The sequence below is a fragment of the Pleurodeles waltl genome, chromosome 2_2 (assembly GCF_031143425.1).
Source record: "Pleurodeles waltl isolate 20211129_DDA chromosome 2_2, aPleWal1.hap1.20221129, whole genome shotgun sequence".
Classification (NCBI taxonomy): Eukaryota; Metazoa; Chordata; class Amphibia; order Caudata; family Salamandridae; genus Pleurodeles; species Pleurodeles waltl.
The window spans coordinates 980,337,704-980,481,882 of record NC_090439.1 but is presented as its reverse complement, the minus strand read 5'-3'; the positions used below and the strand labels follow the sequence as shown (position 1 = coordinate 980,481,882).

At 44.9% G+C, this 144,179-nt stretch overlaps 1 long non-coding RNA gene across 1 annotated transcript; it reads right to left on the bottom strand.

The window, feature by feature from the left end:
• Window positions 1–31,356: 31,356 nt before the first annotated feature.
• On the bottom strand, window positions 31,357–139,605 carry LOC138274432 (uncharacterized). Its single transcript, XR_011200381.1, has 3 exons — window positions 139,521–139,605; window positions 115,963–116,057; window positions 31,357–31,701 (listed from the first exon to the last, which is right to left on the bottom strand). It is a non-coding gene; the product is annotated as an uncharacterized lncRNA (long non-coding RNA).
• Window positions 139,606–144,179: the final 4,574 nt, after the last annotated feature.

Below are 144,179 nucleotides of genomic sequence, written 5' to 3'. Positions count from 1 at the left end.
GCCAGGGTCGGCGGTAGCACCGCCGACAGGCCGGCGGTGCCCCGCAGGGCATTCTGACCGCGGTGGTTCGGCCGCGGTCAGATGCGGAAAACCGGCGGTCTCCCGCCGGTTTTCTGCTGCCCATGTGAATCCTCCATGGCGGCGGAGCGTGCTCCGCCACCATGGGGATTCTGACACCCCCTACCGCCATCCTGTTCCTGGCGGGTCACCCGCTAGGAACAGGATGGCGGTAGGGGGTGCCGCGGGGCCCCCGTAAGAGGGCCCCACTTTGTATTTCAGTGTCTGCTATGCAGACACTGAAATACGCGACGGGTGCCACTGCACCCGTCGCACCTTCCCACTCCGCCGGCTCAATTCTGAGCCGGCGTCCTCGTGGGAAGGATGATTTGCCCTGGGCTGGCGGGCGGCCTTTTGGCGGTCGCCCGCCAGCCCAGGGCAAATCCCAAAATACCCTCAGCGGTCTTTCGACCGCGGAGCGGTATTTTGGTGGGGGAAGTCTGGCGGGCGGCCTCTGCCGCCCGCCAGACTTAGAATGACCCCCATAGTTTGTGGGCTGCATAGTTTTTTCAGGAAAACTGTATGTGTGTGCAAATGTAATGGTCATTTGAATTGAAGATGTGTTGTCAATAACGGCAGTGCACTAACATACCATACATGCTCTCCTTTACCCCTCTTCACTCTACTCATTACTCTACTCCACGTCATTGCACTCTATTCTGCACCATTCCACTCTATGCCATTTCAGTTTATGCCTCTTCACTCTGGATCTCTCTACGCCAATGAACTGTACCCTTCTATACTTTACCGTGCACCACTGCACTCTCTGCAACTGCACTCTACATTACTCCACTCTGTGTCACTCTACTCTGCAACCCTGCACTCAGTGTCACTGCACTCTATGCCAATGCACTCTACTCTGTAGCACTTCACTCTACGTCAGTGCATTCTATGCCATTCACTCTATGTCACTCTTATCTATTCTGCACCACTGGACTCTACACTACCACACTCTATGCCGCTGCACTCCATCCTGCACTACTCTGCTCTACTGTGCACCTTTCCACTCTTTCCCACTTCTCTCTACTCTACTCTGAAACAATCTACTCTGCACCACTACACTCTACGCCACGGCAATCTACACTGCACCACTCCACTCTGCGCCACTCTACTCTGTACCGCTCTTGTCTATGCCACTGCACTCTACTCTAACCACTGCACTCCATGCTAATGCACTCTACACATCTTTACTCAAAAATAGTGCACTCTACACAGTCTACTCTGCACCACTGAGCTCCACTCTGCAACACTCTACATTTCTGCACTCTACACTATTGTACTCTACACCACTGTATTCTATGCCACTCTGTTCTACTCTGCACGGTTGTACCCATGCTATTGGTCTCCACGCCACTCTACTCTACAGCACTCTACTCCACTGCCCTTTATGCCAATACACTCTTTGCCACTCTACTATTCATCACTGTGTTCAATGACAGTGTAATCTGCAACACTGCACTGTCTGCCACTGAACCCTATGCCACTCCATTCTGTCACTGCACTCTATTTGACTGCAGTGTACTCTCTACCACACTTCTCTACTCCACTCTATCCGAATGCAATCTATTCTACTACAATCCATGCCACTCTACTCTGGATCACTCCCTTCAATGCCACTGCACTCTGCACTGCACTACTCCACTTTAAGCCACTGCACTCTATGCCAGACCACTCTAAGCCACTCCAATCCACTCTGCACCACTGTACTCTACAGCACGCTACTCTATGCCACTGCACTCTATACTACTTTACTCTACTCTGAAACAACCTACTCTACACCACTCAAAATCAATACACTCTATTCCACTATACAGTACTCTGCAACACTCTACTCTATGCCACTGCACTTTACACCACATCATTCTAAGCCATGTCACTCTAAGCCACTGAACTCTACGTCACTCTATTCTACTTTGCACCACCGTACTCTATGCCACTCCTCTCTACACCAGTTTACTCTGCACCACACTACTGTACACCACTGCACTCTATATCATGCACTCTATGCCACTCTACACCTCTGTACTCTACAACACTCTAATTTGTAACACTGCACTCTGCACCAAAGTCTCCACCACTCTACTTTGAGCCACTCTACTCTGCTCCGTTGCACTCTATGCCACTGGACCTCTGTACTCTGTGGCACTCTATGCCACTGACTTCGATGCCATTCTAATTTACTGTGCACCACTGCACTCTACACCACTGGACTCTATGCCACTACTCTCTACAGCTCTGCATTCTACTATGCACCACTCTACTCTATGCCAATACAGTTTACTTTACTAAGCACCATTACACTTTGCCCCACTGTAATCTACATCACTCCAGTTTAGATCACTCCACTCTACTCTGCACCACTCCACTCTTTGCCAGCACACTCTAAACCACTTCTCTATGCCATTCCAGTCTATCCTGCACCACCCCACTCTACCCTCTATCCCTCCACTCTCCGCCACCTCACTCTACTCTGTAACAATCCACTCTACACCACTGCACTTCAAGCCACTGTGCTCTCTGCTGTGCCATTCTTCACCACTTTATGCCACTGCACGCAATGTCAGTCTGCTCGAAACCACTGCACTCTACCCAATATACTATACATCACTTTACTCAAAACCAATGCATGCTATGCTACTGCACTCTTTGCCAACTACTCTGCACCACTGCACTCTTCACCACTCTACTCTGCAAACCTTTACACCACTGCACTCTATGCCACTGCATGCTACACCATTCTACACCATTGCACTTTACATCACTGCACTTTATGCCACAGCAGTCTACACCAATGCACTGTATGCTAATGCGCTCTCCATCACTGTACTGTAAGACACGCTACTCTGTAATATTACACTCTCTGCCGCTCCACTCTATGCCACTGCATGCTACATCTCTCTACACCATTGCACTCTACATTACTCTATTCTGCCCTGCACAACGGTACTGTATGTCACTATTCTCTACAGCACTCTACTCTGCAACACTCTATTCTACACCACTTAACTCCACACCAATGCACATTACACTACTGCATACTAAGACACTCTACTCTGCAAGACTTGCCTCTCCGACACTGACCTTTACGATTCTCTGCACCACTGCACTCAATGGCAATGCACTCTGCTGTGCACCACTCATCTCTGTGCCAAAGCATTCTATGCCATTACATACCATTCCACTCTAATCTACTCTGCACTACTGCACTCCACACCACTGCACTCTAAACCACTCTATGCCAATCTATTCTACACCTCTGCACCCCTCTAATCCACTTCTCCATCCTGTGCCACTCCACTCTCTGTCACTGCACTCTATGCCACAGTAGTCTACGCTGCACCATTCCACTCTTCTCTACTCTGGAACACTGTAGTCTACACCACGCCACTCATGGCCACTGCACTCTGCACTCCATTAAAGTCTATGACACTCTACTCCACTCGAAGACAATCTACTCTACAACATTCCACTCTTCTCTATGCCACTGTATGATACTACTCCACTCTACAACACTTTCAGCTACTCCCTTTAAGCCACTCCATGCCACTTTACTCCCCTCTGTTCTATGACACACTAATCTGCTTTACTCTACTCCACTACTCTACTTTATGCCACTCCAGTACTCCATTCTATGTTTCTCCACTCCATGCTACTCAGTGCCACTCCACTCTATGACACTCAACTCTACACTATGCCACTCTATTCCATTCCACTCTATTACACTACTCCACTCTATGCCACTTCACTCTTTGACAATCTACTCCTCTCTACACCACTCTACTCTACAGTACTCTACTGTATGCAACACCCTCTATGTCTCTCCAATCTGCTCTACACCACTCTACAAGACTCTATGCCCATCAACTTTACAACACTCTACTCCACACCCTTCCACTCTACAATACACTGCTCCCTCCATGACACTCCACAAGACTATGCAACTCCATGACACTCCACTTCACTCCAATCCACTCTACTCAAACCTAAACACCAGTCCACGCTCCTCTGCAACTCATTACGTGACTCAATAAAACCCCATTGTACTTCACAACACTCTACTTTATGACCGTTCACTCTCCCTTAAGCGTACAACATGGCAAAAACATATTGACAAAGCCAACAGCTCTTGCATAGGAGAGAACTATTGTCTTTGTCAATCCTTGTTATTTTTTAGACAATACTGTTGACGACTGAGGCATAAGGTGTCTGGCAGGCATCATTTTCTACTGGTGTTTATGTTGTTGTTTTTCCTGACTTTTGAATACTTGGAGGATTGGGATGAACCCCTGATTTTTCCTTGAATTTTGAGAATGGGTCTACTGTCCTGTTTGTAGTCTGTTGAGTGTTGTGGTGGCTCAGATTTTTGCTGCATTTTAGGTGTGTTTTACTATGTGTTTTTTGAGCCATTTCCCTTGAAATGTTAGAGATCCTTCTCCTGTGTATGCGCTTGGCGTCACAGAGAGTTAGCAATATTTACCTTCATATTTAGTCACTTTGTAACTGTTTATTCCAGGATTCTGGTTGGTGTTAGAGAGGTCCTAATGACTCAAGATTCTTAATCTGTATTTGTTGTCTCTTTGCCTATAGAACTATATTTGCCATAGGTCCCCCCCTGGGTGTGAGCAAACCAATATTCTGTACGTTATCAACTCATCATGATGCAATTCCAGGACAGGCGGTATTTCAGAATGAAAATATGCAGAGAATTCTGTAATATATCTACATGTATTGTGTCAAAAGTGCATTGGTCATACTGTCTTTCTTTATTTCTTTGTGCATGGAAAGTAGAACAAGAATTCTTAATTCTGACCAATAACGTTCTGAACTGAGCGTGACCCCTTCAAATGTGGAGCTAACATTAAGGTGGCAAGTGGCACCTTCATAAGTTAGAAGCAATTTAGAAGCAGGTTGTTGGGTTTGTATAGGAATATGGTAGGAAGGTATTTAAATTATACATTATTGTTTTTATTTTATCTTAACTTGTATTAATCATTAAATACTTTATTTGTATTTGTGTCAATTAATTATTTGTTTAATTATTATTTTTGCTATTGTTTGTATTTTGAATAATCGTTAATTCATTAATAAGTGTATTTAATCATATACAGTTTATAATTAATTTTGTAATCTTTATTTTGTTTTCTTATTATTTGGTTTATTTATGCATAGTGCATATTTATTATTTTAAATAAGTTTTAATTTGTCTATCTTGTTAGGTATTTTTATTTTTTTCATGAATATGAATTCGAATTGTCTACCTAACTCTTCCTAAGTCCAAAACCTTTCCTGCTTTTGCTGATGTTGGACTGGGAATAGTAAATCTACCCTTCCACCCCCCCAAAAAGTCCAACACTTTCTGTACTGTTGCTTACATTGGAATGAGAATAGTAAATCAAACCCCTCAAAGGTCCAATACTTTCCTCAGTATCCTTATGTTTGAGTGGGAATAGTAAATCTAACCCTTCCAAAGTCCAAAACATTCCCTATTGTTGTTTAGATTGCAGAAAGAGTAGTACACATAATGCATCCAAAGGCCAACACTTTCCCTGTTGTTGTTTTGATGGAAGTAGGAATAGTAAATCTGCACCCTCGCAACGTACAATACTTTCCCCACTGTTGCTTAGCTTGGAGTGGAAATTGTAAACCCAGCCTTTTAGTTTAAGTCCAGCACTTTCCTTACTGTTGCTTTGATATGAGCTTGAATGGTAAATCTAATGCTTCTATAGTACAACATTTTCCTTACTGTTGTTTACATTGAGGTGGGAATAGTTAATCTAATCCCTCCAAAATCTAACTTTTTCCCTACTTTTTCTTAAATTGGAGCTGCAATATTACATCTGACTCCTTTGTCCAACAATTTTGCTAATGTTGTTTATGTTTAATTATTCGTATTTTTTCGTTATATTTTCCCAATGTTCATATTATTTCTAAAAAAGAATTGTCATTTTACAATTATTATTTTTTATATCAATTGTATTTGTTTTTTTTATAACATTTTTACTTTTTAAATTAAGTGTGATGTGTGTTTTTGTTTTTACTGAGGCATTGGAAGACTTGCAGCAAGTGGCATGCTACTAATGTTTGTTCATGTCACATTTTAAAGTTATTGTCAATATTTTAATGTCCTTTTTAAAATTGTTTAAATATTGCTTTTACATTTTGTAAATTATACATATATTTTTAATATTTCAGTTCACATTTTTCACATAAAATATTTTATGTAGCAATTGTATATCTAAATTAAGTTTCATATACATTTTTATTGCATATATGTTTGTTATTTTTTTATGTTTTATTTACTATTAAGATTTTTAATGTAATTTTAAAAAAAGTGTTATGGATTTTATATTTTTAGGGGATATGTATTTACATATATTTATATACACACACACACACACTTATATATACATATATATATACAATGAAGAAGCTTCCAAGGAAGAACGCACACTCGGGAAATCCCAGAACTCAAATAGAGTAATTTATGATATATATATGTATTTTTTTTTTCACAACAATGAGAATGCGCTCACCATGTGGCTGCACCATACCAAAAAGGAAATTTTGCATTCGCTAACAAAATACGAAGAGAAGACAATGTCTTATCCATAAGTGCTCGTCTGTTTTATTCCAAATACGATGCAAAATCAGTGCTGCTTCCAAACTAAAATTTCTACGTGTTTCGACTGACGCCTTCTATTGGATTTCCACCCCACACAAAGACCTCTACAAATACACATAATAGTCCCTCGTCTATTTTGATTACTCACTAGTGCAGACTAATTGGGTGGCCCTCTTGTAACATGTAAATTGTCTGATTAGTGGTTCCTGTATCTTATGTTTGATTGTTACTTGTCAGTATTCACTTGATGGAAAACATCTCAATTATATCATACATGTGAAATTGCTGAATATTATGCATTATTTAATCACTCTAACATTTTGTAAATGCCCCAATCAGAGCGCATATACAACACAACAGTATTGAAACATATTAAGATCAATGTTCATTTGATAAATGCAATTGCCTTCATAAATGTCCATTACCCATTTTCATCTTTTATATCATAAACCCTGAGTAAAGTGACATATGCATAACTTAACCCTGAAAATTAAAACCAACTTATATGACAATTTGAAAATATGCTTATATATATATATATATATATATATATATATATATATATATATGTAAATATATTCATAAGTATTTTATTATTTCATTGAAACATATATTCGCATGATCTTTGGCATTGAACCTATTGATGACAATACAATTCTGAACATCAGCTCTCTATTTTATATGTCAAATACCTATTTAATAAAAATGCAATGGCATGTTCACAACGCACTCCTAGAGTTTCAAAGTCAATTAATAGATCATTGGGGTGTCATATGACAAATCATACCTATGTAAGTTTTTATGTCTATATTAGAATGTGTATGATACCCCAATATCTAATTAAAAATAGACCTCATCATTTATGATATGAGGTATACAGCTAAAGTGACCTATTGCCTATCATGTAACTCAAATAATCTTATACTTCATACCCACAATTTAAATGGGCCACCTTATGTAAATACAGACAGAGAGAGAGAGAGAGAGATTTAAATATCTGCTTTATAATACTGGGTAAAAGTATTACTTATTAGTTATATTATGATTTTGTAATTTAATAATTTTAATAATTATTAATTAATATGTTATTCTAATTTTTCTATAGAATATATATGTAAATATATATATATATATATATATATACATATATATATATATTTTTTAAAGAAATCTCAAATCCGTTCCTGTGCTGCAACTGGTGAAAACTGTGACTTTCCTGCCTTTGGGAGAATACATACACATATATGTACATGTATATTACCTAGTGGTGGTCGCCATTAGGTAGGTATAGTTAAGACCTAAACATTTATTTACTTGCCTATACCTTTGGCACCGGTTGATGAATCTTCATCAAATATTCCCAAAAAATAATTGAAGCTCACATAAGCTGCTGTCTTGAAAGTTTTGGGGTGGTCCGTCAAGCAGGACCGAGAAAAAGGTGGGGGTCCCAAAAGATGTTTTCCCCATGTTAATTCCCATTGGGTTTTCAAAACCGAAGGATGGAATTACATCAAAGTTAGCAGAAAGGTAACTTTGGTCCAGAAAGCACTCTTTTTGTTATTTGATGTAAATACAGTCACTAGTTTTTGAGATATTAAAAAAAATTCTAATTTGTTTTAATAGAGACAAGGAGGTTTCACAAACCCTCCCAATCTTGTTCTGAAATCTGATTGGCTTCCATTACTTCAACTAGGAAGTGTTCGCAGCCATCTTGGGACTCAACTTGAACCGAGTTCTTGAAAAAAATATAACAAATACAAAAAGCAGGGAGGGTAGTGACACATTGACCCCTTAGCCCTGGTGCTAAGGTCCCAGAGGGAATCCCCAGGGCAAAAAAGCACTTTAAAAAAAAAGCTTTTGCCGCAAATTAGTGATGGCATTGCAAATTTGTGGCAAAAAAAAAAAATAAACAAGTGTGGTATCCTGTGCAAAAATAACAAAAATAAAGGAGGGGCACACGGGGGCCCACTCCTGTGCTTATTTAAATCAAATACCAGGTGGAGCCGCACCTCCATGGGGCAAAATCTTTTAATTATATCACAAGGACCTGTGGACCCCTACGGGCCCTGGGGATCTCCACCTCCGTGGGGCTAACAATCTATTATATTCCGGGGGGGAGGGCGCCACCTCCTCTGACAATTGTTTCAAAATAAAGGGGGGTCACGTGCCCCCCGCAGCCCCAGAAGTCACCACTGCCCCAGGGCTGTTTTTATTATATGCGGAGGGCGCTGTTCACCGCAGCCCAGGGGGCCGCCACCTCCCCAGAGCTGAATAGAAAGATTGAAGGGGCCCATTGCTGAACCGCGGCTCCAGGGAGCACTACCACCCCAGGACTGTTCAAACATTGGAAGGGGGCCGTACAGCCCACCTCATGAAGCCATAGATGTCCTGGGGGACCGCCACCTCCCAGGGCCGGCTCCTGCTATGTCCTGGGGTGCCCTTCACTAGGACATAGCTGTTTGCTCTGAATTGGCGGGTCAGAGCAAACACAACTCTGTTCCCAGCAAGCGAGAGTTGTTAAACAGCTCTTGCATGCTGGGAGTGGAGGTTTTCTCTGTTTTCCTGCTTGCAGGCATGGGGGCATGGAAACAGAGGAAACGATTGCTCTTACTGACAGGAAGCTGCATGTTTAGCTGTGAGCTGCACCGCCGTGACGTTGTCAGGCACCCCGTTGACCTGAATCAACATTTATTAAATCTGTTGGTATCATAGCCATCAGACTGATTCCTGGGGGCAGGTACCTTTTAGCAATATGTCAGTGGCGAGGGGCAACCATTGATTTATAAGGATATCTGCAAAGCAATGTGGACATAACCAATATGAACTACACCAGTAGAGTTGCCATGGACATTGGCTACTAATGATTGGGAGATTAGTCCTCTCTCTCTTGTAAAGTCTTCATTCTCCAATGGGAGCTGATTATCGATGATTTAAATGAAATAATTCTGTTTGTAGCCTAATTGTGGCAAGTCTGAGGAAGACAAATGCCAAATGCACTACTTGCGATTACATTTATTGAAATTGACCTCACGAGTGCTTCGATTACTTCCTTGGGGATATATTTATAAATATGTGCTTTATATTAATAATTAAATGCATTTCTTTTTTAATTATATTATTTTCTAGTTGTAGGAGGCTGGCCTGGTTTGTAGTGGGTACCTAAGGTACTTACACCTTATACCAGGTCTATTTATCCCTTATTAGTGAAATGTAGGCAGTGTCTAGAAGCCAGGCTGTCTAGAGGTAGCTGTAAGCAGAGCAGAGGAAGAAAAAAATGAGAAAAGAAAAAGCAAGAAGGAAAACAAAAGAATATTTTTTGAAAAATAGGAAAAATACAAAAAAAGAAGGAATAAGAACGAAGCAAAATAAGCCAATAAACACAATCACTAATAACCCCAACACTAATGTAAATAATTAAATATTTATTTCAAAATACATTTATGTGTATCATGATTTAATCTATAGAAATGATATAAAGATTTTTTTATATATATCCTGTGAAACAGAACACTAAAAAAATAATATGCACTCACACAAATCAATCATCCAATGAAAAAGGATAACCCAGACAACTGGTACAAAACAAGGACAAGGAACACAATCAGAATATATTTCCCTTAATTACAAGCCATTCCCCAATATAGCGAAATACCAAATGACACAGTAGCAATAAAAATCTACCATGACAGGATAATATTATCTATATAATGTGTTTTGATGATCTATACAGTCCTAATTTGCTAGATAGTGTCTATGTTGCGGGAGTATATTTCTTCTTCCCTAAAAGAGTTATTACAGTCTGCTCCTCATTGCCAAAGGGAGAATGGCGGAAAAAACATAGCATCCCATATATCAAACTTGTTCAAATCAATGATGTCTTTGTCTGGATCAAGGCATTCTGACATGCGTTTCGGTGACACGTGACCCCAAAAATAGGTCACCCACCTTCCTCAGGGCACAAATATTTCACATATATATGGTTTTCCCAGGAGAATAATGAGAATTCATTAAACATGTACCTAAAAATTGAAAAAGTCAATTGCATCTGTTGGTTTAGAAAGAAGATGAAAAAGAGACAAATAGCGAAAAAGATGTAAATAGAAAAGAAAAAGAAAAAGGCAACACTAAAAAATAAAAACAAAGACATGCAGCAGATGTGTCAATACATAACCATAAGCTGAACTGGTGATGGAATTTATACAGAAAATGAAACCAACACCAAGAAAACAGAGATTAAGGTGAAATATGTATTTATATTGCTTTATATTTCCATTTACCTTTATGGAATACTCTATGATAATCTCCTTAATCCTGAGGGCAGAAAAGGGTTCATAATGTGTGTTTACAAAACAGACCACAGACATAGGTGTAGTCAGCTAACATTCTCTAGTGCATGTGTTGCCAAAAGGCACTTACTACTCTCCAACAGGGCTCTTGAGGCTCCATTCCTAATGATATGATGAGGGGTCCCTAAAGATTCACTCGAGAATGTACCTTCTAGACTGGGGAAGCCAACACAGCAAAACACATTGTTCAGACTTAGCTCGTCTCTACGTCTCTATATAGTTCCAATCACATTCCTTTATACTAGGACTTCTTGTACGTATACTGTAATAAATTCTACAGAAGCGCTACATCATAGGTGCTAATCTGAAGCATTCGCTGTAAGGACATGGTCCCTTCTCATAAACTTCCTCCTCTTCCACTCCAACTAACACAAGGGTCTGCAGTTGACGCAGAGTTGACCTCTTGTGTTTAAGCGATCCAACAAATGCTGCAAACAAAGACCGGCTCACAAGATATTATGAGCCTTAAATAAAAGTTCACAACCGGCGCTAGCAATGTAGGACCTCCAAAGACTCCTAAACAACAAGGGCTCGTGATATGGAACTAACCAATGGTGGAAATCGATAGCAGACTAAATAAGCTATTCTAAGCGTCCCAAAACCAAAGTCACCATGCTTGAATGGTTCCTCATAGATGTAATATCAACAATCAATCAGAGTTAGAGTCAGAAAAAGTCCGCGCCCAGAAAGGCTCGAGATAAAGAAATCAACTCAAAAGAATTCATAAGACACAGACACCTAATAACAATCAAACAAGGACAAAACAAACCTGATCGTTATCTTTTAGTAGTTTAACGGAGCAGAATTAAATTAAGCAAAAAGAGCCGGGAATGAATGTAGCTCGACACCCATTCGCCATCTAGAAAGATTCCTTGCTGCGTCAACTGTAATGATTAATGCCTCAAAGGTAACCAAATAGCGAGATTTAAGCCGGGGCCTTGTTTGCAAAATAATGCCCTAGATACTTCTATCTAAGGGTAAGGAAATTTTTTTTTTTTGAAGACGTAGAAGAAAGGCCTTTCTTCTCTTTTTAAATCTCTGCTGTCACTTCGTACCATACTCAATGTAGATCGCAAATATAGAGCCACTCATCCACCACCATAGTTCAAAAATGTAAAAGGACTAATTTGGCAAGAGCTAAGCCCATCTAAATAAAAGCTATACAGAGAGGGGGCTGTAAAGCCACTTACAAGCATAGAAGTACTGTATAGTTCATCCAGAAGTATTGCGTGATGGTCCATTAAATAAGTCAACAAAGGAGTATCCAAAGCAAAGCATTTTCCCAAGGTATTCTATCATTTAATCCTTGATGGACTGTATCCAAAAAGTACATCCAAAATACTTCTCTTTTCTTCCTCTACTGTTCAGTATCTCCTTGTGATTTTTTAATTTTCTCTAATATTGTCCACCTAAGATGTTCATACTGGTGACCCATTTCCAAACAGTGATCAACTAGAGGAGCTTGAAGGCACCTATTTTTAATCACTGACTTGTGCTTACTGAAACGTGTTCTAAATTGTCTTCCTGTCTCACCTACATAACCTAAATGGCAAGGACACACAATGCAATATATTACATTATAACTTTGACAGTTAGTCATAGTTCTCAACTGCACCGTTCTTTTTTGTATTGGAAAGTGTTAGAAACCATGGCTTGAGCACACGCATGGCACACCCCAACTAGGAGGCATGAAAACCCCTTCAATACCACTGTAGTCCCACGGTACTTACACACAAGAAAGACAATACTCAGTGTTACCAAAAATAAAGGTACTTTATTTTAGTGACACCATGCCAAAAATATGTTAGAGGCTGCACTCCCTTAGGAGGTAAGTATTATACACAAAATATTCACTAGTAACCAAAATCAGATAAGTAAACAGTCATAAAATAGTGAAAATAGTGAAAATCACTTAGGTTACAATGGGCCTAGGGGGAACACAAACCATACACTGAAATAGTGGAAAACGAATATCGGTTTCCCACCTAGGCAAGAATAGTGTGTAGAGGGGTGCTGGGAGCGTAAGGAAATACCAAAGGTAAGTAAATTACCCCACCCCAGAGCCCATGAAAGCAGGACTAAAGTACAGCAAGTTCCCTCAGAACACACTATAAGTCGTGATAAAGAATCATGCAAAAACCAAGCAAGACTGCAAGACACCAATGATAGATTCCTAGACCTGTAGAACTGCGGAGAGAGGAGACCAAGTCCAGGAACAGCTAAAGAGTCCAGGAGTAACAGGAGCCCCTGCTAACCTGGATGAAGGTGCACAAGTGAATTCTCCGGTTAGAAGAAAAAGTCAGAAATGCACCAAAGAAGACAGCTGTTGGTTCCTGCTTGGTGTGAGAGATGTCCCATGTCAAGTAGATATATCGCTTGGCTCACGCAAAAGACGCGTTTGGTTGGAAAAGGCACAACCTGGACCCACGAGGGACCTGTGGGTCTCAACTCGGATAGTGTAGACAGAGGGGGCTCTCAGCATTTCAGAGAGCCCTCAGAAGACCAGGCAGCACCCACAGGAACCCAGAACACAGGGACAAAGGAGCTGCGTAATCACAGCACTACACAAAGGGATCCCACACCGCCGGATAACAAGCCAGGGAGCTGAGCATCACACAATAGAGTGCTGGGGACATGGGCTATGCTGTGCACAAAGGAGAAGTGCACAGAAGCCCTAGGAGCTGCAAAAAACATGGTGCACGGGGGTACCGTCTGGCTTGGGGAGGCAAGCTCTTATCTCCACCAAATTTGGACAGTTGGACCTTTGGACAGTCAGGGTCACTTCGGTCCACCACCTGTGTTCCAGAATCCATGCTGGTCGCCGAGAAAAGGGTGTACTGGTCGTCGCTGCAGAGAGGTGCCTGCTGAAGCAGGGAAGTGACTCCATCTCTCCACCGGAGATTCCTTCGGTCCTTTTGGTGCAGGATGAAGACTGGCAGTCCTCGGAGCATGCATGACCTGGAAACTGTTGCAGTTGCTGACAGGAGCTGAAGTTACAGAGTTGCAGTAGCCTTCTTGGCTTGGATACTTTGTTGCACTTGTAGAGTTCCTGGAACAGTTCTGCGGTTGATCCGATTGTAGAAGGTGAAGCGGAGGTTGCAGAGGATTCCTGCTGGACTCTTGCAAAACCGAATCTGAGGAAACACCCAGGGGAGAGACCCTAAATAGCCCTGAGAGGGGGATTGGTCACCTAACCGAGTAAGCACCTATTAGGAGGGGTCTCTGACGTCACCTGCCGGCACTTGCAACTCAGATGGTCCCAGAGTTCCCTGACCATCCTGAAAACAAGATGGCAGAACCCAGGGACACTCTGGAGGATCTCTGGGCACCACCCCTTGGATGGTGATGGACAGGGGAGAAGTCACTCCTGTTTCCTTTGCCCAGTTTCGCACCAGAGCAGGGACTGGGAGTCCCTGAACCGGTGTAGACTGGATTATGCAAGGAAGGCACCGTTTGTGCCCTTCAAAGCATTTCCAGAGGCTCTGGGAGGATACCTCTCCCATGCTTGTAACACCTATTTCCAAAGGGAGAGGGTGTAACACCCCTCTCCTAAAGGAAATGGATTGTTCTGCCTTCCTGGAATTGAGCTGCTCAAGCCCCAGGAGGGTAGAAGCCTGTCTGTGAGGTGGCAGCAGATGGAGTTGCTGTGAAAAACTCAGAAGCCTGTTATGGTAGTACTGGGTGTCCATAGTGGAGCCCCGAGGGTGCATGGAATTGGCCCCCCAATACCAGAATCAGATTGGGGATACAATTTCTAGTTCCTAGACACCTCACATGGCCATATTCAGAGTTACCATTGTGAAGCTACATAGATGTATTGACCTATATGTAGTGCACACTTATAATGACGTCCCCGCACTCATGAAGTCTGGGAAAATGGGCCTGGTCGATGTAGGGGCACATCTGCTAGTGCAGGGGTGCCCTCACACGCAGGTACTATGTATCTAGCCTTCAGGGTCTGAAGGTTAGACATATAGGTGACTTATAAGTGACCTGTTGCAGTGAAAATGGCTGTGAAATAGTGTTCAGACTATTTCACTCAGGCTGCAGTGGCAGTCCTGAAGAAGAGTTTGTATGAGCTTCTTGTGGGTGGCAAAAGAAATGCACAGCCCATAAGGATCTACTGGAACCCAAATGCCCAGGGTACCTGGGTACCATATACTAGGGACTCATGAGGGGGGTCCAGTATGCCAATTTGGAATGGAATACTAGGTTACCATAATGTAAGTACAAATTTAGAATCAGAGAGTGCATAAGCACTGGAGTTCTAGTTAGCAGGACTCCAGTGACACATTCAAGCATACTGACAAAACAGTAAAACATACTGACATGTAGGCCACAAACTATGAGCACTGGGGTCCTGACTAGCAGGATCCCAGTGAGAGAGTAAAAACACACTGACAAACTCTGACAAACAGCCCAAAAATGGGGGTAACCATGTTAGAAAGAGGCTACTTTCTCACACTTGTCTATTATTTAAATACAAAGATAACAGGGACATTATAGTTAGGTTCTGAATTTACTCGTCCAAAACTCAGTAGTTATAGTAGAGTTCTTTCAAGCAACTAGAACTTGTGCCCCTGCCATGCAAAGGTTGTTCTTCAATAATTTGAATTATAATATTTCATTTATATGTTTAATGATGTTATTGCAGTTGTCATGAGGGTGGCAATATATGGGGTAATTAGAAGTGCATGGTGAGGGTGTGAATTATAGCTGCAGCCAAGCCACAGCAAACAGCTACGTCCTTAGAGTGGGCATTCTGGGACATAGCAGGAGCTGGCCCCGAGGGGTGGCAGTCCCCAGGGCCATCAGTGGTTCCTCGAAGAAGCCACACAACCCCCCTCCAACGTTCATAGCCCGGGTGAGGTGGTGGTCCCTGGGCTCTAGGGGTGTGAAACGGACCTCCTTCCTACTTTTTACACTTTTCCCTGGGGAGGTGGTGGTCCCCTGGACTGCAGGGGGGGATGCAGGGCCCCCCGCTCACCATTAAAGGAACCCGCATGGAGGTGGTGGTATATTTGTTATGCCCCAGGGAGGTGGTGGGTATATTCATAAGCTACTGGTGGCCGCCAGTAGGTATTTATAGTTAGGACCATGTTTCCATAGAAAAAGTGTTTTTTGACTTGCCTATATCTTTGGCGCCATTTCACGAATCTTCACAAAATTTACCATAAAAGTGTGACAGTGATTCTTGTTGTGCACGGACAGTTCTGGGTAGATCCGTCAAGCGGGGGTCGTGAAAAAAAGGTGGTCAAAATAGTTTTGTTTTCATTGTTAATTCCCATAGGACCTTTAAACACGACTACAGCCCAAACTGCTGGGCAGAATAACACAAAATTTGGCAAAAAGCTAGCTGTCAGTACACAGATTATACTTTTGATTATTTGGTGCAAATCCGTTCAGAAGTTACAGAGAATTTAAAGGGAGAATACATTTGTTTATCTCTGCCTGTGACAACTTCACGAATAATGATGAACTGGTGCAGGGAAATGCACAGCTGTGACTGGCTGCCAACACTTCATCCAGGAAGTGTGGGCAGCCATCTTGGAACTTGGAACAAAAAAATGCATAAAAATAAAAAAGGAAAATGGCATTAGGGTAGAGACACTCTGACCTCTTAGCTCTGGTTCGGGGTCCCAGAAGTAACACGCAAGAGCAAAAAAGCACGTTTAAAAAACAAATTACTGCAAATTCATGGCGTTGCACAAATTCACTGCGGCTCGGGAATTTGTGGCATAATTTTATTTCTCCAAAATGTGCGGTCTCCCAAACTTGTTTTTTAAAAGACCCAGGGTGAGCCAGGTCCCGGGGCATATAAAAAATAAGGAGAGGGCACACAGGCCCTCCTCCCGGGCTTATTATTGCCCGGGGACCATCACCTTCCCTGAGCTCTAGTCAAATCTATAATGGGACCGCCACCTCCCCGGGGCTTGTTTGTATTTGAATGTGGGGGGTGGGGGCTGCAGCCCTGTGGACCGCCACCTTTCCGGGGCTCTAGTTAACTCTAACACGGGGGAAGCACAGCCCCCTCGCAGCCCTGGAGATCAGCACCTCCCTGGAGTTTGTTTGTATTTGAATGCGGGAGTGCGCAGCAGCCATGCAGACCTGGGGACCACCACCTCCTCTGGGCTTTATGTATTTGAATGCGGAGGGCCGCATGGCCTCCTGCAGCCCTGGGGACGGACAGCTCCCCCAGGCTAAATCTGCAGTTGGAGAGGGGCTGCGCGGGCCTGCTTGAGGAGCCAATGAAGGCCCAGGTGACTGAGAGAGAGAGAGAGAGAGATTGTCATTGCAATGATCGTTCCATGAAAAGACTTTGAAGAGTAAGACTGGAAAGATGTTTGGGATGAAAGTAATAGAGATGTTTGGAAGCAGAGTGAACAAAGTCACTTCTGTCCTAATGGTCATTGTCTTGCGCTGTCACTCAGGAAGCTCAAGGTTCAAATCTTAGTATCACTTGGCAGTGTGTTTGTTTATTTACTGGTATTTTGACTGGTAATCCTTCCTAGTGATGGAACATTCACATTTCTTTCCAATCACATATGTGGGTTTGACTGTCATAGGTATGCCTGGAAGCATCACAGTAGGAAGTCACCTATGGCTTAAAGGTTACAGTCACAGACCTTCACACTAAAATTTGAGGGTTCTACTCCAGTTGTGCCCGTGGCCATTTTCCTTCTTTAATTTATTTTTAACTTCAAAAGTTTAAGGTTCATACTGAAAGGGGTTGAGTTGCTAAAGGGATTGAGTTCAGGGCCTGGCCGCAGGCAAGGCCCTGCAACCACCCACTAGCACACATAGTAAAAGGCCATGCACAGTGGTTGTTGAATTAACGTATAGTAATGAAAATTACTCTACATTAAAAAAAAACATGGCAATTCACGGAAAAAGACAAAGGTTACAAGAACTTTAAAGTTAGGCTCACATTTGAAACATACAAAACCATAGACATTCACCTGTTATAGTTAGAGTTATCTCAAGTAACTATAACTCACACCCTCACCATGCACTGCTAATTACTCCACAAATTACAGCACTCATGATATCTTTTATAACATCATCGATGTCACTGTAACATCTGCAGTAAAATTATTGATCATATAGCTGTACTTCTGCCCCCCCCCCCACAGACCTGGGGACCACCACCTCCCCCGGGAAAATTGGTTTAAGTGCATGGGGGAGGCCCAGTGGGTTCTCCCACAGCCTCGGGGATCACCACCTCCCTGGGGCAAACATTACACATATGGAAAGGTGGCCCATTTCGGACTCTCAATCCCCCAGGGATCACCACCTCCCCGGGGCTATGTGCACATTGGACGGGGGCCATGTGGCCCTCCTCGAGGAGCCTCTAATAGCCCTGGCGATCGTCACCCCCCGGGGGCCAGCTCCTGCTGTGTCCCACTGTGTCCACCACAGCTGTTTGCTGTGGCTTGGCTGCAGCTTTGAAGCTAAAGCCAAGACACAGCAAATGCTCCACTTTTTCACAGCAGAATCTGTAAAGCAGGTCCTGCTGTCAGAAACTGGAGCTTTCACCTTCGTCCCATGCACCTGTGTAGGGAACAGAGATGAAATACTTCAGCAAGCACAGAGCTGCTGTTACAGCCGCTCCTTGCTTGCTGAAGCAATGGCACCGCGAGGAAAGCCTTAATGCTTCCCCCGCAGTGCCACATAGCCCATAAAGGGCATTTTGTTAAAACAATAAATAAAAAAATAAAAAATAATAAATATGTTGCAGACCTTCACACAGAGCATTGAGGGTCTGAGTCCAGCAGGTCTAAAAAGTACAAATTATTACATTTTTTAAATGAAAATATTTTTTTTATTTTTTATTTTACACAAATATCTAATTCTAATTATATTAGACATCAAAGCGTAAAACACTCTCTATCTCTCTCCCTCTCACTTTCTTTCTCTCTGTCTGTCTCTCTTTCCATCAATTTCTCCCACTCCCACACCCATTCAAACACTTACCTATAACACACACCTTTACCATGCGCAGCTAATTACTCCACATATTATATCATTGATGACATCTTCTATGCCATCTTTCATATACTCACTGTAACATTAGCAATAAAATTGTTTTTGAGACAACTGTGCCTGGCAAGGGCACAAGTTATAGTTACCTTAGGGTGCGAGTTATAGTTACTTGAAAGAACTCTAACTATAACTGCTGAAGTTCTATGGTTTTGTACGAGTAAGTTCAGAACCTAACTATAACATCCCTGTAACCTTTGTTTTTGTAGTGAAATATATATATATATATTTATATATGTAAAACTAAAGAAATCAAAAGCAGAAATTTCCCATTTTACTTCGCTCTGTACTTAACACGTATTGAGTCAAGGTGGCAGCCATCTTAATACTATTTCCATTCATAATGTCCATGAATCACTACGCCTTCATTCCTCAATACATCCATATATATGCATACGCCTATGCATGAATTGTCAATCAATTCCTCCACAGTGATTTAAATTCAGACTCAATTAAATTAATTTCAAATGGTATATGGCTAGATATAGAGTACTCCTAATTTGTATGACATTTCAGAATAACTCAATTTACTATTTCATTCTGCTTGAGCCTGCAGGGCATATAGAATGTATGCCTTATGTGAGCAGCACAATTGAACCCAACAATATTAAAGACATTTCAAAATATATACATATGATAACCAAACAAATGACTCATCACTCCAAAGGTCATTCAGACAGACGCAGGGTTATATAATGAGAGGACATATATTTTATCCTGCAGTTTAATCTCCTAAATGTGAAGCCAATTCTTCATCACTGTTTAGGCCCAGAGGTCCTTTAGCAACAAAAAAGGATGATGGACGGAGTGCTGAACAATGCAAACACTCACCCCCAGTCACAGATCTGGGTTTAATCCATCGTTCTTTTGCTCACCATGCCACCCCAGTTTGGACCCAGCCATATGCAAATCAGTCTTGACCCTGTTCCTCATGGGAACAGTGCAGCCCGAACTGCCAAGCCAGGTCTTCCCTGGACCGGAAACAAGCATTCTGGGGCCGATTTCAGGGTCTCACCCTTCATCAGCCAGGCTAGCTTGAATCCAGTGGCACAGTGAGAAAGAGACCCACATCTGGGCATACCCTTCCTTGCCCTTCCATACCCTAGCTTTTTGCATTTGTTGCCCCAAGTGAGGAGGGGTCCCTTGCTCCCCATGCCACTGGAATCAAGCTAGCGTGGCTGATGAACGGTGATATCCTGAAACCGTTCCTAGGATGCTTGTTTCCAGTCCAGGGAGGACCTGGCTTGGCAGTTCGGGCTGGACTGTTCCCATGGGGAACAGGGTCAAGACTGATTTGCATATGGCTGGGTCCAAACTGGAACGGCACGAGTAGAAAAAAAATTATAGATTTAGGCCCAGATCTCTGTACTGGGTTGAATGTTTGACATTGTTCAGCATTCAGTCCATCACTTGTTTTTTTTGCCCGAGGTACTTTAGCACAGCAAACCATTCATGGATGCCATTTTTAAGAAAAAAACAACAGACGCTTTTATCTGGAGAACTTTTTCCCTGTTTTTCTAAAAAAACGTACACTTTTGCTATATTTTGCCTATTCTCTCAGTCCCGTCTAGAGGAATCCACAAACCCTGGGCACCTTTAGACTCCCCTGGTTGTTGGAAAAAAGGACATACTTGACCAAAATTTATAAAGATCTGTAGGAGGCTGGCCTGGTTTGTAGTGGGTACCCTAGGTACTTACACATTATACCAGGTCCAGTTATCCCTTATTAGTGAAATGTAGACAGTGTTCTAGCAGCTTAGGCTGACTAGAGGTAGCTGTAGCAGAGCAGCTTAGGCTGAACTAGGAGACATGCAAAGCTCCTGCAATACCACTATAGTAACACAGTACTTATACATAATAAAAGACAATACTCAGTATCACCAAAAATAAAGGTACTTTATTTTAGTGACACAAGGCCACAAATATAGAGACAATACTCCTTCTGGAGGTAAGTATTATACACAATATATACACTAGAGACCACAATCAGGTAAGTAAATAGTCACAGAATAGTGCAAACAATTGAAAATACCATAGAATGCAATAGGAAGAAATAGGCCTAGGGGCAACACAAACGATATAATAAGAAAGTGGAATGCGAATCGCAAATTCTCCTCCTAAGCAAACCACAAAGGTGAGTAAAATACCCCGTCCCAGAGCCCAGGAAAGTAGGAGTAAAGTACTGTAAGTTTCCTAAGTACACACTACAAGTCGTGATAAGAGTTATTGCAAGAACCAAACACGACTGCAAGCAACAAATGGTGGATTCCTGGACCTGAAGACCTGTGAAGAGAGGAGACAAAGTCCAGAAGTCGCAGAAACTTCCAGGAAGGACAGGAGCCCCTGCCAACCTAGAAGATGGTGCAAAAGAGGATTCTCCGATTGGAAGAAGTATGCAGAAGAGCACCAAAGAAGATGGCTGCGGGTTCCTGCATGATGCAAAGGATGTCCCACGTCGAGATGTTGGATGCAGGTGAGTTGCAGTGCTAGATTCGTCCAACAAGCCTTGGTTCAAGCAATGTCGCGGTTTGCGTCAAAATAGTGCTGCTTGGAACCAGGAGGGACCTGGGAGCCTCAAGTCAGACTGAGGAGGCAGAGGGGGCTCCCAACACTGGAGGGAACACACAGATAACCAGGCATCACCCACGGAAGTCCCAGGACATGGGGACAAAGCAGGTGCAAATTGCAGTTGCTGCAGCACTACAAAAAAAAGTCCCACACCACCGGAGAACAACTCAGCGAGTTGTACATCGCAGGATAGAGTGCTGGGGACCTGGGCCACGCTGTGCACAAAGGATTCTTGTAAATAGTGCACACAAGCCTCAAGAGCTAGAGATGACACGGAGCACATGGGTACTGTCGCAAACCTGGAAGGCAAACTCTTACCTCTTCCAAATTTGGACAGCTGGACCTTAGGACAGCCTGGTTCGAAGGAGTCCCAGAGAACCGGTCATCATCTTAGAAGGTGCCTGCTGGAGTAGGGAAGTGACTCCATCACTCCATAGGAGATTTCTTTGGTCCTTCTGGTGCGGGGTGAAGACAGGGAGTCTTCAGAGCGTGCACACCTTGGAAACTGTTGCAGTTGCTGGCTGGAGCTGAAGTTGCAGAGTCACAGTAGCCTTCTTGGATAATTTGCTGAAGTTGCAGCGATTCGTGGAGCAGTCTGCGGTTGATCCGACGGACAGAGAATGAAGCAGGAGTTGCAGAGGATTCCTGGTGGAAACTTGCAATCTAAATCTGAAGAGGAACGTGCAGGAGAGACCCTAATAGCCCTGAGAGGGGGATTGGCCACCTAACCAGGTATGCACCAATCATGAGGGGTCTCTGACGTCACCTGCTGGCACTGGCCACTCAGAGATCTCCAGAGTGTCCCCACACCTTGGAAAACAAGATGGCTAACGCCAGGGACACACTGGAGGAGCTCTGGGTGGTGATGGACAGCGGAGTGGTTACTTCCCTTTCCTTTGTCCTGTTGCACGCCAGAGCAGGGCCTGGGGGTCCCTGAACCGGTTTAGACTGGTTTATGCAAGGAGGGCACCATCTGTGCCCTTCAAAGCATTTCCAGAGGCTCTGGGAGGCTACCCCTCCCAAGACTGAAACACGAATTTCCAAATGGGAGAGGGCGTAACACCCTCCTCCCAAAGGAAATGCTTTGTTCTGCCTTCCTGGGACCGAACTGCTCAGACCCCAGGAGGGTAGAACCCTGTCTGTGAGGTGGCAGCAGGTGTAGCTGCAGTGCAAGCCTCAGAGAGCTGGTTTGGCAGTACTGGGGGTCCATGGTGGAGCCCCCAGGATGTGTGGGATTGCCCCCCAATACCAGATTTGGAATGGGAGGACAATTCCATGTTCTTAGACACCTTACATGGCCATATTCGGAGTTACCATTTTGAAGCTACATATAGGTATTGACTTATATGTAGTGCACCCGTGTAATGGTATCCCCGCACTCACAAAGTCCGGGGAATTGGCCCTGGACAGTGTGGGGGGCACCATTGCTAGTGCAAGGGTGCCCTCGCACTTAGTAACTTTGCACCTAGCCTTCAGTAAATGAAGGTTAGATATAAAGGTGACTTAAAAGTTACTTAAGTGCAGTGAAAATGGCTGTGAAATAGTGTGTGCACTATTTCACGCAGGCTGCAGTGGCAGTCCTGTGAAAGTGTTTGTCTGAGCTCCTTATGGGTGGCAAAAAAAATGCTGCAGCCCATAAGGATCTCCAGGAACCCCAATGCCCTGGGTACCTAGGTACCATATACTAGGGACTTATGTGGGGGGGTCCAGTGTGCCAATTGGAATTGGTAAATGAAGTCACTAAACTATAGTGACTAATTTGGAAACCGAGAGAGCATAAGCACTGAAGTTCTGGTTAGCAGAACTTCAGTGACACATTTAAGCACTACTGACAACACACGCATAGGCCACAAACTATGAGCACTGGGGTCCTGGCTAGCAGGATCCCAGTGACACAGTAAAAACACACTGACTCACAAGACATAAGCGCAAACTACTCCAAATAGCAAAAGAAAGGTGTTAGCATTGGGGGGGAAAGGCCTAGCAGCAAAAGGGTTATGAAGGATGCCCAGAAGAGCAGCTCCAATAATGTTACCCGTTATCTTTTACGTCTATATCTACTCTGGCAGAGACAAAAGAGCTAGTTCAGTCATCAGTGACTAAAGGAACATATACCTAGTTTGAGATTACTTTTCCTTGACAATGGCAAAAGGACAACATACATATTTGCTATATCAAATTACATCATGCAAAACCGGCAAACGTGGGCACCAGGGCCCACTGATTATTTTGAAATGCAATTAAGAACATAATTATTGGAAAGCAATTTATGAAACAGCAAATTGGAATAACTGCAGGTTCACCTTCTGAATCACAGAATCTATATTTTGGGAAAGAGGAGTTGATGGCTCAGAAGGTAGAATACCTCCAGGTCCAGATTTAAGTAACAAAGCCCTTCCTCTTGTAGCATGCCTGCATCAGGAAACTCAATCTGGCCAGGGAACCTAACCAAGGTCTTTTGCACACAAACACAACAACATCTTCAAAAGTAATTTAGATACTGGAAAAATGTTGATACTGTTTGTACTTTGCAGAGGTTACCGACATTTTGGTTATTGAGCATGTAGCATTTTTATTGGTAAAGGGAGATTGGTTCGTTGAATTCAGGATGCCAATTGTTCAAAAGTGAAATCTTTTAGTTATATTTATTTATCAAGTAGTTTTGTAAACTTTGGGGTATTTCTTTTTAATCACTTTAAAGCTCTGTGTATGAGCTATGTCAATTTCTCCAGTGTTTCTGCACCAGAGGTTCACAGATGAATTCTAGGTTTGTCAATGCATTATCAGTAAACACTGTTCACCTGAGAGTGGATATTTGCAGGAAACATTACAAGGTCGAGCATAGTGAAAGCCAACTCATCCTGGAGGAATAACTGGCCAAGTTTTATAAGTTGATTTAACCTAGTAGTAAGGCTTTTGGATTTAGTGCTAGGGGACTGTACTATGTGCCATAGAAGATGCAATATTTGAACTTCCTCCCATTGTGCAGAGCCTTTTCAAAACGTGCAGGATCAATAAGGTTTTCCACCATCTACATGCTTCGGCGTTGGTTCTAACAATACAGGCCACCAATTACTTTGTGATGCAGAAAAAAAGGAAACATCTTATATGAGCAACATTATCCCATTAACTGTTTTTGCTGAAGGACGAGATCCATAGGAAATTCATACGCTGGAGCAAAATCTGAAGCAGATCAATGACATCGGTGCTGTCTAATAGCTGCCCCACCTTCAGAGGAGAACTTCACAACACAGAAGAGGATGACCAGGAAGAGTGTCAGTATAATAATATGAACAGCTGAAAGAATTATCAAAGCAGAGGGTAACCAACAGACTGCCCATCTGTCAGCACAAACATTAGGAAAGCATCTTATTATCAGGCCTGTCTCTTTTTGGGGACATCATGGGTCCCACATCTGCCTAGTGCAGCATCATTGTATACAGACAAAGCAGTGCCTAATTTGAGCTAGTGCTTGCAGATGAGTCCTATTGGCCGTCATTTTTGAGGCCGAACACTTAATTTTCCTTATAAGACTTTAACCAAGAGCAAGAGTGTGAAAAACACACAAGTTGGAGGAAAAGAGAAAGGGAAAGACAGACAAAATACAACAAACTGAAGAAGCAGGAACCTGAAAGAGTGAGGTTAAGTGAGATTGAGTGAGAGTGAGGGCCTCATTAGGAGTTCAGGAGATGGTTTGCACCGTCCGCCGAACTTCCGACAGGGAGGTTGCCGCCACACTGGCTACCTCCCCGCTGGACCCATTAAGAGTTTCACACTAGGTCGGCAGGCGGCAACTTAAGTTTCTGCCTCCTGGCCTAGTGGGAAACAGACTACAGCATTGTCTCTGGCTCGTAATCGAGCCAACTGCAATGCTGTAGCCAGCAGGTTGCACCAGCACCCTAGCAATGTTCACTGTCTCAAATGCATGGGCAGTGCAGGGACCCTCCCTGTGGCCCCCTGCACATGTTCTCCGCCAGCATTTTCATGGCGGTGTTACTACCATGAAAAGGCTGTCGGAGAACAAGGTCGTAATCTGCAGGGCACAATGCATGCAGTACTGCCCTGGCGGATTTGGGTCTCCGCCACAGCCAGACCACCGGGATCCAAGATTCTGGCAGAGCTAGAGGTTCACTGGTGGTTGGACCACCAGAGTTGTTATGTGGCAGTCAGACTGCCTTATAGGCAGCGGTCCAGAGTCCCACCGCAAGTGTGGCAGTTGTAAGACTGCCACACCCGTAATGAGGCCCTAAGTGTCTGTTGGTAGATTAAAGACGCAGGAGTGAAGCCAAAATTAATCAGACTTGGTATTCGGCATGTCGACATTAAATAGTGCGGGCCTTAGGCTGCTGAGTAAAACTTTGGGCCAAAGCCACATGTCCTTTAACAAATTAAGCACTGGCAGAAAATTGCAGATCATTTTCTTAATTTGAGAGCCTGGCAACTTCAAAGTTGCAGACACCTGAGTAGCAGCCAATGCCAGAAAAAGGAAACAAGGGGATGGTGCAGGAATGAATGGATGGAAATGTACAGTTTTCACTCAACCAGAGTCACTTCAATACTGGCAGAAGAAGTGGAACTGTGGTCAGATCCAAACAGCCTAGTAATTTAACATCTACCATGTCCTGCAGTCAGTATACCTCTGTGTTTTAAGTACGGGTGGGAGCAATTCACTAAATTTGAATCTGCGAAATTCAGCAGAGGTACATAAAACTCCTCAAGATTTCCTGGAGGCGGAAATAGACATGTGGCATTGCTTGTGCTGTGATTTAGTGGCGGGAGTACAAATGGCACCACATGGCACACCAGTGGGCACAGCCACTCCAGCTGATTTTGCTGCCATTGGAGTAGATTTTCTATTCGCGTGTCAGCCTTCTGACCACAAATGGTCAGGACCGCCTGCGACTGCCCGCCTTGGAAACATCTCGGCAGATGCCCTCCTAGCGAATGTCAATGGAATTTGCCTGGAACTCTGGCCCATATATACTTTTTTAGCGCCACATTTGCATCATTTTGTGACGCAAAAGCGGCGCAAACTTACAAAATACAATTGTATTTTGTAAGTCTGCAGCGCTAAAAAAATATAAATATGGGCCTTTATTTTGTAAGTTTGCACCGTTTTTGCGTCAAAAAGTGACGCAAACGAGGCGCAAAAAAAAGTATAAATATGGGCCTCTGTGTTACAAGCGTAAAACGGACTTGAGAACATTCTGCATATTCCGCCATCGGAAAGAATATTATCTCCCACCCCTAGTTTTTAGTGCCTCTCGGATAATCCTTAGTGACAGTCGGACACGTCTTTCCCCTGAAAGTATGGAAAGAAAACCATTGAAAATGGCTGAAAATAAACAGGCATTTGCTATCGATTAATTATGCGACACCAGAAGAGGCAGAAGTGTGTGTGGAATTTGGGTTATGACTGCCGCACCTGCAGGTGCAGTCAGGAAGGAGGAGGAAAGGGACATCTCCATTACCTTTTACAAGGCCAGCACTACGAAATGTTAAGAATGACAATTAAATGCAACTGTGCACTCCAATCAAATTAGAAGCATGCAGTTTGCCAAACATCATTGGGACCCCCTGAAAACAAACTGCGCAGCAATATTTGATATTTTTCATGGCAGTAGGCTATACTTTTGGGCAGAAGGTTCATTTCTGAAATCTAAATTAACAACAAACCTTGTCACGAAGGCTGGTGGGGGCTAAGAAGAAAGTAGTGGAAACAAATCAACTGAGTGTGCCGTATTCAGCTGTTGCCACTTACAGAAGCTTCATTTCTTTGCCAACACAAAGAAAACTTCTGTAACATTAGAAAGAACACGCTGATGACATGCCCTACTTGTCTTGTTAACGATTAGGCAGAAGATTATGTAAACAGTTTGAAAGAGAAACGCTTGATTTTACATGACATATATATTTAACTGTATATTAATGTGTAATCTCATGTACAATTGTTAAAAGACGTATTTTTTAATTAATTTAGGAATTGCAAAGCTTCAGCCTAGTAGATACTCTGCTGAAGAGAGTTTGAAAAAACTGGCTATTTTCCAGCAGAACCTAGTGTTAAGTAGCGCATCCACAAGCAACATGGGGTGGTATAAAAACATAATCAGCCAGCTAATTAGCTGCTTGAGGGTGGTATTTAAAAGGAATACCATTAAGGAAAGCAGGATCCAGAGAAAATCAAGAAAAGGGCAGGTTTGGTTTAATGAGGAAATTAAAGACACAGAAAAGAAAAGGAGAAATACATCTTAGAAAAAGGTACAACATTGAGAGCTACTATGATCAGAATAAAGAAAATGAAAATGTATAAGATGCTTATTACAAAACAGAAAATAATATATAAAGAGAAATGTTGGGGGAACCTGCTGGCAGCGATGGAAACAAGGATTATAAAGAAATTTTGGAGGTGAATACGGGAAGTCTCTGATAGGGTACAGGGGACTAAGTATGGTGGAAGAAGACGCTTTTGAAGAACACTTGGAAGAAATATATGGGAAAAGGGTAGAAGTGGTAAGGAAGAAAATAATCCCCTGGCCTGGTATAGAAGAGCAGATTAGGTCCCACTTCCCAATATGCATCATAGCAGGCTTGACATTGACCAGGGCAGCTGGTCCTGATAATCTTCCCTCCGAGTTAATAAAGACTTGACTAGATTGGGGGGATGAATTCTTTGTTTTAGTGTTTATTAGCATTCTAGATACTGGACAGATCCCAGAAAGTTGGATGTGTTTAGGAAGTATTGTAGACATAAAAAACTATTGGTAAATATGGAAAAACTAAAGTGTTGAGCTTTGGCAGAATAAATTCGAATTTCAACTGGTCGTTAGGCGCCTCAAAGTTGGACAGAGTGAAGGAATACAAATATCTAGGAATATGGTTTGAGAAGTCCCTGAAATGGAATACTCATCTGGAGGCGTTGAGAGTAAGGGCCCTTGCATCAATTGGTGGTTTGAAAAAATTTAATAAGAATTATGGGGAAATGTCAAATAGGCCTGTCCTGAAAGCTTATGCGGCTATGATACCACCCCAGTTTCAGTATGGACAGAATTGCATAGATAAGTGGAAAGAAGGAGTGGGATGTGGAGGAGGGAAAATGTTCAAGACGTTTATTGTCCCCACCTAGGTCTTCCATGACATATGCCATACGAATGGAGATGGGATTGGTGTCATAAAATGACCAGCCAGAATGAGGGTGATCAGATTTTGGCAGCAGCTGAACACAGGGAAGGAGAACAAGGTATCCCAAAGGTGCAAGAATGTAATTCATAAAAGTGAACTGCTGTAGGTTAATGGGGTAAGAAAATGTTTAGAGAAAGTTACTTGGTACGTAGAAGTTAAGTGGCACCCACAGTATCTGCGTAGAGAGGTTGCTAAGAGTGAACTCAGGATAATGAGTAAAGAATTGTTGCGAAATTATGATCAACAGTATCTTGAGGGGAAGATATCCGTTCATGTTATGTACACCTCATGGCAGAATTGAGCTGGTTTCCGTATGTAGACATTTTACCAAACCTCCACCTTAGAAATTAATTGTTATTGTCAAGGATTGGAATTAACCCTTGTTATTCTAATGAGAAAATGCAAATAATGATGAAAGATACAGGGGGGAACTGTATATGTGGTTTAAATACTAAATGCAATATTTTGCACATTTTATTAGATTGTTTAAAGGTTTTAACTTTACTGAAAATGATTTTAGATCCAGTTTTTTTAGAGTATGGTATGAAACATCAAGTGCAAGCAGCCAAGTTATTACTTGACATGCTTTATTTGGACATTGCTTGTGCTATTAGAAGATGTATGATTGTGGTAAATAATGTTTTTATGTGCATATAGGATAGCATGTTTTATGATGCATGATTTATTTGCAGATTTTTTATCAAAAATATGTCTTTTTCTATTTTAACGAATGGTTTAATGTATATTTATGTTAATACATGTATAAGTTTAAGGACAAAAAGTCTAAATAAACATTTCTTTGACTGACTGACTGAGATACCCTGCTGCATGTAATACTATGAAATTCAAAACAAAAACTCTAAAGCATGTTACGTGTAAGAAAAAAGTCTATCACGGTAGTCCACATAAAACTGATGTTTTTTTTAATGATGTGTCATGTTTATCAGTTTGAGTCTTACAGGCTGACGTTTTGATTATCAGAAGGTTTTTTTCCACTAGCTTGGTTCCCTTTTCTGACGTTTAAGCCTTTGGAAATCTCTGCAATTTCAAGTGTGCATAGTTTATGTGTCTCGGTGGGTTACTCTGGTGGTTTCTTGGTTCTTGGAATATACTATTCATACACATTTTAAGTGTCATATAGCTTATATGTGTCAGTCACGAAAACATATTTTAAGCTAATATGACAACTGAATGAAATTGCATTCACTTGAGCAGGGTGTATCATTAGGAAAGATGCCTTGTGCGAGTAGGCTACACTACCACATTTCACTTTGTTCCTAATCTGAAGCAAAGGTGAGGATTCAATTGGCAAGTAGGTATAACCATAATTATGTGTTGCTCATTTAAATCACTTGTGTAAATAACTAATGATACTAAGATAAACAAATTGTACATCAAAGCTATTCAATGAATACAGTTGATTGGCTGTATAGGTAGCAAGCATAATGATATGATCTCATCACAAACTCCTACCCAATTACCCCTTCCCAGGTAGTCAACTTCTTTCCCAACCCCCTTACACTGTTTGAGAGATTTATTGTGCTGCAGTTTCCATTTCCCTTGTCAGTCTATCTTACGTTTGGAAGGGGGGGGGGGTTATGGTACATACAAAAGTCACATCCAAATTTCGCATAGACTGTGCCAGACAAGAACATCTTACTTTCGGATATTTTGGGAGATAAACAGTGCAGTGATAGTTTGTTTTCTATCCCTTCATGTTGTGTTATAAACTAACCTGTCTCAAAATACAATGCTAAGATTGAGCTGGAAATCTGTTGACATTACACAGACTGCCACGAGTGGCAAACAGTTCACAAAACAGTCAGATTCTGCTTAGGGCATCCTTTCAATATTCTGAAGAAATCTATATGGTTGCTTACTAGGATGCCTCCAAATGGAAAGTATTAATATACCGATCTAAATACTAGAACACTTTATGCAATAAGAGCAGAGAGATTTTGCAGTGAGGAACATGGGGATACAAAGCAATAATTAGGTGATGCAATCACAATGCCATTCACTAATCAGATTTCAAGAATATATTATTTTTGGCCTGGCCATGTGTGAGTGCGTTTTATTTGAGAAAAAAAACCCGAAGCTGCTGATGCGCCCGATCATTTTACCACAATCACCTAAAGAAAGTGGTTTGAGATTGAACGCTTATTATGGTTGGTGTGATTGTCACTTTTAATTGTCTCGGTCATTTTCTCATCTCATTAAACTAGATGTGAAATTTTAGCAACTTAACAGTCAGTGTTGCATATTCAGATCACGGTGGGATCACTTTAATAATAAAAATTCCAAATACTTTTCTAGGTAACGAAAATGTTTCTATACTTTCACCTTAGCCCCTACCTCAAAGCACAAATGCTCTAAAAGAATCCCTGTAGCTAACTTCGCCTCCCCCCAAAGGTCGAGCAAACCACACCCCAGCTACTTCACCTTATTCCCTTCCTAGCCTCAATACACCCTCTTACAATTCCTAGAGATAGAGAGCGAAAACACAGTTTAAGAATTTACTTGGCATTAGCATGGTGGAAGGCATTTTATTTTGATTTTGCAGCTTGTTAGCTAGTCCTTGTTATTTGCTGGTAGAGCGGCCCACACGATCTTGGCGTCATTAGAGAATGCAGGTTTTGTGCCAGTAGCGTTGATAGGGTCTTATTTCGGTGCATGGGCATCCTCTTTCAATACTTGTGGCTGTAACTGGCGAGCATGGCATTGATGTTGGCTGTCCCGAACTAATGTCATTGCCTCCTGCAATTTGGTCCACTTGTGCCTGCCACCTGGCTTGCTGGTGATGCTTGAGAAGACGTGGCCTCCAGTAATGCTGGTTCTCCACCTTCAGCACCCTTAGGCAACTGAGTGGCTCCTCTTCTGACTTGTCATCTGAAAAAAGTAAGTATGCTAGAATACTCCAACTAAGCACTAGTCAGTAAACATTGTTGTTAGAACTTGATTAGAGTAGACGTGGCTGAAGAGATCACTTTCCCAAAACAGTTTAACTAATCTCTTTGCCTAATCAGGCCTGTTCAACTGTCATTATGTCATATATGAGGTCTTTCTTTCCAGATTCAAGACAATCAGACAATATAATTTAATATTTACATAAGAGATATGTATAAAATATGACAATGTTAATTGCAGTGGTTATCCCTTATGTTTTTGTAATCACTTTATCGCAACATGTTCTTGGTGTCAATTGGTACTTGTGCTCTCTCCAGCTTTCACAAAACAAACCACATATACGTACTATTTTTCCACTACACAGTGTAATTCTTCTGTTCCTGCTAGAGGCATCTTCAACAAATAGAGGGGGCTTCTGGATTGCCCCTTCCTCAGGTATGGATAGCTTTCCTGTCTATTTCAAATCAATGCCCCTGATCTGATGGCTTTCCTCTCTAATCCTATTTTTGTCTTGCCAATAGAGCATTTAGGTTTCCAACCGCTTTTTGACTGGTGTTTGATTGGTTGAGTGCATTCTTTCACTGCTCTGGACTAAAAAGTATGAAGCATTTTAACAGTTATAAATGCCCCAATTTGGCATTGGTGATCGTTAAAATGCTTTTTCTTACGACTAATCCCATTTTAGGAGTCAAAAAAGTTTTTCCAACTACTAAAATGGGATACCAAACGGATACCATTTTGGTATCGGAAAGAGGCATGCTGTAATTATCTCTTGCAAATACCATGCTGGTATCTTATTTTTTTACAACCTGAAATCCAGTTGCAAAACGTTTTATATTATAAAACGTTGATATTTTACCAAAACCTCAAAGGTGGTGGTTACACATTTGCCAAAGGGAAAGGCAGTGCTACAGTGGACCTCTGCCAACTCTTAAACAATCAAAAATGTTACATTTTTCGTATGAAATGCAATCTCGGTTTTTTGTTTTAGGAAAAAGAGCTGTATTGTTATTTAAAAAAGAAAAGGTTTACTGTCCTTAAAAGTATTCACAGAGATGGTTGTCTGCTGACCCCAGCATGCCATCATCTATGTGATGGCCTCCAATCATAGTGAGTCTCTATATGCAACCTTCCTCATTGATATTCTTGAAGTTGGTCTGATTCCAACCCACAACATTTTGGAATATAAAAAAATGATCAATAAGTATAATTGCAACCAGTAAAAGCTACATCTGGCCCTATTTTCTAGTTGCATTTTTCTGTGTTATTTGAATTTTAGCTCTTGATGGGACTGCATATCTTTCCCTATCCTCTCTCTCACTCTCTCTCTCGGTCTCTTTACCTTCACTAAACCACCATATCTGTTTCTTCCTCTACCTCTAACAACTAGTACTCATGTGCCTCCTTCACCACCTCTCTCTCCCAGCCCTCCGACTACTACCCCCTGCTACCACGTTTGGCTTAACAAATGCTTGTAGAATTGTGCTGACAAAAGTAATGCAAATAATAACAGGTGGTGATCTTGAATTGTTATTTTTTTATACTTCAATTTGGACACCATGTTACATTGATGCTGTATGATATGCGTCTTGAAAGTATAGATACTAAGGCCCTCATTATGACATTGGCAGTAAATCCCGCTTACCACCGTGCTGACGGCTGCCAACTTACCGCCACACTGGCGAATATCCGTCCACCATATTATGACACACACACCAATCCGACAGAATACAGCCACATACACAAATCCGCCAGACCAAAGGTCAGTGATAAACTTGTGGTCCCAAAACCCACATCGTTACGCCAACAGAACAATGCCCATCACATTTTGACCCATGAATCACCACAGCGGATATTCAACAGCGTAAAACTATTGGCGGTACATACCGCTGCGCACAGAATGGACACCCACATACCAAACAACACCACATTGGCCAATTCAAACAGCACACATCCGGCACCAATACACACACCACACCCACTCACCCACACCACTTTAAAACATACCACCCTTTACCAACAACTATTGCCACCAGGAGATTGAGAAGAAGAGCACTACTAGACACACACACCACTCACACCCATACACACTACAACACATTACCCAACATTCTCTCACTAACACCCATGGCACCACAAAGGCACCCCCGTTTTACTGAGGAGGAGTTAAGGGTCATAGTGGAGGAAATCGTCGGGGTCGAGCCACAGCTCTTTGGAGCACAGGGGCAGCAGATATCAATTGCAAGGAAGATGGAGCTATGGCAGAGAATCATGGACAGGGTCAACGCCGTGGGACAGCATCCAAGAACAAGGGACGACATCAGGAAGAGGTGGAACGACCTACAGGGGGAAGGTACGTTCCATAGCTGCAAGACACCAGCTCGCTATACAAAGGACTGGTGGTGGTCTCCACCTCCTCCCCCACAACTCAAGCATGGGAGGAGCAAGTATTGGCATTACTGCATCCTGAGGGACTTGCCGGAGTCGGAGGAGGACTGGACACTGGTAAGTCAACTTTTGATAATTATCACCCCCATACCTGCATGCCATCACACACCCTCACCCTCACTCCCATCACTCTCACACACCCTCACCCTCACTCCCATCACTCCACTCCATCCCACACACTCTACCATGAGATCACACTAATCCCAATGCATGGACAGCCCTCCCAGCCCTGCATGGACACTCATCACCAAAGCATGTACAGCATGGGAAACTATCATAACCACTATACACCAACATACACAAGCAAAAGCTGGCAGGGAAACAACCATAGAGGGGAAGCCACAGGAGTATGAATGTCAGACACCTGAAGCATAAAACATCACTTACATCCCCACAGGTACCCCAGCCAATATCACTGGAGAGGAGGTGCCACCACTATCAAGTCCCCCAACAGAAAAGGCTCACAGCAATGACAGTAACTCTGGACTTCAGGATCTGGACGATCTACCTGACCCATCAGGGACCACTGGACAGTCGGTCACCCAAGCCCAGTCACAGACCACCACAAAACCTTCCCCATCAGGATCCAACACCACAGCACCCACCCAGCATAACCACACTTATGTCCCCAGGACACATCTATCAGCAGTGTGCCCACCTGTAGAGGGACCCAGGCCACACCTCACCCACAAGAAAATCAGGTACCTGGGGTCAGTGGCAGTGGGCACACCGTTCAGGGGATAGAGGCACAGGCCAAACGGGACATTGGGAGGACTGCTGTGCACCAGGGGGAGGACAGGACCAGGGAACCGACTCTCCAACAGGCACTCTCTGAGATCCTGGGAGCATACCAACATTCCCAGGACACGATGGGCCAGATCCTAGACAATGTGCAGGAGAACAGGCGGCTGCAGGAGGGACAGTATCAGGGGATCAGGGAGGACTTGCAAGCCATTATCAACACCCTGATCTCTCTAGCAGGGGTGCTGGCAGACATGGCCAACATCATGGGGGAGGCAACAGCACACAAGCGGGCCCCTGCCACTAGCTAGTCATCTGAACAGCCCTCCACTTCCGCTGCAACTAGTGGCTAGGAGGCCCCACCACAGAACCCACAGAACACCAGCACCCCTGCCCCTGCAGAAGGTGAACCACCCCGCAGACGTTGCCTGTGAACCAGACAGAAGCCAGAGACACTTGCCAAGACCACCGCCAGGAAATGAGACTCTCCTGATTGTCCCCCTTGTGTCCCACTCAGTCACCTTGTCCACCTTGAACTGCCATTGTTCCCCTTCCTATGTCCCCATGGACAATGCACCTGTGCTACAAACAGACTGGAACAATACCCTGGACCATCCTCCATCATCACCGCATTCCATTGCACCTTCCCCTCAATACTGTAGCGCTACAATAAACACCGTTGGAATAAACTAGTATTTCATGTATTGCAAAGTTGTATTGATTGAAACACCTACAACCATTGCAAATGAACTGTACATAGAATGAGCATAGAATAAATGACCTGTAGCTGGATGTTGTGATCACACCAGGATAATGTCGTCATGTCACCAACATCTGCAAACTGAACATCCATAGGTAACAGTTAGTAGGGGAAAGAAGTGGGTAATGCCAGCATGCCAATGCCACACCGAATACATCAATACTCATAGAAATGTGAAGTTGCACTGTCTCACCTGTGTGTCATTGGAAGTACTGACATTTCACTGATGTTCTGTTGTACACATCCTAATCTTCTGCCTCCTCATCCCCACTGACCTCAGGGTCCACTGCTGCCACAGGGACATCTCCAGTCTCATCCTCCTGCAGAAAAGGTACATGGTGTGTGAGGGCGAGGTTGTGCAACATGCATCATCACCTACTATCTGGCAGACCTTCTTGGGTGAGTAGCACAGGGATCCACCTGTCTGATGGAGGCACCTGAACCTGGCATTCAGGAGGCCGAAGGTCCTTTCAATGATCCTTCTGGTTCACCCATGTGCCTCATTATAACATTCTTCTGCCCTTGTCCTGATGATAGGTTTGGGTAACCAGAGTCACCTTCAAATATTTAGGGACAACATTTAGCCACACATTATCCTATATGGCCAACACCATAGGCATACACCAACATATACTGGGTGGGAACCAGGGCTCACCTATAAGCCACACCCTGTGCCTCTGTAGTTGGGACATAACATTTGGGATGCTGCTATTCCTTAGGACAAAGGCATCATGCACTGACCCAGGATACTTAGCATTGATGTGGGAGATGTACTGGCCCGCCAAGCACACCATCAGCACATTCCATTCATGTAGTGGAAACTCTTACGATTCCTGAACACCTGTTCTTTCTGGTGGGGGGGCAAATGCAATATGTGTTCCGTCAATCGCCCCACTTACATTGGGGATATGTCCCATTACATAAAAACCAGCCTTCATAGTATGCAAATCCTCCACCTGGGGGAAAGCAATGTAGCTGCATGTGTGTTTTATAAGGGCAGACAACGTTCTTGTTAGCAAGACTGAGAACATTGGCTGTGGCATTCCTGCTGCCAAGCCCACTGTCACTTGGAAAGAACCAGTTGCCAAGAAATGGAGCACTGATAGGACTTGCATAGGAGGGGGGATCCCAGTGGGATAGATAGCTGAGATCAGGTCAGGTTCCAATTGGGCACAAAGCTCTGTGATTGTGGCCCTGGCAAGTCTATAGTTGAGTATTATGTGCCTGTCCTGCAGTGTTTCCAATTCCACCAGGGGTCTGTAAACGGGGGTATGTCTTCATCTCCTATTCATCTGCAGCGGTAGGTATCTAAGAGACACAAGAGTGAGTAGGTTGTCACAAACTAAACAATGGAGCCACAACTGAACTCCACAATGTGCAAACATGTTATGGGACAGTGTAATTAGTGATGTATGTGCCTATTTATCCTGTGATGCAGCAAGTATCAATAGGCCTGTTCACCACCCCTGAAATGGCGACTGCCTGTCCTTTGTGGAGGAACATGCTGCTGACATTGGGCGCCGTGGCGGTAGGTCGGTTGTGAACCGCTGTGCAATTCCTCATTGGTTTATATTGGGCCCTATGGGGAACAGTGGCCAATGGTGATCTACGCCGATGGTGACGGTATGCAACGCCGCGGACATGACCACCATTTTCTATCTGATTCCTCACTTGTTTCCTGACCTTCCATAGGAGAGGACCTACACTGCATGCGCTGCTGTGACCTGTGTCTGGAACCTACCATGGCTCGTGTGACCGGCCTTCACTTCTGAGGAGTTGGAGCGACTGGTGGATGGGGTCCTACCCCAGTACGGACTGCTGTATGGGCCTACAGACCAACTGGTGAGTACATTGTGGGCACGGTGCATGTGGCATGAATGCATGGGGTTGTGTGTGAAGGCCTCGTGTGAGGGGGTGAGTGGATGTCCTCTTGGCGGAGTACATGTTGTGGTCTGGGCTGGGTGTGTGTCAAAGGTGATGCAAACAGGTACGGTTGGCCATATGTGTGACAGGCTGGACTGTTTGTCTAATGGTGTTTTCCTGTCTGTATTGCCTCTGCAGGTCAGCGCCCATCAAAAGAAGGTAATATGGCGTGCCATCGCCAAGGAGGTGCAGACCCTACGGTCTATGGCAGGCGGAGCACCCACTGTCGCATACGGTGGGAGGACCTGAGACGCTGGGCACAGAAGACTGTGGAAGCCCAGCTGGGGATGGCCTCCCAACAAGGAAGAGGTGTCCGACACCCCTGATGGCCCGCATACTGGCGGTGGCCTACCCTAAGCTGGATGGGCGCTTGAGGGCATCACAGCTGACACAAGGGGGTGAGTACAGTGGCTATCATTGCAACGTACGGCTGGTGGGGTGGTATCTGGGTGGTGGTTGTGTGTCATTGGGTGCCCCTAGGCCAGGCCAGACATAGCAGCATTGGTCCTCTGGTGGCTAAGGGTTTGAATGTGAAATACTGCTTACCTAGCATGTTAGTATTCACTTCTGGGCAGGGCAGCGTCGGTCTCGGGTGTGCTGCAGTTGGCGGTATGTGCCCATCCTCATTCCTTGGTGACTAGCCATTTCATTGGTAGTGCCATGCATCATGCATAGGCCTCTTCCCTGTGTGTGAGGGTGCTGTGTACGCCAACCGCACTGTTGGTGCAGTCATTGACACTGTCTATCCTTAGTTGCTCTCTCTCTCTCTCTCTCTCTCTCTCTCTCTCTCTCTCTCTCTCCCTTCTTGTTTTGTCATCCTGTCCTTATGTGCATTAGCATAATCTGGCGGAGGAGCAGAGGCACTGGTGACAGAGGGAGCTGCATCCCAGAGGACCCTGGAGGCAGAGTCCACCGATGCTGAGGGCACCGGTGGGACGGAGGGCGAAGGGAGCACCATGGCGGAGACTGGCGGGGACAACACAGACTCTGATACCTCCTCCGATGAGAGCTCTCTGGTGGTGACAGACACCTCTGAGACCACCCCAGCTGCAGGTACAGCCACCACCCAGTACCAGCACCCCCCTCCCAGTGGCCCCTCAGTGAGTTGCCTGTGCCCGCTCACCCAGGAGGGTGGGCATCTCCCTCGCCCCAGGCACCTCAGGCCCTGCCCCAGTCAGCCCTGCTGCTCTGAGTGAGAAGGCTATTGACCTCCTGAGATCCATCTCTGTAAGGCAGTCAACCATTGTGAATGCCATCCAGAAGGCTGGCATCCCAGATGCAGTAATCATATGCATTCCTGGAGGGCATTCACAGTGGATTGGCGGCCCAACACAGATCGATTCAGGCTCTGGCCTCCTCTCTGATGGTAGCCATTGTCCCTGTTTCATCCGTCCCCTCTCCAACTTCCACTTCCCAGTCCCATTCACCTCAACCCCAACCCATCCCAAGCACACATACAAACGAGCATGCACACTTGACAACATACAAGAGTGGCACAGGCAAACACAAGCACCACACTTCATCCCACAGGCACTCACACAAACACCGTTCAGTTGCAGACACGACAACATCCACTGTGTCCACTATCCCCCCTCCTCTTCCTCCTCCACCTCCCACCCAGTTATGTCTACACTCACACCTGTATGCACTGCATCAATATCCACTACCAGCATCACCACCACACCAATCAGAACACACACCTCACTGGCAGACGACTCCACAACATCCATGCACGTGTCCCCTGTATCCTCTCCCACTGTGTGTGTCCCCCCCCAAAGGACACAAACGCAAGCATTCAGACACCCAACAGCCATTCACCTCATAACAGCATACAGCCCATGCACCTGCACCCGAATCCAGCAGACATACACCTCCAACAACCACTCCCTCATCCTCCACTCCCATTACCCTCTTCCCACCCCAATGTACTGAAAAAGCTTTGCTTTTCCATGATTGACCTCTTCCCTACTCCCACACCTGCATGTATGGGCAGGGTAGCAAGGACCCAGCCCAGCACCTCAGCCAAACAGTCCACGGGCCAGTGGTAGCACCACCTGCTCGTGATGGTAGAGATTCCAGACCAACACTACTGAAGGGGAAGGAGCCTGCACCAGCTGCAAAGAAAGGGAAGGAGCCTGCACCAGCTGTGAAGAAAGGGAAGGAGCCTGCACCAGCTACAAAGAACGGGAAGGAGCCTGCACCACCAGGGACATGGGGGGAAGAGCCCATCCACCCCTGCCAGAAAAGGGTAAGGGATGACCAACCCATGAGCAGGAGGAGAGGAGGCAATCTATGCCAGTGGAAGCAGTCAGCCAAACCCCGCCACCAGCTGTCACAGGGCCCCCACCACCAGCTATGGTTGTGCAGCCATCACAGAGTGTAGGGGATGAGCAGGAGCCTCCACCAACCACCACCACAGTGCAGCCACCAGAGAGTGCAGGAGCTACCCAGGAGCCTCCCCCAACCACAACCAGCATGCAGCCATCACCACCGGCTGATGCCACGTAGTCCAGCCTCCAGGGGCTACTGTGTACGGCCTGCCCCTCCAGAACCAGTGGGGAAGACACCCACTTGAGAGACTGTGGCCTTGCACTCCCCAGGACAAAGCAATGGGCATGTTACCCGCTCTAGAACCAGAGGGGAAGATACCCACTTGAGAGACTGTGGCCTTGCACTCCCCAGGACAAAGCAATGGGCATGTTGCCCCCTCCAGAACCAGTGGGGTAGACACCCCCTCGAGAGACTGTGGCCTTCCACTCCCCAGGACAAAGAGCACAGGGCATGTTGCCCCCTCCAGAACCACTGGGGAAGACACCCACTCCAGAGACTGTGGCCTTGCACTCCCCAGGACAAAACACAGGGCACATTACCCCCTCCAGAACCAGTGGGCCTGTTCCCGCATCCGGCTGAGGTGCTCCCCACCCCTTCCTGAGGTGCCTGCCTATTTGACAGCAAGTGTACGTATCTATTTCTTGGCCAAATCGGAGTGTTGATTTTATGGTTGATCTGATTACAATCACTTTTGTAAATTCCTGTTGTACTTGCATTATTCTGCAGATTTTCTGGGTCAAATTGTTTTTGTAATGCATCTGGTTGTGTGTATGGCATGTGTATGTTGGGTGTGTGTGGTTCGTGTGTGTGTCACTGTCATTTTCCTCTCTCCCTCCCTTCTGTGCTAGGCAGCTATACTCACCTTCGTCGTCTTCATCAGCGTTGGTGTTCCAGGTGGAGCATAACTTAGGAGATCATTGGGAATACTTGCAGTTCGGGTTCCATGGCAGCGTGGTGCTGCCTGTTTCTCCAATGGTGAGTCTTTTCACTTTCTGCTCTGTTTCCGCCAAGCTTTTGATGGCGTTGGTACCACCCCGGAAAAGGTGGCGGATTTGTGTGTCTTAATATGGTGGGCGGAACTTTGTCTTCCACCTGGCTGTAGGTGGCTACTGCTATGGTGACTGTTGTTCCGCCCTGGCAGTTGGTGCAGTACCTTGGCTGTCTATTGGAGTTATCACCGCCATGGTCATAATTTGGCTGTACTTACTGCAAGCCTGCTGGTGGTATTACTGCCACTTTATCACCCACTGCCAGGGTCGTAATGAGGGCCTAAGTCTGTAGACCAGCTGCCCACTGCTATTGGCTTTTGATATGTCTGTGCCACAATTTTACAAGCATTGGCAAAGCCAACAGTAGCAGCATTAACCATGTTGGAGCATTAGTTTCTAAACTTCCAAGATGACTCCCACGTTGCATTTACTTGCAACGTGGAAGCCATCTTGGAAGTTTAGAAAATATTGGTTGGCCATATTGCGGCATTTTTTTCTATACTTACAAGACAGGCTACACCCTCCATCCAGATGCATCATGATGGTTGTTTGACCTAGCCCTGTCTGCAAGGTCAATCCCACATGTTTTGCCTATTTGCTACACCTTTATTGCTTAATTTGTTTTTGTTAGTCTTCGGACTTTGTGCACTTTACCACTGCTAACCAGTGCTTAAGTGCTTGTGCTCTTTCCTTAAACCATGGTAGAACTGTCTCTTACCCAATTTCCACATTTAATTTACTAGTAAGCCCTAGTAAATTGTACTACATGATTCAGGCGCTCAAAATTAAATGCTACTAGTGGGCCTGCAGCACTGGTTGTGCCACCCACTTAATTAGCCCTTTGAGCATGCCTCAAGCCTGCCATTGCAGAGCCTGGATGTGTACTTTTAAACTGCCATTTCAGCCTGGCATAAACCCTTTGCCAGGCCCAAAACATCCTTTTTAATACATATAACTCACCCCTAAGGGAGTCCCTAGACAGCCCCAATGGCAGGGTGTAGTGTATTTAAAAAATTGGACATGTAATTTTAAGTTTCACATTTTCTAGTAGTGAAAAATGAAATCCATTTTTCACTACTGCAAGGCCTTCCTCTTCTATAGGATAACACTGGAATTACCATATTATACCTTATAAGCATAATTTCCTAATAAGAAGAAATAACACCCCCGTCCCCAAGTTTGGTGTCGCTGGAATCACAATTTAAAAATCCTAGCTTATGGTGAAGTTAGATTTTTAAATTGAAATACTAAAAATGACACTTAGAAAGTTGGCATTTACTTACTTTAACCATTTGGTGCCTACTGTCTTTCTCTAATCACATGTCTGGGGTGGGGTGACAGCTGGGCTTTGTGTGTTCCTCCTAGACAGCTGCACACAATGGGAGCTTAGGTGTGACCTGATGGGCCTTGATGGGCCACCCTGGGTAGGATGGAAGGGAGGAGCTGGGCACAGCCTCAGTTATTCCTGAATGCTGTGTCCTGTCCACACACAAATGGCTGCATAACCCCTTGTAGCGGGTGTGGAGGCAGGGCAGGAAGGGCAGGGAATCTGTGAACTTCAAAGACATATCTTTGAAGTCTCCCCCACTTCAAAGACCCAAATGGGAATAAGTACTGGCCCTTCGACACCACCACGAGTAAACATCTGGACCTGTGGGTACTCTGCCAGGAAGAAAGACTGCTGAGCTGCTGAAGGGCTGTCACTCTGTTGGACTGCTGTTTTGCAGGAATCCTGCTTTGATGTGCTGATCTGTGACTGCTGCTAGTGGACTGCTTTTTTGCTTAACTCCTGCTTTGATGTGGTGATCTGTGCCTGCTGCTCTCTTGCCTGGGAGTGATAAGGACAGGACCTGCATCTCTCCAACCCAGAATGACTCTAAGGGCTTGTTGGCTAGCCTCCTGATCTGAAGTCTCAAGGAAATGAAAGATTTCCAATCAGCCTGCTCTTGCACCTGAAATATGTCATCTTTGAGTCTGCCCTGCCAAGAGGTGCCACCTCAGGCTTAGAATCTTGCAAGTGAGCCTAAGGTGTTTGGTCCAGTTGAACTGATGCATCATCTGTATGGGAGCAGAATTGACACAGCTGCGGGGAACGGAACTGATGCCTCACCTCTACTGTGAAGGTCAGAACCTACACAACCAGACTCCTTTCGCAGCTGCACCTCACATCTTGGGACCAGTGCCTTGCCTTCAGAACCACCATAAGGCCACTGTTCCTGGCGCAAGGAGCTCGCATCCCGATCGACAGCAGCCTTGATGATGATGCCAAAAGTCAGCATCGCGGCCTATGTGCTCAACAGAGCTGATGCAGTGCCTTGACTGGACAACACATCCTCGACACTGGCCTTTGCATCACAAGCCCAAGCGCCTTGATTCTCACCATCAATGCAGCAGGAACTTGCCCCTCAGCCTTGCTTCATCTTGGAACAGACACATTGCCGGAACTGCATGGAGCAGAACCAACACATTGCCTCTAATGCATGGTTCAAAACTGACACAACGCACCACAACCAAGATTTAAGGTACTTTGGTTCAGCAATCCTAACTGGAATGGGTCCCTGTAGCCAGCATGTGCTCAATCGTGGTTGGCCTGAACTTTTGATTTTGTTCCCGGTCCTGTGTGAGCAAATAAGCCTGATTGGTGCATTTTGCTTCTCAGTGCTATTTTACATTTTATTATTTAAAAATTCATAATTACAGTTCTACTTATTGGATTTCTGTTGTGTTTGTTTTGTTTCATTTATTAAATTAAGCTCTATTTGTTTAGTCAGGTGTGATATCTTTTTGAGTGGTGTTTTCACTGTTTCACTGTTTGAAATGTTGCTCAAATGCTTTACGCTTTGCCTTCAAGCAAAGCCTTACTGCTCTGTGCCAAGCTACCAGAGGGTGAGCACAGGTTAATTTGAGGTTTGCTTGTGCCTTACCCTGACAAGAATTGTGGTTGCTGCATGACCAAAGCTCACACCACAGTCAACCAACAACCTAATTTATCATAATGGGCAACTTGGAAGTTAACAAAATAATAATTCAAGATGGCAGCCCAGTGCTATTGGTTTTACCAAAGATTAGCAAAGCTAGCCCAGTTGGCTTTGGCAATGCATATTTTGACTTTTTTAACATTTTGAGATCCACTTGCTTCACATCCAGGTTGAAAGTAAACACAATCTGTACCCTGCTTCAGTATACCCTAAGCACTGTTCATATGAGGCCACATACTAGGGTATGTTTGCCAGGTTTCAACATCACAAACAGAGAAACGTGACTGCCCCTCCACATCTGCAATGTCACAAGTAGAAGCCACACCCATGTCCATATCAAAAGCATGTAACAGATCTCTCTTATGGGAAAAATTACAACCCTGCAGTGGCTCACCTGTTTTCAGGAACACTTGACATTAGTTAGACAATGCGTAGTTTACCTGGGCACTTTTGCCTAGCTGCCTTTCTCTCTTTTGAGGGATTATCAGTGACCAGCTTCAGTATACTTGCAAACATAGCTGACAAGTGAAGTCATCTCCTCCTCCACAAACTTTGTGATCCATGTTATATTGTACCGAAGGCTACTATACAGGCCATGTGCAAAATTAAGTGATGTAAAAGAAATGCTAGGTGCACAGATGTCACAAAAGAATAAACAATACTGGAATTCAGGGAAAAGTGGAATAAATAATTGAGGGTTGGGCTCAATGGCCATTCTCAATTATTTGAAGACACTAATGTAAAATCCTTTACGAGCATGTTGGCACTTGTGTGACTTGAGCTTAGGTACAAAGGAAGTGACTAAGCTGCTTACACTTCAACACAAAGTAATTCAATAATCAACACTAAGGGCCATATTTATACTTTTTGACGCAAAACTGCGCTAACGCAGTTTTGCGTCAAAAACATTAGCGCCGGCTAACGCCATTCTGAAGCGCCATGCGGGCGCCGTATTTAATCAATGACGTTAGCCGGCGTTAGCCGCCGGCGCTGCCTGGTGTGCGTGGAAAAAAACGACGTACACCAGGCAGCGCCGGCGTAGGGGGATATGGAGCTTGGGCGCCAAAAAATGGGGCAAGTCAGGCTGAGGCAAATTTTTCACCTCAACCCGATTTGCGCCATTTTTTTCGACTCCCAACCCCCATAGAAATGACTCCTGTCTTAGCAAAGACAGGAGTCATGCCCCCTTGCCCAATGGCCATGCCCAGGGGACTTCTGTCCCCTGGGCAGGCATGGTCATTGGGCATAGAGACATGTAGGGGGGCACAAATCAGGCCCCCCTATGCCACAAAAAAAATAATAATAATACTTACCGGAACTTACCTTAATGTCCCTGGGATGGGTCCCTCCAGCCTTGGGTGTCCTCCTGGGGTGGGCAAGGGTGACAGGGTTTGTCCCTGGGGGCATGGGAGGGCACCTCTGGGCTCCTTCCGAGCCCACAGGTCCCTTAACGCCTGCCTTGTCCAGGCGCTAAAAAACGGCACAAAAGCGGCCGTACGTCATTTTTTTTGACCCGCCCACTCCCGGGCGTGAATTTTGCCCGGGAGTGTAAATACGGCGCACATGCCTCGGAGTCAATTTTTTAGACGGGAACGCCTACCTTGCATATCATTAACGCAAAGTAGGTGTCCACGCTAAAAAATGACGCAAACTCCATGGAATTTGGCGCTAGACGCGTCTAACGCCAAAGTATAAATATGGAGTTAGTTTTGCGTCGGAATTGCGTAAAAAAAAACGACGCAATTCCGGCGCAAACAGAGTATAAATATGCCCCTAAGGGTCTTATTTAGATCTTGGTGGGACTACTGCCCTCCCGCCAGGGTGGCAGTCCCAAATATTCTGCCATGGTGACGGAGTGTACTCCGTCACATGAGCAGTATCCAACAGCCAATGCAGCGGACTCCAGTGCCGGCAAGCACTACTCCGTTGCTGTCGGGACAGCTGGATTGTGCTGACCATATTTAGATATCACAGTTATGCTGGCGGTGTACCAGTGGCGGTCCCTTGATGGTGGGAGTGTGTTGCTCGACCCATTCAGCATTGTACTATGGCTGTGAAAATTTGATGGATGCTAGCAACACATTCCTGATATATATCAACCAATTGTGAACACCTCCCACACTATAAAACACATTCCTTTTTAGGCCATGATTCTTTGCCATTCCACTGCAACAGAGTATTTTGATGCCCCATTTGCCACATAGACATCAGGTTTTGTTCATTTATTTTTCTCCCTCTTTTTTTTCTTTTCACACATTTGTTTTATTTTTCATCAACTTTTGGGGCACTTGTTCATTTTTTCAGATGTTCACTATGGCAGGGAGAAGTTTACAAATGGCTAAAGCTGCCATGATGCCCTGATTTTGTCTCTGGAAAACAATATTCCAAGGTGATGTTACTCAACCTCCCTTCCATATATGCACATATGCAAAGTGTTATGCATTTGGCATTCACCATTTTATACTATGTATGAATATGTCATTTGTTGTGTTGATCTAGTATTTTGTCACCTTCTTTTTCCTCCATTGAATTGATGTAATTACTTACATAGTTCATAGTTTGTTGAATCAAGAATTTCCAATCACGTTCTGTGGCATGCTGAATATAGATAATATTGATATACAATTTACTTTGCAGTGTCCATGTGATGACCAATGCCAGTAATTCCAATAAGCTGTACTATAGTATTTCGTAGCCTGCTAGGCCTTGGAATGCTTTAGTTCTCAATTCACCTCACTACTATGTTGAGCTGAATGTCTGGTACATGTAACATACACTGTCCAAATAACATTTTCCATTTCAGGAAATTTCTTCAACATTATTACTGAAGTTTCCATCTGTGTAAATTAACCTGCATGTGTAAAATAATAAAAATCACACAAAGGACTAATCGTTCCATTAATCATAATTCTTAACTTTTAGGTTGCTTCATTTGCAGCTGAAGATACATTTGAGATACAATCCAGACTTTTAATTTCATAATGTGTGTAATTCATTTTAGGTCCAACACCCAGAGCCAGTGGACCACCGTCTGCAACTGAAGACTCTTCAAATCCAGACCAGCATCAAGCCTTCAGTGAAGACACCACTCCTACAACTCCGGATGATGTGGCACGGCCTGGTCCATCTGGTCTGTGTGGGCAGACAGCTACAATGAGCCTCACGCGGCCCACACCTACACCTCCCACCCCAGCTACAATAACACCTCAGCATGAAGATACCTCCACTTCCTGTGTCCAAAGGAACATCCCACCAATCTTATGCCCCCCAGCCCTGGCTGCTGTTGAGCCAACACCACCACCACCTCCAGTTCTGCCAGGACCCAGTGGGATGGGGCACACTGCCTCAAGGGCACAGGGTAGCAGGGGGAGGGGTTGTGGGAGGGAATCAGTGGGCAAAGTGCGGCCACTGGGATAACTGTCACCAGGACCACCATCAACCGAGTCCTGGGAGCACTACAACAATCCCCAAATATAATGGCCCAGATCTTTACAGCGCTGCAGGACATGAAGCATCTGTGGAGAGAGTACAATGTAAAAATGCAGAATCACAACTCTAATTTGTGCTTCCTGACTATCATGATGTTTGACATTTATCATCATATGTGCAGTGCTTTTCCTGTACCATCTACCCCTGTCTGTGGTCCTTCAACATCAGGACGAAATACACCTTCCTCAGCCACTGGCAGAAAGGCCCTGCCACAACAGGAAACTGTTCCACCTACCCCAGTCCATGTAACTGTGGACCCCACTTTCCCAGGACGGGCCAGTCATCCGGACCACCTGGAGAGGATGCAACATCTCCACAACCACCTTCAAGAGATACCACACCTAATGTCCTCCAGTATGTAAGTACCATTTACTCTGTGGACTATTTCATGGATACATTTACCTTTTTTGTAGACAGTTGTATTTTGTACATTGGACTTCAAACAATTTAAACACATCATAAATAGTTAAATCCACCATGATGGACTGTATTTCCTTTTTCTATTTCCTTTGATATTGTGTCTCAAACTATTTTTGGTTAATAAAACAATTTCATATAGCACAAAGTCAAAGATTTGTGTTGTATTTATTGGAATATGCATTTTTGTCTTCCTTCCACCATCATTTTAAAACATATTAATCAATGCTTTTTAAACAAAAATAAGATACAACAATTAGATTATGTGTTTCCCATTGCTAAGAAACATTAGAAAAATGAAATCTCAATGTATTGGTGTCATACATTTGTAAGTAACAATTCTTTGTCCAAATTTATATAATTTTACCAACCCATGCATAACCAAACTAGTCTGTGCCATTTAGACGTTGACGCTCCAAGACCTTGTAAGGCTGTTGCATTACTAATGTCAGGCTCCAGCTGTTGACATAAATCCAGAATACATTCTCTATTCAATCTGTATTTTTATGATGTCCCTTCCCTCCATGGTGGCAAGGTCTGCAAATAGTCTGAAGACGTTAGGCTGTCATCTTCTATCTCTCCCTGGGTTCATATGTCTGCATTTGAGTAAGAAAACTTATCAATGGAAAGAGGAAAACAATACTTTGCCAAGCAACACACATCTCATGTCTTAGTAAAGTTGATAAATAATCTGTGCTGACTGTTTTAGAAATACTTGTGAGAGATACAACAAAATTGTGCCACATCACTACAGACAAACAGAATTACTCCAAAGATATTTTACTTTCTTTTCTGTCATCCATATGGGTCAACGCCCATCAAAAGTGGGAAATCTGGAAGGCCATCACCAAGAAGGTGCTGCCCTTAGGGGTCTATAAGTGGTGCAGCCTGCACTGCAGGAAGAGGTGGGAGGACCTATGACACTGGACCTGCAAGTCAACTGAAGTCCTGCTCGGCCAGTCTTTCGCACGAGGCAAGCGTGTGCACTGCACTCTGACCACCTAATGACCCGCGCCCTTGTGGTGGCCTACCCAGACCTTGATGGGCAGTTGAGAGCCCAACAGCAGCATCAAGGGGGTGAGTTAAGTTTGTAGCTATTTTTGTTAGTTAACTTTTTTTATTTACAGCAATTTTGTATGGTATTAACATGAAGGTTGACACACATCCAACGCACATGAGGAGTTCTGGAGATGTAAGTTTTGAAGAAGGTGTCTGATGATGTATTAGGTGTAATGATTTGTGCTAAATGTTGCCACCAGATTCCTTATCACAATTCAAGGACTGTTAGCAGACACATGGCTCTATGTCAGGGATAATGGTCATCACAAATGTGAGTAGGTAATGTAGACCCTATTACAGGTCACATGGCATACAAAGCACTTATGATACAGTTGATGCTTCTGCTTCACATTGGTGAGGTGTTACAATGACCAAACAATAATGAGCGTCTGGTCCAAAAGGACCAGGAATATGGGTACAATGGCATCATATATTTTCAAAAGCATGTTATGAATATGTTTCACTACAAGATTCAAATCAGTTCATGTTGACAGTAGCAGATTGGCATGAAGCCTTACGCCTTCACACATGTGTCAACCAACATGAATTCTGTAGGCAAACTGTATTGATTGAAAAGACAGGAATGTATCCACATTGGTGCCAAAGTTACACATACTCCAAGAAATATTTTAGTGTCCTTAGTTATGTCCAGACAATAAATCACTGATGGTGAGAAATGTGATACTTAAAGGGAATTTCAAAGATAGAAGGTTCTATCACATATACTTTGGAGTATCCTATTTTCAAAAGTCAATATCAGGCCCAAATTATGACTCATTTGGAAAATGTGGAAATGCATCAAGGTGTAATCTGTAGCATATTGTGAATTGCATGTGTGTTTTTGATGGAAAAGAATTATGTAGGAATCAGTGTATGTAATCTTTACTGTGATATAGAACTAATTTTTGCCTAAAGTGAAAGACATCAAATTTTGTAAAACATTTACAGAATGATTAAACCTACTTTAAATAACTAGAGATATTTAGGAGTCAAATGTGAACATGTCTTTGCTCTGTACTGAAGTGGATTAGAAATGTATAAAGGCCTAAGTATTTACTTATGCTGTTGAATTCAAGTGTCAATCCATCACAAAAATATTTTTCTAAATATCTTCAACAGCATAGGTATGTACATAGTGTGTGATATCTTGCTAAGCTACTTCAGTACAGAAGCCATATAATATTTTGTAACTTTGAAATATACCTTAGTTACTTGAAGTGTCACCATTGTGAAATGGGGAGACAAAGAATACGGGCTTTCAGTTTATCGAAATATTGGTACGGCATTGCAGTATTTGCAGACCCACATTGATTCATAGTTTTCTTTTTGTGAATATAAATAATGCAGATTTTCTGGCCTTGTAAACGCACTATAAAAATGTGTTTTTGATATATGTCATTTTTGTTGACATAAGCTCACTAATCTAACCAAGAAAGCCCTATCAATCAGAGGTGTCAAAAACCTCCCTCATAGAAATAAAAATGGATAAGAGACAGGGTCTTACATGATATAGGAGCTAGCAAGGGGAATTACAAAACTGTGACCAGATGGTTTCCGAAAATGTTCCTTACTTGCATGATATAATGATAATAAAGAACCTAAGTTTGAGGGTCTTGAAACTGGTGAAATGTGAAGACTTGGAAAATGTTTTGTGTTCAAAGTTCATGATCAGTTCCATTTACACATATACAATACAACTATTGTATATGTCAGCATCAGTAGGGGCAGGCAGAGGAGACATTGGTTACTATGGGCGGGGAAAGCAGCTGGCAACTGTGGTTTGGGTGCTGAGACCACCAACACTGAGGGACACAGTGGCACAGAGGGTAAGGGGACCGGAACAGAGGCCATGAGTACAAACATCATCTTCAGAGGCCTCCACAGGAACCCATCCCTAGTGGTGGTAGACCTTAATGCTACAGTTACACCTGCATCCCTGTCCGCCACCAAGAGACCCCTTTCCACCCTCCTTCTTGACCCCCGCACCACTCAGTTGGCCAAAATTGCACAATTCTTCAAAGCAGGCACCTCACTCACTGTCTCCCTGCCTGCAATAAATGAGGAGGCTATAGCTCTCCTACAGAATATCTCAGTATGTCAGACTGCACTCCGGAATGGTAGCCTACCTAGAAGACATCCATAGCGCAATGTCTGACCTACAGAGATCACTTAAAAGTCTAGCCTCCTCACTGACTGCAGCCTCCCAACCATCCCAACCTTGTGCCCCCTTCCCCCATCCCAAATCCCTATTCCCAGCCCTGTCCCAAACACTCACTCCTTTGCACGCACCCACTCCATCACACCCAAGCAGTACAAGTACACAAACACAAACTTAGCAAAAAAACAGGCACACACACAAACACTATGCAGATACCACACCCACCACTGGCACACCCACAGACACCACACCCACCAACGCACCCACATGCACAACCAGCACCAGCACACCCACAGATGCCACACCTACCACAACACCCACATGCACAACCACTACCACCAGCACACCCACAAACACCACACCCACCACCACAATTAAATGCACCACCACATCCCCTAGCAACACAACCACACCCAGCACCTCTGCAGCACACCCATCCATACACAGACATACATTAGATACTACACCCAGAAAACACAGATGCCCACACTCGCCCAAGCAATACCTAGGAAAATACACACACACAAATGTACACAATGTATACCAGGACCCACAGGCAACTGCAACTTCAACAGGCACACGCACATTGCCCACTGGCACTCCCTCTACATCCAAAGCCCAACTCCCTACCAAATATCCTATCCAATTTACCTGTGAGGATCTTTTGCTTGCCCTTGCCCTTACCCCTTCCAAATATCGCACCACACCTCCAAAACACAAACCAAACCCTTCCAAATCCCAAGCCACCCCTCCTATACCCAAAAACATCCCTCCCAAACCCAAACCCCCACTCCCAAAAAAGTTAATTGAGGTGCCTGCTCTGCCGCCACTGGATGCCCCTTACTGAGGAGGATATACTCAACAGTGTTCTTAAATGGCATGTTCTTGGTTTGCAGCCCTCCTTTAATATGAATATCTATTTGGATTTGTTCTTAGTTTTTTTTCCAGTGTTATGCAAAATAAGAGATGTATCTCATTGTTTAAATAAATGTACATTTATTTGCAATACCTTTGCAATTTTTTTCATTTTTGACAATGACAAGCCTATATTTTATTTTTGACATATTATATAGTGCGTATATTAGTGTTGGACATTTGTGATGGACATGCTAATTTTGGTGCAAGCATTCATCATGAAACTGGACACTTACACTGACATTATACATGTCAATATTTTTGTAACTTGGGAATGCAGGTGTGTTAATAATATACACATAGGCACTACACTGGAAAATAACACTTTTGAGTTCAATTTAATCTAATGTTTGACAAAATTGCACAAGACAAGGGGACATGTGACCTTAGTACAGCTTTGACATGTTTGAAGTTTAGAGGTAACATTGGTTGTACATTCTGTGTGAACCCACTTGCTGCATTGTGTAGTACAATTACTACATTATGTTTGATTTATGTAGTTACAATGATGTGTACTGTTTATGTATATGATATCGTAGTTCAGGGAAAATGACTACACACACCTGTATGGACACATCCAATGTACACAGACAGGTCTGATGATAACAGGTAAAACAGTGACTTACCTTTGGTTCTGGTGACGGCAGGGTTGATTTCTGTCATGGTCCAGTACCGGCAGCAAAGGTAGGACTTGTACAACTGGGTTCATGACAACAGGGATTGGGAAAAGTCAGAAAAAAGGTAAGTTTCCTGCTTATATACCTCCCAATCTGCCAACTCAGATGTGGCGATTTCCCCGCCACAGTTACGCCAGCAGGAAGGCACATCATGATTGGCCAGGCAGTAAAACTAGCTGAATCCCACCCCAGCCACTTTTGCCAGTTGCTTCATCGAAACAGGTGTACAATCCTGGTGGTGATGGCTGTTCATTGACAGACTTTCGTCTATGGGCCCACCTACATCTAAGTAAAGCGGGTAGAATGTCAAGGTGGCGGGCAGGCTATCTGCAGGACAAATTGGTGACAGGACCAATTCTGCCAAGATCTAAATCAGCCCTAAATCTACTAATTAGTAAGTGGCCCAAACATTATTTTACCTCGTATTCACAACTAAGGGCCAGATGTATACAGGAAGGGGGGTCGGGAGCACACTGTCTCACATCCCAGCACAGTTCGCCCCTTTGCATCCTGGTAAATGCAGTTCACAGTTAGCGCTTACTTGAAAATTATCTGTAGTTTTTCACCAAAGTTGGTGCAGACAATGTTGTATATCTCTAGACACGTGTTTCTGGGTTTAGCCCTTCATCAGTAGAGAGTAGAGAACAAAGAAAATTAATCTGGGGTTGCTGGAAATGCTGTCAAAATCCTCTCAGGTCAAGTACCACTCATAGGCACACAGGTGCATCTCCAAAGCTCGTCAGCTCACTGGCTCAAGGGAGTCTTTTAAACAGGGCCAGATGTATCATGCATTTTTGTGCCTGATTGAGCGGTGATTGCAAAAATGCATTTTGGCATATATGAATCCCAATTTGCGATTTGGTAACTTATTACTGAATCGCAATTTGGAATTGTAACTACATACTGATCCGGTATTAGGAAGGGGCGTGTCAAGGGCACCCCTTCCTAATACCGAATTGCAGCGGTATGCAGGAATGTTTTGAGACCGAAAGGCAGGTGCAAAACATTAACAGTTTACCACCTGCTTCAAGTAGGTGGTAACCCATTTGTAAATAGTACGGAGCTCCAAGTGACCCTTTCCTCTTTGTGAATGGTAGCAAAAACATTTTTTAATAGCAGGCAGTGGTCGAACGACCACTGCCTGCTCTTAAAAAAAAATGAAAAGAAAGCTTTTCATTTTTCTTCAAAACGCATCCCATTTTCCTCTAAGGAAAACGGGCTTCATTAAAAAAGAAAAAGATTGTTTTATTTAAAAGCAACGACAGACATGGTGGTCTGCTGAGCCAAGTGTGCCACTATCCTAGTGATCATAGCAATTCACAATGGGTCGCAAATTGTGCCCTACCTCATGAATATTAATGAGGTAGGTTTATTTGCCAGCCATTGGGAATCGCTAAATGAAACTCCTGGAGTTTCATACATTAAAATAGAGATTACCTAATTGTGATTCGCAGAAAATTGCAATTAGGTAATCTCTAACTAGATAAATGATGCATCTGGCCCTAAATGCCCATGTTTCATCTTGAAATCATGACTGCATTTATTTAAGAGGGCTGCTAAACTGATCTTGTCTAATTGTGGAACCAGGTTTATTTTCATCAATAAGTATGAAAAATTACCATTCAGGATTTGTACTTCTGGTGTGTTGGTATGTGTGTTTGTATTAGTGAGAGAGAGTGAAAAAGCAAAAGTGTGTTTGAGAACAGCAGGTGAGAAGCAGCATTTTGAAGAGACAATTGAAAGTGAAAGTTACCTTAAAGTGTCAGAGGAGATTGCAATGGAGTGTGTGAGAAGGGCATGTAAGATGGGTTTGCAGGGTTGTAGGAAGCTGGCCTGGTGTGTGGTGGGTACCTAAAGTACTTACACCTTATGCCAGTTCCAGGTATCACCCATTAGTGTAGTGTAGGCAGTGTCTAGAAGCCAGGCTCTCTAGAGGTATCTGTGGATGAGCAGTCAAGGCTTATCTAGGAGACATGTAAAGCTTATGCAATACCATTGTAGTCACACAACACTTACACACATGAAAGAAAACACTCAGTGTTACAAAAATAAAAGTACTTTATTTTAGTGACACCATTACCAAAAAGTACTAGAAAGGCAACCCTCCAATAGGAGGTAAGTAACTCACTAGATATGTATACTAGTAATCAGTAATAGGCATAAATAGTGATAGAAAACAAGGCAAATGGCATAGATAAAAGTGACCATAGGGGGAGCCCAAACCATATACTAAAAAAATGGAATGCCAATGCAGTACCCCCACCTAAGTAAGTGGTATGTGTAGAGGGGAGCAGGAGGAACTAGGAAACTCCAAAGGTAAGTACCACAGTGCCCCCCAGCCACCAGGAAGAAAGTAGTAAGTTACTGGAGTTTCCCCTAACCACCCAAAAGGACTAGCAAAAAGATAATGCAACACCCAGACAAGACTGCAAGAAATCAGTGGTGGATTCCTGAAGAGGAAGTCCTGTGGAAGTAGGCGACCAAGTCCAGAAGTGACAGAAGTGTCCATTTGGGGCAGGAGCCACTACCTACCAGTCTGTGGTTGCAGGAGTTTGTCGATGCTAGGATGAAGACAGTCAGCAATGCAGCCCTGGAGTCGGTAGAGAGTTGCTGGAGGATGCAGTCGAAGTCCTACGCCGGAGGGATGATTGCGGTCGGTCAGTGGCATAGAAGAGCCACCAACAAGCCTTGGCAAAGGCAGAAGTCTTAGTGAAACAAAATTGGAGCTACTGGGGACCAATAAGGTCCAGGAGGACTCGACCCACAAGGGTGTCCTAGAGAGACCCTCAGCAAGGCAGACAGTCCACAGAAGAAAAGACAGCCCCCACAGGAGACCCACTGGCAAAGGAACCAGGAGTCACAGAGGACCCCATGCAGCCCAACTGGAGAAGGGTACCAGGCCGCAGAAGAAGCACATAGAGGGCTGTGCATCACAGGAAGGAGTGCTGGGGTTTGTGCTATACAGATCCTGAAGATCCCTTGGAGGAGAAGTCAACAAGCCTTGGTACCTGCAAGAGACGCATTGCTCAGGGTACTGTCCTGCATGGGAAGGCAAAGGCTTACCTCTACCTATGTTGGACAGCAGGTAGAGAGAACCAAGAGGACCACTCCAGACTACCACTCATGATGCAGGATCCACGCAGCTCAGGATAAGAGGAGATCCACGCAGACGGTCATCATTTCAGTTGGTGCATGCGGATGCAGGGAAGATACTCCTTCACTCCAAGGGAGATTCCTTCTTCCTCCTCATGCAGACTGAAGACTTGCCACCCTCAGAGGATGCACAGCTAGGGAAATGTTGCAAAAGCTGGAAGGAGCCATGGAAACAATGTTGCAAGCACAGTCTTCATCGTGGATGCAGCTTGTCGGTTCCTGAAGGGTCAAGTCGCAATTCCAGTGACCAGAAGTTGAAGTAGGGGTTGCAGAGGATTCCTGCTGCAATCTTGAAAGCCGAATCTGAGGACTCGCCCCAGAGGAAGACCTTAAATAGCCCTAAAAGGGGGTTTGACCTAGCCAGATGACCACCTACCAGGAGGGGGCTCTGATGTCATCCGCCTGACCTGGCCACTCAGATGCTCCCAGAGGCCTCTGCCTACCGTGGATTCAAGATGGCAGGATCAAGGGATCCTCTGGAGGAGCTCTGGGCACCACCCCTGGGGAGGTGATGGACAGGGGAGTGGTCACTCCACTTTCCATTGTCCAGTTTTGCGCCAGAGCAGAGACTGGGGTCCCTGAACCGGTGTAGACTGGTTTATGCATGGAGGGCACCAAATGTGCCCTTCAAAACATACCAGTGGTTTGGGGAGGCTACCCCTCCCAAGCCATGTAGCGCACCTATTTCCAAAGGGAGAGTGTGTTACCCTCTCTCCTAAAGGAAATCCTTTGTTCTGCCTTCCTGAGCCTGAGCTGATCAAGAAGCAGGAGGACAGAAACCTCTGTGAGGGGTGGCAGCAGCTTGGGCTGCCCCGGAAAACCCCAGAAGGCTGGTAGGAGCAACGCTGTGGGACCTCCAAGGATCCCCCAGAGTGCATGGAATCATACTTCCAATGCTGGCAACAGTATTGATTATGATTCCAGCATGTTTGATACCAAACATGGCCAGGTTTGGGGTTACCATTATGTAGATGGACATAGGTAGTGATCTATGTCCAGCACACTCTGCTAGTGGAGGGATGCCCTCACACACATGTACTTGCACCCTGCTCTCTGGGCTAAGAGAGCCAACCGTGGAGACGACTTACAGTGACCTGGTGCAGTGACCTGTAGTGAAAAGGTGCCTGCACCTTTTCATGCAGGCTGCAATGGCGGGCCTGCAGACCCATTTTATATGGGCTCCCTATGGGTGGCATAATACATGCTGCAGCCCATGGGGATCCCCTGGTACCCCAATGCCCTGGGTACCTGGGTACCATATACTAGGTACTTTCATGGGGGCACCAGTATGCCAAATGTGGGGTGTAAGTGGTTCACGTAATCAAGGTTAAAGGGAAAGAGCATAATCACTGGGGTCCTGGTTGGCAGGATCCCAGTGAACACAGTCAAACACACTGACAACAGGCAGAAAATGGGGATAATCGTGCCAAGAAAGAGGGTACTTTCCTACAAGGGTAAAAGAGGGTTTAAGACCAGGGCCCATATTACTGATAAGGCACACTGTCCTTGAATGCAACACGGTCCACCTTTAAAAAGGGGTGCCATGTCCCGAACAGGGACAGTGAGCCCTATTATGATGAATGTGCTGTTCTCAGGACAGCCGCAAATTCAAGCTGAAGTGAAATGAGGGCGGCTGCTTCAAAGCTGCTCCTTGTTTCTCTATGCAGGTGGCAAACTACCTGCACTTTAAAGAGGGGTTATCAATCCCCCTGCAGACCAGTGCAGTGAGTGACTACACCTGCCTGCAAGGGGATGTCCGGGTGATCATTCCTCTGAAAGATGCTTTTTGTAGTAGCCATACTCCACAAGGACGACAATGCTCCAGTTATTATCACGTTAAAAAAAAACAGGGAGGCAACTGGTTTGACCATTCTCAACATTCTGGCAAAATAGAATTAGAAGATTGTTGTGCCCTGCTGCCCAGCTCAGTTTCATAGATAATACCAATTATAGTTGGGGAGAGGTGTTTGTACACATCTGACTGAAAATCAACCCAAGAAGCATCCAAGATTGAGCAATCCAAAGACTCCAAAACCTGGAACTATGCAGCAATTTTTTGTGAGTAGCCACTTTGTATAACTTCATTCATTGTGAGTTAATTAGTTGTATAAAAGGCCAGAATTTTTTTGCTTTCTCAATTGATATTTAGGGGCATATTTAAGAAAAGTGGCACTGCACACAGTACTGGGCCACTTTTCTTGCACCCTTTAGCGCCCCCCTAATGCCACCATGTGTGCACTGTATTTAAAATACGGTGCACCATGGCGCAGGGTAGGGGGCAATAGCATCATTTTTTGTTTACTCTATTGATGTACTCCGCAGGAGTAGCACCAAAATACAAGCTGTACTCCTGCAGAGTACATAGGGGCCCACTGTATGCAATGGCATGCCCCCTTTTAACGCCTGCTCTGAGCAGGTGTTAAAAGTGACAAATAAAATGGCGTAAGGAAATCTGTTAGATTTCTTTGTGCAATTTTTTCACTCCTCCACCCCAACTGGGGAACACTCCCTTAACTTACACATTATGCCTGGCACAGGCATAATGTAGCACAAAGGTTTACAAGGTGCAGCAATGCATGCATTGCGCCACTTTGTCAATATGGTGTGGCGTTTTTGGCCTTCTAACGCCACATAGGCGTCAATAAATGACGCTAATGTGGCGTTAGAATGGCATTAGGGTCTCTTGAATATGCTCCACAGTTTTCTAAATTATGTTCCTTTGAGGCAACTTTTACCTTCTGTTTTTTAAAGCATGTAGCTTTGAATGACCTCACCTTTTTAGAGACTGGCATTCTTTATTAAACCATTATTGTAAATATGTATTTTCTCAACCATTGCTATTAGCCAGTTTAGTAGTCTCTGGATAACAGTTTGAGTGGGGCACATGCCCTGCCACTGGGAAACAGCTGCTTTCCGGAAATTTGCCTGAAGGCGAGTTTTTGAACAACAGAAACCATGGAGATAACATGTAATTTCTGTTGCTATGACATTAAGACAGTTCAATGAATGTTTGAGCGAAGGTTACCTGTGTACATCGATGCCTGGGCCATCGGGCTTTGCTATTTTATTTGTATCATGAAATTAATCAGTTATCCATTGCCTAAACTGATGTTTTAGTGGTATCAAACAACTTGTAAGCCGATTATCATTGTACAGCATAGATAGTACCTAATTTGTAAAGAAATAGGTGTCAGGGCCCTTGTCAGGAGCCCAGTGCATCTTGCACCACCCATAGAGCTACTAATGACAATTTAGGCCTTTTATACATTAAAATTCCCTTCTGCTTGCCACCAAAACTACTTTTATAAATTTGGGTGGCAGGTCTTAGTAATTTTTTATGTGTATAGAATTATTAAACAACTGTTGTGTTCACCACAAAATTAGACAAGCAGTGCCACGATGTGGCTGACTGCCGTACGTCCTGGTGTTGACAATTAAGTGCCGGTGCTGAGCACCGGAAACCACTGACTCAAGTTAAGCATTGAGTATAGGACATGTGGGTGTAGTATACTCAATTACCATTTTCTGATGGTTTTATTGTAATGGGATTGTGTGAGTAGGGTATGCTGTTGATGGGATAATGCTTTCCAACAATATGGCTTTGGTGATGTGCTGTGTGTGAGAGTATTGGCTGTGGTCTGACTAATATATCCTGGTAATTATGCAAATTAACTTTATATATTGATGAGTATTACATGAGGGAACAAAGAGCATGTACACTGGGATTTAAAGCAGGATTAAAGTCATGCACTAGACTACTGTATTTAATCCTGTAGCATTGTCTTCAGTAGACAATCTGTAAGTTTGAGTGATGTGCCAACATGTGTATGTCATTTGGCAGTGGCGGCTAGGAGAAAGAGTGGTTTGAAAGAGTGGTGTAGATGTAGCTAAGGTGGACTGTTATGTGGTTTAGGCGCATATTAAATTAGTTTTCATCACAGACATATAATTCATTACTGTTTTCTGGCATGTATGTTGAATTGATATTTCACTTGTGCCTAGGCACATACATAGTGAAAACCTAACCAGAAGGGCAATGAAGCACTGTGGGGACTTACACCAACATAAAAGAACCATGTAGACCCAGTCTTTCCATGCAATTCTTTAAAGGAAAGGATACTGCCTACTATTGTACATTTACCACAAATGATATGAAGTAGAACAGCAAAGTTAGAGACATGGACTGAACTCATGCAACGGTATAGTGGTACAGAGTTTGTCTGCACCACCTGAGATGAGAGTTACATTTTGAGGAAGGGTTTGTGCTCCAAGCATCTCTCATGCTCCCAAAGTCTACTAAAGGGATGCAATCTCTAGTCATGCAACCCTGCTGATGTTTGTCCCTTAAACCCTAGAGGAGTGGTACCCTGCACGTTAGCATTAAACACAAAATGGTTGCTAGGCTACTGCCTTGACAAAACAGGAGTCATAAGGCCATTGTAAGACCTGGCATTATTGGCGCAGTATCCCCTGTCTTTTTTGCCTCTGATTCCCATATTTTAACTGTGTGCTGGACTTTGTTTTTGCTGTTTTTGGTACTCTGGGCACTTTACCACTCCTGACCAGTGTTAAAGTGCAAGTGCTCCTGTGTAAAGCGTATGTGTAATTGGCTTTTCCATGAATGGCATATTTGATTTACTAGTAAGTCCCTAGTAAAGTGCACTAGAGGTGCTCAGGGCCTGAAAATCAAATGCTACTAGTGGTCTTGCAGCACTGGTTGTGCCACACATGTGTAGCCCTATAAACATGCCTCAGAACTGCCACTGCAGTGTATGTGTGTGCAGTTTTAAACTGCCAATTCGACCTTGCAAGTGTACCCACTTGCCATTCCCAAAACGTCCCTTTTCATACATGTAAGGCACCCCTAAGGTAGGCCCTAGGTAGCCCCATGAGCAGGGTGCAGTGTATGATAAAGGTGAGACATGTACTTGTGTAGTTTTACATGTCCTAAGAGTGAAATACTGCTAAATGTGTTTTTCACTGTTGTAAGGCTTTTCTCTCTCATAGGTTAACATGGGGGCTGCCTTTAAATATATTCAAAGTGCAGTTTCCCTTCGGGAGCAGATAGAAATGGGGAGTTTGGGGTCTCTGAACTTACAATTTAAAACTACACCTGTTAGTGAAGTTGGTTTTTAGATTGTTACTTTGAAAGTGCCACTTTTAGAAAGTAGGCATTTTCTTGCTTTAACCATTCTGTGACTCTGCCTGTTTGTGGATTCCCTGTCTGGGTCAGACAGACAGTTGGGTTGTTTGTAATTCTCTTCTAGACAGTGACACAAAGGGAGCTGGGGTGTAGCCTGCATATCCCAATGAGCCATCTGAGCTGGATTGGAGAGAGGAATGGTCACTTACACCTGAATGGGCTGTGCCTGCCCTCACACAATGCAGTCTTCAACTCCCTGGTGTGTGTCTGGGGCCTGGCCTGGTCAAGGCAGTATCCTGTAAACAACAGAGACTTTCTTTTGAAGTTTTGCTACTTCAAAGGCAGAAAGGGGTATAAGTAGTGGACCCAAAACCCCAGACTTTAGATTTCATCAAGATCACTTCTGGAACCAAGAGGAACCTCTGCCAAGTTCACAATGGTCAAAGGCATTGTGAACCTGCGTGGATCCGAGGTGCCCCATCCGGAAATATGCATAAACTCCTGCCCTGCGAAGTTGTGCCCTATCAAGTCCCTGAGCCCTCGAAAGGTGAAGTTGGCAGATCAAGAGCTAAAATCCATGCACAGAACACTGTGTAGGGAAATTTTCGATGCACCATCTGAATGCGGCTGATAAATGACGCGCCACCTGCTTTGCAACTAAAATTGACGCTCCACCTGCATTGTGGCTGGGAGATCAATGCATTGCAGCTGGAGAAATGACACAACACTTGCTTGCTATTGTTGATAACGACGCAAACACCGTGTGAATGGATTTCACACTCATCATCACCTGGGCTCAAAAGCATTGTGAACCTGCGTGAACCCGAGGTGCCCCATCCGGAAATCGGCACATCGCTATCTTGCGAGGGAGAAAAACGATGCCTTGCCTACCCGACCGGAGAAGAAACGATGCACAGTCTCACTAGCAAGTAAGGAATGGACGCATTGCTGACTTTTCCGACGCATGCTCGCCCGTGCAGCTTTATTTGTGACGCAAACCAGGTACTTTGTGTAAATTGTTTTCTATGGAGTAAGACTCTTATTCTTTTGAAAATTAATATCTGGACTTGTGTAAGTTCGATTTTTGTGATTTTGGTCTTGTTTGATTTAGATATATATTACCTATTTTTCTAAACTGGTGTGGTGTCCATTTTGTAGTCTTTTCACTATATTACTGTGTGTGTTGGTAGAAATATTTTACACATTACCTCTGAGATAAGCCTGACTGCTTGTGCCAAGCTACCAAGGGGGTGAACAGGGGTTATCTTGAGTGTGTAACTTCATTGCCCTGACTAGAGTGAGGGACCCTGCTTGGACAGAGTGCAAACTGAATGCCAACCACAGACCCCGTTTCTAACAGCCAGTCTCATATTAACTTACTGTCAGCACCCCTTCCTACACGTACAAAACTTTAGTTTGATCATAGACACCCTTGTTGTTTTAACTAAGGAGATATCCTACCTGTCCTTCTTAAATATTGTGATGGACATAATAACATATATTTATGGAAGACAACATCAGTTCAGAACAACAAAACAAAAGCAGTAAAATAAAGTGCAAAGCAAAGGATCACCTCCTGCACCGACTCCATGTCCTCCCTCAAACACAAAAACACAACAAGATCCAGGTCTCTGGCCAATTGGTGCACTAAGGAACTCAGAATGATGAAACACCACTGCAAACAAGTGGAGTACAAATGAAGAGTGACCCAGAACAATGCAGACAGGAGCATGTTCAAATCTGCTGTGAGATGCTACCAGCAAATGATCTGGACCGCCGAAAGCCACCATTCTTGAGAACCGCATAGATGCCAGTACAAACAGATGCTTGGTATTGTGAATGATTTCACTTTACCAGTCGATGCCTCCAACTCGGTTACTCAGTCAGTCCCTCACAAGGCCTCTGCATCAATCTCTTTTAATTCTTCAGCAACAAAATCAACGCCATATGCAGTAACTTCAGGCCACAAATGGACCCGACAGACCTTTCCAAATGCCTCACGATTTTATTCAAAGAACCAATGCTAACCACCTCAGAAGAGACCGTCATGACCATGAAGTCAATTCACTCAGGGGCCCCATAGAACCCCTGCCTCCACCATGCCTACTCCAAACCAAAGAACTGCAACCCGTAGGTGCCATGCTCATACCCATTCTGAATGCCTCCACCTCTTCTGCAACCTCAACAGATGCTTGGAAACATGCAACTGTTCTCTCATTGCTGAAAAAACCCTCTGAGGATCCAACAACACATGCCAACTAAATTCCAATCTCCCTGCTACTATTCCCAGGGAGGGTCAGTATACTTCACTGACCACCAACTCCTTAACATCACTAAGCCTGGTTTCAGACCCAAAAAAGGCATGAAAACATCCCTCCTCGCCGCCATGGATGACATCCACAAGACTATGGACAGAAGAGACACGGTGGCCCTCATCCGACTGGACCTCTCTGCAGCCTTTCATACAGTCTCCTACCCCATCCTCATCCAAAGCCTACATGACATCATAATCCAAGGTCATGCACTCCAATGTATCTAATTCTTCCTGACTGGAAGTATCTAGTCAGTCAGCCTAGCACTATATACCTCAGATGCCGTAACCTCATGTGTGGAGTTTCACAAGGATCCTCACTGAGCCCAGCCCTCTTCAACATATACATGATCCCTCTAACTAGCATCATCCGCTCGCATGATATCAACATCCTCTCCTCCACTGATGACACACCACTCATTCTCTTCCTCATGGGTAAGACGTGATGTACCCAGATCAAGTTCAATGCCTGCATGACTGAAAGCGCCTACTGGATAAAGATCAACTGTCTGCAGGTGAATACTGGCAAGACCGAAATCAGGATCTTTGGGAAGAGCTTATCACCGTGGGACTCCACCTAATGGCCAACAGAGCAAAGACTGACACCCATCCCCAATACCCACAGCAAGAACCTTGGGATCATCATCAAACTTGAAATGACTGCCCGAGTTAATGCTGTCAAAGCCTCATGCTTCAGTGAAGCTGCTGCGAAAAATTTAGAAATGGCTCCCAGTCAGCACATAAAAAACCATCACCCATGCCCTGGTCACAAGTAGATTGGACTACAGGAACCACGTCTATGCCAGAATCAACACAAAAACTCACCAGAAGGCTGCAGACCATTCAGTACTTGGTGGCCAGAATAACTCTCAACCTCCTATGCTTCACTCACATCACACCACACCTGAAGGAATTACACCATTTCTCATACACAAGTGAGCACAATTTAAACTCTACACCCACATCATTTTCAAGGCACTAACTAACACTTTCCAAGCAAACCTCAACAATCACATATGCTATCACAAACTTTCTAGACACCGCTGCTTGTCTGGACTCCTAATTCCACAATTCCCACGTATATGGAAAATCAGCTCCGGCAGTCAATTCTTATCTTACATCGCTCTTAAAGTATAGAGTGAACTGCAGCTACACGTCCTCCTCACTTCTGTTTTTTAAAAGCTTTTTTTATTACTTTTTCTCATACATACAACATTACAGGATCATCATTTTCCAATCAAATGTCATAACAAGAATATTGTGCACAATCTCAGTAACCTGGACTCTCAACAAAAGGAGTTGTATTTTGTGTTTGTGCTTACCCAAAGCCTACCACTCTCTGCGCTGACCAATAGATGATTTGCCTATTTGAGGGGCTGTATATCTGATAGCTGCATGGAAGTATTAAAGTAAGTTGCCACATATTTGTGGGTGAGCTGTCCAGGCAAGGCTTACAAATCATTAATGGAACATCAGGGTCAGCCGCTCCACCCCCTCTGGATAGTTGGCTGCCTACCGGCATGCTCGAAAGGCATTCAGTCCACTTTTTGCAGAATGCCCCCCTCCATTACCCCAGGTGCCTATTGGCTAGGTACAGTAGGAGAGGGTCCCATATATCCTGAGGTCTTGCACTAGGGAGAAGCAATTCAGCACATGTGGTGAGTTGATCTTTGCAATACGTGATGTCTTATATCCACTCCATGAATTTAGGTGCACAGCCCTACCCCATGTGGTTGCTGCTCTATGCTTGGCCAGGAGAAGTGTGAGTGCTGCATATTGCCTAAAGCACCCCTTTATGCATTCTGTGTACTCCAATAATGCCATTAGTTGTGTGAGGTTTGCAGCCTGTCCTATTATGATGGCTAGTGCACCTGCAGTTTCCCCCCACTATGCCTGGATCAGGCTGCATTAGGCTAAATGTGGAAAGTCTACACCCTCTGCCCCATATTTTTAAACAAATTTGTGTAATTGACACTGTAGCAAATCAATTGAAAATGTTAATAAGAATCACAGATAGTGAAAGTATTTGGATATTAGTGATTAATAATTGTGAGCTAATTAATGGACTCCTCATGGGAGAGTTATTGCCAAGCAAAATGATATTGGTATTCAACATGGGAACTCCTCTCTCTCTTGTCTTTACTTTCATTTATATATTTATTAGCTGCTAAGAACATTCTTTCGAAGTTGGTGCACTATTTGGTGTTTGTATGTGTTAGAAATGGGAACTTTGGTTGACAGTCAGGCTACCCCCTGTTCAAGCAAGGACCCTCACTCTCGTCAGGATAAAACAGAATCACCCTCAGCTAACCCCTGCTTACCCCCTTGGTAGCTTGGCAGAGCAGTAGGCGTAACTTCAGAGTGCTAGGTGTAAAGTATATGTACCAACACACACAGTAACTTAATGAAAACACTAATGACACAACACCAGTTTAGAAAAATAGGAAATATTTATCTAAACAAAACAAGCCAAAACTACAAAAATCCACAATACACAACTCAATTATCAATAAAAATGCATAAAAAAGAGTCTTTAAGTAGTTTCAAACACACACTAAGACTGTCAGTGTCAAAAAATACCTTGGGCGCGTAAAAAACTAACCCAGCATGGGCGAGTGCGCGTCAAAAAGGGCTTGCAATGCATTGATTTCACTCACGAGCAGGACCGTGCGTCGTTTCTCCTTTCGCGGGTCGGGCGCATCGTTTCTCCTCCCCGCAGGAGAGCGATGCGTCGATCCGGTCAGCACTCTCGTGTCGGGGCAGGCCTTGCGTTATTTTCCACGCACAGCAGTACTTGAGTTGGAAATCCAGTCGCACGATGATCCGAAAACCCCGCAGCGCGGGTTGTGATCTCCAGCCTCTGCCAGGGATGCTGCGCGTCGTTTCTCCTGCTCCATGCGTCAATTCTCCGGTCGTGTTTCCTGCAAGCGTCGTTTCTCAGCTGCGGAGCTGGCGGCGCGTCATTTCTTCAGTCGTAATTCGGTGTTGCGTCGATCTTTTCCCCGCACAGCGTTCTGTAGCTGGATTTCCTTGTCTTTAGGTTGCCAGCTTCTACTTTCAGGGTCCCAGGAACTGGATGGGCACCACATGGCAGAGTAGGAGTCTCTCCAGAGACTCCAGGTGCTGGCAGAGAGAAGTCTTTGCTGTCTCTGAGACTTCAAACAACAGGAGGCAAGCTCTAAATCAAGCCCTTGGAGATTTCTTCTCAAGATGGAAGGCACACAAACTCCAGTCTTTGTCCTCTTACTCTGGTAGAAGCAGCAACTGCAGGGTAGCTCCACAAAGCACAGTCACAGGAAGGGCAGCTCCTCTTCCTCAGCGCTTCAGCTCTTCTCCAGGCAGAGGTTCCTCTTGTTTCCAGAAGGGTTTCTAAGGTCTGTGGTTTTGGGTGCCCTTATTATACCCAATTTCTCCTTTGAAGTAGGCCTACTTCAAAGTAAAGTCTCTTTGGAATGTGAAATCCTGCCTTGCCCAGACACTCACCAGGGGGTTGGAGACTGCATTGTGTGAGGGCAGGCACAGCCCTTTCAGGTGTGAGTGACCACTCCTCCCCTCCCTCCTAGCACAGATGGCTCATCAGGATATGAAGTCTACACCCCAGCTCCCTTTGTGTCACTGTCTAGTGTGAGGTGCAACCAGCCCAACTGTCAAACTGACCCAGACAGGGAATCCACAAACAGGAACAGTCACAGAAATGGTATAAGCAAGAAAATGCTCACTTTCTAAAAGTGGCATTTTTAAACACATAGGGGGTCATTCCAACCCTGGCGGTCGGTGTTAAAGCGGCGGCTAACCCGCCAACAGGCTGGCAGTTAAAAAAATTGAATTCCGACCCTGGCAGAAACCGCCAACAGAGACCGCCACTTCAACACTCCGACCGCCATGGCGGGACAAACAAACAGCGCTGCGGTCACCGCCAACAGACAGGCGGGAGACAATGTACCGCCCACCCTATCACAACCCACCAATCCGCCACCTTTTCCGGGGCGGTAGCCCCGCCGATAAAAACACGGCGGAAACAGCCATTTCGAACGGGAAACGCTCACCTCCATACACCCCACGAGGAATCTGGACAGCATGGAACCCGAACTCCACATCCTCCCAGCTATTGTCTTCCTGCTCCTCTACCAGGAGCACGAACGCCAGCGCAGAAGACAACGGTGAGTACTGCACCTACGACACAGGGGAGGAGGGAGGCAAAAAATTACGGGGACACACATACGCGACACACCCACCCCCACCCTCACCCACTACAACACACACATCAATGCATAGCCATACATCACAGTTGCACCCCTAAACCCCCCGGAAGAATGCAAAGACAAAAGGAAATGATCATAAACAGTCGAATATATTGTATCACTGGCTTATAAATATATCACACATCTAAAACTATTATATACATAAATATTAAAAGTCCGATAATTTTTGCAGGCATTGTCCGTGGACCACAGGGCCCAAATTACATGGGCAAAGCCCACACAGGATACCTGACACCAACGGAGAGAACACTGCAGGGGCATCATATAGCAAAACTACAGGCACCTCAGGGGGAAGGGAAGGAGGGGCACCTCAGCCAGATGAGTCCACGACGCCAGATCCACAAGGGGCCTCCATGGCCACTGTTCCATCCTGGGGAGTGCAAAGCCACAGTCTCTCAAGTCTCTACAGTGGGTGGGTTGCCCACTGATCAATCCTGGGGAGTGCAAAGCCACAGTCTCTCAAGTCTCTACAGTGGGTGGCTTGCCCACTGCTTTATCCTGGGGAGTGGAAATCCACAGTCTCTCAAGTCTCTACAGTGGGTGGCTTGCCCACTGTACCATCCTGGGGAGTGCAAAGCCACAGTCTCTCAAGTCTCTACAGTGGGTGGGTTGCCCACTTTACCATCCTGGGGAGTGCAAAGCCACAGTCTCTCAAGTCTCTACAGTGGGTGGGTTGCCCACTTTACCATCCTGGGGAGTGCAAAGCCACAGTCTCACAAGTCTCAACAGTGAGTGGTTTGCCCACTTTACCATCCTGGGGAGTGCAAAGCCACAGTCTCTCACGTCTCTACAGTAGGTGGTTTGCCCACTGTTCCATCCTGGGGAGTGCAAAGCCACAGTCTATCAAGTGGATAACAGTGGTTGGGTTGCCCACTGTGCCATCCTGGGGAGTGCAAAGCCACAGTCTCACAAGTGGATGACAGTCTCCACTGGTTCTGGAGGGGGCTTGGTGCCCAGAGTGCTTCGTGCAGCCCTGCCCGACACAGATGAGGGCCTGCCCCTTCTGCCAATGGGCCAGCGGTGCTTGAGACGGCGGTGCCCTGTTCAGCGGTGCTTGAGACGGCGGAGCCCAGTTCAGCGGTGCTTGAGACGGCGGTGCCCTGTTCAGCAGTGCTTGAGACGGCGGTGCCCTGTTCAGCGGTGCTTGAGATGAAGGGCCCAGTTCAGCGGTGCTTGAGATGAAGGGCCCAGTTCAGCGGTGCTTGAGACGGCGGTGCCCTGTTCAGCGGTTCTTGAGATGAAGGGCCCAGTTCAGCAGTGCTTGAGATGAAGGGCCCAGTTCAGCGGTGCTTGAGACGGCGGTGCCCTGTTCAGCGGTGCTTGAGACAGCGGTGCCCTGTTCAGCGGTGCTTGAGACGGCGGTGCCCTGTTCAGCGGTGCTTGAGATGAAGGGCCCAGTTCAGCAGTGCTTGAGATGAAGGGCCCAGTTCAGCGGTGCTTGAGATGAGATCCCAGTTCAGTGGTGCTTGAGACGGCGGTGCCCTGTTCAGCGGTGCTTGAGACGGCGGTGCCCTGTTCAGCGGTGCTTGAGACGGCGGTGCCGTGTTCAGCGGTGCTTGAGATGAAGGGCCCAGTTCAGCGGTGCTTGAGATGAAGGGCCCAGTTCAGCGGTGCTTGAGACGGCGGTGCCCTGTTCAGCGGTGCTTGAGACGGCGGTGCCCTGTTCAGCGGTTCTTGAGATGAAGGGCCCAGTTCAGCGGTGCTTGAGATGAAGGGCCCAGTTTAGCTGTGCTTGAGACGGCGGTGCCCTGTTCAGCGGTGCTTGAGATGAAGGGCCCAGTTCAGCTGTGCTTGAGACGGCGGTGCCCTGTTCAGCGGTGCTTGAGACGGCGGTGCCCTGTTCAGCGGTGCTTGAGATGAAGGGCCCAGTTCAGCGGTGCTTGAGACGGCAGTGCCCTGTTCAGCGGTGCTTGAGATGAAGGGCCCAGTTCAGCGGTGCTTGCGACGGCGGTGCCCTGTTCAGCGGTGCTTGAGACGGCGGTGCCCAGTTCAGCGGTGCTTGAGATGAGTGTCCAGTGCAGCGGATCCGGCCATGGCATGGATGTCACTCGCCACCTGACATGTGGCTGGCGGGGCCTTCCTGCCCATCTGTCTGGTGGCTTGCGGGGCCCTCCTGGGCTGAAGTACCGGGCCTGTGGGTGTCCTCCTGCACACCTGGGATGGGGCTGGTGGGGCCCTCCTGGCCAGCTGGCCTGCTGCCGGACTTGTCGGGCGTGCTGCCCTTCCCACCCTTCCCTGTTCGCCTGTGGCCCTTTCCCACCTTTGGCGGTGTGCCATGTGGCACCCCACTTCCTGCCGGAGCCATGGTAGGGATTTTGGTCTCTGGTGTCTTTGGCCTCTCGCGCGGGGCACTGGCAATCTTCGGATGCTTTTCCGGGGGTGGGCTGGCCGTGCCTTGGCTCCTAGCTGAACTGGCTGCCCTTGAGGGTGGGGGACTCCACAGTCCATGGCAAACAGTCTTTACAGGTCCCGGTTTTGTGGTGGCTGAGGTGCTGATTGGAGTCTTATGAGATGGACGGGGTGGGGGAGTTGTTGGAAAGGAAAATCAATTTCGAAAGAGAGGGACGGGTAGGTGTAGTGGGTATGGGAGTGGAGGAAGAGGATGTGGTTGTAGGAGTGTGAAGTCTGGTGTCTTTGGGTGCAGGTGCTTGGGCTGGAGGCTGTCGTGAGGTGGATGGCTGTTGGGTGGGTGGCTGCCTGCGTTTGTGTAGTTTGGAAGAGGGGGTGACAGACACACTGGGAGAGGACACAGGGGACGTGTAAATGGTAGTGGGGGTGGTGACTGCACGTGTGCGGAGTGTTCTGGTGGGTGTGCTGGTGATGGACTTAGTGGCTGAAGATGTTGTGCATGCAAGTGTGAGTGGAGACGTCACAGGGAGGGAGGAGGGAGACGAGGAGGAGGGGACACAGTGGAGGCAGTGGGTGTTGGTATGTCTGCATGTGGATGTTGCTTGTGTGAATGCTTGTGTGATGTGTGGTGCTTATGTCTGGATGAGCTTCCCTTGGGTGTTGAGGTGTGTGCAGGCTGGTCTGATGGTGTGTCTGGGATAGGCAGAGGTACAGGGGATTGGGTCTGGGTGGAGGAAGTTGGAGGGGGGAGGCTAGAGACAGGGACAATGGCTGCCGTCAGTGCTGAGGCCAGAGCGTTGAACGATCGCTGATGGGCAGCCTGACCCGAATGAATGCCCTCCAGGTATGCATTACTCTGGTGCACCTCCCTTTCTACACCCTGGATGGCATTCAAAAGGGTAGACTGCCCAACAATGATGGTCCTCAGGAGGTCAATGACCTCCTCACTGAGGGCAGCAGGGGTGACAGGGGCAGGGCCTGAGGTGCCTGGGGCGAAGGAGATGCCCACCTTCCTGGGTGAGCGGGCACGGGGCAAACGCTGAGGGGCTGCTGGGAGGGCGGTGCTGGTGCGCTGGGTGGCGGCTGTACCTGTTGTTGCGGGGGGCATGGATGTTGCCGCCACCACAAGGGAGCTCCCTTCAGAGGACGAGTCGCTGTCACTGACATCAGCACGAGTCCCCGCTGTGGAGCTCCCCTCGCCCTCCGTCCCACTGGTGTATTCGGACTCCGTTGCATGGCCCTCCAGGGCCATGTGGGACACAGCTCCCTCGTGCTCCGATGCCACTTCTCCTCCGCCTGATGATGCTAATGCACACATGAACAGGAAGACCACAAAAAAGGGTGGGGGGGAGAAATAAAGACATGTTGAGTGCATGCATTGGCGACACCGTTGGCGGAGAGGACAGACACAGAAGCCCCCTGCACTACGCAGCGCACTTGGGGTCCACTACGCAATCCGTGGGACATGGCCTACAAGCCTATGGACGACAACTGCACACATAGATGACACAGGGCCATGGATACCTGTACTTGGCACCCTACAGAGGTGGGGGGCGGGGACACAGGGCCATGCCTTACGGAGGGGCCTAGCCTACAGAAATCGCCCTGGCCTAGGGATAGCCACAGCCCTCCTCCCCCACCCAGACACCTCCACTGCGCGCAAAGTCAGCAGAATGTGTTTGTACTCACCCCCTTGTGTCTGCTGTGATGTCCTCACGCGCCCATCCAAATCGGGGTAGGCCACTGCCAGGATCCGGGACATCAGGGGGGTCAAAGTACGACTGGCACCCCTCCTATGTTGGGAGGCCATCCCCAGCTGAGCCTCCGCCGTCTTCCTGCTCCAGCGTCGGATGTCCTCCCACCTCTTCCGGCAGTGGGTGCCCCGTCTGTTGTGGACCCCCAGGGTCCGGACGTCCTTGGCGAGGGCACGCCAAATAGCGACTTTCTGGTGGGCGCTGACCTATGTGACAAGTACAGGGAGAGAAAAATAGTCATCACCTTCTGCATGCTCGATGTGAGTGGCCCCCCATCCCCACCCTTGCCATGTGGCACATACTCTCATCTGTCGTTTGATGCATGCCTCAATCGCTCCCCTCCCCACCATCTTTCATCCACCCCACTCAACACAGGCATTGCCCACTAAGCATTGTCCCTGTGTACTTACCTGTTGGTCTGGAGGACCGTAGAGTAGCGCATACTGGGGGAGGACCCCATCCACAAGTTTCTCCAACTCCTCCGCAGTGAAGGCAGGGGCCCTTTCCCCAGTCGCATGAGCCATTGTCTCTTCCAGATCGAGGTCACAGCAGCACTTGCAGTGTAGGTCCTCTCCTGTGGAAGATCAGGTATCGAGTGATTAAGCAGATAGAAAATGGCGGTCACGCCCGCGGCGGTGCGTACCGCGACCGCCGGCGCACATCGTCATTGGCTCCTGAAACCCATAGGGTTCAATGTTAACTAATGCGGCTTTGCGCCACGGTCTTCGACCGCCTACCGCCACGGTGTGCCACGCCAGCGCATTGACCTCACATCCCACTGTCGCACTTCACAGGTCAGGCAGCCGCCATTTCAAGGGCCCACATGGCTTAATTTCTACTGTGTCACACATACCTAGGCCTTGCATCAACACTCATACAAGCCATTCAATGCATTGGGAATCGTGTTATGTGCAAGCTGCGCTTACGTACCTGTGGGTTGATTGACTCTGTGCTCGCTGTTGTCCTTCATAGGCACCGTCCGCTGGGACATGCGAGGAGATGGAGGAATCTTCCCGTGTACAGACCGCTGGTGGACCTGTCGACAATGGAGGAACGACTGTCATACTGACATACAGGCTTGACCGAGCCACTATACAGGAACTGTGTGCCCAGCTGGAGCCAGACCTGATGTCACCCATCCGCCAACCCACAGGGATCCCCCCTCTAGTGCAGGTGCTGTCAGTACTCCATTTCTTAGCAAGTGGGTCATTTCAAACAACAGTGGCCATATCATCAGGGATGTCCCAGCCCGTGTTTTCCAAGGTGTTGTCCAGAGTGTTGTCTGCCCTGCTCAAACACATGCGGAGCTACATCATTTTCCCTGAGGTGGGGGATTTGGTTACAGTGAAGGGTGATTTCTATGCCCTTGGACATATTCCCAACATCATTGGTGCCATTGGTGGGACACATGTTGCTTTGGTCCCCCCCAGCAGGAGTGAACAGGTGTACAGGAACCGGAAGAGTTATCATTCAATGAATGTACAGATGGTGTGTTTGACTGACCAGTACATCTCCCATGTTAATGCCAAGTTCCCTGGGTCAGTGCATGACGCCTACATCCTGCGGAATAGCAGCATCCCGTATGTGATGGGTCAACTCCAGAGGCGCCGGGTGTGGCTATTAGGGGACTCTGGTTACCCCAACCTGTCATGGCTACTGACCCCAGTGAGGAATCCCAGGACAAGGGCAGAGGAATGGTGCAATGAGGCCCATGGGCGGACTAGGAGGGTGATCAAGCGAACCTTTGGCCTCCTGAAGGCCAGGTTCAGGTGCCTCCATATGACAGGTGGATCCCTAATGTACTCACCAAAGAAGGTGTGCCAGATCATCGTGGCCTGCTGTATGCTTCACAACCTGGCTTTGCGACGCTAGGTGCCTTTTCTGCAGGAGGATGGTCCAGATGGTGATGTTGTAGCAGCTGTGGAGCCTGTGGAGAGTGAAGATTAGTAAGCCGAAGAGGACGACATAAAGAACAGGAACACAGTAATACAGCAGTATTTTCAATGACACACAGGTAAGAGTACACACCGGCATATTACATTTACTTAAAGACTCCTACCTCTCTACTGTCTGACTTTTTCCCCCAGTGTATGGTAACTGTGTTGTGACTTTCCCTTCCGTTTTCAGAGATGTGGGCCCCACTGCGTGACATCTGCTTTGTTTCCCCATGGACTACAGCTGTGTGACAGCGGTTTGTTGGCATCACAATGTGAATGAACATTTTGGCACGGTCATGTCTAATACATTTGTTCTAAATCACAGCCAGACTCCAGATTGTTTTGTGCAATAAGTGTGTTTATTCAAGTGCTCTAAATTGGATGGGTGGTTGCAAATCGATGAGGGTTGATGGTGGAGGATTGTCCATGGCAGAGTCCAGACTATCAGTATCACAGGTGCATTGTCCAAATGCCTGTGGAAAGTGGAGCAGGGGCAGTTTAAGGTTGGACAGGGTGACAATGTGGGATTGTGGGATGACAATCAGGGAGGTATCCTTTGCTGGCGGGGGTCTTGACATCTTACTCTGTCTTCTTCCTGGATCTCAGGGCCCGCTTGCGGGGTGGTTCTCCTTCTGCAGGGGGTGGGGTTCTGGTAGCCTTTTGGTCTTGTGTCGGGGCCTCCTGTCCACTAGCGCCGGCGTAGGTGGTACGCAGTTCTTGGTGCATGCTAGTGTCAGGGGCCCTTTGAGGTGCCACAGTGTCCCGCAATGTGGTGACTACCTGATTCAGGGCCACTACGATGGTACCCATGGCGGAACTGATGTTTCTTAGTTCCTCCCTGAACCCCATATACTGTTGCTCCTGCAGAAGCTGGATCTCCTGAAACCTGGCCAGGACCGTCGCCATTGTCTCCTGGGAGTGGTGGTATGCTCCCATGATGGAGGATAGGGCCTCGTGGAGAGTGGGTTCCCTGGGCCTGTCCCCCCCCCTGTCGCACAGCAGCCCTCCCAGTTCCCCTGTTTTCATGGGCCTCTGTCCCCTGGACCGTGTGCCCACTACCACTGCCCCCAGGTCCCTGTTGTTGTTGGGGTGTTGGGTTAGCCTGGGTTCCCTGTAGTGGTGGACACACCGCTGATTGACGTGTCCTGGGGACAGAGGTATGGGCCCGCTGGGTGGGTGCTGTGCTGGTGTTCCCAGAGGGGGGAAGGTCTGCTGTGGCCTGTGGCTGTGTGAGGGGAACCGACTGTCCTGAGGTCCCCGATGGACCGGGCTGGTCATCTAGATCCAGGGAGACAGAGGTGCTGTCATCACTGTGGGCCTCTTCTGGGGGTGGAGTGGACATTTGTGGATCCTCCTACGCGGTGACCTGGCGTTCGGGTCCTGCAGGGGTATAAAAGTATGGTTATTACTTCTGTGTGTGCCCTAGCGTGCAATGGGTGGGTGCCCGTGTACCCCAGTGCTGGCATTCCTTTGTGGGGGCTGTTGTGACGGTGGTTTGGGGGGGGTTGTATGTGTATGTGCAGTGGGCATGCTTTGGTGATGGGTGTCCATGCTTTGTGGACGCATGCAGGGCTAGGTGTTGGGATGGGTGGGTTGTGATGGTGTGACATTTGCAAGGAGTAGGTGTGATGGGGGTGAGAGTGAGGGTGGGGGTATGAGTTGGCATGCAGGTGGGGTGGGGGGGATGAAGTAGTGAAGATGAGACTTACCAGAGTCCATTCCTCCAGCTGCTCCTGAGAGGCCCTCAGGATGCAGGATGTTCAAGACCTGCTCCTCCCATGTTGTAAATTCTGGGGGAGGAGGTGGGGGTCCGCCGCCAGTCCGTTGCACTGCAATGTTGTGCCTGGATACCATGGAACGCACCTTTCCCCGTAGGTCGTTCCACCTCTTCCTGATGTCGTCCCTATTTCTTGGGTGCTGTCCCACAGCGTTGACCCTGTCCACTATTATGCTCGATAGCTCCATCTTCCTGGCAATGGTGGTGTGCTGCACCTGTGTCCCGAACAGCTGTGGCTCTACTCGTACAATTTCCTCCACCATGACCCTGAGTTCATCATCAGAGAACCTGGGGTGTCTTTGCAGTGCCATGGGGTGGTGTGGGTGATGTGTAGGGTGGATTGTGTGGTGCTAAGTGTGGTGATGTGTATTGTTGTGTTGTGTGAAGTGTGTGCAAATATTGCTGGGTGACAGTGAATTGGGCGTCTGGGTGCTCGGATGTCTTTTCTCGGTGCATGTTCACGATACTCTAGGAGTGGAGGTTTGTGGGTGATGTGGGTGTGTATTTTATATTGTATTGGGTGTGTGGGAGTGGTGTGTGTATGTGTATCAGGTGTGTGTATTTTGAATTGTCCAATGTGGTAGTGTTTTGTACAAGTGTGTGTATTTTGAGCGCGGCGGTGTGTACCGCCAATGGAAGCCCGCGGTTGAAAGACCGCCGCGTGGATTCGTGTGTCGTGATAGTGTGGGCGTATTTCTGTTGGCGTGACGGTGGAGGTTTGGTCATCGCCAGTTTCTCGCTGGCCTTTGGTGTGGCGGACTTTTGTGGATGTCTGTATTTTGGCGGTTTGCCTGTTGTGGGTCAGAATGACCATGGCGGTTTACCGCGGCCGCGGCGGTGTTATGGCGGTCTTCTGAACGGCGGTAAGCGCCTTTTACCGCCGAGGTTGGAATGACCCCCACAACCTTAAAATCAACTTTACTAAAAGATGTATTTTTAAATTGTGAGCTCAGAGACCCCAAACTCCACATGTCCATCCACTCCCAAAGGGAATCTACACTTTAATCAGATTTAAAGGTAGCCCCCATATTAACCTATGAGAGGGACAGGCCTTGCAACAGTGAAAAATGAATTTAGCAATACTTCACTGTCATGACACATAAAACACATCACTATGGTGGTCATTACAACCCTGGCGGTCGGTGTTAAAGCGGCAGTAAAACCGCCAACAGGCCGGCGGTAAAAAAAATGGAATCACGACCATGGCGGAAGCCGCCAACATAGACAGTCACTTTAACACTCCGACCGCCACGGCGGTACAAACAAACACCGCGGCGGTAACCGCCAACAGACTGACCCCAGTGAGGAATCCCAGGACAAGGGCAGAGGAACGCTACAATGAGGCCCATGGGCGAACTAGGAGGGTTATAGAGAAGACCTTCGGCCTCCTGAAGGCCAGGTTCAGGTGCCTCCATCTGACAGGTGGTTCCCTATTCTACTCACCAAAGAAGGTGTGCCAGATCATCGTGGCCTGCTGTATGCTTCACAACTTGGCTTTGTGACGACAGGTGCCTTTTCTGCAGGAGGATGGTCCAGATGGAGGTCTTGTGGCAGCTGTGGAGCCTGTGGACAGTGAAGAAGAGGAAGCAGAAGAAGAGGATATCGACAACAGAAACACAGTGATTCATCCATACTTCCAGTGAGACACAGGTAAGAAGACATCACTGTCTGCTACATCTGATACCCTTGTTCTACCTCTTATCTGTCTGTTACTTTCACCCAGTGTATGGACCCTGAGTTGTCACTTTCCCTTTCAGTTTCACAGATGTGGGTCCCACTGTGGGACATCTGCTTTGTTTCCTCATGGACTAGAGCTGTGTGTCATAGGTATGCTGACAATACAATAGATATACCAGTTTTCCACAGTTATTGCAAATACACATTTTCGAAAGCACAGACTGACTCCAGATAGTTTTGTGATTTAAGGGTGTTTATTTAAGTGCTAAATAGTGGAGGGGGTTGTAAAATGGTCAGCGGTGATGGTGGAGGAATGTCCATGGCAGAGTCAGTCTATTAGTTTCACAGGTGCATTGTCCAAAGGGGCATAGGAAGTGGAGCTGGGGCAGTTTAAGGATGGACAGGGTGACAAAATGGGGCAGAAGGATGACAATCAGGGTGGTTTCATTTTTTGGCGGGGGTCTTGGCATTGTTCTCTGCCTTTGTCCTGGATCTCAGGGACCGCTTGCAGGGTGATTCTCCATCTGCAGGGGGTGGGGTGCTGGTGTCGTGGTCCTTTGGCAGTGCCTCCTGTCCACTAGCGCTGGCGGAGGTGGTGGACAGTTCATCATCCAGGCTAGTGTCAGGGGCCCCTTGTTGCACCACAGTGTCCCTCCTGGTGTTGACGAGTTCCTTCAGCACCCCTAAAATGGTGCCCAGGGTGGTATTGATGGATTTGAGTTCCTCCCTGAACCCCAAATACGGTTCCTCCGGCAGCTGCTGGGTCTCCTGAAACTTGGCCAGTACCGTTGCCATCGTCTCCTAGGAATGGTGGTAGGCTCACAAGATGTTGGAGAGGGCCTCGTGGAGAGTGGGTTCCCTGGGCCTGTCCTCCCCCTGTCGCACAGCAGCCCTCCCAGTTCCCCTGTGTACCTGGGCCTCTGTCCCCTGAACTGTGTGCCCACTGCCCCCAGGTCCCTGGTGTTGTTGGGGTGGTGGGTTAGCCTGGGTTCCCTGTAGTGTTGGACACACTGCTGCTTGACGTTTCCTGGGGACAGAGGGGTGGGCCCGCTGGGTGGGTGCTGTGCTGGTGTTTCCAGAGGGGGGAGGCTCTGTTCTGGCTTGTGCCAGTGTGAGAGGAACCGACTGTCCTGAGGTCCCAGATGGGCCGGGCTGGTCATCTAGATCCAGTTGTGATCTAGATCCAACACTGTGGGCCTCTTCTGTGGGTGGTGTGGACATGTCTGGAACCACATGTCCGGTGACGTTGGGTAGGGGGCCTGCATGGGTGTAAAGGCATGATTATTGCATCTGTGTGTGCCATGGTGCCATGGTGTGCAATGGGTGGGTGACCCTGTAACCCAGTGCTTGCATTCTTGTGTAGGACCTTGTGTGCTAAATGTTTATGGGTGTGTGTGGGTATGTGCAGTGGCCATGCATTGGTGATGGGTGTCCATGCTTTGTTGTTGCATGCAGGGCTTGGTGTTGGGATGTATGGTTTGTGATAGTGGGACATGTGTGAGGAGTTGGAGTGATGGGGGTGAGGGCGTGGGTGGGGATATGTGATAGCATGCAGGCAGGGTGGGGTATAGGGTAGTTAAAGATTTGACTTACCAGAGTCCATTCCTCCAGCTACTCCTGCGAGGCCCTCAGGATGCAGTATAGCCAAGACCTGCTCCTCCCATGTTGTTAGTTGTGGGGGAGGAGGTGGGGGTCTGCCGCCAGTCCTCGGAACTGCAATCTGGTGTCTTGAGACCATGGAACGTACCTTTCCCGTAGGTCGTTCCACCTCTTCCTGATGTCATCCCATGTTCTTGGGTGCTGTCCCACTGCGTTGACCCTGTCCACGATTCTGTGCCATAGCTCCATCTTCCTAGCTATGGTGGTGTGCTGCACCTGTGATCCGAATAGCTGTGGCTCTATCCGGATGATTTCCTCCACCATGACCCTGAGCTCCTCCTCAGAAAACCTGGGGTATCTTTGCGGTGCCTAACATTGGAAAAATATATAGAAGTGGGGAGAGTTCCCAGAGGTCTAGGGATCTTTACATTACCTAACCATCCGGATACAAAATCAGAAATGCTTGAGGAATGGGCTGCTAACAGCATGGAATGCTCAAAAAACATGATGCATATTATCATTAAGTAGGCAAAGAAGAATATTGAATAAATCTTGAAGAGTATAAAAGAAATAGAAGAAAAAATCACATTGTTGAATAAGGAGGATGAAAGTAATAAACTAAGACGAACAATGGAGAATAAATTGGAGATATATGAAAAGATGATAGAAGAATGGAAACAGATAAAGTTTAGTAGGGATGAAATTGATTATGCAACTGGGAGAATATTAACATTTGCTAAAAGATTCGACGTATTGAAACAACAAAACCGCATTGATGTTGAGAGCACGATGCATTCTTCTGAAACATCAATAAGTGAATCAGATGCAGAGTTAATTGAAGGAACATCAATACCTATTAGAAAAAACTACTTTTTTCAGACAAAATGAAATTGATCTATATGGACCAGAGAATACCAAGAGGCAGAGGCAGAGGCCAAACACGAGGACGAGGAAGTATATTTGGAATGGAACGGGGAAACATCGGAAAACAAGAAGGGGACCAGGAAAGAACAAGAGGTTATCCATTTAGAAGCAAACAAAAGGATCAAACGAATCAATAAAACAGAATGAAAATCTAATTGTCAATCTCTCAAATCATGAGTTGATACAACAAGAAAGGACTCTTTTAAATGAAGGACTTACGTTTTATCCGGAAATGCATTATGATTACGTGGAAATCAGAATTGATCTATACAAATTTGTGCCCAAATTGAATTTGGCTAAAAAAAAATCTAAACATGCTCCTAAGGATTGTTTACATATGAGTATGAAGCATCCACCCCGAATCTGATTATTCAACAAAAATCTGGTATTAAGACAGCTTATGATTTGATGTACAATCTTGAAGATCATGAGATCTCTGAAACCCAAGTCCTAGATGAACTAGGAATAGATTTGAAGCCTAAATCCAAATTCTGTCCGCCACTATCATCGGGTAATGGAATGGATACATTTCACGATCTGGTGGTGGAAGCACTAGACAGAGTGGAAAAGATCAAAAAAATTAAGAGGGAAAACATTACCTTGCAAGAACGAAAGGCACTTAAGGAACTTATGGAAAACCAAAGTATGGAAATAAAACCGGCTGAGAAGGGAGGTAATATAGTGATCATGGAAAAACAACAATACATGGAGGAAGCATATTGACAGCTAAATGTAAATAATCACTATTTAAAATTGGATAACAATCCCCTAAATGAACTAATTTTGGGGTTGAATCAATATTTGGATGCTTGGCACGAGGAGGGTCTATTAAATGATGGGGAAAGATTGTTTTTGAAAAATGAAAGCCCTATCATACCCACAATATATTTTCTTCCAAAGATACATAAAAGTTTGAATAAACCATCAGGACGTCCAATAATTTGCAATTGTGGATCACTATACGAAAGGGTTTCAACATATGTGGATTACTTTTTAGTTCCGATGGTACTCAGTCTCAGTTCCTATATAAAGGACACCAGTGAATTTCTAGGAGTATTGGCTGGCATTGGATGGGAGGGGGGTACAAGTTAATCACTATTGATGTGGTATCCTTATACACATCCATCAGTCATGAAGTAGGACTCACAGCGATACGTAATTTTTTACAACAACGTGATAAGAATAAGTTGAAACATTCACAAATGCTATTGAAAATGATTGAGGTATGTCTGAGGAACAATATCTTCTTGTTCAATCACCAAATGTATGCCCAGATTTGTGGGACAGCGATGGGTGTTTCCTTTTCACCCAGCTATGCGAATATCACTATGGGTTGGTGGGAGAAACACATAGCATGGGGAGAGGACAACGAAGAATTTGCAGAGAAAGCAATAATCTGATTGCAGTATATAGACGATCTCTTCATCATTTGGAATTGAACAGAAAGGGAATTTGTGCAATATTTTGAAAAGTTGAATTGAAATAACCTAGGTCTACAATTCACATACAATATGAGTACCAACTGTGTCCAATTTTTGGATGTACAGGTATATATAGAGAACAACAGAATTGAGACCACACTGTTTCAAAAGGCAACATCAACAAATAGTATACTGCAAGGAGACAGCTTCAACCCAATGTCACCCAAGAGAAGTATACCATATGGAGAATTCATTAGGATCAAACATAACTGCTCCCCCGAACAAGAAATGGAACTAAAGTTTATGGAAACTAGACAGAGATTTATTCAGAGAAAATATAAATATAAAGACATAAGATCTAGAGAACAAAAAGCGAGATCTCAAACAAGAGAGGAGATATTAAATAAATCAACGATCAATGTAATAAAGAATGGGTCTACTATAAGATTGGTAATGACATACAGCAAGGAAAATCACCTAATTCTGAATGCTCTCAATAAATACTGGAATGTGATAAAAAATAACCCAGGTATTGAGAAAATGGTTGGTGACAGACCAATGATAACGTATAAAAAGGTACTATCTTTACAAGATTTATTGGTAAATAGACACTTTCTGATGAAGAAACTGACAAATTGGTTAACAGCTCAGACAACTGGTTTTGTATGTTGTGGAAAGTGCAAGGCAAGTCGCATATGGATGAATATGAAAGAATACCCAGACCATCGAGGAAATAAGTTGATGATCAACAAAAGGATTACTTGTAACACTACCTATGTGGTTTATATAATAGAATGCTTTTGTGGTCTACGCTATGTGGGGAGTACGATCTGTTCCCTAAAGAAACGTATTCTGGAACACTTAAGAGCTGCACAGAATAAGGATTTGATCTATGCCATGGCAAAACATTTGATGGCACATGATGTAGTGAGTTGGACAGACATGAAATTCTTTGGAATTGTGAGTATTGACTGCAATGAGAGAGGAGGAGATCAAGAGAAGAAATTAAGATGCTTGGAATCACGATTTATTATTCAGCTCAAAACCAAGACCCGAGGGGTCTTAATGGGGATGAGGAACTTTACTATCATCTGTAATTGAATATATAAAAACATATACATCACTAGACAACATGTAAATACACAATTGACCATACAAGAATATGAATGGGTACAATTGGTGATATTTGGAATATTTTTATACAAATTTGTGTAATTGACACTGTAGCAAAAACAATTGAAAATGTTAATAAGAATCACAGATAGTGAAAGTATTTGGATATTAGTGATTAATAATTGTGAGCTAATTAATGGACTCCTCATAGGAGGGTTATTGCCAAGCATAATGATATTGGTATTCAACATGGGGACTCCTCTCTCTCTTGTCTTTACTTTCATTTATATATTTATTAGCCGCTAAGAACATTGTTTCGAAGTTTGCACACTATTTGGTGTTTGTATGTATCTTATTTTCTTTTGGTAATATTATTAGGGGTTGTATTCTCCTATTAGTATAAATGTTTTTAAAATTTACTACATGTCCCACAATGCACTAGGTATGGTAGAGGGGAGAGACTATAAATAAGAAACATTGAAAAAATACTTACACACTGTGAGCAAGACCGGGAGGATGAAACGCGTCAGTGGTGATGGTTGGTGATGTACATGACTAAATTAAAAAGCACATAAACTTTCCTGGAGTGCAGCGTTACAATTGTTTTCAATTGTTTGTTTCAAATATATATATATATAGATCTATATATAAACATCTATTTGTATATATATACACATATCTATATATAGGTATAACTATCTATATAGATAGATATATCTACATGGATTTGGATTTGTCTATATATATATATATATATATATATATATATAGCCATCAATCATTACAGGACATCCAAGAGGTTATGTTTACCAGCTTCTCGTAGCAGGAATGATGCCGGCACCATCCATCAATTCGAAAGGTATTTTATTCTCTTATTTCATGTGAAGTACAAAGTGCACAGTGCTATTCAAACAAATATGGCAACGTGTTTCGGCCTGACCCTTCGACTGGCCGTAAAGTTAATTGTGAAGTCAGTGTATTTAAGTCATGTGATCACCCAACATTCACCAATTAAAATCCATTCTCGTTTCATATCGCTTAAATGGCATTGTAGTCAGTTTTTAACCCATACAAATATATCCCAATAGCATTATACAAGTTTCTTATTGAATCTTCATATGTGCTATAAGTAATCCTAAACCCATTAACTAATCTAAATTATATTAATATTTCATTATATCTCTATTACTTATATTTCTATTATTTTCCTGTAATGTTTCATTTTTCTTACTAGGGTAAAGTACCAGTTCCTACATTATTTAATAACATGCATTATAGAGATTCAAAATACCATTCATACCATATGTACCTAGAACTATTTTGTAAGCACTATGGCCCTCATTCGGACCTTGGCGGGCGGCGGAGGCCGTCCACCAAAGTCCTGCCGTCAGGTTACCGTTCCGCGGTCGAAAGACCGCGGCGGTAATTCTGACTTTCCCGCTGGGCGGGCGGGCGGCCGCCTTCAGGCCGCCCGCCCGCCCAGCGGGAAAGAGGCTTCCACGATGAAGCCGGCTCGGAATCGAGCCGGCGGAGTGGAAGCTGTGCGACGGGTGCAGTTGCACCCGTCGCGTATTTCACTGTCTGCGCAGCAGACAGTGAAATACATTTAGGGGCCCTCTTACGGGGGCCCCTGCAGTGCCCATGCCAGTGGCATGGGCACTGCAGGGGCCCCCAGGGGCCCCGCGACCCCCCCCTACCGCCATCCGGTTCCCGGCGGGAGAACCGCCGGGAACTGGATGGCGGTAGGGGGGGTCGGAATCCCCTCGGCGGCGCAGCTAGCTGCGCCGCCTTGGAGGATTCCAATGGGCGGCGGTACACTGGCAGGAGCCCGCCAGTGTTGCCGGTCCGACCGCGGCTTTACCGCCGCGGTCGGAATGCCCATTGGAGCACCGCCGGCCTGTCGGCGGTGCTCCCGCGGTCCTCCAACCCGGCGGTCATGGACCGCCAGGGTTGGAATGACCACCTATATGTCATATTTTCATTTTACTGATATTGGATTTATGGCTCTCGGTAAAGTACCTTAAGGGTGAGAACAAATTAGATTAATGCCTGTACATTTGAACACAGTCAGGATAAGAACCCTTTGGTTTCTTCATTTTTTTCTTTTTCTTTTTTTTCTTAGAAGTCTTGTCAAAATCATCAAGGAACTCACCAACCCCAAGTCCTGCTCCACTGACCATCCCCACTCACAAGACATCTGCGACTCCCTCTCCATCTTCTTCAACCGCAAGATCACAGACATTCATAGAAGCTTTGAAACGCCATCTGCCAACTCCACCGCCACCACCAACATGGTCGACCCCATCGTACCCTGCTGCACCAGCGTACTGAACGCCTGGACCCCCACCAACGATGAGGAAACTACAAAAACCATGAGCACCATCCACTCCGGCTCACCCGCAGACCCCTGCCCTCACCACGTCTTCAATAAGGCCAGCCAAATCATCGCTCCCCAGCTCCGCACCATCAACAACAGCTCCTTCAAGACCGCCACTTTCCCGGAAAGCTGGAAACACCCCGAAGTCAACGCCTTATTCATAAAGCCCATAGCTGACCCCCAAAACCGCAAAAACTACCGACCTATCTCCCTACTCCCCTTTCCCGCGAAGGTCATAGAGAAGATAGTCAACAACCAACTTTCCTGCTTCCTTGAGGACAACAGCCTACTCGAGGACCCAGTCTGGATTCAGCAAAAACCACAGCACTGAGATCGCCCTCATCGCCTACACCGACCACATCAGGACCAGGCTAGACAAAGGTGACACCGTTGCCCTCATCCTCCTCGATCTCTCTGCAACTTCCGACAACGTATGTCACCAAACCCTCTGCACACGCCTCTTCGATGCCCGAATTCGCCACAGAGCCCTGGACTGGCTCACCTCCTTCCTCTCTGAGAGAACACAAAGAGTTTGCCTCCCCCCATTCTGGTCTAAGGCCACCAAAACCATCTGCGGAGTCCCCCAGGGATCCTCACTCAGCCCCACCCTCTTCAATATCTACATAGCTCCGCTCGCCAACATCGTCTGATCCCACGACCTCAACATCATTTCCTATGCTGACGACACCCAGCTCATCCTCTCCCTCACAAGGAACCACGCAACCTCCAAGAACAACCTCCACACCGGACTCCTCGCTATTGCCAACTGGATGACAGCAAGCCACCTCAAGCTGAACTCAGAAAAAACTGAGATCATCATCTTCGGCCTCAACAATTCAGCATGGGACGACTCCTGGTTGCCAGCCACCCTGTGGTCGCCCCCAACACCCACCACCGACTCACGCTACCTCGGCTTCATACTAGACTCTTCACTCTCCATGACCCAGCAAGTCAACGCCATCTCGTCCTCATGTTTCAACACCCTTCGAATGCTCCGCAAGACCTTCAGGTGGATTCCCGAAGAAACCAGAAGAACGGTCACCCACTCCCTCGTTAGCAGCAGAATGGACTACGGCAACGCCCTCTATTCGGGAACAAGTGCCAAGCTCCAGAAAAAAACTCCAGCGCATCCAGAACGCTTGAGCACGTCTCATCCTCAATCTCCCTTGCCACAAACACATCTCTGCCCACCTCAAGGACCTCCTCTAGCTACCCATCGACAAAAGGATCATCTTCAAAATCCTAATCCACGCTCACAAAGCTCTCCACAACACCGGACCGGCCTACCTCAACGATCGACTCAACTTCCACATCCTAACACGCCAACTCCGCTCCGCCAACCTCGCCAACTCAACAGTCCCTCGCATTCACTGTACCACAACAGGCGACAGATCCTTCTCTCACCTCACAGCCAAAATCTGGAACTCACTCCCCGCCAACCTACGTAAGACCCAAGACCTCCTGACCTTCAGGAAGCGCCTAAAGACCTGGCTCTTCGAGCAGTAGCACCCCCCAGCGCCGTGAAACCCTTCTGGGTGAGTAGCGCACTCAACAAATAATATGACTGATTGTTTCTTGTGAAGCTTCATAATGTCTTCAAATGATCATCTCTGAAATCTAATCAATTCTTCTTAACAGTTCAAACTAAATGGTCTAGATGAGTTCCTGTATCCCACCAACGAATTCCTGTCCTCTTTATATGATTTTCCATCTTTAACCTCTTATAAATGTCTGTGTAACTCCTCATCCATATTCAAGCCCCACGGCTTTCAGTTCCAATTAGGATAATCCATTGGACTCCATTCTCCTTAGTCTCTGTTCTCGATCTCCTCCTCTGTCATTTTGTTTAATATGTTGAATGCCATAGTATCTTAGATCTTTCTGTTCACCCATATGTGTTTCACTATTGAATATGTTAAATCTTAATTGTTTATTGCCCTAATATGTTGCAGAATTCATAGTTTCAATTTGTCCACTGTACTGCCCACATATTTTTTACCACACACACATTCTAGTACATAAATCACATATGGGGTTTCACAGTCTATTCTTTCCATAATTTCCATTGATATCCCATAAAATGCTGTGAACTGCATCATGTTTTTTCTATAGGTGCACGCTTTGCATTTTGTACACTTCCAAAAGCCCTGTCGTTTATCACTCAACCAGTTTGAAATATTTTTATTTTGTGGGATCATGTAACTACTTGTTAATTGTTCACCCAGTATTCTGTGCTCTTCTATATGTGATCAACGGATGGTAAGGTAATAATTTGGATAATGTTTTGTCTAACAATAGCAATCTCCAATGAGTTCTCTAGTCCTTTGACTCCCTGTATCAAAGCACATACTGTACCGTATGTCATTTGTTTTTAAATCACAGCTTTTCATTCTGAGTATCGAAAGTTCATCTCTCTTACATTGCATAGCTCTTTTTAGTGCATCATTCAGGACCAAGTTCGGATATCCCCTTTTATGGAATCTTCCATACATATCATCCATTTGGGTTTTCAATTCTCTATATGGTGCACTCCATTTTAGGCCCTTTGGATGTCCACTGTTTGCCTGCAATAGACTATTTGCACTAGTTGGTTTTCTATGCATTTTCTTGCAAACTTTTCAATTTTTTATATATACACCAATATCTAAATAGTTGATTTCCAAATCACTTATTTCATATGTGAAATTCAACTGTTGGGGGATTGTTATTTAACGATGTTATAAATTGTCTCAAGGGCTCTTTCTCCCCTTCCCATATCAGGAAGAGATCATTGATGTAACATGCCCATAAAATAACATGATCTAGCATTTCTTGATTATTCTGTTGCCAAACCTCCTGTGATTCCCACATGGCCATCAATAGATTTGCATATGTTGGTGCGAATGAATTCCTCATGGCTGTTCCTTGTTCTTGTAATTCATATTTTCCAACAAACATAAACACATTATGAGTCAGGCAATATTGCAGCATTTCCATCAACATTTCTGAATGTTCCCGCAAACTAATAGATCTTGATCTAAGGAAATGTTGACAATCTTCCAATCCATCCTTATGTTTGATGCATGTGTAAAGGGAGACACCATAAATTGTAGCCAATATATAGTTGTTATTCAAAGGTATATTATTGATCCTATTTAGGAAATCCATTGAATCTCTCAGATATGATGGAAGATTTGAGACATATGGGAACAAGAAAATATCAATGAATCTTGAAGTATTCTCAAGGAGAGACCCTATAGAACTTACAATAGGGCACCCGGTGGATTTGATTTATTTCTATGAATTTTTGGCAGAAAATATGTTGTGGGAGTAACCGGATGATCTATTTTTAGATATCTATATTCTTCATCTTCTAATAATCCTTTTTCTAGCCATTTTTTTAGTTTCTGATGATGCTCCAGCATGTGGGTTTTCATGGGATTATTCTTTAATTCTCTGTAGTTTTCTTTATTTCCCAATTGTTTTTTGGCCTCCTTGATGTAATCGTTGCTATTCAACAATACAATATTGCCCCCTTTGTCTGATGGTTTGATAACAATTGTGTTAGAATTTCGCAAATCCTTTAGTGCACACCAGTCTTCTTGTGTCATATTCAGGTTCCCATAACTTCTAGTCTTTTTTGATAGTCCCACAGCTATCTTTGTCAGACCATCTGTCGTTACTTCTTGGAACACATCAATCTTATTTCCAACTGGCAACTAGGGACAGAACTGTGATTTAGGTTTATATTGACTGGAGGTTGTTGCATCCGTTGGTAAACCCAATGCAGAGCATAATTCATAATCCAATAGATCTCCATAGTTTACATCTCCGGAAACACCTGTAGATTCCTGTTCCAGGTCTGTTAAAGTCCTTAAAGATCCCAAGTCCGATATTGTTAGTGGTGATGTCTCTTGGGATCTATTAATCCTTTGTTTCTTAGTTCTAGATCTGAAAAATTTCTTCAATTTCAATTTTTGGAAGAATTTGTACAGGTCTATTCTTGCTGTTGCTAAATCCATTGATGTCATAGGACAGAAATTGAGGCCCTTGTTCAAGAGTTTGAGATGTTTGTCTTCCGAGTTTTTAGATGAAAGGTTGATTACCACATTCTCATTTATTGTGGTTTCTTTTGCTCTTGTATTGTTTCTCATTTTTTCTCTCCTTCCTCTTCCACTGTGATCTCCTTGTCCTCTTTGTCCCATTTTGTTTTGTGCTCCCCTTCCATGTTTTCTGGTTTCCATATGATATAGCCTCATTTCTCCTGAGAAGTCCAATTTTGGTCTCCCCACTGTTTGTACTTCGTCCCCCAAACTTGCATCTGAACTTTCTATGCTTGGGAAGACTCTTATCTTTTTAAATTGTTCTATCCATATTTTGCTTAGTGTAGAAGGAATCAAAGCGTTTTGCAAAGGTAAAAATCCTTCCCTTCGAGTAATCTATCTTATCTCTATTGAATTTCTTTGCTTTCTTCAATTGTATTTCCTTTTCATGTTTCTCCAATCGCTTTTCCATTTCCTCTATCATTTTCTTCACATCTTCTGTAGCTTGTATGGATAGCATTTTCTCTTCAAGATCATTAATTCTTAATAAAGTTTTTTCCATTTTCCGCTCTGCTTGTATTATCAGAGTTTGCATTAGTTTCATACAACATTCTGTTGTATCCATTTTCCATTGCCTCAATAAATCTGTATCCATATCATTTAAGGTTGGTAAGACAAAAATTCTTAAGCCTCTTTGGAACTCTTCCACTTTCAATATATTTCTGTAGTGTGGCTTTCTCCCACCATTTGTTAATCTCCATTATTTTAGCTTGTTCCAATTTTTTGATGAGCAAATTAAGGGGTAATTCTCGATCCCTTAATAGAATTGATTCCTGCATATTTGTTGTTCCTGCTTCTTCAAATAGGTTCTTCATAATTTGTTCTCATTTTGCAATTCTTTCGGCCATCATTAGCGAAATAAATTTAAATTATAATTACACAAATCCGGATGCACTATTGCAGTTGTATTGGCTTCTTATTATACTTGTGAAATCTTTTCGATTGATAGTTATTCGAAGACACTCCCAAACTTATGATGAAGGATTTCTGAAGACCAACACTTTTATACTTATTTTTTTACTAGCATTTCAATGGCACCGTTTTTTATACCACTTTTAATTCTTAGTTATGTGTTTCTCACCACCTTTCCTCTTTCAACCTCATTTTGTTTTATTTTAATTATTTGTTTTTCACTTAGCTTTGGTGTTAGCTAAACATTACACATAGAGAAAAAATGTTCATCAGTACTATTAAAGAGGTATTAAAGAGAAGTCAGAGTTGGATACAATAAAATGGAACTCACGTCATCCGTTTTGTTTTCTATTCGTATATTTCTTTGCATTGATTCTGAATTAAATTCAGTCTTAGGGCATACGTTGTTCTTTGTTTTCTGTTTCTCTTAGGCACCGAGCCTTTTTTGTGTGTGTGTCCAGAAAGGATAGTTTGTTTGAGACCGAGAGAAATCGGAACTGGTGTTTCGATCCTTCAGTTCCCAGAATGCATTATCGTCAACAAGTCAGAGTCCGTCGCGTATTTCGTGTCTCCCACACTTCATCCGATTTTTCACAAACTAAGGTTCACATGCCTTCCTTCTCTCGTTCCATCCGTAGTCCTCGAGACAATTCTCTCTTGTTTCCTGGTTCCTTGCCGAATGTGTGGCTTGTCTATCACGAAGCGGAAACACTTTGGGGCATATTTATACTCTGTTTGCGCCAAATGTGCGTCGAAATTTTTGACGCACAAACGGTGCAAACCCTGCCCCATATTTATACTTTGACGTCCGATGCCACGGGCGTCAAAGTTCCACCATGTGCGCCATTTTTTGGAAGGGTGAACCAGCCTTGCGTTAATTATATGCAAGGTAGGCGTTGCCTTCCAAAAAAAGACCTTAAGGCCTGTGCGCCTTATTTATACTGTGACGTCATTTTGACGTACAGGAGGGGGCAGGCCTTAAAAAACGGCGCCCAGCCTGATGGGCGCCGTTTTTTAACACCTGGGTCAGGGCAGGCGTTAAGGGACCTGTCGGCTCAGAAGGAGCCCAGAGGTGCCCTCCCATGCTCCCAGGGACACCCCCTGCCACCCTTGCCCACCCCAGGAGGACACCCAAGGATGGAGGGACCCATCCCAGGGAAGTTAAGGTAAGTGCAGGTAAGTATTTTTTTCGTATTTTTTTTGTGGCATAGGGGGGCCTGATTTGTGCCCCCCTACATGCCACTATGCCCAATGACGATGCCCAGGGGACATAAGTCCCCTGGGCATGGCCATTGGGCAAGGGCGCATGACTCCTGTCTTTGCTAAGACAGGAGTCATTTCAATGTGGGTTGGGCGTAAAAAAAAATGGCGCAAATCGGGTTGAGGCCAAAGTTTTGCCTCAGACTTGACTTGCCCCATTTTTTGACGCCCAAGCTCCATTTTCCCCTACGTCGGCGCTGCCTGGTGTGAGTCATTTTTTTTTACGCACACCAGTCAGCTGCACCGGCTAACGTCATTCAATAAATAAGGCGCCCGTATGGCGCTTTGGAATGGCGTTAGCCGGTGTTAAAATTTTTGACGCACAACTGCGTTGGCGCAGTTGTGCATCAAAAAGTATAAATATGGGCCTTTATCTCTTACGATCTCGGAGATTAATGGAGAGGTTCACATACCTTCCCTCTTGTATTCCATCCATTAATATACATATAAATTTATATATATATATATATATATATATATATATATATATATATATATACATATAGATATATTTTTTCTTAAATGGTTGTATGGTTATACAACTATTTAAAAAACTTAATGCCCCCACAGGGGGTTGCCCTGCTCACAGCTGACCCCCTGTCAATTTCATTTTTACAAACTTTTTAAACCCCAAGGGGGCACGATCGGGTAAATCTACCTTTTTTTCTTTTTTTTAAATGCCCCTGTCGGGGGCGGACCTGTTTTCCGAGGGGGCCGACACCCCCAAAGTGAAATCCCTGTTGTCTAGTGGGGTTTCGTGGCCTGCGATCGAGGACCAGGAAACCGGTTCAGGAAGGCCTTGTGTGAAAGGGGAGAATCTCCCCTTTCACACGAGGCCTTCCCGAACATTGGGAAGGCCGGTTTGGGCCTGTTTTCCCTACTGGAGCAGGAAGCGGCCACAAGGCCGCTTCCTGCTCTAGTGGGCAAAAGAGATAGTGATGTCAGCGTGCCTCACAGGTGTGCTGATGTCACAAAGGGGTGGGTGGAGGTAGGGGGAGACACGGAAGATCTTTCGTGTCTCCCAGAGCTTTTTAAATCCGAGGCTTTTTTAACCCCCTCCCTGGTGTCGGCCTACCTCTCTTGTCTCATAGTAGACTTCTTTTAGGCCCAGGACTATGGGCCAGATGTAGGAAGCCTTTTGCGCCTCGCAAACAGCAAAAAATGCAGTTTGCGAGGCGCAAAAGGCCTTCCGCGATGCAGAGTCACATTTTGCGAGTCGGTACCGACTCGCAAAATGAGATTCCGACTCGCAAATAGGAAGGGGTGTTCCCTTCCTATTTGTGACCGCATCGCGATGCAGAGCTGCTTTGGGACCGCAAAAGCGGTCGCAAACCAACTCGCAGTTAGCATCCACTTGAAGTGGATGGTAACTCATTCGCAAAAGGGAAGGGGTCCCCATGGGACCCCTTCCCCTTTGTGAATGCCCCAAAAAATATTTTTTCAGAGCAGGCAGTTGTCCAAAGGACCACTGCCTACTCTGAAAAAAACTAAACAAAAAGGTTTTGGGATTTTTTCGTTTTGCAGCTTGTTTTCCTTTAAGGAAAACAGGCTGCAAAAAGAAAAAAAAAACTGCTTTATTTAAAAGTAGTCACGGACATGGTGGTCTGCTGTCTCCAGCAGGGCACCATCCCCGTGAGTGCCTAGACTCGCTATGGGGTCGCAAACTGCGACCCACCTCATTAATATTCATGAGGTGGGTCTTTGCGACCGCATAGCGAGTCGCAGAAGGTGTCTGAGACACCTTTCTGCATTTCATATTGCGAGTTGCAATCTGCAAGTCGCTATGACTCGCAAATTGCAAGTCGCAATATGAAACCTGCCTACATCTGGCCCTCTGTTACCAGCATTTGTCTTATAGAAATCAGCTGGCAGCCTATCGGGCCAGGGGCTTCGCCCACAGTAACTGCATAATGGCTTCCCTTATTTAATCTTCTTCTATATCGGCTGAAAGGAATTACCTCTATGCACAGCTCAGACAACCCAATGCTACATCTTCTAGATATGTATCTATGTTTACTGGTTGTATTCTGCGAGAGGAATAGAGATGCTAGTAGAACTTAGAGAATATTGTAAGTATTGCTGGGGAATCCCTGACAGTGTTGCCATTATTACCTCGTATTTCAAGGACGGCTTTGGCCCCTCAGGGTTGTGGATTATAGTCGCCAGTACACTCCCCAGCCGTTCTTTCTCACCGCACTCCCTGGCTTTATAGTATTTCTTCGCAAGACAGACATTCCGGCTTCAATGTTTCCTGATAGTCAGTAATGGACTCCCTGAGCAGCGCAGCAACTTCAGGGTTCCCTTCAAGAATTTTAATGTTGATTTCTATTTTCCTGAGGTTGTCCCTGATCGAGCGCAGGTTCCCTTTGCTCCTGGGCAGACAAGTCACCTGAATAGTAACCTTGAACGCTTCCCATGTTGTGCTCAACTGTGGGACTGAATCTGTATTCCTATCCAAAAAATCCACCACTTCCTACTTGAGTTCTTCTTGAAATGTGCCATTTAAAAGCGGTGTCAGAGAGAGTCTCAAAGAAAGCTAGTGGGGAGCTGAAATCTGGGGGCAAGAGCACCATCAGCACCAGGGAGTGGTCTGAGTAGGTATGTGGAAAGCAGGTCACCTCCCGCAGCCAGGCCCCCATGACCCTGGATATGAGCCAGTAATCTATCCTGGACAAGCTATTATGAGCCCCAGAGTAGAAAATGCCCTCCCTTACCAGAGGAAGGAGAGCCCTCCAGAGGTCCAGCAATTCATGCTCCTCCACAATAGCTTGGCTATGTCTTCCTGTATTAGTGTGATAGTGGGATAGTGTGTGAGATCTGTCTCAATCCAAATTCAATGAAACATTAAAATCTCCCACACCAAATAATGTTCATGGAGCTGATGTCTGCTATCAGTCCCCAGAAAAACCATGGATCATTCCTGTTGTGACCATATCAGTTAACAATATTGATTGATATTGAGGCCAGCTGACCAAACACTAATGTGTAACGTCCCTGGGGGTCCCTGAGCAAGCCCTTTGGAGCATATGGAGTTCCCTTATGTATCAATGTCAGGGTACCCTGCGATTATTTGGAGTAAGTCGCAGAGTATCGATGGGACACCCAGTGTGCCGCAAACATAGTATGCGCGGAATCCCCTATGTGAGTCTCTTGCAAGAGGACAATGTTAATATTCTGCCTATCTAGGTAAGCCAGTATATGACGGCACTTGCACGGGTCACCCATTCCTCTGATGTTCCGTGTCAAGCAATTATATTGAATAATCAATGTTTTAGCACACAGTTCTGGACTGAGTGAGCCATGTCCAGTAGATTGCTGCTGTGCTGTATGATCACTAGGGGTCCCTTGCCGAAGGGCAGAAGGGTCAGCATGTGTAATGTCGTGAGTGCATATGAATGTGCACAAAAGGTCAAACATAACATTCCCTGTCCCACTCCCCACCCATTCTGATGGCTCAGTCCCATCAGGGAATAGTTTCCCTCCTAAGAACCCAAAAGTAATGAAACGTTCAGAAGAATAGCCAATGAACCCATCCCCTGAGCATAGATAGTAATAGCTAAAGATGGAGCTAGAGGCTGACTTGTGTAGTGGCTGTAGCAACAGAACAAAGGAAGATAAGATAGCAGGGTAATATATAAGAGGTGGCAGTAAGGTTGAAGCACTAAGCGTAAGTGGTAGAATAAATGTAAGAAAGAAATGCGAAAGCGGATATTCAGTTGAGATTGATGAGAAGAGAGACAAGGAAAGATAGGAAGGAAAGTTAGGGGTATCCTTCAGGGTGATCAACCAGTGAGGCAGGCAGTTCCACCTCAATTGAATGAAGGTGTCCAGGGTCAACATCAGTGGGCCTAAAATACCTCTTATCACAAAAAAATAAGAAACAAAAGAAAGTAGTTGATGTGTAGATTGCCCCTCGGAAGGAATTGTATGGCAAGGTCAGGTGTTATAGAAAACCAGTGTGCGCATGAGGTTGGAGAAGACTCATTCAGTCTGGTCCCTTCATGCAGATGTATTGGGTGCCTTCTAATCCCTTTGAGGTCCTTCGAGCACACTGTAGATATTTCTTCTGTACTTGGTTTACCCCACCTCGGAGAGTGGCAAGGACGGCCTGGAAGACTATGATGCCCAACCAGAAGAGGGAGCGCCACACTGCACGTCAGGGACTCCCCAGTCTTTTGTGGGCTGTAGAAGATATGGGCTTTACCCCAATGGGTGATGAGTAGTTGAGCCGGGTACAGCATTGCATACTGGATGTTAGCTTTCTGCAGCTCCTGTTTGATGGGCCGGTACTTCCTGCAAGCCTCCTGTAAGGCTAATGTGAAGTCAGGGAATATGGCTACAGTGTTGCCCTTAAATATAATAATTGGTCTTGCAGGGGTACCCAGGGGTGCCGGGGAGGGGGTAGGAGGGGAATGAGCCATCAGTGCCCGATGGGCCCTCTCCAAAACCAGCAGCGTGGAAAAAGCCTTCTCTCCCAACAGCGCAGTGAGGAGGCACTCCACAAACTCCTCCACACTGCCTATGTTGGTTGTTTCAGGAATCCCCATGATGTGCAGATTACTCCTCCTGGAGCATGCCTCTAGGTCTTCATTTTTCGCAGATATTTCTTTGAGGAATTTCTCCATGTTTAAGAGTTGTTCACTTCTGTGTGGGTCTGTGTCCTTCACTACAGAGATCCGCTGTTTGGCCTTGGCGAGATGGCAAGCTTGCTTCTCTAATTTTTGCGTTATAGCATCCATCCAAGAGCACATAGTATCCATTTTGGACTCAACTGAGGGCAGACTCTGCTGCATTGCAATCAGGAGGGATTTCATATCAGCAGCGCCAGTCGTATCACCGACGGGGGAGTTCTCGACACTTTTCTGATCATCATTGCCGACTGGAGTGTGAGCAGATTTGCGGGCATCAAAGTGGAGGTTAGTTGCTTGGTGTTGGCTTTCCCTATAATAGCAATTGGTATGTTGATGGGGGGCGCTGCATCTGCCACTTGTCTCAGCCCACTGAAGAGCTCCCATTTATGAATGATACCCCTGTTAACGCGTCAGACCTTAATAAGTAAACTTACAAGGAGACTGTGGCAGGTCGAACAGTATGAAGACCACTGAAGCGTTATTTTGTTAGTGGTAAGTGGTTTATTTTTAGTTATACGGGAAGTAGGGTATGTTAACAAAACCACAAGGGCTATTGTCTTTCTCCTTCGTTCTGTTCTTCTTTCGTATCTTTTCCCAGGTTCGTGGTTTTTATGTTCGTGCTTCTTGTTTTACAGGTGACCCATCTGTCTTGCTCGCTCGTCGGAGTCCAGGGTGATGCCGGAAATAGAAGGGAAAACGCTAAGGTAAGTATTGGTTTATAATTGGGGTTCTCCCCTCTCTCTATTCTCTGGACTGGGAAGCGGTAAACACAAAGGGAGGGGGTTGGTGCCGGTGAGGTGGGGTTTTATCGGGAATAGTGTGATCACATCTAATCTTAGTGCAGGAATAAGTGCCACTAGTGTGATATTTATAGTGCCCTTCCTTCTACCTCCCTTTCCAACCCTCCTTTATGACCCCTCCCCAGTCCCCTTTCCTCCAATTTCCCTTCTTCTTGTCCAAAAGGACCGTACCTTGTTTAGCCACGACCCTCCAGGGTCGTGGCTGGCTTGGTAGTGTTCCTCCTGCTGGTCCCCTTTTTCCAGGTTCTGGGGCTCTTCTTCACTCTCTCCCTCCTCCTCCTGCTCCTCGTCTGCTTCACTCCTCCTGCTCTTCCGTTCCTCCTCGTTCTCCTCTGGTTTCGCGGTCTCCGTGTTCCTGTCTCTCTCTCCTTCTTCTAGCGCGTCTCCCTCTTGTACTCCTCCAGCCTGGGAAACTGAATGCGTTTCCCGGGCAACGCCGTCCCGCCGGCCTCGCTCGGGGAGACGTGGAAATGACGTATCGTCCTCGTCCGATACGTCATCCGACTCGTCTGTAGCCGGGATCGCTCGGCTACACACCTCTCCCCATGAAAGGTCCTGCTCGAGGACCGTCGCAGAGTCTGGGAAGAGAGATAAATAGTCAGCTGGGGCCTGTTGGTGACCTGGGATGTGACGGACCTGAAATGAAAATGGTTGCAGTTCAAGGAACCATCGTAAAATCAGAGAATTGGTATCCTTATGGGCAGACAACCACGTGAGGGGAGCATGATCCGTAAAAAGGATAAAGGGTCGGCCTAGAAGGTAATATTGTAAGGTATCCACGGCCCATTTTATAGCCAGACATTCTTTTTCAATGGTCGGATAGTGTTGTTCCCGGGGAAACAGTTTCCTACTGACGTATACTACCGGATGATCCCTACCTTCCCCGTCGGGTTGGGCCAATACTCCCCCTAAACCCACACCTGAGGCATCAGTATAGAGATGAAAAGGTTTCGAAAAATCCGGGTATCGGAGTATTGGGTCTTTGGTCAGGTAGGACTTCAGTTGTTCAAAGCTGCTTTTCTGTTGATTCGAAAAGGGTGCTAGCCTATTAGGATGGGATTTAGACAGAAGGTCCGTGAGAGGGGCGGCCAAGGTAGAATAATCAGGTATGAATCTTCTATAGTAGCCTACCAATCCTAGAAAGGAACGTAACTCTTTCTTTGTTGTCGGTTTAGGTGCATTTAGTATGGCCTCTACTTTTTTTGGTTGAGGTTTTAGGTTCCCATGACTAATTTTGTAGCCCAAGTATGATATGTTGGGTGTTCCTATAACGCACTTTTTAGGATTGGCAGTTAATCCAGCGGTGACAAGAGTGTGGAAAACCTGGTGTAAATGTTTTAGATGATCGTTCCAGGTTTCACTAAAAATCACTACGTCGTCTAGGTAGGCTGTTTTGAGCTTGTTCCATATTCACTTTGACCGCGTCCCATAGACCTTGTAGCTGAGACCTTAGATTGTGGGCATATTCTAGAAGGGGCCTTCCCCCTTCTTCTGCCTCTTCCTCCCATGTTTCAATGGCCATGTCAAGAAGAGATCTCGGCTGTCTTCCGAACACCAGCTCAAATGGGCTGTGGCCTGTAGAGGACTGTTCATGGTTTCGAATAGCATATAATACTAAGGGTAATTTTTGATCCCAGTCTCTCCCTGACTCTTCCATCAATTTTTTCAGTAGGGTTTTTATTGTTCTGTTATATCGTTCCACTAGTCCATCCGTCTGGGGGTGATATACCGACGTACGGATTTGGGAAATACCTAAGGTCTTACATACTTGCTTCATGAGAGTAGACATAAAAGGAGTCCCCTGGTCGGCGAGTATTTCATGCGGGAACCCAACTCGAGAAAAAATGTTTATCATTGCCTGGGCCACTGTTTTGGTTGTCATACTTTTTAAGGGCACGGCCTCAGGGTATCGTGTGGCATAGTCAACCATGACTAGGATATACGTGTGACCCTTTGTGGATGGTACTACAGGCCCAATCAGGTCCATTCCTATCCTACTGAATGGGATGTCTATGATGGGTAGGGGCATCAGAGATGCTTTCTTAGGTCTACCGGGTTCAGTGAGTTGGCATCTGGGACATTGGGAACAATATTTACGTATGTGGGCAAACACTCCCGGCCAATAGAACCGCCTAAGGAGGTATTCTTCTGTTTTTTCCCTCCCATAATGACCCCCACCGGGTTGACAATGTGCCATCGTTAGAACCTGATTTCTATAATGATCGGGTACCACTAATTGTTGTTTATGTTCCCCGGTATCAGTAGTGGTTATCCGGTATAAGAGGTTTTTCTTAATGAGGAAGTAGGGACCCACCTCACCGGTTTCTTCTTCTCTGGCCGACTTCCAGGCGTGGGCGAGAGAAGGATCTTCTCTTTGTTGATGGGGGAAACTGACAGCGACTTCATGGGTTTCCGCAATAATGCCTGTGCTCAGTCCTGATCTCTCTTTTCCCAAGTAATTCAATTTTTCTACTCGTTTCTCTCTGCGTGATAACTTCCTACGGATTGTGGGACTTTCTATACTGCTATCAGAAAATGGAGCGCCTCTCCACCAATCCTGTGTCAGTTTGGGTTGTCGAACATAATCCAGTATTTCTTGGAAATGTTCATAATCAGTTCCAATGATACACTCCTCAATCAGATTGGTCATTATACCCATCGGTAGGACATCCCGGTGTTTTCCCCATTCTATTGTGATGTCATATAAAGGGTATTGCTCTTTATCTCCGTGTATGCAACATATATTCACCCATTGCTCTGTTCCTTTATCTACTAGGGTTACTATGTCTTTTCTCACCACGACTGGCTACACCCTGAATCAATAAGGGCCCATACTGTTTTCCCATTGACTTTCAGAATCTGTTTAAACTTCTGGTTACCTCTTCCGGTACACAGTACCCGTCGCCTAGTAACTCCGATTTCCATTGGCTCACTACTATCCTGTTTTCTGGGGCACATTCGGGCAATGTGGCCCCATTCCCCACAGTTGTAACATTGGGGTCCGGCTATCGGTGGAGGGTCAGGCAGTCGGTGAGGAACTGGTTCCGCCGAAAGGTTTCTTGGTGTGATTTTAGGATTGGAAGGCCCTGGCTTTAGGCTGGGTCGGGTTGATATACTTCTTACATCGGTGGAGCGATGATAAGCACATGCTAGGTCAATTGCCATGTCAGTAGTCACCTTTGGATGTTGACGGATCCAGTGCTTTGTGGTGGTAGGCAGGGACTCTAAATATTGTTCAAGGACAATTGTTTAGATCACTTCCTCCCTACTATTTCCGGAAGAGCCCAACCACTTTATGGCCAAGTCCTTTACCCGATAATAAAAGGTTCGGGGATCTTCATTCGGTCCCCATTTGATTTTTCTAAATTTAACCCTATAGTATTCCGTGTCATGTCCCACACGTTCTAAGATACTAGTCTTTATCTCTTGGTATGGCGTGGTTCCACCCGGGTTGGCTGCTTGATATGCTGCTTGTAATATCCCTGTAAGTAAGGGGGCGACATACTGACCCCATCTATCCTCAGGCCATTGGGCGGATGACGCCACTCTCTCAAAATTAGTAAAAAAGGCTTCGGGGTCTTCTCCATCTTGATATTTCTGTAACACGGAACTGGGAACATTGGGGTGAACTTTACTACTAGCAATAGTCTCAGTCAATTTTTTCATGGCCGTCTCATGGACCAGCTGATTATTCGCAAGGATGGTCGCCTGACTTTTCAAAGCCGACTGTAATGCTTCCCTGTCCTCTTTAGCTTCTCGCTGGTGTGCCTCCCACACCAGCTGTAGATGACGTTGGCCCTCGGCCAATTGCTTTATCATATCCTCCAACGAGGGTTTGTCACTCATTGTTATACTGTTCGATTACTGCAAGGAGGCCGCACAGGTCGAAATCCCACTTCTGACACCACTGTGGCAGTTTGAACAGTATGAAGACCACTGAAGCGTTATTTTGTTAGTGGTAAGTGGTTTATTTTTAGTTATACGGGAAGTAGGGTATGTTAACAAAACCACAAGGGCTATTGTCTTTCTCCTTCGTTCTGTTCTTCTTTCGTATCTTTTCCCAGGTTCGTGGTTTTTATGTTCGTGCTTCTTGTTTTACAGGTGACCCATCTGTCTTGCTCGCTCGTCGGAGTCCAGGGTGATGCCGGAAATAGAAGGGAAAACGCTAAGGTAAGTATTGGTTTATAATTGGGGTTCTCCCCTCTCTCTATTCTCTGGACTGGGAAGCGGTAAACACAAAGGGAGGGGGTTGGTGCCGGTGAGGTGGGGTTTTATCGGGAATAGTGTGATCACATCTAATATTAGTGCAGGAATAAGTGCCACTAGTGTGATATTTATAGTGCCCTTCCTTCTACCTCCCTTTCCAACCCTCCTTTATGACCCCTCCCCAGTCCCCTTTCCTCCAATTTCCCTTCTTCTTGTCCAAAAGGACCGTACCTTGTTTAGCCACGACCCTCCAGGGTCGTGGCTGGCTTGGTAGTGTTCCTCCTGCTGGTCCCCTTTTTCCAGGTTCTGGGGCTCTTCTTCACTCTCTCCCTCCTCCTCCTGCTCCTCGTCTGCTTCACTCCTCCTGCTCTTCCGTTCCTCCTCGTTCTCCTCCGGTTTCGCGGTCTCCGTGTTCCTGTCTCTCTCTCCTTCTTCTAGCGCGTCTCCCTCTTGTACTCCTCCAGCCCGGGAAACTGAATGCGTTTTCCGGGCAACGCCGTCCCGCCGGCCTCGCTCGCGCCGCGTCTCCCCGGCAACGGGAAGACGCGGAAATGACGTATCGGCCTCGTCCGATACGTCATCCGACTCGTCTGTAGCCGGGATCGCTCGGCTACAGAGACACGCGTAGGTCGATGGACCTTTTGACTCGCTTTGAGGTTTTCCCACCATATATCCCGTACCAAATACAAACCAATATCAAATGACGATCAATAATATTTGCAATCAATAGGAGTCAGTAATTATCACACACCATTACCTTGCGGCCATGAATAACCACACCTTTGTATAAAAGTTAGGATATGTATTTCCCCATATTAACAATGCTAAGGTTATGTAACTTAATCTCAAAATCAATTATAAACATACAGAAACAACACAGGCTGACCAAAGCGGCGAAAAAATGGCAATCTAAAAAAGGCTTGGGCTACTACCCATTCTAAGATTATGGTACAAATTAAAAGCAAGAATAACTGCGCAAATGATAGCACATACATTTAGGTTCAGCAAAGAAAAGACATCAAATGTTATTACATGTAGCAGACGTCTTCAGTGGCAACCTTTACTAACATCAGATTAGAATGGCATGTTTGGGCTCATGCAAAAGAATTTAGGGCCAGATGTAGCAAGTTCCGATTTTGCGAATCGGAAATTGCGAGTTGGTGCGACTCGCAATTTCCGATTTGCAAAATCGGATGCAGAACGGTGTCTCAGACACAGTCTGCGATTCGCTATGGGGTCGCAAAGACCCACCTCATTAATATTAATGAGGTGGGTCCCATTTTGCGACCCCATAAGGAGTCCCTGCACTCACAGGGATGGTGGCCTGCTGAAGACATTTTTTTTATTTATTTTGCAGCCCGTTTTCCTTAAAGGAAAACGAGTTGCAAAATAAAAAAAAAATAACAAAACCATTTGGTTTCGTTTTTTCAGAGTAGGCAGTGGTCCACTGGACCACTGCCTGCTCTGAAAAAACATTTTGGGCAACATTCACAAAGGGGAAGGGGTCCCATGGGGGCCCCTTCCCTTTTGCGAATGGGTTACCACCAGTGTGACACTGGTGGTAACTGCGAATTGCTTTGCGACCGCATTCGCGGTCACAAAGCAATTTAGCATCGCGATGCGAGTCACAAATAGGAAGGGGACACCCCTTCCTATTTGCGAGTCGCATTCACAATTTGCGAATCGGTACCGACTCGCAAATTGTGAATGAGCATCGTGATGAGCATTTTGCATGGCGCAAACTGTGATTTTCCTACATCTGGCCCTTGGTCACATGAATGTGGAAAAACATCTAACTAAAGGCTCTATCTAAAGTAGCGGTTGGTACCTAGAAACAAAAGCAAATAGACATAGCAATCAATAACATAGTATACCTCTCCTAGGTTTGGATCAACAAGCTATGACAGTCTTCGTCATCAGGACATCAGTTTGGTCAGCAGGCAATTCAGGATTCAGCATCAAAGTTCAGAAAAAACAATGTCGCTTTAAGCAATAAAGTTAAGCACGTCTCTTCTCAGGACGGTCAAGAAAATAATGGCCGTATGGCAAACGTAAAATGGGCAAATGGCATCTTCCTCTCAGTGCAGTCCGGCTAAGTTAGATTTCCTAAAACTATTTCCAATTACCCTATTGGTTAAGGAATCGCATGTTTGCAGTTAGTCTAATTGAACTAAAACCTCAAGTCATTGACTCTATTACTTCATGGTTCACATGTCGATGATTGGCTTCTGTTCTTCCGTTCTCGTCATTGCACTCATCAGGTAACAATATTGTTGCAGCTTATACTCCAGTCAGTGAATTCATTGTCTTCTCCTGGGAAAGTCAGTCTCACACACATTAAATTAAACATTGTTTCATTAGCTGGTACATCATCTCCTAGCAAACAGTTCTCCGGGAAAGACTTTTAGCTACAAGCACTTGGTCAGCACAGTGGAAAATCACAATATAGGGCCAGATGTAGCAAAGGGTTTTTCCCATTCTGTGTCAATGGGAAAATGTGTTTGTACATATGGCCCATAATTCTTTAGACAGCCATTTTATAAGTCGATTAAGAAATGCAGCTTGACAAGAGGCCATGCAACTAGGCCAAGACCTCGCTAAGTTAAGGCCTACAATTAATAAAGCTAATACATAACCCTTAATATGACATATTACTACATTAATCAAACATAAGCTCATTATCTCATATTAATAAGTCATTATCAATCCGCTCCATCAGAAGGCCCAGGCAGAAGTATAGCCCCTCTTCCCCCGTAGTACATTGACATGGTGGCACGACAAGGCTCCACCAGGCTAAAGCAACAGGAATATCAAATGGTTTACTTTGCGCTGTTGCAGTCAGGGGAGCCACATGTAGTGGTCACAATGGTTAATAGTGAGTCACCAGAATGGCCTCCAGACTGGCAGTCTTCCCTCTTAGTTTTCAAACTGATGTTGCAGGTATTAGGCACCAGAGGCTACAGCAGGCCATGAGCAGGCTACAGCAGGCCATGAGCACTACAGCAGGCCATGAGTACAGAGATCCAGGGTCCACCAGTATCCCCAACCAATAATCAGCTGTCCCTCCCTCGCCTCTTAGCCCTGCTACATTCCCTCTAGACCTCCAATGCAAGGGGGATCTGTGCACTGTCCCAGGCCAGTGGGAGGGGGGGAGCAACAGGCCTCTCAGCAGGGGATGAGACAGTTTGTGATGCTTAACTCTTGTGCATACAATTTACTCCATATGGCGCAGTTTCTTACCTCAGGGAGCCCATTGGCACCTGCATCACCACCCCAGTTCCCTGGGTAGTCTCCCTTTCACCACTCTTTGTCATAGGCCGCAGCCCGTCAGCTCACGACTGGGCCTCGATCCAGTACCAAAAGAGAGTAACAAGTGGCAACCCCGCTCTATAGCATCAGCATAGCTCCAGACACCAGACACATGGCCAGCGCCCGCCCCACCACAGCGCTCCACAAGCCACAGAGAATGTAAGAAGGCCCCACCTTCAGCACGGGGCACAAGGGGCAAGCATCAGGGCAGCTGTCGGTGAACCCCAGACTCTCTGCTCCGCATGCTCCCCGCTGCCAGGCAGCTCCAGTCCTCCATCCAGGTATGAAGAAGGCTAGCAGGAACAGCGAGCAGCACGATGTACAGGTGTAGAGCACTTCCAGGCTGTGGGCTCAGAAACTGCATATCTGTCCTCTATTCACTCTCACTGGTGATAGTGATCATCCCTCTTTATTGTGTACTGAACGTTAGCCGCCTCAATCTGTTGTGAAGATAGCATCTGGGGCAGGATAATGTAGGATTTTAACTCCGGATAGCAGGAGCCTCACTCAGGTTCAGCCATCTTGCTTACCGGCTCTCTAGTGACCCCCTCCTCTTCACTTCTTGAATCCTGCAAGAAGCTAAAGACCTGGCTTTTTGAGCAGTCCCATGGGATCTTAGGTGCACCTAAACTCACACATGCTTAGTGCCAGGAAATCCTATGGGTGATAGTACACTCATATATGCATAACATAATACTAATGCAGAGAATGAGACTTATCCTGCGTAACATTGGAGTGTGCCCTCCCCATTCGTACCCACTACCCTTCTGCAAGAGTGAACTATTGTAGTTAGTCCTACCTAGAAACACCCATAGACCCATTTGGAACCCTTAGTTTGCAAATGCTCCTGGCATTTATTATTCACCAACCCTGAGAATGTGATAGGGTCGTCAACATAAGGTCGTAAAATGTACATATTAACCCATCTAAATGCGAAATATGCAAAATATGTTGTGAAATGGGCCATTCTTGAGGGCTGTGGGAAAAAAGAGGACCTAGGAAGCCCAGAATTGACTAGAATGATGCTGCAATTTAATATCACCGTTTTCTTTAAAACATACCTTAATATAAGGAAAGCCTGATAAACAGAAACCTTATTAAAAAGTTAATTCTTCATTTAAGAAGTAGGGCGGTAAATTCATTTATTCAAAAGGGAGGTTTGAATTCCCAGAAAAGGAGTAAAAGTGGTACGATCATTACAAGCAATAATGCCTCAGGAAAAAGAAAACAATTTCTAGTAGCAGAAGAGAAAAGACTCTCTTTGTGTTGTCAGCGCTGCATTAGTGATTGTCAAAAACCTAGCCGGACATGTTAACACCCCATCAAACCAACTCGCATCTGCTTCAAAACTGACAGTAGTGAATGTGACTCAGAAGTGAGCAGCGGCTTCCGTGTGTTGTTAGAAGTTATGTAAACAGTCAAACATCCCCTCTGACAATACTGACATTGTGCACTAGTATGGCTTCAGTGGCCTGACAAGCCTCCTATTAAAAGCTGCACAAAATAGCAACAATTACATATGACTCCATTTTTTCGGCTGAGAACACAATATCCAAATAATTCCTTTTCCAGCAATGCATGTTCAAACAGGACGTATTTACGGCTTTTTGGGGCCAGACGTACAAACCAATTTTTAGGTGCAAACTCTCTGGATCCGAGTTTGAAACCACGGAAAGTGCCTTTTGTAATTTAAGAATTTCCTTTTAGCAGCTGACTGTTAAAATAAAATTATTACTAGATCCCAAAGGCTATTTGGAAGGGCATGTTTTGGGTCTCTCTTCCAAGTATTGAATCGGTATGCAATTATATCAATAATTTACAAGCATAAGTGTGGACATGTTTCCTTTTTTTTTAAGGGGTAGCACAAAACTTCTCCAAGATGGAGCTGCCAGATTTATGACCTTAATGATTTGCTATGTGTCAATTGTTCTTGAACAGTGAAAAAAAAATATTTGTAATAAAAAATTCTGCCCAGATTTCTCAAGTATCAATGCAATGAAACGCAGCCAGTTAGTGCTACTGCATGGAAGGGCAGCAAAATGCCGTATTTACCATTATACAAAGCATTCCTGTCCTTTCCTGGCGCTGGACCCTTTTTTGCTGCCTTGCGCCAATGCAAGCACTCTTGAGTCATGATGCAAGTGTGTCTGCCTTGTAGACAGGATTGTTTTTGTGCCGGAAGGGATACCTTCCTGTACAAAAACAAACCTGTGTGACATTTTCCTCTTCTACATGTGCTACAGGATACAGCACACATAGGAAGCGGAAGTCAGAAGTGACCTGGACAGGTAGAAAGAGGAAAAACTGAGAAGAAATGAAGATATTTCTCCACTATGCCTCCTGTGGGAAGGTGTATAATTTTGACATATTTCCAGGTCTACCACTAATGGTAAAGCTGAGGACAAGCCGAAAATCCATGGGTGGATGTGTGAGCGCACCCACACTCCACCATGGAACAACTCCTTGTCATCGAATAACACAAGGCAGTGATGTACTCTATACTAATCAAGCCCTGCAGGGCCCCGCAAGGTGGCCTTGTGTAGCTTGATAAAAGTTTTTGCGTTTTGAGCCTGATTTAGATCTTAGCAAATGAGACACTCTTTTGCAGATGTGACAGGTATCCTGTCTGCCATATTATGTGTCATAGGATATAAGGCACTTGTAAGAAGGTGGAAGGAACAGAGTATCCCATGTGCCAAGGTCTAAATTAGGCCCTTAGTCCCTCATTATGATTTTTGTGTGGGAATACTGCATGGCCTGAATACCTGGTTTCAGTCAGTATTCACTCACCAAAATTCACTGATTACTGGTCTTCTTCTGGAATGAGGAGAAACTGTATAGATCCAAGAATGCAGGGACCTTTTAGCTTCATACAATGCGCATCAGGTCTGTACAGGTGAAAAGTGTTTGGAAAAGGGCCGGTGGTGATACAGTGGTGTATTTGTGGGGTCTAGTGGGGCTTAATTGTGTCTTGGGGAGCACTTTCTGCTCTCCCTCATGCAACTGCAGGGGTCAGGAATGGGCTGTGCTTTTTGGCTTCTGTTTGTGAAGCATCAAAGACAGGTCCTGTGTTTCCGGGCCAAAAATGAATGAGTCTGGAGTTTGTAGACCTGATCATTCTGGACCCGGAGACAGTTGTAGTTGTGGGTGGGGAAATTCCACCCGGACTTGTCACCCTGGATGAAAGTGTTTTACTTGTAATGAGGTCCTTTAAAGGCAATGCAAATGTACTGGAATTGTGAATACTAAGCTCTATTGGTAGCCAATGTATTTGCTTCATTGTTTATAAGATGTGCTTTGTCCACAGAATTCCTGTGACTGTATTAAGAGCAGCACTTTTTGAGGTGATGAAGCATTCCTGCTAAAATACCTGTGATTTAAGAATAGATGGTACTTGCTTAATCCCATTTGGAAAGATTTAACAAAATCAGTGTTTCTTTTTTCTGAGCATAATAATGATATGAAGAAATGTCTTTAGAAATTGCAGATGAAAAAGTCCTTCTTCGCCACATTGGCAAATTGACTAATTAGGGCAATGGAACTAAAACATAAACCTACTTTGTTTTGCAGCATCTAATATTACAGGGCAAGTTCAAAGAGAAATTTGCCAGAAAATTATCAATCAGAATGATTGAAGTTCTTCTTGACAAAGCTACATTATACCATCCCATTAATACCAAGAGACAGCCAAAAAATGAAGATTCATGTCCACTGGAATTAAAGTTTGACGTTCCAGGATGTTTTAGGTGTTAGAGTACAAACATAATACCAAAATATGAAATGAGGAAGAGGAAGGTTTAGATGGTTTTACAAGGCTGGCCCTCCATGTAGTGTGCAAAACATAGTACACTGTGCAGAGGGTCTGGGCAACCACATGTTGGTTTACAGAGGTATAAACTACACCAACTAATGTACTAATTGTTATGGTAGCTTGGTTGAGCAGTTAGGCTAATCTTGGAGAAGTACAAAGCATTTGCTGTACTCATGGTATCAATAAAAGAAAACACACACTCATAAGAATACCTCGAGACCAATTTAAAAAATACTTCCGATTTTTATAAACTTTTTTAGGCCAAGGTCATCAAAATTAGGTAATTACTTTTTAAGTTATGAATTATCAAAGTTTAGAAAATGTCTCAATTCTGTGGGTTATTACCCACCATAGGAATCGATGAAGAAATAATTTAAGAATGCATATAAAATTAGGCATTGCGTTTACCTCTTGGTTGCAGGTCGAGGTCGTTGGTGGGCCCTGTGGACCAGCTGGAGAACTTCAGGCGGCTCTTAAAGTTCTCCAGCTGGTGCGAGGCCACTGCGTGGGACCGCTTTGGAAAACACTGCACAGGTGGACTTCAAGGTGAGTCTTGTGGGTCCTCTTGGAGTGCTTAGGTCACAAGGGGTGGGGGACCCTTAGAACACAGATAGATCTCAAGCCGGGTGCAGAGCAAACCAGTGACCCAAGAGCTGTGAGCAAAAGTGCCCTTGGGAGCTGGAGGTAGGTTACTTTGAGGGTTGCTTGCAGGTCAGCAGGGTCACTCTGGTGGGAGGTCCAGGGGCTTCCTCCTGGGCATTTTGCATTCCGGAGTGGACTGTCCTTCTGGGTGTCCATTGTTGGGGGTCTAGTACCCGTGGCTATTGCATGGTTCAGCCATTGGAGGTTGTAGTACCACCAGAACTGGCACACTTACAGAGTTCATCCTACGGTTTCACTGGGTGAAATTTGGTCTGGCTGTGACATCTGGATCCTTGGTCAGCAGCCAGTGAGTGATCTGGACTTCATTAGCTTTTGGTCTATGAAGCAAAAAGTGATGACTTCACTCTGAAGGGAGATCTTTGGTGATTTTTAGAAGAGTAGAGGTTCTCTGGGGGTTTTCAGAGTCTGTCCAATGTCTGAGAAATCCCTCAGTGGTGATTGTCGAGTCCTGGTGCAGCAGGCAGTGTTTGGTGCCTTTTTCTTGATGCAGCAAGTCTTCAGTTCTCAAGCCTTGGGTCTTCTTTTTGCTGGTCTTCTTGTGTTCTTGGAATCTCAATCTCTGGTCTGGGGGTGCCCACTAAATACTGTATTTAGTGGGAATTTAGGGGAGTGCCTAGTAGTGACCAATGGGTCATCTACCTTAGGGTGGCTACAGCCACTATGTGGCCACTTCCTGTAGGCAGAGGTCACTTCTCTATCCCTGATATGCTATTTTCCTACCATGCAAGATGGAAGAAAATGAAATGGAGGGGTCACCTCGAAAGCAACACCTTAGTGGTGGTGCAAGTTGGAGGTGGCCACTCCTGTCCTCTGTGTGTTTTCCTGCTGTTGCTCCCACCAAAAGTGAGTGTTTGCAATGGGAGCAGCCATCTGCTGCTAGCAGCAGGCCAGGAGGTTGGGTTTCAAAGGTGGTAAGCCCTTTGAGGCTTGCTAGCAATGCAGTGCACATTCTTGAGGAGGGAGGTGTGATGCCTCCACCCAGGAAGATCTATGTTCTGGGACCCAGAAAGCAGGAGCTCTCACCACAGGGTGGCAGGCTGGTTGTGACCAGCCAGCAACCATGCCAGTGTTTGTTAGCTTTGCAGGGAACACCGCTAAGGTGGCCCTGGGGTATATTTTGTAATAAATACAATACTGGTACCAGATTGGATTTATCATTCTGAGTTATTTGACAGCAAACAACCCAAGGCGCAGAGTAGCTATCATATAGCTGTGAAACTCGTATTGACCAGTGTCCATCATATGCATTTAAAATGGATGCTCTGTCCACTTACTATGTCCCAGGTTTGGCAAGGAGACAGAAGGAACATAATAGTCATGCATCTATGCATACACATACAGTAAAGTGCACCCTGCCTTAGGGCTGGAAGGCCTGCCAGAGGGGTGACTCACCTCTGTTGGATGCAGGGTGTAGTGGATAGGACACATAGGCTGCATGCCATGTCTAGTTTACATTTTAGGATTGCACCAGGATACTCAGTCTACAGTGGAAGTGCTGGGAGCATCTGGATGCATGGCCCATGAAGGTGGCACAATATGGGCTGCTGCCCTCAGTGGCCTACCCTTAGTACCCCATGCCATGGGTGCCTCAGTACTATTAACTAGGAACTTATAATAGCAGCTAAAAGTGTTCCCAATTGTATCAATACATTTGCAATTTTAGGGAAAGAGTACAGGCACTTGGGACCAGGTTAGCAGGATATCAGTGTACTCCAGTCCAAGTTGCATCCAGAAACCAGGCAAAAATTGGGGGTGACAGGGTCACAGTTTCCAACTGAACTCCCCACCCAGCCCAAAGGTCAGGAGATTCAGTCAATATCTGGGAGAGGCTTCCTAGTTTGTCAGGCGAGGATAAAAAGGGGAACAAGGAGGTTAGTTGCCGGGCCAACTCTGCCTCACAACCTACTGTCCAGGTCAATCCCTTGGGGAACTGACCCACCTCAATAGCTATGGGACCCACTCTGAAATGTCTTACACCTGTACTACCAGTGTCTGCACTTTTCCCTTCTGTCTCGGGGTCAGAGTTGTCCACTTTTGCTATCCCCTTCTTAGCCAAGGTAACACCTAGCTTACCCAAAGAGGTCACTCATAACTTGAGTAACCTCAAAATGACCAGCAGGGTCAAGGGACCTAACTTACTATTTGGTATAAGGTCAGACCACCATGCCACGACAGTGAATCCATAAAGGCTAACAACCAGCAAAGGTTACTGACAGCTGTCAGTGCCCAGAACCACACCTTTAACTCACACCCACAGGGAACAGGGCTAACTCACAGACTTCTTTGGGTTCCGGGTGCCTGTCCATTGAAAGGGAGTGGGGGTCTCTACATCCTAAAGAGAACACCCTTCTTCCATTCTCTTTTCTGCCAGCTGAGTAACCACCAACTCAGGCTGAACAGGTGCCTGACTACTAATCAGGACTTCTTGGGCTTCTGGGCTTCACCAGTTCCAACAGGAGAGTTCTTCCCTAATGGAACAGAAACTTCTTGGCTTTCTGGTGCCTAAGTGAAAAGTTGCCCACGTTTCATTTTCTTTTTCTTCTAGCGCACACCTGCACTCATTGCAGGGGCAGCACCTTCAGAATCCTTGGAAGAGGTATGGCACTGGACCAGTCTCTCTTTTGGGCTCTGAACAACCTCTGGGTGGCCATTTCCATGGAAACAGTCAAGAGGGAGGTCTGTACTGATTACCACTGTTCTCAAGCTATGGGTCCCAGCTATCTCTATAGACACTACAGCTACTGGCTTAGCAGTGGCTTTCCCTGGAACAACCCTTACCCAGGCAGTCTCACCTGAGATATACTGGTTTGAGAGAACCAGCCTGCCATGCACAACTGTGTGACTGTCACAGGTGTGTCGCAGGGCAGTAGTTGGAATTCTATTCACCAGGAGGTTGATGGTCCTCCTCCAGTCCCCATCCCTCTGCCATCTTGCTGGCCAGCTGGTCCTTGGTTCGGAAGCGAAAGTCAAACCCTTGCTTCTGGATTTCAGGGATGGTCCTCTGCATCCCACCCAATGAGTTTACCTTCCCCAAGATCTCCTTCCAGATAGTGTTCTTCTGGGCCTCAGGGACTGAGAAGGAGGCCTTGCCAAACAGCTGGTACATTTTTCCAACACACTCCTCTGTCAGCATCTCCAGGTCCCTGACACAAAACGTACTTTTTCTTCTTCTGCTGCTCCCAGCTTCTTCCCCATCTGCTGAAGCCGTGGTGTGGTGTTCTCTTGATTTCCTGTGCTGGCAGCAGTGTTTCAGGGTTACTCACTGCTTCCAGTAGGTGTTTTAGGCCTCTGGCTGGTGGCCACACCCTGTAATTATCCCCCACCTGGGCTCTGACATCATCAAACCGCTTCCAGCTGCAATTTGGCCTTCAGTTCCTAAATTGTTATTTCCTAATAGGAAATCATAATTTAGCAATTTCTTAAATACTGATTTCATCATAGCGATTGGGAATCCCTAGAAATCACTATTAACAAATCGCAGTATTTGTACATACTTATTTGCAACTTGCAAATAGCGATTTCTATGGAATTGCTGTTTGAGAATTGCAAAATAAGAATTTCATACATCTGGCCCTTTGTTCCTGTTTGGTGTGACCAGATTACCACAATTAGGGCCAGATGTGGCAAAGGGTTTTACCCATTCTGTGTCTATGGGAAAATGTGTTTGTACATATGGCCCTTAGTGCTTCTAAGCACTGTTTTCAATTAAATAGCCTTCAGGACAGGAAGAGGAAGTTTCTATTCTATGTACAGTAGCTCCCAGTCCCTATGGTACTTCCTATTTTAAAAAAGTAATAATAAAAGTGTAGGTTGTGCTAATACAGATTTCCAGAACCAAAATTATTTACCTATAAATGCTGTCAGGGTAACAACCCACATTAAAGAACTGCTGCTCACGATTCAAACTACAGAACATTCTCATCACATTTGCCAAAAGTAGACAAGTGTGAGCATTTGTGATGTCTTCCTGTTTCACTGCTTCTCACAATCTGATTTTTCACAAATGGGAGAACTGATTACGCGATGTGGCATCAGAATATTGCAAAATTACTAAATGACTCCAATCACTATGGTGTAATTAAAATTACATCCATTACACCCTGGCCCACTTTTATATAATGTCAGCATTACTTTTTTGCAGTAAGAAACATTGACCTCCATTTAACAACAGCCATGCTCCTGATCATACGAGCACAAACCCTAAGAGGATACTGACAAAACATCTGATTGGCTGTTTCTCGGAGGGATGATGCATTAGGTGAATATTCCATAATTACTTATAAGATGGGTTCAAAACAATTCTACTAAATCTTATTCCAGGACCCTTATAAATGTGAATCCATCTGCCTTAATGAAAATACAGGGACGCCCCAACTCCCCTACGTTATATACCCTCTATAAAAGCCCTTCATGAGGAAAATACCAGACTCAACCCCCCAGTGGTTTCTGTAGGAAGTCACATTAAGGTAACAGTTCAAGCAGATGATGTTGCTATCTGTAAACCAGGCTTAGAAACGTATATTAAAAAAATGGAAAACCTAGTGGCTTGGCATGTGTCTAATTATAAGCGGAATCAGGAGAAAGTACAGATACTGCTAGCTGGTGGTCTCTCTTCAAGCTATTATTGAGTAGTTTCTCAAGCTAGCAGTGACACTGAGAACGAATATGGGTTAACATAAAGGCAACTATGCGCAGTTATATGCAGAGATGGCATCTCTCTTAACAAAATTGAATATTTCTTTCCCGGCGACAATTAACGTTATTTAGAAAGCAACTTTGCCTGAATTGTTATATTTATTTCGAACCTTACCACTTAATATACCAATGATTTATTTCCAAAAATGACGTCTTGATTTCCAAAGTCCTTTGCCATGACAAGAGACGACGAAGAGCCTTTAAATAACTCCATTTATCCTGGGAGAGAGGGGGCTGGTCTCTGCCGGACTGGTGTTAATATTGTTGGGCATCTTGGGAGGAACTTTGATTTTTTTGCTTCAAATAGTCGGCCACTTAGTCCTATTTTCATATCTCCATTTCCCCTAACACAGTGGTCTTCAAACTTTTAATGTCGAACCCCGCCCCAATGAAAAAGAAATAACTGGGACCGCCCCTCTGAATTTTTCACACTTAATTTATTAAATTGGGAATCTTTAAATAAGTCTAGACTTATTTAAACACTACAGTTAAGTTATATTACTGTTTTAAAAATGCAATGAAATACATGATGCGAAACATAGTTTTGTGGTCAAGTTGGCGTTATTATCCTGTAAAAGTATCCACAGTGTGATTATTAGCAGTGGGGATGGGATGGGGGTTTCGAAGAGTATATGTTAGTGATGGACCATTACAGGGTGGCTTACTGCTACTCATTTTATTCAGCTTAAAACAAAGCTTTCTTAGCAGCATAATGCTTCTTTTGGCCAGAGCTTAAGCCCCCAAGAATCATTTGAGGCCCCCCTAGATGTTACACCCTTTTTAGTTTTGGAATCACTTGAGAAATTAAGAGATATAGTATAAATCGGTAGTGTTTTTTTTTCATATTTGGTTTGATATATATAATTTCCTGAAACTCACCCACCCACATACACACAACAACCACTTCAGTGGGTCATATTGAATTATCAGAAATTTCTAAGAATGCCTTTTTTTGGACCTAGAAAGACAGATAGGCACAGAGACTGTAAGGTTGCTTTAAAGGGAGACAAATTACAAAATATGAAACTATTAAGAAGAAACTAGCAGTACCGAACGGAACGCAGACTTTTTAAAACGTGAAATTCGCGATCACTTGTCTACATAACCTGTCACTCTAAGAGAAAAGACCTGCCAAGCCACTGTAATTATCATTTTCTTTTTCAGCAGAACCTTCTAACAATTTCAGCTCTATACAAAGCATTTTATAGGGAGATGTGATGATTTGCCTGGCTAGAAAACAATATAGGGCCATTACGATTAACCACTCCAGGCAGTCTGACCGCCACATTACAAACCTGGCGTCTGACCGCCAAACTTCCAATGAGGCCCATAGTCTGACTAGATGAACCTCTGGTAATTCTATACATATAACTAAAGCTCTTACGAAAACAAAAATAATTGTTGCCCCAATTCAATTACTATTTTGCAATACAGAACCAGTTTTGATTTTTATGTTAGCCAAATGGCAATCATCGTATATTCGCTCTTACCCCCAGGTACACTACAGAAAATGGAGATAGGTTTCACATTTTTGCACATTGCCTGCGGTTGCAGAAATACTGGAGGGAGATATCTTCAACAGGAATAGTATGTTGGGGGGAAATACATTTTCGATTTATCCACTATCTTCTTCGGAACAGATTCTAACTCATGTGATACTGTATGACGTCACCATTGCTAGGATTCTGATTGTTCACAGATGGAAAGGTAAAGCACCATTTTGTTTTTGGCACTAATGGAGACATTTTAATGAGGATCAAAATTATAAAAAACACATTTTTAATAATTCGAAATGCAACTGGCTAATAGTTGTCTGAAAAAACATGCAAAGATTTGGGGGTTCCTTCAGATCAGATGTGGTTTTGTGAATTAAAAAGCAATTTAAGCAAGGCACTTAATTGCTCTCAGAATAACCCAGTGGCTAAACATAAGCACTTCAGTGCACTTTCATGTAAAAATTATAGCTTGGAGTTTTGCAATTGCAAATAGATTATTTTTGCATTATAAGAATGGGTCACAATAAAAACATATTAATAATGTTGATTTCTACAATGATCTTGCTATGTTTATTCTATGCTAAAAGTGGCTCAAAATGAAGCCTTTAAAAATAGCAGTGTGGATTTTGTGTTTGTGTGTGTGCACTTGAAGTGAAAAGCTGCCAGCACCCACAACAACAAATCAGAATGCCTGATAGGTTTGTTACTTGCTCAATCAGCATTATCTGGAAGATGTCTGGACTACAACTTGTCTTTACCTTCTGCTCAATCTGGCTAGTTGGTCCATAACTAGGGGTGAACGGAGCTTGTGGAGTCCCACTACCCACTATGTGCAAATCTGTGAAGTGCTTAAAAAAACTTTGCCATTCTACGTGGAGTTCAGCAAGTGGGTGGAGTTTCCCCGTTGTGCCCGTTCGCATTGCACTTCACATCAAACGTAATGTGAAGTACGTTCTCGCGTTCAAAATCGTGTGCAAACTGTACCATGCAGTTCACATGGCCGTGCCCATCTTGTTTTTCTCACTATGTTCTTGGTGCTAGGCCTGTTTTTTTAATCTTTTCATATCTTTTCAATCCTCTGCCCTCACAATTAATCTACCCCTCATTTTTATTTATTGTATTAGTATGTGTTTTTGTGTCTGTGTATTTTACATTTTGTAATTATTTTTTCGTGTTTTTGTGACTTTTCCCCATTACTTCTCTATTTCTTCCTTCCTTCTTTCTCCTGTTTCTTTTCATTTTCTTTACACCATCCAGCACCATGCCAGAGAAGGAGTGTGCCGCCGAGCAGGGTAGCTGCAGCCACCTATGTTGTGGGTGGTGGTGCCACCAAGGGGTGCAGCCCCAGCCCATCTTTTGTGAAGTGGAGGTGGCAGCACTAGTTTTTTATGTGCAGCACCACCTCCCCTCCATGCTGGCAGCAGGCTGCAGGCCTTTCAGCAGGTGCCCCCCACAGAAGCAGTCAGCTGCATTGGGGGAGGTGCGCAGATGTGTGCGACACACCAACCAGGTCCAGCACACCGACAAGTATGATTCAGTAGTGCTGAGCACCTGCCTAGCTCAAGCTGGATCACATAGTAATATTCTTAATGTAAACAAAATGTAATTTACCTCTGAGTGTAAGTGGCTTGCTACTCAGAAAAGAAAGTTAGCATTGTAGAACACAAACACAACACATAATATAATCAATACTCACCGAGCCCCAGAATCTCAATGCCTAGCAGGTCAAGCAGGTCCTGCTCAGGGTCAAGGATAGCTGCCCAGCGGTGTGTCAGCTACTGTTGTGTGTGGCTGTTTAGGAGAAATGCACAAAGCCCAAAAGTCAGCTACACCAAGTCATGTGACCAAAGACAGGCTGCAGGCACCAGGGGCCACCTGTACGAAGATCCCGTTTTGCGACTCGCAAACTGCGAAGCTTAGCGACTCGCAATTTGTGATTCGTAAAACCGGATGTACAGCAGTGTCAATGACACTGTCTACGATTCGCAATCAGGTTGCAAATGACCTACCTCATGAATATTCATGAGGTAGATCTCAATTTGCAACCCCATTGGGAACGTCGGCACTCACAGGGATGGTGGCCTGCTCGTGTCAGCAGACCACCATGTCTGTGGCTGCTTTTAAATAAAGCAGTATTTTTTTTTAAATGCAGCCCGTTTTCCTCAAAGGAAAAGAGAATGCATTTCGAGAAAAAAAAATGAAAAGTTTTCTTTTCATTTTTTCAGAGCAGGCAGTGGTCCGGGGGACCACTGCCTGCTCTGAAAAAAATGTTTTTGCATGCATTCACAAAGGGGAAGGGGTCCCATAGGGACCCCTTCCCTTTTGCGAATGAATTAGCACCAACTTGAAATTGGTGCTAGCTGCGATTGTTTTGCGACCCCATTCGCGGTCACAAAACAATCATACATACCATTTAGATTCAGTATTAGGGAGGGACGCCCTTGACACGCCCCTTCCTAATACCGAATCGCAAAACCCGAACCTCAATTTGGCCCCTTTGCGACTAGAAAAATGCTTCGTACATCTGGCCCCAAATGCCTAAGACAAGAAAATACCAACTTTCTAAAAGTGACATTTTTAGAATTGTAATTAAAAATCTATCATCACCGTAAATTAGGATTTTAAATTGTGGTTCCAGAGACACCAAACATGAACTGATTATCTCTTTCCATTTGGAAATTACACTTAGAAAATGTATTAAGGGCACTCCGATGTTATCCTATGAGAGAGATAGGCCTAGCAGTCGTGAAAAACAAGTTTAAGCATTTTCACACCAGCACAAGTAAAACTTAAAAGTATATGTCCTACTTTTTAAATACATTGCACCCTGCTCTCTGGGCTGTCCAGGGCCTACCCTAGGGGTAACAGATGTATTAAAAAGGAAGACTTTGGCCTAGCAAAAGGCTTATCTTGCTGTGTTGAAATGGCAGTTTACGCTGCACACAAAAGCTCTGCAATAGACTTTAAACATGTCTAAAGTGCTACTTAGGTGGATGACACAACCAGTGCTGCAGACCCACTAGTAGCATATAACTTACAAATCCTGGGCACATGTGGTGGGACTTTACTAGGGATGTACAAGTAAATTAAATATACCAAATGGGTATAAGCCAATGTAACATGTTTTAAGAAGAGAGCACAAGCACTTTAGCACCGTTTAGCGGTGGTAAAGTGCACAGAGTCCTAAGGTTAAAATAAACAAATTCAGTACAAATGGACGAGTGAAGGCAAAATGTTTGGGGATGATCCTGCTGAGAGGGGCAAATGCAACATTAAGAAATCCCATTACTATAAAGATATGTAGTACTGTAATGCCTGGTGCAATACCATGATATAAGTTGTGTACCTTGGAGCACCAATTTTACCAATATTGTCATGCCATAGATCATACTAATATTTGAAGCACCCATGCATTTACTAAATTGTGTTTACATTTTTCAGGTGTCTGTACAAGAGCAAGGGCATATAATGAAGGCATAAGGGAGTCAGCATCTGAGACAGCCATATGTTCCCTTAGAATCTGTGAACAAACAGCATCTCATAAGGAATTAGAAGAAGCAGTTTTTCACTGAAACAGTTCACCCTTTGTAGTTTGATGTGCAGCATCTTTGACTATCGGTACCTCTCTTGGAAGTAGGAAAGCATCTTTTTAGATGAGCTCCATTCTTTATTTGCGTACCTGTAGAAGTAGGGACATCTCTGTGTAAGCTAACGAGCCCAAACTCACTTGAGACTCCAGAAGGGGTAGGTAAAGATAATACTCTTCTTCTCTGTTACTAGAATTCAGCAACCTAGGCACAATACACATAAAGTACACATAAGGTAAACAATGACCTTCTCCTATTTTCCATTGTGCCTGGGCAAAGTGTATTTCCTTTCCTTGGTGAAACTACTTGAAGTTTCAGAAAAGGAAAATTACACAACTGCAAATTCAGCATTATATACTTTTTAGCACAAAATGCTCCATTGAGTCATCACTAACTTCCCTTCATTAATTCTGAGGCAAGCCCAGGTGTGGACACTGTATCACAATCAAGCAAAGATGCAGCAGTGAGCTAGATTCAGTGATTGGTAAGGTTTGCAGTTGTAATGAGGCAGCCAAGGTGATATTTAATCAGATGAGGTTGGAAAAACTGATACAGAATTTCACACCAGACACATAAGCAATGTAATGTGGTGGGACAGACAACAGTGATATTTTTCTGTTGATATTAACTTGGCATACCTTAAATTATGCACATTTAGGACACAGTGATGGGAAGCAGTAACTTACAATACCCTGAATTAGTTTAGTAGATAAATGTCTTTGTCTGGCTGAAATGTCAAGACCTAAATATTTCACTTGAGGCAAACAGAATTTTCAGGGTAGACACACAAAAAATAAAGAAAGGGCCTAATTTAGGTCTTGGCGGAGGGAAGTACTCCATTGCAAAAGTGACGGATATCCTGTCCACCATGTTACGATCCCATTATCTCGTATGAAGATCGGAATATGGCGGATGGGATATCTGTCACTTTGGTGATCGAGTATTCCCTTCACAATTACCTAAATCAGGCCCTAAGTTTCTTAACTTCTTCTTTGGAACCTTTTATAAGATATGTGACTCAGTATATTCCTGAGGAACCTGTGCTCATGTTAGTTTTAACCCTCAAATGAGAATGCAATATGAAATTGGATTCAGGGTGGTAGGAATGTAAAAGAAGGCAGGTTATAAATCAATAATAGCAAAACAAGTTGTTGTGGGATGGAATTGAGAAAGTATTATGGCAAGGTGTGTAACAAATGGAAAGCTGGGTGACTCAACAGAATTAATAACCCTTTAGTCTTGCACAAAGTGATATGTTTCCATACCAGGCTTCTTAATGAGTAAATGTAAAGAATTGCAAACACTAGTATTCAGTATTGTGCAATGCTGTACATTTTCTTGATAGGTTATAAATGGATGTTGATATGGTGCACAGTTAAAATCCAACATATGTAACTACCGTGTTGGGACCATAGAGATGAGGGAATCTGTTCTAGAATGTTATACATATTTAAAAGAAACAGCATTGTTTTTACAGCCTCATTATCAAGGGAGTGTCCATTTAACATGACTAAAACACATTTCCATTTTCAGTAGAAACATCAAAGAAGACCCATTGTAAGTGCAAACACATAATAATTCAGGTTACATGAAAGATTCCTCGCCAGTTGATTGTCAGTGGAAGTAGGTCTCAGAATCGGAAGACCATTATACTGGTCAGTGACAAGACACCAGAATTCTTTAATTCATAATACCAACATCAATAACTGTTTTACGAAAAAGTAATCACAGGTTTTCAAAGTGGCACCAGGTGTATGTAAGAGGTGCACCTGCCATCAATAATGCATTGTATGTATGTCTCTTTCTGATCAACTGGAATCAAAATGTGCATGGGACAGCAAGTTCTCCTAATAGATATTGGTATTGCTGTGGGGTTGAGAGGGAGGAGTAGGAAGGAAACTGTGCTGCTCATGTTGATCACTGGACCACTGATGCTAGTTTGGACAGTCCCTGTTGCAATATGACAACTGATCACAGTTAAACAGGATTTATCCTGGCAGAGCAGGCAGTGGACGTGGAGGATGGGAACTATCCTGCTCATGTTGATCACTGCCCCCCAATGGTTGGTTTGGGCAGTCCTTCTTCCATTGTCCCTAATGAACATAAATAAAACAAAGTGCATTCACTGACAAATCACAATCGTCTCTTTGCTGCTCTAGGGCCCTCCCTACTCTTTCTCCTCTTTGTTCTTTTCTACCCCTGGTGGAATATTGAGAATAATGCTTTTGAAGAGACATTAATTTTGCTTCTGTGGATTCTTTCTTTCCCGGTCCAAAATGCAATTCTGACAATTTCTTATTTTTCCAACAAACAAAAATTCCACAGTTGCTACAGTGACATTGCAACAGTCACCGAACAAAGGCCTCCCAAGCCTTTGTATCAGTTGCAGTAGCATTTACAATAGTAGCATGTCCAGTGAAGTTAACTTTAAGACGATCCAAATTATTGCTGGGTAATTCCTCTTTGTTTTTGTTTATATGTGTTGATTTTGTCCAATCAGTGTGACAGGAAACAACTCAGCTATTGAGTAGTGCCTATCAAGCAGCTGCCAATGTGGTTAGCTCTTCCCTTAGTTTTTGGTGATTCTCATGCATTTTGCACAATTGCCTAGTGATGTTCAGAGAGTCAATCGAGAACGAGGGAACATTGACAGTAACCTTTCTCGTGGCCCAGATATTGCCTCAATGTTAGGGGCTTATTCAGGATGTTATCTAAAAAGTCTTTGTCAATATTATTATGCCTGGGTGCTGTTTCAATTACACTGGAGTAATCAGACTAATTTTGGTAATTCTGCATTACTCTTTGATGCAGCATTATCAATAATTAGGCGATTACTCTTCCACGTGTAATTAAGAGTAGTTTTGGTGAAAATCCCACGCCAAAAGTGGATTTAGCGCTAAGAAAATATTAGCAAATGTTGAGAGTGAGTTGGGGGAAAATTCTACCTCGAGTGCGAGGCGGGAAAATCTCCTCGAACTCGCAATTTGCATTCATTTAGTGAGTGGACATTTTTGTGCTATGAAATAGCGCTAAACACAGAATTACTCTTCCTTCATAATTCAGTGTAATCAGCTGAATTCCTGGATAATTCCACATGATTACGATACAAGAAATTATGCAAGTTACGCCCACCTCCAGTTATTATTCAGGGAAGGGTCTCTTTCTAATAGCTCTTCATTCAGCATTATGGCCTCAATTTGGATTCAGACAATGCCAGGTATTATTCAAGTAATCCACGTGTCCACTTTGCAATTGTATCTCAGGATGTGGGGACACTGACCATGAACTCTCGAGAGGCTGCGAGGTGTTATGGTGTCAGCCTCTCAATTTGTTTCATACTCACTGTACTGCCTCAGGCGCACAGCCACTTTCCTAGCTTGCTGCACCTGCTGCACTCTCCTATGTCCCATATACCTGTACTGTGCCTGTTTGTGTCCCATCTTTTTACACAGAGGCTGGAGCTGCACCTTCTAGGTCACCATCTCCATTTACCGGGTTGGGGATGGTTATAATATCTAACTGATCCTACTTTATATCTTCCTGGACATCATGAGTGATTGAGTAAATGGGTAAGGGTGAGGCAGTGCAGTTAATGAACTAATCTTGAGAGTTTTTCATATGCACAACAGACTTTCAATTTTGATGTTTCAGCTTGTCCTGGGTGTCTTTGTGACATCTAACTTTAGATTCCTCTTGTGGCTTTATGGCTGCAGCTTCTTTTTTAAATTAGTTTTTTTGTCATTAATTGTGCCCCCTTCTGAGAAAGCATATATGTTTCTCTTTCTCAGCCCTCATCTCGCAATTTTTTACGTACCTTTAAATATCTGCATTTGCATTTGCCTCTCTAGTCATACTTAAAATGAGTAGGAATCAACATAAGAAGGAGCCGGGCGGTTTTAAATTTCATGGCTATTGCCATGAAACTGCTGGCAGAGAAGGGGGTCGTAATCCCCAAGGCGGCGCTGCTTGCATTGCTATCCCGGTGGATTAGGACCACCAGCATCGCCACAACGTCACAGAGATGAAAATTGGCAGTGCTGGCATTCTGACTGCGGTGCTACCACCGCGGTCCTAATGTGGTGGTCAGACCTTTGCATTGGTGGTAGTCTGACTGCCACCATGACCCTGGCAGTCATCTGACTGCCAGGGTCGTAATAAGGGCCATAGTGTCTCTTCTGAGTCTCCGCACTTCCGATGATTGCTCTCTCACCATTTATTGTAATACGCAGGACTCCTCACATTCTTACCCACAGGTTTCAATTTATCGTGCGCTACAGATGTTTTTATCCCAATATTTAGAGCAATGAAAAAGAACCTTATGCTAAGAAACCAACAAATACAAAACAGACTCTTGTTTAAAGTATGAATCTCAAAAGCTGTTTTACCGGCTTGATGATCTGAGAATTGGCGTTGGGTCATAGGTAAGAGATCTGGTGCAGCCTCCCTGCTGCTTTTGGTCAAGTTGTTTGTGATTTCTGGACAACGCACCAAGACTGTGGAAGAAAATTCTGACTTTAAGCTTTGATTGAGTTTGCACATGTATTGTTTAAAAAAGTTGTGAATCTGTGAGGAATCCTAGAGTTCAAGCTCTTTTGGAATCATGTCCAGTGTCACAAGGCCACATTCATAAAGTTGCTATGTGCTGGCCTTCTGGACTATGGCAGACAGCCCATCTGCAGCTGTGGAGGTGAATGACGGTGGAGTCACAAAGTAACACAGATCAGCACTTCCGAGGCAAGGTGGAAACAATCAGAACATCCCAGAAAGGCTGTAACATTCTGGAAGGATCTAGAAAGTTTAACACTTCCAGGTCAGTAAGAGCTGGGAGGACTGAAGCACCAGTCACAGCACTACACTTTGCCTGTCAACAACAGTTGATGGGTTACCTATTCTAGTTGCACAGTACGCACAGTTTGCGTTCCCTACATTCTTTACTTTTCTTCCCTTTGGTTACCTCAGGTGGTTTGGGTAGCTCAGGTTAACCCTTTCCTTTATAGATACTGAGCTGTGCTTGCTCCCATTCTGGAATTCCTGCTCAACTTGAAACACTCCAAGGCATTCTGGCTCCTGGTGTCCCTAGTAATACTATTTTATTCGTTCCCATAGTGTATCCTTCTCATATTTATAAGTCGGCACACATAGACATATGATTATGGATGTACTGTTAAGCAACCAGACTTTCATATTCCATCCCTTGATTTACAGGAGTAGGTATATGCAACAGGCCATATAAAGGTAAGCATTCAAATAAATGAAGCTCAACCATGCCAGAATCCAGCACAATCCACTCATAAAGGAGGTCAAGTCAGTAGCCTCATAGAGTAGATGATTCCAGAAGAAAAAGAAAATGAAAATTATGTGACAAAGAACTGTTCATACTTGTTAAAAAGCATTTCCAGGAAAATGTTAAATTATTTGGTCTAGCATTGCTTACTGTCTCTGAAGAGACCAAGGAGAGGATTTGGGCACACATCCAAGAACGTATAAATACTGTAGGTAGCACCAATAGAAGCACAAATGATACTAGGAAGCGGTTGTAAAATCTCAGTTCAGGTACCAAAAACAACCAGTTACCCGAAGTCAGAAGGCATCGGCAACATGTGGCGGAAGTAGCAGAGGACCTCCCTCCACCGACCCCCCTCCACCCTCTAAAGCAAATGAGAAAGGCAATGTTCCTTTTACATATAACCTCATAAGCGCTTCTTAGTACCTTGTCTACATGCTGCTAAGATTAAACACTACTATGCCTCTTTTTACAATTAGCAATGCCTGAAGTATATTTGTCAGTTTTAAATGGTAGTAGAGTTGCCTTATGAATTGGGAAACAATACGGCTCATGACAGTATTTCAATGAACTATGATGATCGAAAGTTTCAGTGGATTATTTGTGATGCTGTCAGCATTTATTATACCTGCAGCGATGAAATCGCAAGGACTGATTGTACTGTACTGTGCTGTAGCAGTTTAGAAGTTTTAAGTGGATTGTTTTTAAACCTTGCATGATTTTTATGGGTTTATGTGTATTTAAATGGTGTGGTCACCGAATAAAGAATTTTCATTGACTGATCAGTATCCTGGTCCTATGTGGGCTTGTCATGGCCTTTAAATTTCCATCACCAGGCAACTCATTGTCCTGTTCTCGCAAGACATTGTATCATGTTGTACAAGAGTATATTGAGAATAATGATTCCTTGTTTTTTTAAGATTCCGGGGGTAACCAGTCAGTCCACTGCAGACCAAGGGCATTTTTATGAACCTCTTGCACCACTGTTGCATCACTTTTTGTGATGTGAGGGTAGCACAAACATTTCAATCATATCTATGAGGCCATGCAAAGCCACTTTGCGTGACTTTGAATGACCTCATATATGAGACATGGAGTAAGGCAAAGCAGGATAAATCTCTGTGTTGCCTTACCCTGCACTAGAGAGGCGTTGTCCCAAGCAACACCCATGAATTTTGACAAATACCCAGATGTACAAGGACAGTTAACTTGGGGATGCTTCAAAACCTTACGCCACCCCAGGGGCGACACAACAAGGAGAAATATCTTTATTTGTCCTCATGTTTCTATCTTTCTATGTGTGCTGCATTCTGCAGATTAGATTAATTTCAAGTACTTTGTTAACAAGAATAAATTCATCACTATAACATGTGGGGGCGTGGCCTGGGCAACATGGCCGACTAGTCGCTCCTTGCAGTGCTCCCACAGGCTGCAAAAAAATCCTGAATAAGTGGTCCCCATCCAAGACCAAACTGACCCCCAGGGCCACTGATGCACAGTGGGGAATGAAGGGGATGCCTGTCTGAGTGCTGTCAACCAGTGGGGACAGCTGAAGGCGAAATCTGAAGGTAGAGTCCAGAGCGTGGGGCAAGGAATGCAGTACCAGGCCCTGGAGTGTTGAGACACTGGCTTGCCTGAACCAGAATCCCCTGTTATATAGTGAGGGAGCTGGGGGAGGATGGGGCCCTCAGGGCGGCTTGGAAGAACAAGAATGAAAACCTGTATGCAGCATGCCTAGGATGATGAACAGTGCAGGAGGGGCTGGTGCGCAGCCTAACTGAATATCTGCAGGTGGGGTGCATCGAACAAGGCGGCCAGAGGGAAAGGAGTCAGAGACACCTGCAGTGAAAAGCGCATAGGTCCCAGAGTGAATTGTGAACAGCAAAAAGGGGCTAGCAGACATATGCATGGGGAAACTGGTGACCCGGGACCACAGTCTGCAAACACTGTTGAGGAGGCCTATTCCCCCCCCCCCAAAAGACTGTATTGTGCACATGTGGGTGGGTCTGTATGAGCATGTTTGCCCTGAAGGAGACTGAGGAAGGGTGGTACGGAGGCAACACGACTCATAGGAAATCCTGAAGAGCGCAGTGATGGATGTGGCAGAGAAAAACCCCTGGGAGCGTGAGGTGTGGACCGGTTAAGGGCCTCTGCGAGGTTAAGCAGAGAAATGGTCTAAGGAAGGCTAAGCCTGCTAGGAGATGTTAGCCGACCTTTGCCTCCCCACCTTTTTGTCTGTCAACCTTGCATAAAAACATACCATAGATTCGCCACCTTTCCTGGTTGAATAGGGTGACTGTGAATGGTGAAGTGACCACAAGAGGCTTCTGCTAGAACTTTGACAAAGGGAGCCCAATAAGGGGAGTCAGGTAACACCTGTGCATGGGACCTCACCGGTAGGGTGCAAATACAACTGCCCTGTACATAGTGGGGTGCAAAACATTCACACCTGGAAACTAGGTGGAAAGCAGGTGCCCAGCCATATACTTCAACAACACTAGCTGACAGAAAGAGAAGTACAGGCTATAGACAGCAAGAGAATCACCACAACAGAATAGACATGGTGAAGGATAAAGCAGCAAGGATGGCCCAGTCCAACAATATCCTTAGTTATACGCACACAATGACAGGGAGACACATCTAGAGATGGGATGACCAAAGACTTGGGTGAACGAGGAGGCAAACGAGTGGCTCCTGACCCGTCAATGGCAGATTTTCTGGCAGGAATTAAAGGATCCCGGGACAAACTGGCAACAAAAATAGCCTCTGGCCCTGATTTATATCTTTGCTGTATTACCTCCATCCTGCTGCGGACCCGAGTACTCAGTCAAGTCGACGGAATTCCGATCAACGTATTTAGATGTACTGTGGCTGAACCGCCGACTACTTTGACGTTGTGCTCTTTGTCGCCATTAGGCTGGCGGGCCCTCGCTGACCCTATTTAGATGTTACAGTCCTACAGGTGTTGTTCTGGCAGTGGATTGGTGACAGAGGGAGACCGTCCAGGGGGCCAATGTACATTGTAAAATGGCAGTGGCCAGGTCAACAAGGTAAGTAACACTAACCTCATGAAAATTAGCCATATATGTGAACCTGCATTACACAACACACTACATACTCACCACAATCCATTTACATTCCACCGCAACACAATATGTACATGCAGAAAATACGCAATGCCATACATCCTAAAACACAACATACACAGATTATTGAAACAACACCCACATACAAGACAACCATACCTACCAATACAATGACATTCTCATCTACACAAACACACTCACAAAAAAATAACATCTACACATATCACAACAACCACAACAGCAACACTGACCTGAATGTTTCACACAGCAACACAACACACAAGCAAACATACTCAACAAACATTAGACCCACATGCAAATGGAACACATACAGACACAACAACATCACCCACTCAAGCTCACTCTGTCTCAACCAGCCAATTCACTTACACACACACACAGACACACACTCACACAGACACTCACACACACATACACGTACTGAATCACATACACAATTGGAAACACAATATGACATTTACAGGTCCCATTGTAAACTGCACTCATGGACATACTGTACAATTGTGATGTTATTTTTATTTTGGTGCAAGCATTCATTTGGTGATGCAAACACCAAAGTAAAAGTTATGTATGTCAATGATTTGTCACATATATAGGAGTATCCCCATTAATGTCTGACATAGATGTTTTACAGACATATGCATGTCACAAGTGTTTTTTATTTTATTTACTGTGACAAGTACATTTCTGCAGTGGTCCCAAGCCAATGTGAAGTAACCAACCAACGTACAGAAGTAATGCGGAATGCTTACCTTCGAGTACAGGGATGGAGTTGTGTGTCCTCCATGGACCAGTGGCAGCAGCAAGGGCAAGTCTTGTCCAGTCGTGTCCAGTGGAAGATGGAAGTGGAAACAGAAAAAAAGGTACGTTTTTACCTCATTTCCCTTCCAATCCACCAACTCAGGTGTGGAGGTAGCTCCGCAGGGAGGCACATCATAATCTGGTTGGCGGGAAAAGTGTCTGGAGTCCCATAACCAGGCACTATTTCCAATGGTGCCGCTGATGCGGAGGAGATTCATGGCAGAGTTGGCTGGACTCGGGAGGGCTTTAGTCTATGATCCTGCCAACATCTAAATAGCGTGGCGGAGCGCCAAGGGGGTGGATGGGTTTTCCAATAGATAACCAGCAGTGGGACCATTACCTGCACGATCTAAATCTTGCCTTGTCACAATTAATGTCAATCTATTCAGAGTAGACCTCAGGAAAGTAGAAGAAATGGTCACTATTACAGAAGGGCATGTGGGCTCCCTGCAAGGAGAGGTCATCCGCCTACAGGACACTGTGTCCTCTCCAAATACAGGCAGCACTACTGGAGGCGTGCATAGAGGATTCTGAAGGCAGATCCATATGAAATAATCTGCACTTTGTCAGATTCCTGACAAAGCAGAGGGGCAATCTGCAAAATTGTTGTTGGAAGAATGGATCAATACTCTCTTACTCCCCCTGAGACTCTCAAAGTTATTCATGATAGAACTGGCCCATCAAACACTGGTGCCCCCCAACCAGAAGCACCCTCGAGAGCTCTCCTTGCCCAACTGTTTAACATTTGGGACTGAGATGCTATACTCCAGCAGGTACAGGCACAGGCTCCCCCCACAATTTGAAGGGGAAACAAATTTTGATTTTCTTGGACTATACACAAAATGTACAGAACCAGCAGAAAACTTTCCTGGAGGTTAAAAAATATATCAGAGACTTGAGCCTGAAATACAGCCTAATATTCCTGGTGAGGCAGAGGGGGGTGCATGAGAGAAAAATACTGATTCTTTGCACCTTGGAGAAAGCGAGTGACTAAGTGGGCATGCTGGAGGGTGGCCCTGGCCCAAAGACCATGAGAAAGGACTTACTGCTCTCAAGCTCCCACAAACATTCTGCCAGATTTCGAAAGAAGAGTGAGCATGTTGGGGGTCTGGCCCAACACTCCAGACTGGGAGGATTATAATTTGAAAAGATGGAACTCTCATGAACCCTGATTTGTTCCACAGGTGGCGGAGTGATCCTGGAACAGGCAGTGACAGTACCGACATTGGTCACTCCTAAGAAGATATCCCCTGTACAGTGAGTACGCCTTAGAAGATATCCCCTGTACAGTGAGTACACCTAAGAAGATATCCTCTGTACAGTGAGTACGCACAAAGATGCCAAGTATGGGAGTGACTGGCTGGGGAAGATCTAGAGAGATGGTGCAATGTTTATAGATCCACTGGACTGAGAGCTAGTAAATGATTGTGGGGGGGAATGAGGTAAACTAACAGTTTCATAATTGAAAGTAGGACTCCAGAGTGGAATTGAGGGGAATGAGGTAAGTTGCTTATTATCATTTACTCCTGTCTTGAATACTTGGCCGGTGGGGGAAATAGGAGGAAATGAGGTGCTGGCACAGGGAGGCGGCAGAAATGCCACGGCCCTGTGGCTTTCACTGTTCCTGGGCCTCTAGCAAAGGACAAATGTTTTTTTGTTGACCAATAGACCTTTGTGATAATTGTTTATGAGTTTCTGGGAATGGGGCAATGGATGGAAACTGAGGGTCTGCCTAATACTGGGTGGGGTAAGGTGTCATTACTGCCCTTAGGGTCGCAGGAGTTGGGTAGCTGTTTTGGTTTGAAAATTTTAAAAGGTTGGAGTACTAGTTAGTGGGTATGGTTTGGCCCCGGACTAAACTTGATGTTGAATGAATATGGTGAATGATGTATACATATTTCTGATTTGGAATGTAAGAAGCCTGACCCAGTTGGAAAAGTGTCATTTTGTACATTTCTATCTGAATCATTATCAGGTGTCCATAGCTTTCTCCCAAGAAACGTATGTATGGAGGGAACATAGCCCCCATCTCAGGACGAGATGGAGGGGGCAACTATATGCCACCTCGTACTCAGGATATGCTCATGGCACCATGATCTGGGTAGCCACTAGGGGTCCCCTTTGAACACAGAGGGAGCATGCTTGGCCCAGAGGAGAGATATGTGATTCTGTTTGGCTCCCTGGATGGATGCAAAGTGTGTCTGTTGAATGTATACACTCCAAATAATGACTGCCCTGATTTTTATGTGGCGGTGGTAAAGGCACTATCTTGTCAGATAGTATTCTAGCTGGGGACTGTATTTGTGCCATTAAAGGAATGCTGGACCGAGAACCACCCAAAAATCTTACAAAACCAAATATGACTAGGGTGCTTAAGGACATGCTACAGGGCTTGAGCTTCTTAGGTCCCTGTAGAGAAGGACACCTGATGGCAATGTGATATTCCTGTTACACACCAGTGACTGGGACATACAGTCATCTAGACTACTGTTCTGATTTGCAAGACTTAGCACAAGGGGTGATGGAAATCTCCTATCAGGCCCACTACCTGTCAGACCATTCCCTGATACTGATAACTTTGGGGAGGGGATGCACATACCCTATGGTGACACTGTGGTGGCTTAGACCGGAGGTGCTCATGGACCTCATGTTTGCAGAGGAGGTGGAAGAGTCCCTCTCACACTACTTCAGGGAGAATTGGGGGATCACGGGAAGCAGAGCACTTGACTGGGATGCAACAAAGGTGGTCCTTAGAGTGGTTTTCCCCAGAACCACATACAGTGTTAGGCGCCAACTGGAATGGGACTTGGGACAACAGAGAAGCACCTAGGGACATTAGAAAAGATGCTTCCCACACAACCGGCAAATGGCGGAATGGCAACAATGTGGCAAAGACTTCCTAGAAGATTTGCATAGACTTGAGAAACATACGTACACAGTGCACTGCCAGTGCCTACATGCTGGAGGGGAAAAGAGGGGAGTGATGTTTGCCCGCCTAGTGAGACAACAGGACTCACAAACCCCAGTGCTAATGCTAAAAGGTGGCAGAAAACTCTCTGGTTAATATGCAGTTAGCCATCAATGGGTGTTCTGGGGCCGTTTAAGTAGAATAAATGCGGTGGACAAAAGTGAACCCAATGATCATGGGGATGTTTTCTTGGCTGGGATAGAGCTGCCAAGTTTGCGGGAGGAGAACCCATTACACGAGAAGAAGTTCTAGCTGGCATTAGATGGCTGAGTACTGCAAAAACACAGGGGAGGTAAAGGTCTCCTGGCTGAGTTTTACCAGTGCTACATGAAACGCTGGTGGATAAACTACTAGAGGTTTATCAAAAAGCCCTCTGGAAAGGGTGGCTGTCTGACATGATAGGCAAACCCCTGATCATACTAGTGCAGAAACTGGGTAAGGACCCCCAAGGAGGCTGTTATATCTGATTGGAGTAGTTAAATGGAACCTTCACATTGGGGATTCGAGGGGAGAATGCTGAGAGGGGGATGACGAAGACGTTAGGAGTAGGTGCGGAGGATGGGATGTTCTTTCCCATACTCCTTAATGGCCTTCAGACCTCTGGGGAGGTATTGGAGCTATGTGTTAACTGTCAAAAGTTCCAACTGTTCCCATAGGCATGATGGTTGACTCTCAAGTGGAGGCACTTTGGGTGCTGGGAGTCTCGTGGGGGTCAGAGGGTGTGAGATATCTGGGAATCAAAATGGCCCACACGAAGCAGACCTTTTTGGAGCTCAACATGGACAGAATCCTGGAGGGTTTGAGGGCTTTGGTTAGATTCAGGCAGGATCTCCTACTGTCCCTGATGGGTAGGATCGCCATAGTAAAAATAATTATGCTACCAATTGTTTGTACTCCCTCCAGGTACACTTTTTGAGATCCCCGGTGATACTTTAATGTGATTGATAGACTGCTTGTGGAACTGCTGTGGTCCAGCAGGAGGAAGCAAGTGAGGCTGTCCATGCCTAAACAGAAATGTGTTTGAGGTTGACTTGAAGTCCCTAACATAGAACTATGCTACATGGTGGCCCACCTGCGACATGCAATTCACTGGTCTGGCCAGGCAGACAACTGGGAGAAGAGACTTTTAAAAGGCTCCCATGAGGGGGAAACACTCCTGGGTTTGCTGACGACTGGAGCGAGTGTGCCAGCAGACAGACACTTCCTTATTGATCAGATATGCCGGATGTGGAATGCGGTGATGACGAGAATTATGAGACATGCTCAGGATATGCCATTATGGTCTCTGAGGCTGTTCGCTAAAATCACAGACACGATGTTGGTCCAAAAATAGAAGGACAGAGGCTGCAAATTATTAAGGGACATGTACCTCAGGGAAAAGTTCATCATGCGTGAGGACGGCATTGAGTTGTTCGCCCTTGGAATGGGGCAGGTCCTAAAGTACGCCAAAATAGCTGCAATGGCCCTGCTTTCCAGAAGAGCTCCAATTCCTCACAGACCCTAGTATCACCTCCGGCATTGGAGGGAGTATGCAGACTAGTCTTACATATATACTTTGCACTGCACGAAGACCTCCCACCGATAACACTGCGAGTGCATGGGAATTGGGAGGAGGCCCATGGGAGCCCTTGTCTGCCAGGGAGTGGGAGAAAATACACAAAGGAGTACTGACAGTTAGCTTTAATACACAGTACAAACGAGTCCAATATATCTTCACAAATCAGACATCTTTTGCGCCCAAAACACTTCACTCTATGTACACTACCCGGGTGGATCACGGCGCCCGGTGTGGGAGGGCAATCAGCAGATTTCCTATGTGTTGGCTGGCACTGCACCCCACAATAGATCCAATTTGCTGGACAAAATTCTTTCAAGGCTTTCTTCATTGTCCACTGAGTCACAATTAGTGATAAACTGATCTTTGTACAAAACAGGCTTTGCACCAGCAATTTAAGAAGTAACATCAAACCAAGATATGATGTGTTTATTAGTACACAGCTTGAGATTCAGTCAGAGCACCAAGATACAGGATCCAAACACAAAATTAATTTGAATAGATTACTTCTTGCATAAATCAGTCCAGTGATTTTCACCAGGTCTAAAAGCCACATAAATGGAAAGGAGAGGGCAGTAAGACAACAATAAATACCCATATGCTCAAATGACATGAAACATCCTACTTCTACCCCAACCCCCTGGAGATGCATTCCTTGAATTCTCCTCCTATACATTCCCACCCTCAATGCTCCCTTAGTCACCCAAACCCAGCAGAGATACAGTGTGCCACAAATCAGACTCCAGAACCAGCACCTTCACGAATACCCTGGCAAAACAACACTTCATTTGTGCTTTCATACCTGCTCAAATATTTTGTAATATATGTATAGTTAATTTAAAAGTCTTAGAGATATGCACCCCTATCACGATTATTGAGGACTTCCCACCTGCATCATGTTTCAAGATGGAATTCACCACAAGTTTTAAAGGTTTCCAGCTCTTCCGCAGTTCTTGCACTGCCTCTATAGGATTCATTGCCATCTGAACTCTCCGTTATGTCTTTTACAATGCCATCTTTACCATATGCATCAGTGCTATAGGTCCAGCCAGTATTCTCTTTTCTGTTCTCACTGCCACCTTAATACTCACAGGACACAGTGGCTGGTCTGCATGCAGAGTATTAATGGATATCATGAAAGGCTTATTTTCAACAGTAAGACTGACAACTCCACTCAAGGCATTTCCCACAGCTAAGTCATCACACTGGCCTCTGCCAGTCATCCAGGAGATTGCACTTCTTCCTCGCTACCTTCACAACTCCATGGACCCTGGGGGTTCCTGATGACTCAGGAAGTCTGTGCCTAGGAGTCTGTGCCTCAGGGTGACATCCCTCACCTCCTCCCCAGCTCCTCCTTACTTCTTGGCCCTTCCCGGCCATAGGCTCTCTCAATAAGGTAAGATGCAGAGATGCGTTTTATTGTCTGCTGATTGAAGGGGGTGGCCACATGCCTGAGAATGTCTACTGAGGGTAAACATCACCGAGACCTTACAACTGATGCTCAATGGCTTCAATAAGCTAATAAGCCCCTCTCAACACCTCTTCCCCTCCCCATGCATTTGCAACACCACAGGAGTTTAGCATGGCACAGCAAAATGGAGTCAATAAGAGACCCAATAAAACACTACACACCATATTGGGTTCCCACCTGCCTCATCCACTGGGCCATCAAATCTAGATAGGCCCCCCGTCTGACCATCCACACCTTCAGAAAGTCTTCCATTGGAAATACATTATTTTAAGCCCAGACAGCTAAATACTGGAACTCTTGCCTAGCAAGAATAGAGAACATTCACAAACTGTTTCATTCAGAAATTATATTAAAGACCTAACTGTTACTTGGCACCTCACCAAGCAAACCAATAATGATAGTCTCTAAACACACACCCTCTAATAAAATTAAACCAAACAATCCCACTGACAAGATTAGCAATGATGTTAAGTAAGATCAAGGGTGGTTCCCTCTCCCTTACACAATTCTGTATCACCAAAAAGTGTAAGAGCAGTGCCAAGCCCACATTGACATGGTCGGAGCACCCATTATACCTTCCACTTGCCACACTTTAAACATGTTCTCAAGCAACCATGTGGAGCAAGCTTGGTAGCTAGTTACTCACCCTCCCATGACGGTGCTGTGGGGTCATGCCAGTGGACAGAAATACTATAAAATCTCTGCAAGAAAACCTTTGCAGAAAACTATTGAGTCATCTGATATCAACAATTAACATATTAGTTGTATGTCAGTAAAATCAGCTTCTAGAAAATAAAAGTAATGTCAACTAGTTGTATAGTGCAAGAGGAACTTTCAGTAAAGTTGATTTGCATATAGATTTTCTCTACGTTACTACGATTATATCTATTCCCTTCAGCTCTCTGGCTGACCAAACTGTCCATCAAAGGAGAGAGTGCTTCAGATGCTGGCTTTGAATGAGAATATTGTGATGGCCAAATTTTCTATGGCTACATCAGATAAGTACCCTCTGCTTTCCAGATAATTATGAATTGAACTGCCAAACCAAGAGCGCACATTTACCACAATGAGGCCCTCATGTACAAATCCATTTTCCAAGACTTCTAAACTGCTAAATGCTACATTTTCCTTCAACAAACCCAAATAGTGACTTGGTAACACGTTACCAAATCTCATCTAATAGCTAATTGGGATTGGGACTAAATACAGATTTGATATTTGGAGGGGGCTTGTTAAGGGCGTCCCTTCCAGATACCAAGGCCCATATTAATGGGATTTTGGTGCGGGGCAGCTAAGAAAGTAACCTTGCTTTGCTGCCCTGTGCCAAAGGGAAAGAGCAGGAATGCACCCTATCTATGTCATATGATGCATTCCTGTCTTTTCCCACTAAGCTGGTACCGTTTTGGCAGCCTAGCCCAAATGAAGGCACCGGTGTCTGCATTGTAGACAGGATTATTTTTGTGCAGGAAGGACAACCTTCCTGCACAAAAATAATCCTAGGAAGGTTTTTCCTCTTTCTATGTATGCTGTAGAATTCAGCATACTTAGACAGAGGAAAACAAAAGGAGAAATAAAGATATGTGTCCTTGTTGCACCTCCACTGATGAGGCGTAAGGTTTTGGCACATCCTCAGGTTTACAAGGTCTTGTAAATCTGTGAATGCGTCAATATCCATGGGTGCTGCGTGGAAGCATCTACCACAATGCGCATTTGATGCCTCCCTTGCACAGAGTAAGGCACTGCAGCGATTTGAGCTGCTTTGTCTTACTCCATGTTTATGGGGCCATTCAAAGCCATGCCAGGTGGCTTTGCGTGGCCTTATGGATGTCTGCGCCACTGCTGAATCACAAAAAGTGATGCAACACCTGTGCAAGCAGTTCATAAATATGTCCCCAAACCTTTAATTTTTGTATACATTTTTTGAGACTGAAATACAGAAACATTAATATTTTACCACCTCATTTCCGAGGGTGAAAATTCCCCTTGTAAATGGGAAAGGTTCCTTAGGCGACCCCTTATCCTTTGTCAATGTTCCCAAAATTGTATGAGACGGCATTGGTCCATGAGACCTCTGTCTGCTCATAAAAAAGGTTTGTGCCACTTTTGTTTTCTTTTTTAAACGCATCTCGTTTTCATTTAAGAAAAATGATCAGCATTAAAAAAAAAAGATTGCATTATTTAAAAGCAATCAGGGGATTCCGACCCCCCCTACCGCCATCCAGATCCCGGCGGTCCGACCGCCGGGATCCGGATGGCGGTAGGGGGGGTCGCGGGGCCCCTGGGGGCCCCTGCAGTGCCCATGCCACTGGCATGGGCATTGCAGGGGCCCCCGTAAGAGGGCCCCTACATGTATTTCACTGTCTGCTGCGCAGACAGTGAAATACGCGACGGGTGCAACTGCACCCGTCGCACAGCTTCCACTACGCCGGCTCGATTCCGAGCCGGCTTCATCGTGGAAGCCTCTTTCCCGCTGGGCTGGCGGGCGGTCTGAAGGCGACCGCCCGCCAGCCCAGCGGGAAAGTCAGAATTACCGCCGCGGTCTTTCGACCGCGGAACGGTAACCTGACGGCGGGACTTTGGCGGGCGGCCTCCACCGCCCGCCAAGGTCAGAATGAGGGCCATAGTGGTCTGATGACCCCAGCAGGCCACCATACCTCTCATTGTAGACAGTCGTAGTGGGTACCAATTTATGAACTACTGCATGCATATTGATGAGGTAGGTCGAATTGGTATTTTGAGAAGCAACCTATTAAACATAGGTCAGTTCTAAAAAAAACCAAGGGATTCGTTAGAAGTTGGTGAACAAATTGCACCCATTTCAAACAAATTCTGCTTTGTACATTCTATTTAAGGAATGGCAAATTGTGGATCATTATTTGCTGCAATTTATGATTTCTTAAATGGAATTGTTGTACATGAGGACCTTAGTTTCTGCTTGGGAGATTGCACCCTTCATGTCCTGGCGTGGACATGAGTGTTAGCTTTCCTCCAGTTGAGTGGGTCATAATGTGATGTACCAACAACAGGTCAGTTGCACCTTTTCAGTTGGTGTCACACCTGCAATGTAACAAAGGAGCGACTTTGACTAACTAAAGAAGCCTAAACTCCTATTAGGGGTGAAAAACTATAAGGTAAGAAATACTAAGATGCTCACTGAAATAACAATAACTACCTTCAAATATTACTGAAAATACTTCATGTAAAAAGCAAGTTTGGAGCTATGGTGGACACTAGATGCCATTAACAGATGCCCTCAGGCATGTTTGCCTCTGAAAGAGCCCTCATCAATTATCTTTCCATTGCGAGTTCAGAGTCATTCAGCTCCACTTTGATGACCATCTGAAATAAATGTCTTGGGAAAACAAACCCAGCTTTCTGCCTCCCACTCTCTTCTTTCAAGCATCAGTTTCTAGATCAGTCCATGGTGAGAGGGCTCAGTCACGGTCATCCTTTCTGACTAACACCGACCGACCACAACTCCCACCCAACTGGTTTGGAAGTCCTGACTGTGTAGGGTCCAGTATGGTTCACATGGAGGTTGCCTGCTACTCTCAGATGTAGGAGGCCAGGGTAAAAGAACAATATGCATATCATATTACTATGAAGAAGTACTGCATGGAAGTCAGCGCTGCACCAGAATAGTCACTGTTCTGACTTACTGTCCTCTGAATGATCCTATTAAAACAATACTAGCTTCCGACTCAGTGTGAAGAAAGGTGGTGTATTCTGCAATTTATAAGCTACAAGGCTGTCAGAGGAGCATAGAGGATTAGTTTATTTAAGACAGTCGTCAAGTTCACGGTGCATACGCCTTACAAGTGCCACTAAATTAAGTCATTCATTTAAGGCGACCCCCACCTACACATCCCTATTACTCAAGGGCAGCAATAATTCCTGTGTTTTGCAGATGAAGCACAGCTCTGCACGTTTACTGCCCTGCTTTTCTGATCTTGCCCTAAGCCAAGGGTTTTTTAAGGTACACCTCTCATTGTGTGTATCTAACACACGTGTGCCCCCTGAATATCTGGGTAGAATATGCTCATTTTGATTTCAAACAAATGAAAATCATCTAGGAATTCTGATTAATTTGTCAGTCATTTGGGATCTTAACAAAAAGGGAAACATTGTACATAGAGCCCTAGAAGAGCCGAAGCCGCTTCAGGAGGCATTAATGTTTGGATTAGCTGGCTTTTTCCTGGCATCCAGATAAGAAGCGACCATTAAGTCCTATTTATCATGCTGTCCTGGTTCCCAACAGCCACAGTAGGGGATAGATTAAGGGGCCAATGGTTGACTGTGGCAACCACCTCCACAGTGCCTTTTGGTTGTTTCCGTATGGAGCCTTAGTCCAGTTCAGAAGTATGATTCAATGGCTTGAACAGTCACTCCTGAGATATGTGGTGAGGTGCAGGTCATGAATTTGAATATTGGAAAGGCTGACTCAGACTTGCATCCTTCTGAGGTCAATCAATTGAGCGCCATTAAAGTCAGGCAGCACTCATAAACAGCAGAAATGCGAGATCAAGCACTATATGTTATTATTATTAGGTACATCCTTTCCCACTGGGACACAGTTAATCCGGAATAGTAAACCTTAATTTCTGTTCAACACATCTTTAAAGCAGCTCTAGAGCTGGTGGGCGAGATTCTTATATCCAGAACTCTTCTAGATCTCTTTGCTTTTCCACTTCTCACGAGAGATGCCAGTCAGATGATGGGTAGCTTCTCTGGGAGAAAAGGGGATGCAGGACAGGTCAGTCCTCCAATTGAAGGGAACTAATACCTCCCTTTCACACTGGAATTAATTTCTCAGCTTGTACAGGGTGAGAATTATTAGTCAGAATAGACAATCAGCACACTTGCAAAGAGAAAGTAGTGAGGTGAAATAAAAATATTTCTCCTTGTTGTGCCAGTCTCGGGTAGGCGTACCGTTTGCCATTTACTGACTTTAGTTAATACGGGTTTGCATGAAAATACATGGGTGGATGCAAGTGAACGCCCATGGTCCACTGATGTAACACCTCCACCAACGAAAGGAAACGCAAGGCAGGGCTATTGGCTGCGTTGCATGTTTTTTTTTTTTTTTTTTTTTTTAACAAAGCCACACAAATTAGGATTTGCGTGGCTTTGTCGATCCCCAAATGGATTTTGCCTCGAACTACTCCGAATAAGAACAAAACTCCAACGTAAAATCTTATTAAATCCTGGCCATAGTGTGGATACCATTGAAGAATAAGTAATTTGTGGAAAAGTTCTATACCCTTCCACGAAACGTTTGGATCTTAATACCCCAGCTTCCTCTTCGGAAAACAGACTACTAAATGCACTTCTGGGAACACCCACCCCGTTTGTTATGTATTTGGGTTGGATTGTCTCCACTCTCCCAACGTAGAAGCTTCCTTCCATCTGCTCGTCTTGGCTCTCTTCAAAAATAATACATAAATACAAAAGTAGTTATACTAATAATACAGCCTAACGTGCCAATTATTTTACATGTAAACTATGACTCTATTTTGTTGCAACGTTACGAGTGATTTGTGGAAGCGTGCCAGGCCTCTCTTCAGCACTTCCTTCGGTTGGTCATTGAACTCGTCTTTGAGGCCTGGTTGTTTACGTTTATGGTCCCATATATTCTAAGACACATTTCACGGTTTTAGGAGGCTTCCTGCCGCGCTGTGCTCAGAAGTCGACCAGAGAATGGAGCAGACAGTTTTCGCACTTCCTGGACGTCTCTTTTCACACTTCCAAGCAATAAAACTGTCTGTCCCCAAACGAACTTATTCCTATGTATAACAGTATTTTAGTGTACATGCAAACTAAGACTGCTCTTCTTTCTGAGTGTGTGACTCCTTCCTTTACTCACCTTACAGAATGAACATACTTTAAATTGACATTAGTACATTTTCATTCTTAGAGAAAGGTATTTTAAAATAAGCACAAGAGCAGATCACGGGAAGCCCCTGGAGCTTTTAAGTGCACTTTGTTAAACCTTAGGGATCAAAAAGACTAAACACGAGAACCTAAATTAAACATCAAAGGACGAGCTTCAGAACTTCCGGGGGAAATTATTAGTATGGTTTGAAATGAACACTTTCAAGGCTACGTCTCTTTTCAAACACATGCTAAGTATCATGAAGGATTCTTGCTGTAGGTGCCGGCTCGCTGTCCCAGGCTGGCCGCTAGCCCGGAGTGGACAGGGTGAAATTTCCACTTTGTTGAGTATTATCGAATTTCCTTTTTTCTCGCATCCCTTATGCTAATTGTACCCCTTTCAAAACTCCTTGGGTAATATGAAGGATGTTCAGCGAATTCTCTAGCGGTTATAGAGACCGCAGGAGTTGTGCAAAGTCAGACTGCAGTCTCTAACCAACCCATCTTCACGTAGTAGTGCATCATGATGCTGGCGCTGCACAGCGGCGGCGTGCACATCTCTGCAACAATGAGCAATGCAATCCACCACAAACCATCAAATTGCACTTACTGGAGTTAGATGCCGCCCGCAGCATGATTTCAGCACCCATCTGTACCCTGTGCACGACACCAAGCCCCTCCCGTTGCAGGCCACATTATAAACACAGCAATCAATTCAGCAGGGAAGAGAGGATGTGACGTAACGGCCTCAGCTTCCGAGTGTGCACAAAAGGGGCGACCTTCGAGTCGGCGTCACCTCACTACCCGGTTGTTCTGGGCAGATCACCTAATATCCCCGTGTATATTTTTTTTAACATGCAAGGGTTCTTGTGTAATGTAAATGGGGCTGACGTGAGGTGCCTCAGTATCCTCGGGATGAAAAACAAAAACGTAGGGGCCTCCTATTGTGCAGAAGTAGTCCATGACAGGTGTGTGAGGCGCTGCAGAAATGCTACTACAATAGGAGGCTTTCAGTAAGCAGTGGCTATGACATTCTGTGGTTGCACAGGACACGCTTTCAATTGATTTATTATGCCATGATCATTAAAACAAAGACAGAGGTCCAGGTGTAAAAAGCTATTTTGCGGCAGCAAGCGGCGAAATTCGCCTTTACGACCGCAAAATCCCTATTTTGTGAGACTGTAACCTGTTACTGACTCGCAAAATAGGGATTGCAACTCGCTATTCGGAAGGGGCGTTCCAAGGGCGCCCCTTCATAATAGCGACTCGTAGGCCCATGCATGATTGTCTTGTGACCGTGAACGCGGTCGCAAAGCAATCGCAGTTACCACTAATTTCAAATTGGTGGTAACCCATTCGCAAACGGGAAGGGGTCTCTAAAGGACCCCCTCCCTCTTTGTGAATGGGGGTGTCAAAAAAAATTCAGAGCAGATAGTGTTGCCACTGCCTACTCTGAAAAAATTAAACTGAAAGGCTTCATTTTTATTTTGGAAATGTATCACGTTTTCCTTAAAGAAAAACAGGCTGCATTAAAAAAAAATAACAGCTTTATTTAAAACGCAGTTCTAAACATGGTGGTCTGCTGACCCTCAGCAGGCCACCATCCTTGTGAGTGCGGCCATTCCCAAATGGGTCGAAAATTGCCACCTACCTCTTGAACATTATGAGGCAGGTCCCTTTTGACCCATTTGGGAATCATTAACAATGTCTCAGATACTGTTGCACATTTTGCTTTGCTCCTCACACTTTGAGATTCATAAAAAAACGCAAATTGTGAGTCACAAAAAATGGTCGTACAACTGGCCCCAAATGCTTATAAGATTAATGAATGAAGCTCTGTCTTGCATTACTGGACCTTCTCTGACTGTATTGTTTTTTGGTGGCTTGCAGCATTTGTATAGCGCTTCAAACATTTTCTCTTGCTGGGGTGCTGAATATCATTTCTGATGGATAGCATGCTACACCGGGGTGTAGTGTGTGGTTGGCAGAATACTGTCTTTATTGTGATACTATGCGGGAAGCACTTTGGTGTCATGCATGAGTGGCCAGAGAAGTAGTTCTTATCTTGCTTTTTGGCTCACTGCCAAGAAACGTGATGGAGGAGAAGTGAGTTAGGGGTGCAGATTATTACTGTAATTAGGTGACAGTTATAATTTACTGTATAATTCTCATGTTATGTTACATGGTTTAAATTAAGTTAGATGCCAAGACAAGAGGCAGTGACCTACCTGGATGGTCTGTGCAGCAGCTGGCCCAAGTGGTCCTGCTGGGGGGTAGAGGATGAGAAGGACAGAAGCACATAGGCAGCTACACAGCACCAATCTGTGTGAAGGGCAGTGCCGGCTCTCTGCATGTACACACAAAAAAGATGGGTATTCAGAGAAGGTCCAGTAACGTGTTAAGCAGAGATGCTGTTAATAACTACTATGATGCCTGAAATGCAAGAATGGATTTGGTGACACGAGCCGTAGCCAAACATCTTTTTAGAGCAGAAAAACTGCTTACTGCTCTACAAAAACATCTCATGAGCAGGTAAAGATGCAGCAAGCAATCAAGTATGGCAAACTGAACAGAAACTACAAAATCTTTATAAGGCTCAGATTCCACCCACTCGTACAAGGCTGAAGGAAGCCAAACTTTTGAGCGAAGATTCACACCACAAGCCCCTCTCTTGGTCCTGAAGGACTCTACCCACAATGGTAACCCGAACACACATCAGGTGTAAGTATTAGGTTTTATATGTTTTCCATATCTATTACCACTTAAGCAAAGTGGTAATAGGTAGGGAAAATAATTATAGTTTCTATATGTTCTTTAAAATGTTACCAAGACCAACAGTATTATCTATAAAGTACTGCAGTACTTAAAAACAAATAAAAAAATTAATATGTTGAAAATCTGAAAAAAATGAAATACACTATATTTCAGAAACAGTGTATTACAGTGTATTTACAATTTGTTACATGCTTAATTATGTAAATAAAATGTACTGAGTACTGCAGAAATACCCACAAAATGCCGCCTGACTTTTTTTTTTTTTTAAAGGCACATTTAATTAAAAATGGTACTGTTATACTGTTCCTACTAAAATAATAGGACTGCATATTAGGACAACTGAACTTCAGAATGTGGGGACTGAGTCCGTCCACACCACCCAAAGCTGTCGGTCCACTTCTGGCTAGCTGACAGTGCCTCACCCAAACCCTTAACCTTACCTGGATGGGAGGTAATTATGGCAACCTGAACATGACACTCTGATCCCCAAGGGAATTGTGGAAACAGATCTTGCCCTTTCATTGTCTTACTCATATATGCCCCGGCAAAACACAAGAGATATACAAGATACGTTTTCAAAACATTTATTAAGAAATGTGTTGTCTTGCATAGTAAGAATGAGCTGTGATAATTAGGCAGATGAGACAAAGCAACGTTACCAGCATTATGAATATTGTGAAAAGAATAAACTGTCCAACCATGGCAAATGATTTCTAGGTATTCCTACCTATCACTGACCTTATGCTGAGAGCATAGTAAATGGACCCTCTGCCTTTGCCCGATCTAAGAGGATAGCCTTAGTCCTCATACCTGGAGCACTGAACCACCAAATTGACCTGTAGTGTAGATGGCAATCCTTCTCTTCAAACACAACATTCGTCCCAAGATGATCGCGGCTGGAGTGCTCCTCTGAACTTTCTGGGTCAGTGCATCATTTATATAATCAAAGCCACACTTTGTTAGAGGCACAGCTCTGATGCAAAGTTATGCCTAGGTATTAGAAGCTGTCTCCGAATGGGCAAAGCAAGCACTAAGATATCTCGTAATGTACAAATTACATGTCGAGAAGGGCTAACTAAAAACAAGCAGCATGTACTATGTACTCTTAGAATAATATTGTGCAAGGCTAAATGTGCAACATGTCACTGCTAAAAGCGATGTCAGCTAAAACGTGTACAATGTAAAATATAAAGCTAAGCTAAAGTGGTAATAGCTAGGGAATGTTTTATTTTTTTTACATATTATAAAATGAATTTATGGAGTACAGTACTAGTACCTAGCAAGTACTATTGTGAGGCCTTTCTGGGCCCACGTTGGTTCTTTACTTCACTATATGTTATGCAATTCCACTGTACTAAACCCCACTCTACACCACACATCAACAATACACTCTACAACACTCTGCTCCACTGTACTGTACAACACTCCACAAAACAACACTCTCCTCGTCGACACTGGACACTAAGATTTAAAACACATTTTTATTACAAATAAAAAAATAGAAATAAAAGAAAAAAACAAAGGTTACAATTTAGTTATAGTTAGGAAAACTGTGTTTTGTTTGCTATGCAAACCAAACTTAAACTTACATATGTCCACTCCTCTGTTATTTTCTATTGGAGTGTGTTGCAGTATCTGTGAGAAGCCTTGTGTGGGCTGGACCTACCCCAATGCTGGGAGTACATGTATTACTGTTTTTAGACAATTGTGGCTTTAGTAAATGTAGTTTAATGACATTTTTGAATAGCAATGAACTCAATGTTTTGTTGTTGTTTGTACTGCATGTTCTGCCCTAAGAACTCTTTACTTTTTCCTAAACCCTCCCATCTAGTAATAAGTATTCTCCATTTTCCATCCACTCACCTCTGTCCCGCCCCTATTTACTACTAAATTGCAGACCTAGGTGTGAGGACAAATCTTGTAGTCACTTAGGCTTTCCTTGATTATGCGATCCCAACTAATGTTATCAGTTAGACAAATCTTTATTAGTTTAAATGTGTCATCTTCATCAGTGGCTATTTTCTACTCATCCTTGGTTATACTTCCCTTATATGCTTCATCCACACTGGCAACCAGCCACTTCTCATCATTATCATTCCCTTAATCTTCCTTGGTGTTATGCAAAGGTAAGCAGGACAAACAATCCGCATTCACATTTTTTATACCTAGAACAAGACAAAATCATATTCTTGTAGACGATACAACCATTTAGCTATCCTTGATGTAGCTTTCCTTGCACCCTTTGTTGAAAATATGTCTACTAACGGCTTGTGGTCCATTCTCACCTCAAAGGTAGTTCCCCATACATACATTTTAAGGTGGCTCACTCCCGACCAGCATGCTAGTGCTTCCATCTCTATAACAGTATATGTGTGTTTCTGCCCCTTTTAGTGTGCATGATGCAAAAGCTATAATCCTCTCTTGACATTCTTTTCTTTGCATCAGTACAGCCCCAAGCCCATAAGCACTGGCATCAACCACCATGATTGTTTCA